The sequence below is a fragment of the Hoplias malabaricus genome, chromosome 16, assembly GCF_029633855.1.
Source record: "Hoplias malabaricus isolate fHopMal1 chromosome 16, fHopMal1.hap1, whole genome shotgun sequence".
Taxonomy (NCBI): domain Eukaryota; kingdom Metazoa; phylum Chordata; class Actinopteri; order Characiformes; family Erythrinidae; genus Hoplias; species Hoplias malabaricus.
The window spans coordinates 3,073,412-3,198,647 of NC_089815.1; the positions used below are offsets into that span (position 1 = coordinate 3,073,412).

Here is a 125,236-nt window from a genome sequence, read left to right on the forward strand (position 1 = left end):
AATAGGGCTAAACGTAGTCTGTCCGTCAAGGACATATGTTAAACGTCAGTGGACGTCCAAATTCCATCTTAATAAGTTAGTTAAGTGGTGACCAGTCGATAACGTCAGCGGACGTCCAAAAGACGTTTTATACAAGTAATTCATTTCGGGACCAATTAATAACATCAATGGACGTCCAAAATACGTCTAATAGTCGTCTTTTCAATGTCTGTGTTTGGACGTCTTTTCAACTTTCATTTTCAACTTTAAGAGAACGTTGATTAGACGGCAGTCTGCGTTATTTCAACGTTGAATCAACGGCTAAATGTTTACTGGGAGACTACTTTTAGACCTATTTTGAACGTCCAGGGACGTTCCTTGTTTACTGGGAATATACTGAATTATTACAAAGATGTCAGAACACCGTTAAATCAAGTTAAAAAAGAAACCGGCTGAAATACATTAAAATAATTTAAGAACAAGTGTTTCTAAACTATAAATTATTAATTCTAATCTAAATTGAACTACAGTGTTATTGTTGGACAGTGCTATTATGAGAAAAAAATATTTAAAAAGAAAAGCACAAGATAAATAATGATTAATGCTTTGGCTGTTGGTTTAATTGACTAATGTAGCGATATCTAATTTAAAATCAATCAAAAGATTAGACTCACTTTGTGAATCTAGACTCGGTCAAAGTTAGAAAAAAAAAAATCAACAGACCACAAAATAAGTTTCATCCCACTTTATTTTAATTGTTTAATGAATTACCAAACCTGGATTTGAGAACTACTTCGGGCGGAGGAGGGATTTTGCAGTAAAGTACAGTAACGGTCCTGGTGAGTACGGGGTTTCCTAGCGATAGAAGAGTGCCCGGAAGCTTCGACGCAAAGCTTGCTGGGAATTGTAGTCATAACTCATGAAGTTTGTACGCCCAAGTAATTGCAGAAATAATGACTCAGTAAACGTGAGTACACTTTGATACTGCAGCCCCAGAACGTTTAGACGCGTTGGCCTGTAAAATTTGTGTTCTTTCGGTAACATAAAATGTTTAATATAACAGTAGTTGATTAATAGTCAATTTAAACTGAAGTTAAACATTTCATATGGATAAATCTTGGAGAGTAATTCCAACCAGACTGCACTGCAAAGCACAGAGGTGAAAACCTCTTTATTTTGTTTATATTGTTATTTATTTATTTATGCTCAGTGGGGTCATGAATCCTGAAGTTTACAAAACCATCCCTGCTAAAAAGGAACAGCGTAGACCAGAATGAACCCTGGTCTGAACTGCAGTTATGATTTGGTGCTGGTTTAACTACCCAGTAAACAAGGAACGTCCCTGGACGTTCAAAATAGGTCTAAAAGTAGTCTGTCCTTCCGGGACACATTTTAAACGTCAATGGACGTCCAAAATCCATCTTAATACGTTAGTTATCAAGTGGTGACCACTCGATAACGTCAGTGGACGTCCAAAACGCGTTTTATACAAGTAATGTTTTTTCGGGACCAATTATTAACGTCAATGGACGTCCAAAATACGTTGTCTTTTCAATGTCTGTGTTTGGACATCCTTTCAACTTTCATTTTCAACCTTAAGAGAACGTTGATTAAACGGCAGTCATTACATTATTTCAACGTTGAATCAACGGCTAAATGTTTACTGGGTAAGGTTAGTACAGGCATGTTTAAGTTTGCCGTCAACATCTAAATAGTTTTAAGCCCAAGTCACTGAATATTAGAATGCATAAATACCTTTATGCCACACATTCGTTTTGGTCACAAAGAAGCATAGCAATTGAAATGAGATAAAACAGTAATTCCATTTCACTAAAGTTATACATTTACACCTGCTCATCGTGCATTCCAAAATTCCCATAAATTATCACTGAAGATGAGAGGGTTTATAGAAATGTACATAACCTTTAAAGCAGCCATAATGTGGTGTCATAGCAGACCCTTCATTTCAGATTTCCATGAGCGTACGCTAATATTGCTTTACAAACCTCTAATTAATGTATGAGCTCAAAATCATTAGTGGAAACCTGTAGACACACTAAATACGAGTGCATAAATGTTATTCACCTCTCAAAACATATGAGTAGAGCTCTGTGCTCTGTCTTTGAATACATTTTAATGCTGTAATGTGCTGAGAAATCTGTGAGGGTTTTAGTGAAGTCAGAAAGGCCTGTTCCTGGAGCGAGTGTTGATTAATCCGAGCACTGAGAAGGCGCTCGCTGCTGCCGTCACCAAACTTATGGCCCCAATTGCACGGGTTGCCTGAAAGACAGGATACCAGACACAATGAAAGGTAGCACATTTATATACATGTACGTTCACTCGTGTAACCATTCGAATATATCTGCTAGCCTATATAAGGTACTTAATTTTCTATGTCAAACAGAGTTTAATGATTTTCCTGCTTAAACACACCCTTTAACAGATGCGTTGAGCCTTGTGTTTTGCAGCAGAGAACTGAACTAACTGTGAAGGACACTCCTGCTGCATGATCCTCACATTTTGGGCTAAATCAGAAATCCTGCTTTGTGCAATAATGAAATAAGACCTCAAACTAGAAGCCTACAGTCATTAGTTGAAAGGAAAGTTCAAGTCATGAGAGGGAGAGAGACAGACCTGCTCAGATACGCCCTCCCCATATCTCAACAGGGTGACAAAGTGCTCGCAGTTACTGCCCAACAGGTCATATGACACCTCCTGACCAATCAAGTGTTGCGCTCGCTGAATGATCTCAGAGACAGGCAAAGGGGTATGATTGTCGTCATATTTATTGTTGACACGGAACGTATCTCCCCCCACCACGTCCTTCAGGAGCTGCATCCGGACCACTGCCTTTCTGCTGAACACTGACTTCACACTGGACATGGCTGCAGCTTGACTCTCATCTGAGGGGAGACAGAAATGACTCTGAAGTTTGTACATACTACAGGTGTTCAGTATGTGAGGCCTATTGGCTGTTGTATCAAATATCTATACAGTTCATCAGTCCCCTACTGACAGTAGTCCTGTGGCCTGAAACTGATGAACAGATGACCATAGGCTAGTAATACCATCATTTTTAATTGAACTTCAACCTGTCTTTATTAAGTTTGCCTCATTTTTGGGTATTTCCACACACTTTCAGAAATTTGGCTTATTCATTTATTTAGCTACTTTGTGGGCGGCACGGTGGCGCAGCAGGTAGTGTCGCAGTCACACAGCTCCAGGGGCCTGGAGGTTGTGGGTTCGTCCGCGTGGGTTTCCTCTGGGTGCTCTGGTTTCCTCCCACAGTCCAAAAACACACGTTGCAGGTGGATTGGCGACTCGAAAGTGTCCGTAGGTGTGAGTGTGTGAGTGTGTGTCTGTGTTGCCCTGTGAAGGACTGGCGTCCCCTCCAGGGTGTATTCCCGCCTTGCGCCCAATGATTCCAGGTAGGCTCTGGACCCCCCGCGACCCTAAATTGGATAAGCGGTTACAGATAATGGATGGATGGATGGCTACTAATTGCTCCTCCCTCTCCCCTCCCTTTCCAAGCTGCTGCTTCAACATAAAACCATGAAATCATGACTGGATACAAATTCATTACCAGCTTCAAAAACAGTGGTTCTTCCACTGCCAGTGGAAATACACTCCAGACTGTCCCCTCAATCGCATGTGCAGCAAGTGACCACTTCAGTGACACCATAGTAATTGAGATGTTGGTGTGGAGTCCAGCATCCACATAGTGTTTGGCCAGCAGTGGCCCTTTATTATTGATTAACAAGATAGAATTGTAGTCACACAGCTCCAGGGACCTAGAGATTGTGGGTTTTAGTCCCGCTCCGGGTGACTGTCAGTGCGTTGGTTTCCTCTGGGTGACTGTCTGTGAGGAGTGTGGTGTGTTCTCTCTATGTCTGTGTGGGTTTCCTCCGGGTGACTGTCTGTGAGGAGTGTGGTGTGTTCTCCCTGTGTCTGTGTGGGTTTCCTCCCACAGTCCAAAAACACACGTTGGTAGGTGGATTTGTGACTCAAAAGTGTCCGTAGGTGTGTGTGTGTTGCCCTGTGAAGGACTGGTGCCCCCTCCAGGGTGTATTCCCGCCTTGCGCCCAATGATTCCAGGTAGGCTCTGGACCCACCGCGACCCTGAACTGAATAAGCGCTTAGAGATAATGAATGAATGAAAGATAGAATTGTCCCAGCCACAGCTCAGTTATAGTCTAAATATGTAAACCTGCAAAGTGCACCTATATTGTAATGATGCAATTGGGCGGCACGGTGGCTTAGTGGTTAGCACGTTCGCCTCCCAGCGCTGGGATCTTGGGTTCAAGTCCCATCTGGGTGGAGTTTCCATGTTCTCCCCGTGTCTGCGTGGGTTTCCTCCGGGGTCTCCGGTTTCCTCCCAAAAACATGGAGGATAGGTGAATTGGCTTCTGTAATAACTGTCCTGGTGTGTGAATGAGTGTCTGTATGTGTGAGCCCAGATATGGATTGGTGCTCTATCCTGAGTTAAACCCTAGTGCCCGATGCAGTCCTCCAGGTGGAAGGTCGTTCCTGGTTGAGAGTACGCCGTGCGCGTTTGGCTGCCGCTTCTCACCAGTGTGTGTGTGGATAGAGTGTTCTGAGTGGTGTGGATTGTAAAGCGTCCTTGGGTGTCTAGAAAGGCGCTATAAAAGTGTAAAGATACATACATACATAGGTGCTTCTGATTAAATGGTCAGTAAGTGTAGACACAAGGTAGCAGTATCTTAAACAATTAGAAACTAATAAGTGTACATTTTAACAGCCTGAGGCACTGACCAACAGGTGTTAGGTTGATGATGTAGCCATCTCCCAGATACAGTGCCCAGTGTTGATAAGCTGGTCTAAAGATCTCAATGAGGTCACCAGGTTGAGGTTCGTTATAAGGGTCGGGTTCACTAGTGGCCATCTGAAACAAGAAAAACATTTTGAAACTTTAGGATAAACACAGCTGCAAATAATCAGTTACACAGATCAAACCCACAATGCCTTTATGAATACAATATGCAGTTTAGTCTTTCAAATACTGAATACAGAACATTGATTTTCCTTTGAATCAATGACTGCAGAAATAATTTCGCAACAGATCAATAAATAACTGTACAATTAAAGCTTAAATACACTTCCTTTATATGTAAAAAAAAAAACAATAAATTGTAATCATGTGTAAGAGAATGTGAAATGTGAGCAGCCTGGAAAAGCCTACAACAAAAATTGGTCAAGCCTTAATACCTCAAAATGCATCTGTACCACTTTAAAATTAGACTACATTTATAAAGGTTTAAAAATATGTTTAATAAGTGGTTATTAATTAGTTCAAGAACCAGGTTCTCTCAGGTAGGGTGACCAGACGTCCTCTTTTACCCGGACATGTCCTCTTTTTTAGGCTTAAAAAATGTCCGGGCAGAATTTCACAAACGTCCGGCATTTTGTTTTTCTAGCGCTTACATAGAACTTCGAGAAGTTTCGTTCACAAACTAGTCCCGCCCTCCCCTACTCCGATTGGTTCGCTTGAGTGAGAAGGGGGCGTGGTGAAGTAGGCTAATATTTTCTGATTGGACGGTCTGACTGTAGAGCTACCGTTATTGGTCGATAACCTTCTCTGTAAACATTTAATTGGTCAGTCTGCACGTCAGTAGTCCGTGTTTACGTCAGGCAAAGCTCATGTACCCACCCTCATCTCGAGCAGCTATGCCGAAACGTAAATGTAAATTCTCGAGTGAATTAAAAAAGAAATTCTTATGTTTTGTGTAGAAAATAAAGCTGTAAAGGACCTAAAAGCACACATAGGTTCAGCTAAGAATACAACCTCATGGCTGGGCAATCAGAACATTGGTTATTTAGCTGGCCTTCCTGCTGTCCAGACCTGTTCCTCACCGAAGCCCAACTACAGTCCCAACTCTTTCAAAATTAAGTACTTACATTATAGCTTGTCCTTGGTTGTTTATCCGTCATCCCACAGCATAATTGCACTCTTTCTGTGAAATATATTAAGTATCATTTTAAATCAGCATTTGATTCATACTGTCTGATGTTAATAAAGCACAAAACCTTAAGAGCTTTACATATTGTGTAATTAAGCTATTAGTCTGATGCTGATAAAAGATGTAACATAAAACAAAAATGTATTAATTTATAGATAAAATTCAGTTACATAATTATATATAACATTCATACCATAGGCATAACACGTTTTAGAGCATGTGAAGCTATTTCCTGTGTAAACCTGGCCAGAGAATGCTGGAGTACTGAGGACAATGAGGGGTGATGATGTCACAGTCACACATACACACACACACACCTACACACATACCTGCACAAACATACACTCACAATACATAGGCTCACACAACACAGCCACAATGGCATAATAATAATGGAGAAACATGTGGAAGACATGCAACCCGTAACAGTTATGAAGCTATTAATAAGCAATTATAAATTACTTTAAAATTCAACAGCTGTCTAAACTATCTGTCTTTTATTAAGCTGTAAATGTTACAGCTTGGATGACTAACGTCCCTTTTTAGGGGTCAGCAGGATGATCCAAAAGCACAAATCGTCCACGTTCCATTATCCATATTATAACTGCCATAGACATGACATTCACATAATAGTAAATGAATCTGATTTGGCTCATACTCTATACTCCACTTGGTGATCTACTAACCCCCCGGAACTGATCAGGTTGTTATTTTCCCCTCTCTGGTTTCCATCACTGCGTGAGGCTCTAACTGAATTATTTAAACCTAGATTCTTTTTAAAGTGGTCTGTACTTGAAAACCTCTGAGTAATATAGTCCTTATACGTTAGTCCTAGAGACAACACTCACCTAACAGCAGAAATCATTCTTCTACAAAGCTGTGTTAACCCTCCATTGGAGTCCTGTAGATTCTAGAAGAATTAAACTGAATATTTTTCCAATCTGTCAGATAATCTGTTATGAGACAATGTGAGAACCTAGCGGCTTATTTTCCACTAGTTAACGTCCTGTAGAGGATCCAGCAGTGCCACAACTCTTCTGGGTGAACTGGCTGAGGTCTGAACCTGCTCTGATGGTAGGCACAGTGTGTCATTCATAGGTCAATGCTTTCATTGTGCTGAAAACACCCCGTTGCCCTCTGTTGCAGGAGGGAGGCCATTTGGACGAGGCTGCCTATAGTCTAGTCAACAAAGTGTTACGCATGTGTTTTTAGTCCTATTCAGTGAATGTTTGTGGTGTAATGCTTTTTTTTTTAAACCTTTAATTTAATCAGGTATGTCATTAAGAACCAAACACAGCTCGGATTATATCCTTAGAAATGCAATAAATGAAATGCAACTCTCAGTATACTATGCTTCACAGAGAGATTGAATAGAGACAACATCTACACTGAGTTATCTGAAAAGAGACTGAGAGAAAAAGGACACGGCACAGCGACATATCTACACTGTCCACTCAGTAACTAAAGCAATGCATTGACTTGCAAACCACATAAACCCTTTATTTAATTTAACTGACAATGATACAAATATAACATCACGTTTTACCACTGAGACATTTTGGGAAGGTGCAGTGAAACACTGTATGTATAAAAGTGAACTTTATGTATTCATTTTTTATCTGGAAGCGGGCGGCACGGTGGCGCAGCAGGTAGGTGTCGCAGTCACACAGCTCCAGGGGCCTGGAGGTTGTGGGTTCTAATCCCGCTCCGGGTGACCGTCTGTGAAGAGTGTGGTGTGTTCTCTCTGTGTCCGTGTGAGTTTCCTACGGGTGACTATCGGGAGTGTGGTGTGTTCTCTCTGTGTCTGCGTGGGTTTCCTCCGGGTGCTCCGGTTTCCTCCCACAGTCCAAAAACACACGTTGGTAGGTGGTTTGGCGACTCAAAAGTGTCCGTAGGTGTGAGTGTGTGTGTGTGTGTTGCCCTGTGAAAGACTGGCACCCCCTCCAGGGTGTATTCCCGCCTTGCACCCAATGATTCCAGGTAGGCTCTGGCCCCACTGGGACCCTGAACTGGATCTTATCTTTAATGAATGAATGAATGAATGAATTTATCTGTAAGCGCTTATCTAGTTCAGGGTCGCGATGGGTCCGGAGCCTACCCAGAATCACAGGGCGCGAGACAGCAACACACCCTGGAGGAGGCGCCATTCCTACACACATACACACGCACACACATTTGAGTCACAAATACACCTACCAACATGTGTTTTTGGACAGTGGGAGGAAACCGGAGCACTCAAACACGGACATGGGAAGAACACCCGGAGCGGGACTTGAACCCACTGAGACACTACCTGCTGCACAATGATTGTTTGATCATACCATAAATTTAAAGTGTTTTTTTTTCACAGAAACTGTCAAGTGATACATTTTTTCATGTCACACACTAGGTGGCAGCAGCTGATGTCTTTTGACAATCCAAACGGCTTCCAAAATATGAGTCTCCAAATGACAATGAAAATTGTAATCTGTAAATGACCGTTTGTGCTGCACAGATGAAGGGCTTAACTGCTTTTAAATTAATTTGCCAGTTTGCTTATAGTCACTGTCCAAACTATGTCCACATGTGTCAACTGAGAAGGGAGTAGGAACAGTTTAGTTTGAGGAAAAGGGAGTAGAATTAAGTGTAAACATGATGCTTTAGGGTTCACACAGTAGGATTTAGGGAACAGAGTGTAGGCCATAATTAAAGCTGTAGGATGCTGGGTGTCGGGTTCAGGCAGATTTTAGGCAGTGGGATAGAGAGTATGGTTTGTGCTGTGGGAATAGGGAGCATGAATTAGGCTTTAGGATGTAAGTAAGGAGTAGGGTGTAGGGAATAGGGTTTATGCATTCAAATGTAAGGAGTAGGGTGTAGGCAGCAGGGTGTAGGGAATGAAAATGATCACTTGGAATAAAATGCCCCCACATCGCCAGTGCACACACAATAATGAGCTGACAGGGGGCGCTATAGCGTTAGCCCCCCCCTTCTCGCGAGATCAGGAACGGAAGACGGCAGATGGCTGGGCTCTTTCTCGGTCTGTTTAGCATGACAGCGGCGGCAGGAGCGGCGCGTTGGGAAGCGCGAGTTTAAGTCGGTTAGTCGGTCGGTAACGGTAAGCGATGCCGTGCCGGTGTGTTTTTTGACACACGGCTGTTTTGATGGTGTGCGAGCCGCCGTTGTTGTTGTCGTTGCTCCGTTGCGCGTGCATCCACCGGCGGCGTCGCCTCCTCGCACTCTTCGGCCCGCCGCCGCGCCCTTCGCTCCGCTCGGCGCAATGACCGGAGAGAAGATCCGCTCGCTCCGCAAGGACCACAAACCGGGTAAGGACGACGAGGACCTACTGGAGCCTGACGAGGAGGCGGCAGCCACAGGCACCTTTACCGGCGGTGGCGGCAAAAACAAGGCGAATCGCATCTTCAGCAACCACAAGCTCGTCCGGTCCCCGTCCCAGTCCCAGCAGCGAGAGTCCCACATTAACGCCAACAACACCGCCGCCACGGCCCCCCTCACCGTCGACGACAAAAACAAAAACCCGGTACTTCGGAGCGCCGCCGATTTCCCGGTGCACGAATGCGTGTTTAAAGGAGACGTGCGGAGACTCTCGTCCCTCATTCGGACTCAAAACATCGCGCAGAAAGATGTTCACGGTGAGTTTCTGCTCCTCAACGTTTCCCCGGCTGTTTTGCTTGAGCTCAAGTTTACAGGCTGCCGTTAACGGTCCTCACCACAGCTCCTGCGCGAGGAGCGGTGCAGCGGTTCCGTTACAGTCCGGACCAGTAACCCGTGGGAGAGAAGAACAAATGTTTCGAACAGAAAATAAACAGGAGCTGCAAATACAAAAAATAAAATTGTTTCAGGTTTTTGGTGCCTCCACCGTATTCATATATCACAGCGGGGTTTGTTTGTTTTGGTGTTTTTTAACACAGCAGCAGGGACAATTCACCACACGTCGAAGTTTATCATGAAAAGTTGTGCATTTTCAGCTTCACGCCTCAACACAGCCATTCACGCTGAGGTCTAGGCCCTGGGGCGGTCAGTCCGTTGTTCTGAGAGCAACAGCAGCTCTGTGACTGCCCTGAGAGAGATTCTTTTGTGTCTATTTCCTTTTCTCAGAAATTGGTGTGTTGTTAGCGTAACGTTCTTTCAGACCCATTGAGCTGTTGTCTTTTTACAGTGAAAGAATAGATAACACCTCAGTTGATTTCAGATCATATGTAGAAGCTGTATCGGAGATGAAAAGTCTAGGGTTTGGGAGGATTACCAGGTCATGGGTACATGGTGGGAGTGGTCTTACGAGGGAAAATATATTAGCCAGCGAGACATACTTGGTGACTAATTGTTACTAAGTTTAAGGTGGAACTTTAAAATTAGAATAAGAAGCAGAGAGGTTAGAAGCAAAAGTCAGACGCCTCCTCTTGCCCTCAGCTCTGTTTACCACAGCGGCTGCATTTCAGGGGCGTTAGCATGCTAGCTAACTTACTGTGTTGGCAAACTTCTCCAACTTTTTAAGTAGATTTTAAGTAGGTTTAGTCATTGCTAACATCCAATTTGGATCAATATCTGTGTGTAAATATTCTTGGCATGTTCATGAGTATTTGTTTTTCTTTATAAAATTAAAACAGCGCTGTTTTACTGGCTGCTTACTTAAAAAAACGGCTACAGGCTTAAGGCGCCACGTCTATTATTCAGCAGCAATAGTACCTCATTAACGTTAATGGATAGCCGTATCCCTCATTCATCTTCGAAAATAAACTGTCTAATTAAAGCCTGAGCGTGTTATTAGTTGTGTAGTTTTGTTCAGGACTTTTAAAGGCTAAAGTTGAGCCTCTTAATTCTGCTGAAATTCTCTTGAAGGGTATTTCCACGGATGTTTTAAAATTTCTTCATAATTTTGTCACCAAGATGCAAACTGATTGTTTTTATTTTTTTAAACATAAACCTATTGGAGTTTGGTGAAGTTGTTTAATGATTGCAAGATGTGGTTTGTTACGTTCTTAGTCACCTTTTTCCAGGAATGTGTATTTTTTTTTGTGTACAAATATAAATGTATACTTCTGTTTTAATCTTATGTAATTCTGTGTAATAGGAAATCTCATCAGATGATTCACTTTTTCCCTCACAACAAATTGTTTCCAGCTCTAACCCGGGTACTCCTTTGTGTTGAAAATTTAGATTTGAAATGAAGAAAATACGAAAGGTTTACTCAAGCAAATCTTCAAACCAGAGCAGTATGAATGTCAAATATTACTAATGTTATAAATATTACATCTTTTACCTACATCTTAAACCTTGTTAAAATGTTCATGGGATGTTTTTTGCGTTCCTCTAGAATGTGTCATGTAAGAAATAAGCCATAAACACCATTTCTGCTTTAATCTGTAGCATCATTCTGTCAGGAGAGGTTTCATATGTCATAAACCTTGCATTATACACTTTTTAAATGTCCAGATCCTGTCATCATTGTAGTTAACAAGTCTGTCCAAGTCAATGACTGTAGAATGAAGCAGTTCACACAGTCCACACCACTCTGCTTTAATTTATCTCTTTATAAGGTAATTATGCAGACAGTTTGAAAATTTGTAGCAATAGTTTTCTTTCAGAATCGCCAGTGTTTAAACTAGCTGTCTTTTTTAGACTTTCTTTAGCCTTAAATTATTTTTCTTTCCTCGTGTAGTATTTAATACGACAACTCTTTGGCTGCCTTGCTAAATGATTAAAAAGTGATAAACGTGTTTGACAGGACACGGAGTATAAACGCTTCTCTAGTGACTCTTTCTAAGAATTCAGATTGAATTTACTGGTGTTTAGTGGGCCCTTCTGCTCTGTATTTTACCCGTGTTTCTGTCACAAGGATATCTATTCTGGAGGCAATAGTCTGTGAGTTGACATTGTGTCATAAGGTTCATTTGTGCATCTTTTTCTTTTCTGCAGGAAATACTCCTCTTCATCTGGCTGTAATGATGGGTCATAAAGGTAAGCAGGAGCTGCTGCTCTTTTCTTTCTAATTATTTTTGGCTGCTTCCAACGTTGAGATTCGGGGCCCGAAGCACTCTAATTCTTAAGGCAAAGGCAAACAGAAGTTGACCTGTTACATGGATTAGCGACCCGATTAGGGATGTAAACAACGGACCAGAAATTATTTTTTTACAAAGCAAATTCATCAAAATTTTATTCACATTCGAAACACTTTTTTTTTTATTTTCCCTTTGGTAATTCCGGTACATGATAAGTGCATGTCAACGTTATTTAACCGGGTATATCTTTGTTTTCCTTAATCTTTCATTAACTATTATAGTAGTAGACTGCTTCCTGATTATCAGAGAGGTATTGACTGAGACACACTCGATGAATGTCCCTCTCAGTGTCTGTGCTCTACTCATGCTCCTTCTCCATATTCCACAAGGTTGTGAGCAGTTGTCCAGTCCAAATAGTATGCAGATGTCACTTGCTAAATTCTGCCTTATCTATTCTGCCTTGATTAATAAGGCAACCTAGAACAATATGGCTGCCAATGTATGCAATATGGCTGCCAATGAATGCATTTCCAAAGTCCAAATTAATGTAGCATATCTGTAAACTCAGAAGGAAAGGTTCTAGCTCATGTGCTGAGGCAAGTGTCCCAGCTACAGCCTACAATTCATCCTTGTCTTCTGATTGGCTGGGATGATGAGGTCTTTGCTACAGCCATGACCAGGCAGCAGTCCAGCAGCAGTGTTTGCGTCCACTCAGCTGATGAAAGCCGAGCCAAGCGGAGCAAAGCTTCTGTACTAACGGCCCTGATGCTGGAGCTTCATCCTGGGTGGCCCGAGAGCGAGGAAAGAGCCAAAGGACAAGCCACTCGCTGAGCCATTCTGTTCTTTCTTACATAAAGTATTTCTGATAAATGCTGGCATTATTACACAATCAAGGTGGGGGTTGGAGGGTGGGACGTTTATAGGTCAAAGCAGGGAAACGAGAAAAAGCATGCTTACATCACGCAGCAGGATTGGTTCTCTGTGGTGACGGTCAGTAGCAGACTGTTTCCTCTCCCTTCCTCTCCAGCTGGTCATTGCTTGTCCGGGCCAATCTCTGGCTCTGAGATTTACACCCACACTCACTACATCAGCACTCTACGGACTGTGGAGCTGCTGGGGAAATATTTTTCTTCTCTCACTTCCAGATTATGTCCTGATGTTTGCAGCCTTTCTGCAGTTTCAGCATTTATCCTTAAGCAGTAATTTTAAGGGGTGCTCACAGATCACATTTTCATGATTTATTCCCTTTTCCGGCATGGACGTAACTACCCAAGACATGTTTGGTGTCTGTTTTTAGGTTTGCACTGGAACTACACGGCTAATGTAACTAACAATTAGTCTATATCCCACTGATGGGCACCAGATATCCTTCAGAGCAAAATCCTCACTATTTTGCCTCAAGTTTTCATGAGTGTAAAAAATCTCTTGGAAACTCTTCGCCTTGCATCTCATTAGCATTTATGGAGATCGGATTATGTTCAGATTTCACTTGACTGCATGAAAAGCCAGGTGCAAACACAGCCAGGAAGAATTGCCACTGGATTACAATCAACTCACTCAAGCCATATTCAGAGGTGTTTACAGACGGAGCTTGACCACGTGTAAATAGACACATGCAATGATTAAACTATTAAACCTAAATAAAAAAAATGTAGTTTTATTTGCTTAGTTGTGATTTCTGAATGCTGCTGTAGCATTTAGTTTCACACGTCTGTTGTTTGTTACAGTTTTATGTGTGAAATTGTGTGGAAGTGAGTAGCCTTTGTCCTATAGCCTAAATTATTATTGAAGCCATGCTTCAGAAAAACTGAAAACAAGCATAAAATATACACCACAACTCTTTGGTTGTTATGTAGTACTCCTTTAATTAATCAAGTACTTTTTGTTGTTGTTATGAAATATGCTAGGGCTGAACAATATGGACAAATTATATATACATTTTGCGCTATAAGATATAATTCAGATATGGATATGAACAGTATAAAATCCACTGGAAAAACTTCCAAGAAAAAACATCAAGCATGATATCACCATCCAACACAAAACAATTGCCTTTCTCAGTATTAATTTTTTAAACACTAAATTTTAAAATGAGTGCGAGTTCAGTCAGTAACAGATGTTGTAAATGTACATTGAAATATTAAAAATGTGTTTAGAAATTCTGATAATTACTGAAATATTTTTAATTGTGATATATATTGATATTGAGTAATTGTCCAGCCCTAAAATAGGCCTTCACTTAAAGTAGCAGAATTGAAGTACGTTTCACTATAACTTATTAAATTCGGGCCGTCACCATGTTAATCACACATTATGCATATGAATAAGGTACCTATTACATAAACATGATATGCAGATCAAGCAAAGGATTCTGGCACATTTCTTTGCCTTCTCTGCGGGCCTCTATATTTTAAATGGTGTATAGAAGCCATGCATTTACTGGCATTATGACATCGTAATTAGGGCTGTCCTGATTATGAAATATTAACTGACAGTTAATTGTCATACAAGTAATTGCAAATAATAATTAATTCTGTTTTATTTACACCCCCAGTTTATTAATAGGCCTGTATATTAATTATAGCGTAGTAATGTACACAAACTATTATAATAAAGAACTTATACAGTCTATTGAATAGCGTATTCATAAAGATATTTGTCCCTTGCCCTGTCTTTAAATTAAATTTGTTTGCATAAAAACAATAGTGGCAAAATCTCAAAATAAGCAGAAAATCAAATCAAATGTACAATGGTGTAAACATCTGTTATTTACTGTTTGGTGTATTCTCTTTGGATTTGAAATAAATGATAAAATGATCGCGCAAATAGTCATGGTTAGCTCAAATAATCGCGACAGGTCTACTCGTAATTCATTCATTCATTATCTGTAAGCGCTTATCCAGTTCAGGGTTGCGGTGGGTCCAGAGCCTACCTGGAATCACTGGGACACTCACACCTACGGACACTTTTGAGTTGCCAATCCACCTACCAACGTGTGTTTTTGGACTGTGGGAGGAAACCCACGCAGACACAGGGAGAACACACCACACTCCTCACAGATAGTCACCCGGAGGAAACCCACACAGACACAGGGAGAACACACCACACTCCTGACAGACAGTCACTCGAAGGAAACCCACACAGACACAGGGAGAACACACCACACTCCTCACAGACAGTCACCCGGAGCGGGAATCGAACCCACAACCTCCAGGCCTCTGGAGCTGTGTGACTGCGACACCTACCTGCTGCGCCTCGGTGCTGCCTCTACTCGTAATTCTGTTTGTATAATCACATATTTTTGAAAGCAGCAACCACTAATGAATGTTTTATTTTTTTTATTTTTTATTATTTATATAATTCAGTGTTTTCCTTGAGGAGTCATTAATATACATTTAATGTAATTTTATGTGTTTTTTCCTTCTCCCCCCCTTAATGACTTTGATGATGTGTACTGTGTCTTTACGGCCATTTTTTTTTCATTATGTGAATCTAAAACAGGGCTCTTTTTTGAATTATATGATATTTGTTAATGTAAATGGGCCAAGCACCAAGGCCTGAGTGGGAGGAATTAAGGCATTGTTCTGCCCCAACAGAGCAATGGTGTGCCCTTTGTTAGATATTTAGTGCAGACAGTTGTAGTTTGTTGCAAAACAGTTGTTACTATTATCCGCTCTGCCAGTTTGCTGTTGCTTGTGTCTTCTTCCGTTTCCAAATGCATCAGTAAGGGGCTGCTTTAGCTGTTTGTGTTTTTCAAGAAACCAGGTTTATAGAACAAGGGCCATGGTGGCTAAAAGGGAAGCTCATTTTGTTGCTGTTTTACCAAGGGGTGGAATATACATACGCTTGCAATTTTCTGGTTTACAATTGAAGTGAAAGAAAGTTGTTGTCTTTTTGTATTTTTAATGGATTCTCAGAGAAAACGAATGTGTTATTGCCAGCGCCACCCCTCCCCTGCCGAGTACTCACACACTTTCTATCGTGGGTGTCATGTTTTAGTTTGGTTACCAGGCAAGGGCTTCATTAGGTTTTCTAGTGCTGCTGGAGTTGGACATGTTCCCCGGGGAGGTGGAGACTTTAATACAAAATTAGAGCTGTTCCTTTGTGCCGGTGGCATCAGAATGATGTTAAATTAAGCTTCCTGGGCCTCCTTTTAGGTTTAAAACAAGGGAGCTTTAAGACTGAATGGGACGGAAATGCCCTGGTAACAGATATGGCACCCTCTTTAGAACTGGTATTTAAATCCATTCCCAGTGATCCAATCACAGATTTGCAGGGAGTAGTGGTGGGCACAAAAAGTGTTTTATCACAAAAAGTACAAATTTACAGGGTTTTAAAGCAAATTTTTTAGTTTTCTGATGTTTGATAAATTGACTTAAAATGGCACCAAATGTGAATCAAATGCTGCTTCTATTTTCTCACTGCATTCCTAATGTAGCATCCTTGTCTTTCTTGTCCTCAGAATGTGCCCATCTCCTTTTAGCCCACAATGCACCAGTAAAGGTCAAAAATGCTCAGGGATGGAGTCCTCTAGCAGAAGCCATCAGCTACGGAGACCGACAAATGAGTAAGTTACCATCACTGTGTGAAAACATCACAGCCCTGTTTTCTCAACCCTCATTATAACTGAGACTGTTTTATGCAGCCGGCTTAAAAAAAAGTCCCTTAATGAAAATGCAGAGGTCTGATTTGCTTGAGCCATAACATTTTTGAGCTGACCATACATCAGTTGTTATTGCTCCAAAGTAAGTGTCTTCAGATGTGGCACCCTCTTAGCTAATCGCTTGAGGGGGGGGAACTCCTCTTGGCCTCTCATGGTTATGAGATGAAAAAGAATTGGTTAGTGGATTTGCATGTACGTTTGTGTGTTTGTCAGCCATGCTTCGTCAACCCTGCTGCGGCTGACCTGACAGCTTTGATCACAAATATTAGCCTGCTTTTTTTTTTGGGCTCCTGTTCCACACACTGCCGTTAGCAAGATTAAAGGTTTAAAAGTATAAGGATCTCAGCAGCCGTTGTTATTTTTAGGGCTGCTGTGGCTGCTGTTGTAGCTTTCATCATTGTTGTCTTCTTCCAGGTAGGACGAGTGTCAAAACATGAGCTGAAAAGCAGCAGCTCTCAATCAGGCTGAATAGCATGGCTGAACATTGGAACTTTGTTTATGCAAAAACAGCATTAATACATTTTCATATTTACTTCCTGATTTTGATAAGCTGCCAATTAGATGTGCTTCCAGACAGGGTGGACAAGTTCATTTAAATGTTAGCATAAAATGCTAAAGCAGAAGCCCAGAGGTCAAATTTGCAGTTGGACAGGAACAGTTTTCACAACAGCTTTCCTTTTGTATTCGCATTTATAAAATAAATTATTTAGTATACAAACTTATGGTGAGTGATCACTTGAGATTTGCCAAACAGGGTCACTGTACCTGTCTCCAATGTCAAATTTCCGAGTTTGAAGCTGTTGATCATTCATACTTGTGACTACTTTGATATTACACACAGCTTAAGCTTAGACACTGTTTGAGCATCCATTAAAATTGCTTCAAAAATAAATCCGTAACTAGACAAGTGTGGAACTGGTAGGCTGACCTATATTGTATTAAACCAAAAATGGGGTGAATCATGTGTGTGGTTAGCTGCTTAATAATAGGTTAATAGACACCTAATAGTACTGTCAGCAAATTACAGTAATTACTCCTGATTAAGTTGGTTTAATATCAGGAAAACATTATTTACTAATATTTTGAAGAGTAGTGTGTATGGAAAATCAATTGTTTCTGTTCTAAATCCACTGACTCTGGAACTCTTCATTTAAAGGCTAAGCACCAGCTCTATGAAAGTGTCAAACAAATAAATACAGTGGAGTTTGAGTTCCTAACTTGTGTTTATTGATAGTCAGAAAACATGTTATTTCTTACTAATTCAAGGAATAAGGTTTAAAAGATCGTTGGTCTCCCCCCCCCCAACGGTGTTGGGAAACTCTAATAGGCGTCTTGCCTGTGACGTAGATGGTGGACAACAACACTAGAAGCTGCACTTAATTTAATGCAAAATGACGAAAAGGTGTGTTGTTTTTGGCTGCAATCATTCAATGTACAGTGGGACATCTGTGAACAAATGGCCCAAAGATCCCAAAATATCCAGAAAATGGACTAAATTTGTCCACTTTAAACGGGCACTTTGGAAAGGACCATCCGCTCACTCCGTTATCTGTAGCTCATTTCACTGGCGCTTTTCCAACAATATGGGCATGTAAGGACACCAACGAAAGGTGTTCAAGAGCCTCTGTAACATGGAGGTAAACAGGGTAAGGACACTCACTTCGCCTGTTTTAGTTGGTGTTAGTTAAAGTTACGGAGGTTTATAGTGTCGGATGAATTCGAGTTCGACTTCGATCACATTTACAAGAATAACGGTACCTCTACATTTGAGTTTAGCTTATTGCTAGGCTATTGTCATGAATAATGTTGGTTATTTAGCTAGATACTGTCATAACAGTCAGTCATTACGGTGTTTTACCGCGGCGTTGTTCAGCTGTTGTCCACCAGTGACGTCATGGTTGCGTTCGAGAATTTCCGTAGCGAGCTCGGGTTTTTCCGTCAATTTAATAAAATTGTCAGTTTTAAAGCAAATTAAGCAGCTGTTTTCATTTTAATTCATACTTATATCTGTCAGTAACTAAAATAATGTGGAATATTCATGGAGGTCCATTAAGTGGTGCTTAGTCTTTAAACTACACTTTGGTTTAAGTTTGTCATGATAAATCAGTGTCCACATTGCCCTCCAGTTAATTCTCTCTGCCTGACTTACTTCCTGAGAGTAAAATGGTAAATGCACCGTCTTTACCTCTCTTTGATGTTTTGCTCTACGTTCAGATGTTTCATTCAGTCCTCCCACGTCTCCCCTGAGGCAACATCACACCGCAGGCATGTTTAAGATGCTCTGTGGTTTAAAGCTGCGGTCAGTATAATCAAGCCCTGTTTGGTCATGACCTTTTGTGCTGAGGAGTCATGTTAGAGATGGATTCTATGGGGGAAACTGTATTGTGATCATTTTCATGATTATCTTTTGTTTTGAGGTTGATTCATTTGAAGGAGACAGTGAAAACCCAGTATTAACCCTTACATTTACAGCGTCAAAATGATTGTAATGCTTCTCTGAACTGTAATACGTAGAATAGAGCTACTCTTAGTTCAGTAGTGTAAAAACTGCACTTTGTGTCTTTTTGAGGGAAGCAGGAAACACCTCCCCACCCACACGTTGATTTCGGGGGCAGTACAGTAAAAGTGAATTGCACTCTATAACTAGGGGGAATCTAGGAGCACAAATGCTGTTCAGTGAGTCCACTCCATTCTGTCAGTAAAAGACTACTGTTATATGGAGGTGAGTCTCAGCCTCAAGGGAAATGGAGCACTGTCTGGCTGTGGGCTTAAAGGCAGCTCACAGTCTTTTGCTCTGGGCTAAGCTTTGATATAGCCAATCATGACCTGGCCGTGATCCAGAGTTGATTCTTTGTGTGCCGCTCTCTGTGTGCTTTTAACCTCATGATACAGCCAGAGTTATTTCTTTCTGTCTTATTTTGCTGTTGTGTTGCTAGAGCTGCTGGATGTTGCCCTGTTTACAGTCGGTTGACTCATATCAGTACGCAAATGCTAAGAGCCATTTTTAGGATTGCTTACCCATATCTTGAGCAAGCCAGCGTCAGTAAGCTGGTGTGGAAGTGAGTGTTAGTGTGTACAAGTATGAGAGAGAGAGTACATATGTGATTCCTGTAATTGACATTATCTTACAGTATACATTACCACCCTAACATTTCTAAGAAAGGGTTCACCAACAAGTAGCTTTAGAGCTGGAGTAGTCCTTGTTTGTAGAAGGGCAGCATTTAGATTCAGAATCATGATAACACTTTAGCTTTAGAGTTAAAGAGGTGCATTCACATATAAATAGATTAAGTATTTAAAATAATATATAGGGCTGTCAGGATTAAACAAAATTCCCTTTAAAAGACCTCTGACCTTTTATGTTTTAATCTCATCAGGAGATTGAGATAAGTGATGTTTCGGCCACCCATGGCCGAGGGTTCTAGAGCAAGGGCACAAGAGTATACACCTGACTTTGAGATGTTAATCTTCAGTAAATATGCATGTTTTTATCTAGCTTGTGGTTTAAAAAATAAAAAATAAATAAATGTAAAAGTCCAATATGTAGATACGAATGGCAAAAATGACTGTGACACCAAGGACTTTCCTTGCTGTGGGTTACTGGCATGTGACAGCAATAACGGTGGCTGGGCTCATCTAGGCACATGGGCGTTGATACCCAGAGTTTTATAAATTGAAAAGAAACTGCTTGATTTTTCAAGTGTGTTTGTTTGATTGTGTAAACAGGGAAGAGGACATGAAAACAAACATTTACTTATAATTTTAAGAACTTTCTGAATGGGATTTTCAATTTCTTTTTTTAACTTCAGTAGAAGTGGAAGACAAAAAAAAAAAAAAATCCCTCAGTTTTAGTTTTAAATACAAACTTGGTGACATTTCTAAAAGAAGTAATTGGTTGGCCTTGAATACATTGGTGAAGCACCTGCTTGTCCCAACCTCCTGTGTCTGATGACACTATGTGCACTTGGAGGAGACTCGCTGTCGGGGGGGAATCGATTATGACTGATATTTGAGCAGAATATATGGCAAAAACTAGAGGGTAAACAAAAATAAAAGGTCCTTCTCTAGGAATCAGCTGGCGGCGGGGGTTGTCTTACTGTGTGGTGTTCTCTTGAACCTTATCTTGTGCTCGATGGCTAATGGGTGTAGAAAGATGTTTTTATCATTAGCTTGATGAACGCTTGTTTCATATCTATCAAACTGAAGACTGACAAAATTCTCCGTGTCCTCCAATAATATAAAAGAAGTTGACTGCACCATAGTCTCAAACTAACTGCAATTGGTTGCTTAATCAAACTAAATCAATAATAATAATAATAATAAAAACACATTCACTGTATTTAAATCAACTGTACTGGTCTGCATTGTCTGTGATTACAAGGCACTACTTTTTTGGAGATGAGCCACAGACATAAACACACACACGCACACACACACCTGTCCACAAAACACAGGGTGGGTCTCTAGCTCAGCAGAGTCTGGTCATCTTCTGATTTTTGTTTAGTATGTGACTGGAGAATTAAATATACTATATGCTGAGACGTCTATGGGAACCTGCTTATTCAAAATTGAACCTAAAATTCGTAGATTGTTTGTGTGAAGTCCTTAGACTAGATGCTTAGACATTTGCTGTGAGAATCTGATGGCAGCCAGAGGTCACGTTGGCTGTTGCATTACTAGTTCTGGATCACATAGACTACTAAAACTCATCAAAAGGGTAACATCACCCCTGAAAATGTAGTTTAACAGCACAAATCTAAAGAGCTTTATACCCATGTTGCCAACACTTGGCATTGGTTGTGGGGATTTAAGTTAATTTAAAGGCTAAGCACCAGCTCTATGAAAGTGTTAAACAAATAAATACAGTGGAGTTTGAGTTCCTAACTTGTGTTTATTGAGAGTCAGAAAACATGTTATTTCTTACTAATTCAAGGAATAAGGTTTAAAAGATCGTTGGTCCCCAACCCCCCCTCCAGCGGTGTTCGGAAACTCTAATAGGCGTCTTGCCTGTGACGTAGATGGTGGACAACAACTCTAGAAGCTGCACTTAATTTAATGCAAAATGATGAAAAGGTGTGTTGTTTTTGGCTGCAATCATTCAATGTACAGTGGGACATCTGTGAACAAATGACCCAAAGATCCCAAAATATCCAGAAAATGGACTAAATTTGTCCACTTTAAACGGGCACTTTGGAAAGGACCGTCCGCTCACTCCGTTATCTGTAGCTCATTTCACTGGCGCTTTTCCAACAATATGGGCATGTAAGGACACCAACGAAAGGTGTTCAAGAGCCTCTGTAACATGGAGGTAAACAGGGTGAGGACACTCACTTCGCCTGTTTTAGTTGGTGTTAGTTAACGTTAGCTTGACTCGCTAAACTCGGTGGCTCAGATTATACTCGGCTACGTAGCTGCATTACGGAGGTTTATAGTGTCGGATGAATTCGAGTTCGACTTCGATCACATTTACAAGAATAACGGTACCTCTACATTTGAGTTTAGCTTATTGCTAGGCTATTGTCATGAATAATGTTGGTTATTTAGCTAGATACTGTCATAACAGTCAGTCATAACGGTGTTTTACCGCCGCGTTGTTCAGCTGTTGTCCACCAGTGACGTCACGGTTGCGTTCGAGAATTTCCGCAGGAGCTCGGGTTTTTCCGTCAGTTTAATAAAAATGTCGGTTTTAAAGCAAATTAAGCTGCTATTTTCATTTTAATTAATACTTATATATGTCAGGAACTACAATAATGTGAAATACTCATGGAGGTCCATTAAGTGGTGCTTGGCCTTTAAGCTCTTTCAGAGCATCTCTTTCCTTTTAATACTTTTCTAGAGATTATACACGTTGGGCACCCAATTAAACGTATTTGTCCACAGTGGGTGCTTTTGGACATGGCCGTATTCCTTAATTAAAAACTTTAGGATCTCTGGGTCTGAGAGACTAAGATCTTTATAATCTCAGAAAGTGATGGACACATGGGGAACAAGCAGGCGCTGAGGACTTTGATCATTTTCTCAGTGGTTTCAGGTCGTGTGTTAAAATGAGAGACATCCTGGTTGTCTTCCTAGCTGTTGTGGGTTTTTTTTTTTTTTTCGTTTATGGCATAAAAACATGTTTTTCTTCTTTTGATTGTTCCACAAGGCCAGCAGCAACAGTTTAAAACATGTTACGTAATGCTTTGAATTTGCTCTAAGACTTGGGCTGAAGTGTGAAGTCTAAGCAGATTTCTTTGTGCATTGATGAGAGCAATTCACATTCTTTAAATCCTTGTCATGGTCCCTTATGCTTTTGTCCCTGCCGACTGACGTACGTTTAGCTCCATGCTGACAGTATCATGCTAAAATGTAAGCTGAGTTTACCTTTACTCAATCGTCAGATGCAATCATGAATGACCTTATTGAGTTGTATACAAAGCAAATTAGCCCAATAGGGTCTCGGTAGAATTTTGTATCTCGGGATTACGATGCTATTAGTTCCAATAGGGATAAGCAATACATTTTTGTAGTACAAGCACAGTATTAAAATGGCTCCCACAAGGAAAGTAAGAGTTGGAATACAGGAAGCCATGTTCATAAAAACGGTTCAATTGCACAGACATGTTAAATTTGGCTTAGAGGTTTTACGGTGAACAATTTTTAAAACTTTTCACACATCCCAACATGTAGGAGTTATATAAAATGTATAGATATTGAACAGGAGGGTTATTTATTTATTTATTTATTTATTTATTTATTATGTATTTATTCCATTTTTAAATGTTCTCTCATCACAGCTTTGAGCTTTTTGTGTTGGTTGATTCTGTGACCAAATTCGTTCTTGTACTTGACTGAATTCAGGGGCAGCACGGTGGCGCAGCAGGTAGTGTCGCAGTCACACAGCTCCAGGGACCTGGAGGTTGTGGGTTCAAGTCCCGCTCCGGGTGACTGTCTGTGAGGAGTGTGGTGTGTTCTCTCTGTGTCTGCGTGGGTTTCCTCCGGGTGACTGTCTGTGAGGAGTGTGGTATGTTCTCCCTGTGTATGCGTGGGTTTCCTCCGGGTGACTGTCTGTGAGAAGTGTGGTGTGTTCTCCCTGTGTCTGCGTGGGTTTCCTCCGGGTGACTGTCTGTGAGGAGTGTGGTATGTTCTCCCTGTGTCTGCGTGGGTTTCCTCCGAGTGACTGTCTGTGAGGACTGTGGTGTGTTCTCCCTGTGTCTGCGTGGGTTTCCTCTGGGTGCTCCGGTTTCCTCCCACAGTCCAAAAACACACGTTGGTAGGTGGATTGGCAACTCAAAGTGTCCATAGGTGTGAATGGGTGTGTGTGTTGCCCTGTGAAGGACTGGCGCCCCCTCCAGGGTGTATTCCCGCCTTGCGCCCAATGATTCCAGGTAGGCTCTGGACCCACCGCGATAATGAATATTACAGATAATGAATGAATGAATACTTGACTGAATTCACTTCTTAGCAGTGTTAGTTTTCATCTGTTCCTTTGTAACTGCTTTTTTTGAAATGATAAATAAAATATTACATACCGTGTAATTAATGTTTAGCTTATGCTCTTTGTGCATTCTGGCTTGTACACAAACCTTTGAAAATGTCGATGTGTGTTGTGTATCGTGATGATACATTGGCATAAGACTCTGCTTCTAAATATCACGTTAAAGGTCCTTTAATGTAAATTATACCGACTTAAATTGCAGTTGGAAATGCGGCCGGCAACTTGTTTGGTAAAACTGCTCTGATTTATGAACAGTGGCATAGGCAGGGCCACAAAGCAACAAGGCTGTCTCTTCTGTTCTTTTATTGATGATTTCTGCAACTCTCTCTATAAGAAGTCCTGTTTATATTGAACACCCTCTGGCTGTTTTCAGGTGATTGATGCCTATGCATTTAAAGTTCTCATTGTGCTTGCAAATAAATGCATGGGCATTGATCCACAATTCGTCGTTAACCAAACAGCTTTGGGTTGTCAAGTCAATATCCTTAGGATTTATTTCTCACCGTCTGTTCAGAAAGCCCACTGAAGAGGGTTTCTGAAAGGTCCTAACTGTTTAAGAATCCACTCCACTACAGGGGGTATTCCATAAAGCAATATTTCAGAGTTAGCTGGGTGTAAAAAATAAATTAATTTAAAAAATGTGTGTGTTATTTCCCATCTAGGTGGTACCGCATGAGATTTAAGTGTACTCTTTCAGCAAGTTCCGACTGGCATTTTGAATCCCTGCAGGCTGGTGAAGTAGCCCAGAGCCAAATCAGTGTGTGGGTAAAGCCCTGAGGTGTGTGGTGTATGTCTCACTCAAGCACTTGTCTCTGTTTTCACAGTCACAGCTCTCTTGCGGAAGCTGAAGCAGCAGTCCAGAGAGAGCGTGGAGGACAAGAGGCCTCGCCTGCTCAAAGCTCTGAAAGAGGTGAAAGCCTGCAAGCACTGTTGAGAAACTTTATTTCTGGAATAATAATAACTTATTAGAATCTGACTTTTTTTGTATTCCTGACAATTGCTGTACACTTTGTGAAATTTTAAAGCATATCAGTGAACACTTGATACCACATGGTATCAGCAATCAGATATCATCAGTACCTTCACTGAAATCTTCACAGCACTGTCCAGCCATTTAATGTATATTTTGTAAAAGTATGGAAGTTGTGGGTTCGTGTCCCTCTCCGGGTGACTGTCTGTGAGGAGTGTGGTGTGTTCTCCCTGTGTCTGCGTGGGTTTCCTCTGGGTGACTGTCAGAGAGAACACACAACACTCCTCACAGACAGTCACTCGGAGGAAACCCACGCAGACACAGAGAGAACACACAACACTCCTCACAGTGTCTGCGTGGGTTTCCTCCGGGTGACTGTCTGTGAGGAGTGTGGTGTGTTCTCCCTGTGTCTGCGTGGGTTTCCTCCGGGTGACTGTCTGTGAGGAGTGTGGTGTGTTCTCCCTGTGTCCGCGTGGGTTTCCTCCGGGTGACTGTCTGTGAGGAGTGTGGTGTGTTCTCCCTGTGTCTGCGTGGGTTTCCTCTGGGTGACTGTCTGTGAGGAGTGTGGTGTGTTCTCCCTGTGTCCGCGTGGGTTTCCTCCAGGTGACCCTCCTTCCAGGGTGTATTCCTGCCTTGCGCCCAATAATTCTGGGTAGGCTCCGGACCCACCACCACCCTGAACTGTATAAGCAGTTACAGACAATGAATGTTTAAAGTTAAACTTTATTAAGGAATTGCAGGGCCTCTGCTGTACATGGTGCCTCAGTGAGAGAGATGAATCATTTAAAAGCCAATCATGTTTTATCATCAGCAAAATTGAAACTGAGGATCTACTATCCACCAATGCCAGGATCATGTAAATAACACTCAGGCTGATTAATTTTTACTCAGTGTTCAGTGTCTGGGCACTTGCCAGTTTTGCAGATGAGCTCATCCTTTTGAATGACAAAGGGTGAGGTGGGATTAACAGTTTTAACAGAGGTGAATAAGACACTAATATACACAATTGATTTTAAGATTTCATCTTGTGTGTTCTGCTTTTCAGCTTGGGGACTTTTACTTGGAGCTTCACTGGGATTTTCAAAGCTGGGGTAAGTTCCTGATTATTTTTGAAGTCCTGGATTGTACATGGTGGCCCTGCTGAAAAGAATGCCACATAACTGCAGTTTATACATAGCTTTACGACATAATAACACACACTGACTTTTTAGCCTGGGCGCTTGAAGCTTAGCAGAGGTTTTGGCAGAGCAGCAGTTAGCTGTATTAGTTGATGAGGAAACTGCAGCATCACAGAGGATTACATCAGTGCAGTGGCCAGCTGGACTCAAACAGGCAGAGATCAGAGAAAGGAGGATGGGTGGAAAAAAGGAGTGACCCTTTAAAACGCTGAGTTAACTGCTCTGAGGGAGTGTCCACTTCGAGTGAACAGAACTTCACGCCCCCTGTTGGTTGACTGTCACCACTGCAGTGTCATTTCTATACATGGGGTGGTTCATATTCTGTATTTCATTCTATACATAGTCATATACATTGCACTGTTTAGAACTCTCATTTATGTATTGCTTATGCTGTCAGAATGATGGATGTATACTTGTACAAATCTGTGGAAAAATATGAAGTGTATTTCATTCAATTTTAAGAAGCAGCCAAAACTATATATAAATAAATAAAACAGAAAAGTTTATCAGTATTTACATTTTCTGTTTCTGATGTGTTCTTTGCAGTTGCCTTTGTTTTTATGAGATATCTGCAGTTATTTATTCCACACCACTACAGTTCTTGTGTTTAGAACTTGTCTGCACCGTCCAAAAACATATAATTGTGTTGAAGTCACCAGCTTCCTTGTTGGATTTGGAAGTCTGTACATTGAAAGATCAGATCCATATTTTAAGATATTTGTTCAGTACCAAAATGAACAGAAACATAGGTGAATTCTTACTCAAAGTGCTTCATCTCCTCCCAACAGTGCCTTTACTTTCAAGAATTTTGCCCTCAGACGCTTGTAAGATCTACAAACAGGGAATCAACATCAGGTATGTTTTGTCTAATCATTTGCTCACGTGTTTCACTTGTTAAAGATGTGAAATTTGTTTTATAAATATCTTCTCTGGTGCAATTTAACCTTGTATCGTCTAAAAGACAACTTTTCAGGAGAGAGAATAAAAAATGTCTTAAATTGTAATATGTTTTTACAAGTAATTTTGGACTTTGCTCAATTTTTTTAGGAAATTTTAGTGGCTATAAAAAGACAATTAACTTTTTCTTTTTAAATAAAGTTCACAAAAGTGGAGAGGAGCAGTCTGTCGTGCGCACACTCCAATGTGCTTTCAATGCCACTGACTGGCTCAGATAAGGCCAATCTGATCTTATAAAATGCCCAGGTGTTGGCCGTCATCAGCGCTTGCAAATATGTGTCATGGAATCACTGGAAGAGGGAGTTAGAATTTAGCGCAGTCTGAATTTGGCCTGATAAGCACCTAGCCCTCAGCTCTTTATAGCTTGACTAATGACAAATACTGTTAACTAGAGTGTGAAATCTCTGTTGTGCTGTGGGTGGAAGTGGAAAATTACTCAGCATGATTATCTGTTCCCCATGACACCCCACTTGAAATGATGACGCCATATTGTGATCAAGTGGGACTTCCTGTCTATCTGCGGAGTAGAATAAAATGATTTCAGAACCATTAGCTAGGTGATTACATTTAATTAGATGTGAATCTGAACTGAGCTAAACTTGTGTAGATGATTATAATTCTGTAACATACTGTACGCAGATTTTATAGGACATTTATAGTGTGTGTGCAGAGGCTGGCTTATAGACAATATATTGTCATGTGCATGTGTACTATTGTCACTCATCCACTTTAGCCCTTTGCACATGATGCTTTCGGCCCACTTTATAATGGACTTCCTTAGTTTGATGCTTGTTTGTAGTCTCTATGCCTGTCAGGCTTGTTTTGTATGTTATACATATGTGCCCTCACCACACATGGTGAAATAAAGTGATTCTGGTTCCAGTTTGTGCCTCTGCTTGATAGAAAACAAGCTGATACTCAGTGCAGCCTTTTGATTTTTCCTCACATTGTTTTGCAGACCCCCTCTATATATAGTCTTGTGATTAAAATTATTACCAAGTGTATCCTGCCTCATTATATTTCAGATGTAATTTCCCTGTTTGTCTCTTTCCCGTCTTTCTCTCAGGTTGGACACCACTCTCATTGATTTCACGGATATGAAATGCCAGAGAGGAGACTTGAGCTTCATTTTTAATGGTGATGCCGTCCCCTCTGAGTCCTTTGTGGTGTTGGACAATGAGCAGAAAGTGTACCAGCGAATACACCATGAGGTCAGTAGGTGCTTTTGATTTACACTGATTTTCTGGTGCTGTGCTCTGGACCTCATACTGATACTTTTGTTACTTCAGGAGTCTGAGATGGAGACAGAAGAAGAAGTGGACATTTTAATGAGCAGTGACATTTACTCCGCTACTCTCTCCACTAAATCCATCACGTTCTCCCGAGCACAGACCGGCTGGTTGTTCCGTGAAGACAAAACCGTTAGTAACCTCGAGCCTTTTTTTTTATTAATATTATTTTTATTCGCCTGCATGTTACATATATAGTGTTTCGGACAGGATATTGCTTTCTGCTCACTTATGAAAATAAAATCACTCCCTGCAGGAACGAGTTGGGAATTTCCTGGCCGATTTCTACTTGGTCAACGGCCTAGTTCTGGAGTCCAGGAAACGCCGGGAGCACTTGAGTGAAGAAGATATCCTGAGGAATAAAGCCATCATGGAGAGCCTCAGTAAAGGAGGGAACCTCATTGAGCAAAACTTTGAGGTAAGGGATGCAACGGACTAGAACCTTTAGTTGATTTCAGATGGCACAGGTCCAGAACATTATCAGACATACACACACAGACGTTTGGATATCAGAGTAAATATTCAGATGTCTTTCTGTCACCTATACGTTCCATAGAAGGAGCAATTCAGCTTCTGTTGTTTTACTGAAAAGAATGAAGGCCTCGGATATTAATAGTTTAATGATAGATTGCGTCTGCACTGTTACTGTGGTTCACTGGCTTAAAGCAGCTCCATGGAAACTGAGATTTCCACCTCCTGTGCTAGTGACACTTTCACACAAATCAGAGTCCCAGCCAATCCCTGCACTGCTCCAGTGCTAATGATGCATCAGTGTCAAAGAGGAGAGGAAAAGAACAGTTGCTTACAAGGAATGCTAAGCTTAAAAAAGCAGAACTGGCCAGTCGTGGACATGAGCTTAGCTCTACAGTCTTCTGTGCATATACATACTGACCTCGAAGGGTTTGATTCTGTTTCTTCAGGCATTGAGGGTGTAAAGGTTGTTTGTCCGCCTTGCCGGAGTAACAGCCTCTAACAGTGAGTCTTTAGGGAAGATGTTGGAACATTTTACTGCGAGGATTTGATTGAGGTACTGGTGTTTGTCGGTTAATTCTGGATCAACACCACTCCAGCTCATCCCAAAGGTACTGGATGGTGCCTCAGGTATTTAGGAAACAGTGAGGGCTGAAAGGTGTTTCATTTGCGGTTTGCAAGCTTGCAGTTGTCAAACTGGAAAAGCTGCCATTTTTCTTCAAAAATGTTGTCTTGACTAGTTTAAGTTGAGAAATGTAACCGAATAACTCACAGACTGTAAAAGAGACCAATCAGAACAACCCAGTACCCAATGTGCTGTGACATCTCAACCACAACCACAATCTCAAATAGGACTTTCCCCCAACCCTGGTTGGAATGTATTAATAAGTTGTGATAGTGAAACTTAAAATGACTTTTGTACTAGCGTAGATATTTTTCAAGAACTAACATCTACACTTCATCCTATGGCTTTTGTGATTTTTCTTTCTTCAACTTCTCACGTGTAAACTAAACTTTTCCTTTTTTGGTTCCGTTTTGGGCTTTTTAGTGTTGTGTAACTGAAACTCTTGGCCAAGTTGGAGCAGGGTCAAAGCAGTCAAGTGCCAGACCAGTGGGCATTAAGTAATATTGTGCAGTTGGCCAGATAAAGCTAGAATCAAAATTCGCTATGTTAGTATTTTTGATTTAATATTTTCCTCTTGTGTTTCTAGCTGTGTACATGTAACAGTACATGTGGTGATTTGGATTTTGTTTTAAATGAAGCCGAAATAGTCATGTTTTAACCTGTAACCATTCATTCATTCATTCATTATCTGTAAGCGCTTATCCAGTTCAGGGTCGAAGTGGGTCCTACCTGGAATCATTGGGTGAAAGGCGGGAATACACCCTGGAGGGGGTGCCAGTTCTTCACAGGGCAACACAGAAACATTCACTCACACCTACGGACACTTTTGAGTCGCTAATCCACCTACCAACGTGTGTTTTTGGTCTGTGGGAGGAAACCGGAGCACCCGGAGGAAACCCACGCAGACACAGGGAGAACACACCACACTCCTCACAGACAGTCACCCGGAGGAAACCCACGCAGACACAGGGAGAACACACCACACTCCTCACAGACAGTCACCCGGAGGAAACCCACGCAGACACAGGGAGAACACACCACACTCCTCACAGACAGTCACCCGGAGGAAACCCACGCAGACACAGGGAGAACACACCACACTCCTCACAGACAGTCACCCGGAGGAAACCCACACAGACACAGGGAGAACACACCACACTCCTCACAGACAGTCACTCGGAGGAAACCCACATGGACACAGAGAGAACACACCACACTCCTCACAGACAGTCACCCGGAGGAAACCCACACAGACACAGGGAGAACACACCACACTCCTCACAGACAGTCACCCGGAGGAAACCCACACAGACACAGGGAGAACACACCACACTCCTCACAGACAGTCACTCGGAGGAAACCCACATGGACACAGAGAGAACACACCACACTCCTCACAGACAGTCACCCGGAGGAAACCCACACAGACACAGGGAGAACACACCACACTCCTCACAGTCAGTCACCCGGAGTGGGATTTGAACCCACAACCTCCAGGTCCCTGGAGCTGTGTGACTGCACCAACGTGCCGCCCAACCTGTAACCAATCGTGATAATCTTGGAGTAGTATTTGAACAAATTTGAAGCTAGAGTAGATTTGTCATTGACAAAAGCAAGTGTTTATATCGGTTATTTTGTCAGAACACTGATCTTCTTTTTTGTTACATGGTTTCATAGACAGTCACAATGCTTGTTCAGTGTGATTCTACCTGTTCTTGTCTCAGTGTCTTTAAATACAGACAAATATTCTGCCTTGAATTTCAGGCTTTTGACCTTCTTTAGTAGCCATAGTAACAGCATCTGTCAGACAGAGTTAATACTGTCTTTTTGATATAATACAAAGTGAGTCGATGACATGTTCAGTACCTTAATTTAGGAAGCATTTATTGCACGATATTCGTATGCAGTTTAAGCAACATTTACATGACAGGCTTTTATTTATTTATTTATTTATTTATTTATTCCCCTCTTTTAAAATGTCATGCAAAGTTACAAGATTGACCTTTTAAGGCCATTGTACTCTTAAAGGAGCAGTTAACCTTAGATGAACAGGAATGTACACAATTGGCAAATGCCTTTGGACACCTGCTTCTAGATGTTGGGAATTTTCTGTGAGGATCTGATGGCCTCCAACCATAAGGTCATGTATTCTAACTGCGTGCGGATCCATTTCTTCAGGGCCTAATGCAGGAGGGATTTAAACCTCTGTAGCCCACAATTGGCATGGAGCATGGTGACCTTAGCTTCATGCCCAGCGGCTACACAGTATCAGCTTTTTATTTCATGCCTTTGTATAAAAACTGTACAAACAATATTCTCAATGAGTGCACCTTTAACATAGCAGAAATGATTCATTATTCAAACATATGGGCTTATTGTGTGCGTGAGCTGTAGATTTTTCTGACCGTATCCAATTAAGAAAAACATAGCTCAGTGTTTTGTAGTCCTACCACATTTCAGAGTGGTTCTGTAGGAACTGAATGTTCTACTTGGCTGGAATCTGGGTTAATAATGGCAGCCAAGGGGATTGAAGTGACTCTGTCACCTTTTGAGCTTGATCTGTATTTTTGGAAAGTTCAGGAGCAGCAACGTGGGTCTGTGGACTCTGCAGACTTCTGCAGCTTAAATAGAAGCGGGAAGAATCTGTCAGTCACTCGGGCTGATCGTCCTGGGCAGTCTTCTCCGGTGCTCTTTAGTTTTCTTTTCATTTTTGATTATTGCTTGAGTGTTAAGATGGCACATAGCATCAGAGTGGTCTCATCTGATCAACTTTTTTAATCATAGAGGAAACTTACATTTTCTTGTTACTAATGTCATCTCTCTCTCTCTCTCTCTCTCTTTCTCTGTCTCTCTTTCTCTCTCTGTCTGTCTGTGTCTCTCTCTCTCTCTCTCTCTGTCTGTGTGTCTCTGTGTCTCTCTGTCTGTCTGTCTCTCTCTCTCTGTCTGTCTGTTTCTCTCTGTCTCTCTCTTTCTCTCTCTCTCTCCTCTCTCTCACCCTCTCTCTCTTTCTCTGTGTCTCTCTTTCTCTCTGTTTGTTTCTCTCTTTCTCTCTGTTTGTTTCTCTCTCTCCTCTCTCTCACCCTTTCTGTCTGTCTGTCTGTCTGTCTGTCTGTCTGTCTCTCTCTCTCTCTCTCACCCCTGTAGCCAGTGAGACGCCAGTCCTTGACTGCACCCACCCCAAACACTATTTCCTGGGAGGAATACATCACCGCTGAAACGGGAAAGTACGTCTGATGCAGAATTGTGGCTTTAAATCAGCTGAGAATTAATCACCATTATATTGATTAATGTGATAATGAGCTGTAATGGAGTCTAAAATGCTAAAGTCTTTAAATATGACTTGTTTAGGCACTTTTTCCACTCGCATCTGATTTTTCAGAACTCATTTACAGGAATAGCCATTTTTATTCACTTTCACTCTCTGTAATGTTTTCTTAATTGCATTATGTGCTTTTCTGTTTCTTTCTCACAGAGCGCCTCATCTGGGAAGAGAGCTCGTTTGCAAAGAAAGCAAGAAAAACTTCAAAGCAACCGTAGCCATGAGTCAAGATTTCCCTCTGGGCATCGAGTCGTAAGTGTCAGTGTTCTGATATCAGTCCCGCTGGTTAATCAGTGTTCTCCCAGTGTGTTTCTCAGAGGTAGGGCTGAAAGGTTAAAGACCAGCACATTTAATAAATGCTCTCCTATAGACAGTCCTCTAGATTTTGGGAAGTGTAACATTCTTGCCTAAGAGTAAGGGTCATTGAACGGAGGGTGTAGTCCAGGACTAGGCTTAATCCCTCTCTGAGAAACCACCCCACAGTGTAGTGTCCTCAATGGGCAGGGAATTAAAGCCCTCTGCGTGGAGGACAGCTGTGTTCTCGCGGCTTAAACAGTTGTTGTAGTGTTCCACACTGACATTTCTAAAATTGGTTTAATAACATTTGCAGCCATTACAGTTAGAAAATTGCACTCTTCCTGATTGTGATTTCAGTATTAAAACATGCTTGATTGGCTAGATTTGACGGATATGGTCTGGTCTCTCTCTTTTCACAGGTTATTAAATGTTTTGGAAGTGATTGCACCCTTCAAGCACTTTAATAAGCTCAGAGAGTTTGTTCAGATGAAACTCCCACCAGGGTTTCCTGTGAAATTAGGTAAGACGAGATTTAAATATAAAAAAATATACAGTGGAACCTCTACTAACGAACGCCTACACTAATGAACTTTCCAAGATATGAACCGGGCATTTGAATAGTTTTTGCCTCCACCAACGAACCACGACTCTAGAAACGAACCCGAGCCTCCTCTGAGCCGGCGACTGGAAATGGCCACTGACCCCAATAGACGAGTCTCCCAGCGCCCAGACTTGAGTGAGCTTTTAAGATTAGCACATTGTAGCTTTAGCAATTTAGCATTAGTGTAAATAGCAGACATCGAAATTCGTGCTAAGTTAAGCCGTATCTACGCTTCGTCTCCCCACATTCACCGCCTACTCTCCGTTATTCCACCCACCCCCCACCTCCCATCATACAGCCAGTGCCTGTGTTACTCCTCCAGCCAGTCGTCACGTCTTCAAGGTAGCGATGTGTAACCACTTACAACTTTATTATTTCTTTTTATTGCTGTTTCCACTGTATTTCTCTTTTATTTTTAGTAACGCTACATGTATTTTTTACTAATTTGAGAGTGTTGTAAACATATATCAGTGCAAAAAGGGTGACTTTCGGGGTGGGGTCTGGAACACATTAATTGCTTTTCCATTATTTTAAATGAGGAAAATTGACTCGAGAAACGAACTTTTCCACTTACGAACCGGGTCACGGAACGGATCATGTTTGTAGGTAGAGGTTCCCCTGTATAAACTGTAATTGCTTTTTCTGTAAACAAAATGGATAAAAATGTTATTTATTTATTTATCCCATTTTTTCCAGACATCCCAGTGTTTCCCACCATCACAGCGACAGTGACTTTTCAGGAGTTTCGCTACGATGAATTCGAGGACTCCATTTTCACCATACCCAACGACTACAAAGAGGATCCTAGTCGCTTTCCAGACCTCTGATCTGTCTCGTTATCTTTTACTTCTCTTCCTGTCTCTGTCTCCTTTCCCTCCCTCCATCCAACTCCCTTTCTCTCAAAGGGGAATGACGGATATCTCACTTGGCCAGGCTTCAATGAGAAGCTTCTCCGGGAGAAGAGCCACGCTGGGTTTTGTAAGCGCAGAATAACAATATTCAGGCAGTACTGTACATGACATTGGTTTAAAGGGATCGCGCTGAACTGACATGTAGTAACACTCTGAAGAAAAAAAGCCGTCTATGGGACTTCCGTGTTGACTAAAGGCTTTTTTCAAAGCTAGAGTAGCTTGGAGCTAGAGCTGTCCAGAGCATCATCCTAATGCACTACATTGTGAAGCACTGTGCGGTGTTCTACATGCTCACAACAACAACAGCAGAGGCTCTAGCGTAGCTCTTTGTACTTAGACATTGATACTACATCTGAAACACAAACGCCGTGAAGGTGTAAAATCCTCTGGGGTATGTTGTGGGAAATGTGGCATTACAAGTTCTGTATTTATGTAAGCCTTGTTTTCATATACCTTTGTAAAAAAACAAACAAACAAAAAATATCAGCCGTGTTACGGAATTTTACATTCACATTTAAGAAAAATAAATAGAGGTGCGATTGTACTTTTGGGGGTAACTTGTATATGGTTTGGATCGTGTGACATCTGTTGCGAAATATAATCTGTATGTTCTTTCTACAGATGACACAAGCCTTGTGAGATTGTAAATACCTATGTTTCTGGGGCTTTGGGTATAAGCTGACCTTCCAAGCTCCATCCGCGTGGTTTTCTCTCATGGACGTGATGTTGGACACGGATCACGAGGCCCTGGAGTAGAGCCCATTCCAAAACGAAAGTGGTTGTTAAGTATAGTTTGATCTAAACACGTATTGTTTGTTTTTTATTGGGATTTCATCAGCAAGAAACTTCATGCTTTGTGATACCTTGGATCTTTTAGGAAGATGTTTCATTTGGACCAATCCGTGTCACCCTTCATAAGGGGGCTTCCGTTTGTTCAGGTCAGGGTTTGTTTTCTTCTTCCTTTTAGAGCAATGCTTGTCATTACATAAAGAATGGCACAGAATCCAGCCAATCACAAGCCTACTGTCCGTTCTCAACAACAACAAAGTCCAGCTCAACAGTGTTGGATTGTGTTAAATCTAATCTGAATATCAGTGTAATGTAGTGGAACTAAAAGTCTAATTTCCTTTTGACTGAATGGGACTTTCGCCAGGGCTCTGTGAAGCTTATCCAACCTCACAACTGTTGCTATGAGTGGAGAGTGTTGTAGGTGGAGCGTAGATAGGCCAGTTGTCCTTCAGCAACTTTTTTTTCCCACTGTACAACTGCTTCTGTTCCGCCGTTCCTACGTTTTGTATTTCTTCTTATTTCCAATTCCTCCCCACCATCTGTTCTCCACTGCACAGGACCACTAGAGTTCCCTCAACAGCACAGGCCTCTTCACACTTCTCAGAAACTCCGGAGACTCACTTGGTACCCTATTGTTGCGTATTTGACCCTAGTCTGGTCAAGAAGCTCCTTTGTAAATTGATTGTATAGTTTGAGATGGACTTTGTTTAGATGTTGCATTGGCTGGATACCAGTCTGTGGATGCACATACTCTTTCTCAGTTATTTTATTTTCTTTATTACCACCTTGATAGACGGATGTAGATATATATAAATATATATATATATATATATATATATAAATATATATACACACAACACTTCAGTTTAGAAGAAATGGCCTGTATACTGACAGACATGTTAAAGCTGGTAGCGTGTACGAACGTTGGAGGAATGTTTTGAGTTCAGATGCAGAAGGAGCTTGATCAAATTTGCACCAGCAGGCGTAGTGTTTGAATGGTTCGGATTAGAAATGTTTTATTTATGTAACCCTTGTTTTTCCTTTGTTTGTAGTATTGTTTTTTTTTAAATCTACACTGGATATTGGCCTCCCACTGGTCAGATGTTTTAATATGCATCCAGGCTGCACTACTGGTTAGTGCGACAAACAGGTGTATGCTTTCCTTTCCCTTTTTTTGTAATCAATCAACTTCAGGTTTCTTTGTTTTGTGTGGTTTATTTGTTTTCTTGTTTTTAGTTTTGCGCATCAAACTCTGCGCCTGGTTCTCACCTGAACACAGATAAACCAGTTGTACAGCAAGAACCTTGTACGCCACACTTTTTTCATGAGGAATTGTACTTAATAAAATGTCCACATACCAAAACTGTGGTTGTGAATGGGTGTTTTTAGCTACAAGTTTGGGCTGAATCTTTACCTGTCTTTCTGAGGATCACCCCAATTAATGAACTGTGTTAATGGGTTAAATAAAAAAAAATGATCTGGGTGATGCAGCAGGTTAGTGTCGCAGTCACACAGCTCCAGGGACCTGGAGGTTGTGGGTTCGAGTCCCGCTCCGGGTGACTGTCTGTGAGGAATGTGGTGGGTTCTCCCTGTGTCTGCGTGGGTTTCCTCCGGGTGACTGTCTGAGGAGTGTGGTGTGTTCTCCCTGTGTCTGCGTGGGTTTCCTCCGGGTGACTCTGTGAGTTCTCTGTGTCTGTGTGGGTTTCCTCTGGGTGACTCTGTGAGGAGTGTTGTGTGTTCTCCCTGTGTCTGCGTGGGTTTCCTCCGGGTGACTGTCTGTGAGGAGTGTGGTGTGTTCTCCCTGTGTCTGCGTGGGTTTCCTCCAGGTGCTCCGGTTTCTTTCCACAGTCCAAAAACACGTGTTGGTAGGTGGATTGGCGACTCAAAAGTGAGTGTGTGTTGCGAAGGATTGGTGCCCAGTGATTCCAGGTAGGCTCTGGACCCACTGTGACCCTGAACTGGATAAGGGTTACAGATGGATGGAAAAAAAAATTATCTCGATAAATCGAGAATTGCACTCCAAAGTTTATTTTATGTTCAGCCGGATTATTATTACCTAGTGTCGTCATAAACTGTGCTTTTTGTGTTCATCAATTGTGAGGTTGGGAAATTGTATATCTGTGACCAGAGTGAAATGGCTGAATTAACTTATCGGATAAGGCTGTTGATAAACGTTGACAAATCTATTCATTGCACCTCACTGCTGCAAACTCCCGTTAACACTCTAAAGCAAGAAATGAATCTGTGGGAATGTAATCAGTTGTGCAGCCAGTGTTTCATATTTTAGAAGCCAGTAAATGGTGAAACTAAAGATTAGGACTCAACATCAAGATCTGAGCTCTAGCTGAGTACTAGAAAATGATTGTACTGTGTACCTGACAACTAGCAATGTTTAATAAGTTCTTACTGAATCTATTAATCGTTCAGCCCCGTGAACCCTAGTGCTTTACATAACGATCACCATCTGACACACGGTAAGAGTTCATGTTTTATTCTCAATTTACAGGACATTGCAAACAATACAGAACCATTCTCCAAATAATCTACAATCTATGAAAGCAGGAAAGATGATGTGCAAAATAGAGTGAACAGCAAAAAACACAAGATTCATGAAACAGTTTTGGCCATTGGCACTTTTCACCAACTATGATTTTAACTAAAAGTCACCAAAAAAGGCCATCGTAGTGCTTATGGTTTCCGTATCTCTAACATTCTTAAATTAAAAACGACAGACGTGGCTTAAGCTTAGTCCTGGACTATACCCTCCTTTCAATAGAAAGTCACAATTCACAATGCAGAGTGGTCCAGGACTAAGCTTAATCCCTGTCTGGAAAACCACCCCAAAAAGTCACTTTAATGACGAGGTCTGATTTATTCGTATAAAAGATGACTTAACAGAACTGCTGTGAGGATTTATTTTAAATGGAGCATTAAAATTTCCTTCTAATGCAGAAAACCAGAAAAGGCTTGTACGAATGACTCAATAATACGTGGGAAAAGAGAAAAAAAAAGTGAAGCATCTAATCTACAGAAGAACATCATTCCAAATATGATTGAAGAAAATTTTCTAAAGTGTGTACATAATTAAGCCTAAGTTTCACTGGTGTTTACAGTAGTTTGGAGAGAGATGGAGAAATGCAAGTAGAACGTTCTGAAGATTCTGGTAAAAGATGCCTCGGGCGATTTTCACCAAAACGAAAGCATCTGTCACATCCAAACTCTGCTCAGAAACATTACAAGAGAAAAATGTTGAAACGATTACAGCTCGGAATAACAGCTGCTGGTCAGTGCTGTAGTCAGTCGCTCATGTCCATGTCCTCGTCCTGCTGCTCGTCGCTGGGGCCGTCCGACTCTCCTCTCCCTGCGTCGTCAGCGCTGTCAGCCTGCGTGCCGGCCGCCTGAGGGGACGTGACGTCTGAGCTCCTCTCTCGCTCTTCCTCCCGCTCGCTGTCATAGCCTTGCTCCTCTTCGTCATAGTCCCTTGTCACCTGCAGAGAAGAGTCAAGTCAAGTCAGACATCCTCCTAAAGTAGGAAAACCAATGTATATTGAGTGGTTAACCAGTTTCTGGAAATAATCCTGATAATGAAGATGTAAGAAATGACCAGGTGTAGCTTAGCATTGGCCAGGGATCAAGACCTGCTGTGAAAATCCAATTCAAGCTCAGTGAGACATAAGAGGGCATGTTGATGTTCTCCTCCAAGTGTGCTGAGCTGTCTAATGACATCATGTTACCAGCGATTACAGAATATGCATCGCCTGGCCACTAAGGCTAGTCTTCACCCTCCCAGCCTGGTCACGTCATGTGATTAGGGGAATGCCAGCTAGGAGGCGGTTAACTACTTATGTATACTACACCAGAATGTGCCAAACGTCATATCTCCCTGCCACAGAGACACAGAACCACGACCTCCACCAGTCTGACAGAATCATATACAGACGCCTGTGGTGCGACACCTTCACATCGCTCTTATCACCATCAGATTTCCGTTCTCGCTCCTTCTCCTTATCTTTGCTCTTCTTGCTGGTTGAGCGCTCTCTCTTGTCTCGGTTTCGCTCGTCTCTCTTGTCCCTCTCACGATCCCGGTCACGTTCCTTGTCCTTCTTCTTTTCCTTCTTATGTCTGAAAGAGAGAGAGATTATTCCGAAAGGTAAGATCAAAGTAATCAAAATCCTTTAAAAGAGAAACTAATCTAAACGACGTGAAGCTGTACCTCCTTGGAGAAGGAGTTCTGGAGAGCCTCCTCTTTGGAGATCTGGACTTCTTTGGTGACCGAGAAATGCTGCGGCTCTTCCTGTGGCGTCTGCTAAGAGAAGGGAGTGGGAGAACAATGTAATTAAGAAAAACGAAAGTGGACAATCATATTTTTACTTGTACGTTAACAGATTCGCTGTACGTGATCACCAGTTCCCCTGAACCTACCGGCTAGTGCTGCGGGAACGTCTGGCACTGCTGTAGCTTTTTGGTGGAGTTTTGGAGCGCTTCCTTCCCTTGTCCTCCTTCCTCCTATCCCTACACAAAGCAAGGAATAAAGAACAAATGAATCTATGCAAAACTGACCTATATATTTCTCTTTGGTGACTGAATGTATTGTGCTATTAATTTACCGACCTCGACCTAGAACGTCTGCTCCTGTCCTTGGAGTGAGATCTTCTCCTCCTGGGGCTCTTTGATCTTCTCTTGCTCCTGGAGCGAGACCTCCGTCGGGATCTGCTCTTGGAGCGCCTGGAAAAGCAGATATGTTTTAGCGAAAGTAATAGTTTAAACTTCCAGGTAAGCCTATGGCAAGAAGGATTTTGTAAACCAAGAGGCTCCATAATGCAGAGATACAAACCTGTATTTGGAACGGGACCTTGATCTCCTCCTCCGGGACCTTGACCTAGACCTTGAATGCTTCCTTTTGTCATCCTTCTTATCTGTAAGAGAAAAATGTGTCATGCAGTTTGGTAAATTGAATTTAAGGAAACAAAAAAGCTTGCAGTCTTCTGGGAAGGCTTTCTACAAGATGTTCAGAGTGTCAAATAATGCCAGAGGAGGTTTGGAACTCTTCACACACTGTGCACCTTAGCACTCGGTGACTCAACTCTGTAAACGTATGTGGTCTGCTATTTTGTGGCCGATTTGCTGTAGTTCCTAATTCCTTACACTCCTCAATAATAAGAAGTTACTACTCACTTCCAGGCTCAATGGCAGCAGAGATGAGTGACTGGGCCTCTCTCACTCTCTTCATGGCCTCTTCAATCTCCTTGTTTGATGCATCTGCCTTTAGTCCAGGGTTCAGGTTTAAACCGGCTGCCATTGGGTTCAACCTGCAATGTAACACCCTAGTGAGTTGGGATACTGGACTGTGTGGTCTTCTATCAGGGCTTAGAAATTACACTGGATTAACTGAAAGACATTAAAGCATGTACTTACTTGGGATCCATTGATGCCATAAGTTTCATAAGCTGCTCTGCTGATAATGACTAAAAGAAAAACAGAGATATTGGTTTACTGCTTTGCCACAGTGAGGAAGAATTAAACCCTGAGCTTCTCAAAGCTGATCCTAGCTCCCATCACATCTGACGCAATTACATGGAAAGTTCAAAGTTGATCTGAACTAAAACAAAGCCAAAACCCACTGGAACAACCCCTGACCTAATATTAATGTATAACTGTTGTTGAAAAGGATTATTGTGTCAAACCTGAGGGTTCATGTTGGGTCCAGGCATGCCCAAAGCAGCCATGGCATCCATAGCAGGCCCTCCCAGACCACCGAGAGGGACTCCACCAATCTGCAGACAACAGAAACCAAAGAGGTTGAGTACATGTCCACATGACGGTCTCCATTTCTGCTTGAAACAATACATTGCACCATGCCACATTCACACTCAGATGCTCGTGAAGGCCTCGATTCAGTGCATCAGGATCTATACTTTACACTAATGGCAGATCTTCCCTAGACTCTATCGCTTGGGCTCTGCAACACTTACCGATGGCACTGGATTGGGTGTGGGGAGAAGCCCACCCCCTGGGAGCAATCCTGCAACGGCGTTGGCGGGAGCCAGCAGTGACAGAGCTTTAGACTCGTCAGGAATGACTCCTGCAACGTGGGCGAAACAAAAAAGGTCAAATAAGTTAAAAATGAAACCTTGAGTGCGCTCACAATACAAACAGACGCACACAATGAAGACAATATAGATTTCCTTGTCTATATTTGACATCAATACTCCATTTGCAGAGGTAGCTAAAAGATGAGGTTCCCTTCACAAAAATATAATGATACTACAAGAAGAAACAAACAAAAAAATAAGTCACTAGACACACTGCCAAGATGTTATCACCTGAATTTGTATTTTTAAGTCATGAACCAATTGTAAGCAAGAACAGTCGGCTGTCCAGAGGGATGTGCTCTCATGTTTCATTAGCTGTTTTATGAACAAGCGACTCACGTCGGCTGCTTCGCTATAAAGCACACAGAGACATCAAAATACACAAAACAGAGTTTATGATTCGGGGGATCAACATCAAATGACAGTTCATTACTAATGTGTAAATTTAATATATATATATATTCCGTTTTCTTTGTTTATTTTTTTCCCAGAATGCTTTTGCTGGTGTTCATAACTGAACCCACTGTAAGGCTTTAATGTTAATCAATGAAACATTAGAAATGAACAAACGTGCCCCGCCAGCAAAAGCCCATTTGACCTCACCTACAGAGTTTGCCAAATGCTGAAGAGAAAAAAAAATGAGTTAAACAAATTGTGTGATGCATGAAATCCGTGGAGCGATAAAAGCAAGTCTGCAATTAACATTTTACTGCACACGAGAGACAGAGAGAGAGAGAGAGACTTGAGAAATGGGACAAGCTTCAGGACAAAACTGTTGTGTTGCATTTTCTGCTGGATCAGGTTTATACGACTGGCAGAACCAGGGAAAAGAACTGGAAAACACAACAACAAACAGAAAACAGAAAACCACCATTAAAAAGGTTTTCAGCCTTTTCTTTCTGAGTCATGTGGAGAGGATTAACAAGACATTAAAGACCATCACACTTACGGCAATGACTTCACTGTCTCTTTTCTCGGTTTGGTGAAAAGCTCAGAGGAAGCCCACAGTGAGACCATGTGGGGGAAAAAAAGTGTCTTCTACTGACACACAGTTGCTAGTGTATGGGTGTATAACACTCTCAGATTTTACATTTCCAAACTGCATGCAAGACCTTTACGCTTAAAGGAATACACCAGTGTTTTTTAACGTAAGCGCTACCAGCCACATTTGCAAACTGTGTCTGATAAAGACAACAATATCTTAGATGCATTTAGATGTGTACTTCCTATATGAAGAAGATCAGGAAACCCATTCCACCCATTTGTCAGTTGCTGAAGTCTGTGGATAAACATGGGAAACTACAATCCTTGTCGGACGAAGCCTGTGAAAACTCCGCCCACTGGAAATTCTCATCCCAACGTTAACATTTACTGATTCATTGAGTCAAGGTCCAGTAACTTCTCTCACAAGTGTGTTCTGAGACAACAGGTCGTCGTCTTTCTGGTACGTTCTAAATACAGGAAATGAATGTCTGATGCTGCAGGTGTGGCAGTAAAAAACACTGACGTACTCCTTTAAGGTCAATTGTATGTGTTCTTCACTCCTTGCATCTAAAACAAATTAAAATCTTCAGGAAAACTTCAGTGAGAGAGTCAAACGCCAATGTAACCAAGAGAGTGGGTGTTTTCCAGCAGGACTGCTTGTGGACTCAACACTTGATGGCCTGTATTTTTTTCTACAGTTCCCTGTGGGCAGTTGACAGGACCTGTCAGTCACCAGCAGCCTCTGCAATTGCCTTGTCCACTACAAAAGTCACACACAAATCACAGAGAGAGAAATTTACCCAAAGAAATGGAATTAAAGCAAAATGCCATGAGCTGGGAATCGATCTGTTCCTTCAGCTCATGAAACATCTGTGTTACGTAAATGAAAATATTCATCTGAATGCGAGTGGCAGCCATTTTGTTTTTTTTTTTTATTTGCATTACTTTCATATCTGACTGCAGAGATACAAGAGGTCGGCTCGTGTGTGAGTCGCTTTTAAAATGTTAAAACATCACATACAAATGAACATCCTGGTGTTTTAAAGATGGGCACAAACCTTCAGCGAATGGGACAACGATCAAGGCTCTGTCCACAAAGACCGTGTTCGTCAGGTGCTGGGAAACTCCAACTGATTCAGATTCGTGGAACTTTACAAAACAGACACGTGAAGTCACAGGCAAGGGAGAATCACTGGAAGAAAATATAAAAGCTTTTGCAAAATGTACAATCAGAGCCCTGACATTTAGACACACCCTCTCTAATCAAACTGGCTCTATGTGAACGCCAGATATTTTTAAAAAGACACTGCTCTCGGCTCTGTGTCTTCCTTTAAATGAAATCATATCACGTCCAATAAGAACTACAGTTTTTAAAATTTGAGGATTTCAGACAAATTAAAAATACCAAAATGCAAAACACATGTGAGTGAAAGGGAGAAATACAAGACAATTTACTGTGTATTTTATATAATTACTGTCTAAGGATTACTGTTTTTATATGTATATAAATATCAGAGGATGTTATTTACATTGCAATCCCATTTTAAATATTATAATCGTTCAACAAAATATGAGAAATATTTTAATCTGTTAAAAATAACCCCTGCTACCACCACACTTATAAACTGATGTCAATTTTTCATACGTCTGGGACCCAGCTTTTCTGTGTTTTTTCGTCTTACCTGGATTTAAGCAGATTCTTGCTTCAACAAAGAAAGAACACAATGAAATCAAGATCTCAACTTTCAAATTCAAGCTCGAGGTGAGAGCTAAAGGGCTCGTGTAATGGAAAACCAATTTTTCTTGTTTTTAAATTAATTTCAATGAAGTAAATAAGCATCGGTAACTTTCAAAAATGTACCTCTCATTACACAGACTCTCCAGAACCTAAGTCGTGGTTTCTGTGATGTCACAAAAACAAATGCACAGAGATACAGCTCCTTATTCAGCTCTTATTAACCACGTTTAAGTTACAAGTTTCCAGTCTGTTTTTGGAAAGAGGAACGGTATAAAGGCAGACCCCACTCACGGCGCAACAAAAGTAGCCTCTTTGGTTAAAGCAGAAACACTCACGTTATGAAGCAATGAGGTGTGTTTCAGTGTGAAGCATGTTTCAGTACGGTCAGGCATTAAAGAAAGTTTGGTTTTCCACAATATCTCAATGTCTCTACAGTAAAAGACACATGTCGTACCACTAGGCGTGCAGTCTTTGTTATCTAACCTACTTTTGTTTTATACATAAAGCCAAGCAGGAGAAATAATGAGGAGCTTTAATTCTAGTGGCACAGAAGCATCCATAAGCTCAGCAAGGTGTCTAAGATTAATACAGTTACTAATTAATGTCAGCATTAAGGACCATGATCTAGTGAAACAGAAAATAGCTGCATGGGCGCTGGAGAACAAAGAGAAAGCTCAAGATAAAATTAAATATTAGGATCACAGAGCGGAGGAAATATGGAAGAAAGCTTAACACGTCTTAATAAACTAATACAACGACCTAAAATACCAAAATCTTTATATATATATATATAAAAATCAAGTGTTTGACCTTTATTTTGAAATGGCAGTGTTCCAGAAAAATGGTCTGAAACCATTCAAATTCATAGGTAGGGATTTAATTACGTAATAAACCTAAGGAACCAATCCAACTAAAAAAATGGGACAGAGCTGTTGAGCTGCAGATGAGTGGCAGAGGGGTGGGTGGAGACAGGGATGTTTTAAATTCATTTTCACAGATACATAGGCAAATGTTACATCAAAGCCATTATTTAAATAAATTCTACATATGTAAATGTAATTAACAAAGATGAGTTTAACTGTTTACTAAATAAAACATTTATTCTTGTGTTTTGTTAATATATTTATTCTAATACAGTTTTTCCTTATTTTTATTAATATTTTTTTTTTATAAATGCTAGCTTACTTTCTGTTTTTGGCATTTTTGCTCTTGTTTGAGCTTGTAATACACGGTTTTCCTCCGGGATTAATAAAGTAATCTATTTATCTATGAAACAAGACTCTCAACGAACGGGCTGCCGTATTTTCCAAGGAGTTAAAATGGAGATAATGTATGTGACTTCATGCCGATATTAAATTACCAGCTGGAGCTCAGGGCTAGTAATGAGAGAGAAATGTGGTGGTTTTACCTCGTTGTTTTAGTTCATTAAGACTCATTAACCGTTTTAAAATGCTCCCACTGCACCGCGAAGATACAGTAAGTATCCCCCTGAGTCAAGTTTTCCGTTCCACCTTAAATGGTTCAGGAACTGCATCGCCTCTTCTGCAGCATTTAAGGTGGAACGGGTAAATTGGGAAAAAAAAGAAGCCAATTTTAGCTTCGTGAAGAGTGCTAATAAGAAGTAGGTATACTGGCTATCTGTGGCCTAGTCACTCACTCTGGTGGGAAGAGTCTGAGCTCTTCAATGTTGCCCAGGAAGCCGAAAAGGGTCCTCATCTGCTCCGAGGTGGCGCTGGGCGAGACGTTGGTGACCTGCACCACGTTCGTGCCGCTGCTGTTCATTGTCGCCGCCGCTGTTTACCACCGAAGCCTCGGCTCTCTCCCTAACGCTAATTCTGCAACGGCCACGAATTCCTGCCGATAAATCCCGCTGTGGTCGGTCAGGACATAAGAGTTTAAACGTGCGCTGACCACAGTGCCATACGTTAAAATCCAGATTTTACCAGCTTTCTTGGTTAATTTTTAAAAGATCGTTTTAAACGGACCAATTTTTCATTTGAATCTCGGCTGCAGAGAACAACAGACCCCTGTGAATGGCTTTTCATAATAAAGGTTTTAAAAGCAAATACATATTTCAATAAATTAAAACTGATTCTATCTTAAAAAAAAAGGAATGTATCATCTAACTTCAAAACCGCGTAACTTTACAAACCACATAAAAATATACCGTGTTTGTAAACGTTTTGCGATTATAAAATACTGTTGTTAAATTATTTTAGATATTTTGTCAGATTTAGATATCGATCCAATAAACATATTTATTATGTACAATTAATTTGATTACATTTATATTAATTTGTATTGTATTTTTGTAGTAATAAACACACGTTTCAGGGACTTTTATTGTGAAACCTGAAAGGTCTTTTCTGTGGTGGACGGGACGTTGTCAGAAGAATGGAGTCTCAAACAGAGACGGTTGCTCCCTCTCGAGCGGAGAGAAAAGCCCAGGACAAGGCTCGGATTGTTCAGAAAGAGGCTCAAAGAAAGGCTTATAAACTGGTGAGAACATCAGCGGTTTCGTTTTAGTTCAATAATGAATTAACCGCTTGTAAAATCACACATTTGTCAGTAAATGGGTTCAGAACACCGGCTCTAACAACCTCGTCTCTGTCATTTTTATCAGCTCCATTGACCTTATAGGTCCACTTTGAATTTCTACACATATATAGTAGTCCATCTGTTGCTCTGCGTGTTTTTTAGCCCGGTTTCACTCTGATAGGAAACGGTTAGAACCTCACAGGACCCCACAGAGCAGGTGACATTTGGGTGGTGGTACAAGTGACTCAGACACAGCAATGCCACTTGAGTTTTTAAACACATTCAATCCTGAGAATGATCCACAAACCAGTTAATGCCTTTTTTAAAGTCCTCTCTGGGTTAACTGTAAAAACTACAAAGTGCAATCATATGGAGAATGGAGAATAACTTCAGGAACTAAATGTTATTTTAATGTTGTGGCTGATTAGTGTGTAGAGGCTCTGGGAGCTGGAGGTAACCCCCCTCACCAATCAAGGGGTTATAACTAGGCGAAATCAACACTTATTGGTTGTGTGCAGGTGTCCAGAATACTGAATAAATCTGAATGTGAGCGGACTGAAGAGGAGTTTGCTGTACTTCAGTGTCATCAAGACACTGTTCAAGAACTGGACAAACGACAGGTTCGACGAAACATCCTGAAAAGGAAGCAGGAAGAGGCGAGTTCTGCAGTTGTCTTCTTCCTGAAGTGGAAGTGTTTATAAGGCCCATGTCCTATGATTTTCTTTAAATTGATTAACTTTGTTGCCTGCTCATGACATTTATGTGGTTTAATGTCATAATGTTAAGTCACTTTTTCTTTTTGCTTTGTTGATTTCAGCTGTTTGATGATGTTGACGATCTGAGGACCAAAGTGAGGCAGCTCGCTGAAGCACTGCGCCAAGCACAGTATGCTGTTATCTACACAGGAGCTGGTATTAGCACGGTACAGTTAATATCTGTCTTAATGGTTTATCTTTCTGTATTAAACACTGAATGCAAGGTTATAACGTCTTTTATTGTGCCAGGCGGCGTCCATCCCAGATTACAGGGGCCCCAATGGAGTATGGACACAGCTGCAGAAGGGCCGGTCCGTTTTGTGAGTCTTCCAGTGTACGTTTGCCATTATTATTTAATTGTGAATTAAAGAAGAATTTAACATAACTACAAATTGTTTATCTCCCACAGGGCCTCAGACCTCAGTGATGCGGAACCAACTCTGACGCACATGTGCATCCGGATGTTACACAAAGTCAAAATGGTCTGCATGCTACAATATGAATCATATTCTCAATGCTTAAAATTCATTAATTCATTCATTATCTGTAAGTGCGTATCCAGTTCAGGGTCTTGTTAGGTCCAGAGCCTACCTGGAATCATTGGGCGCAAGGCAGGAATACACCCTGGAGGGGGTGCCACTCCTTCACAGGGCAACACACACTCACCCATTCACACCTATGGACACTTTGAGTTGCCAATCCACCTACCAACGTGTGTTTTGGGACTGTGGGAGGAAACCGGAGCACCCGGAGGAAACCCACGCAGACACAGGGAGAACACACCAACTCCTCACAGACAGTCACCCGGAGGAAACCCACGCAGACACAGGGAGAACACACCAACTCCTCACAGACAGTCACCCGGAGGAAACCCATGCAGCCACAGGGAGAACACACCACACTCCTCACAGACAGTCACCGGGAGTGGGAATCGAACCCACAACCTCCAGGTCCCTGGAGCTGTGGGACTGCGACACTACCTGCTGCGCCGCCGTGCTGCCCTCAATGCTTAAAATGAGTTAGAATAAAGTTAACCGTGTCATGCTCAAACTGTGGGTGTATGATAAGCCTGTGATTGTAGGTAATCGCTTATCAGTGATGACTGACAAGTAACCAAATGTCTCCAACTTGTTAATAATAATGTTTGGAAAAGAGGCTTGATAGAGAACATTATCTTCCTATTTGTTCAGGTTAGTTGTTAACATAGAAAACTTAAAAAAATATATAGTTAATGGTTTCACAAAGGCATCTATAGCAGCGTTCCAGAGCATGTCCATCATAGACAGAACACACCATAATAATTGTGGCTTTGGAACTCGCTCACACACATTTAGCACTCTGCATATCCAAGACGTAATTATGTAAGTCATTTAACAATTACCATGTTCCCATTTAGTGGTGAATAACAAATGGTGCACCGACAACTCCTATGTACAGCCAAATATATCGTTATTTTTTTTGTGCATGTACTTGGGCAGGTTCAGCACGTGGTCTCCCAGAACTGTGATGGTCTCCACCTGCGCAGTGGTCTTCCCAGACACGCCCTGTCTGAGCTCCATGGAAACATGTTCATAGAGGTAATCCTCACTTCTTTATAGTTTTCCCTGATCAACTCATAAAAATCTACTTGAATGATCCCTTAGCCAAGCATAGCATTCAGCCAGAGTTCTACGTGTTTGATTTAAATCAAATAGGCCTTTGGTTTCTGGCATGTATCCAGTGTAATGCCTATAAAACCAGACAAAAGAACAGGTTAAAGAGATTTTGTCTATACAGGGGTTGGACAATGAAACTGAAACACCAGTCATTGTAGTGTGGGAGGTTTCATGGCTAAATTGGAGCAGTCTGGTGGACAATCTTCATTAATTGCACATTGCACCAGAAAGAGCAGAGTGTGAAGGGTTAATTAGCAGAGGGTAAGAGCACAGTTTGCACACAACATTATGGGGGACACACCAGAGTTCAAAAGAGGACAGACTGTTGGTGCACGTCTTGCTGGCGCATCTGTGACCAAGACAGGGAGTCTTTGTGATGTATCAAGAGCCACGGTATCCAGGGTAACGTCAGCATACCACCAAGAAGGACGAAACACATCCAACAGGATTCACTGTGGACGCAAGAGGACGCTGTCTGAAAGGGATGTTCGGGTGCTGACCCGGATTGTGTCCAAAAAACATAAAACCACGGCTGCCCAAATCACGGCAGAATAAAATGTGCACCTCAACTCTCCTGTTTCCACCAGAACTGTCCGTGGGGAGCTCCACAGGGTCAATACACACGGTCGGGCTGCTGTAGCCACACCTTTGGTCACTCGTGCCAACGCCAAACGTCCGTTTCAATGGTGCAAGGAGCGCAAATCTTGGGCTGTGGACAATGTGAAACATGTATTGTTCTCTGATGAGTCCACCTTTACTGTTTTCCCCACATCCGGGAGAGTTACGGTGTGGAGAAGCCCCAGAGAAGCGTACCACCAGACTGTCGCACGCCCAGAGTGAAGCATGGGGGTGGATCAGTGATGGTTTGGGCTGCTGTATCATGGCATTCCCTTGGCCCAATACTTGTGCTAGATGGGCGCATCACTGCCAAGGACTACCGAACCATTCAATGGTTCAAACATTGTGTCCTGAAGGCGGTGCCGTGTATCAGGACGACAACGCACCAATACACACAGCAAGACTGGTGAAAGACTGGTTTGATGAACATGAAAGTGAAGTTGAACATCTCCCATGGCCTGCACAGTCACCAGATCTAAATATTATTGAGACACTTTGGGGTGTTTTGGAGGAGCGAGTCAGGAAACGTTTTCCTCCACCAGCATCACGTAGAGACCTGGCCACTATCCTGCAAGAAGAATGGCTTCAAATCCCTCTGACCACTGTGCAGGACTTGTGTATGTCGTTCCCAAGACGAATTGACGCTGTATCGGCCGGAAAAAAGGAGGCCCTACACCACACTAATAAATTATTGTGGTCTAAAAAACGGTGTTTCACTTTCATTGTCCAACCCCTGTACGTTTGTCATTTTAACAGTATCTAATACACTTGTTATTGTATATTTTAAAAATGTATTTAATACGCCCCTTAACTCTTACCAGGTTTGTGTCTCGTGTTCTCCAGTACGGGAGGTGATCCGGCTGTTTGATGTTACTGAGCGTACAGCACTGCACAGGCATGGGACAGGCAGGAGGTGTCCATATTGCGGAGGCGAGTTGAGGGATACCATAGTCCATTTTGGAGAACGAGGGACTTTGGAGCAGCCGCTGAACTGGAAAGGTGCCTGTGAGGCGGCACAACAGGCCGACCTCATCCTCTGCCTCGGCTCTAGTCTGAAGGTGGGGCAACAGTTCTCTCATTCGGTTTCTGCGCGTTGCCACTCTGACGATTGGCAGCGTTATTTATTTGCATGTGTTACTTATTGCAGGTCCTGAAGAAGTATGCATGCCTTTGGTCAATGAAAAAGCCTGCTGCTAAAAGACCAAAGCTGTTCATTGTCAACCTACAGGTGAAGGCAGCTTTCATCATGTCGTTATCCTGGTGTCGCTGCAAAGAGATCAAACTTGATTTGATGCTTTTTTTTCCTTTCTTTCTTAGTGGACACCAAAAGATGATTTGGCCACTCTGAAAATTAACGGAAAATGTGATGACGTGATGCGTCTTCTAATGGAGGAGTTGGGTGTTGACATTCCAAACTACAACAGGCAAGGATTTAACATCCTTTGGGTTATCGTTAGTTTACTACATTATTCAGTAATCATACACACTTACAACTGATTTTATTTACAATAACAGAACAGAAGACCCAATCTTCAGCTTCGCAACTCCCCTTAGTCCAGAGGAAGAGAACAGTCACACACGCAAAACACTGGCACCCCCTGACGCTTTGGCAGACTCTACACTGGATTCAAGAAGCAAAACTGAAGACGATGGGGTAACGGGAGGGTGGTTTGGACGAGGTTACAACAAAGCGAGGAAGAAAAGGAAAGCAACATATTAACCCATGGTCCTTTCTCTCATTGTACTCCATTGTAGAGGTAAGAGAAGGAGCAGGAGGATAAGAAAGAATAAGGAACTGCTGATCTAATTCAAACTCTTTAAAATCTTTAAAGCTATCGAACTATGTTCTTTAAAACATTAAAGTGCCTTCTCTTGTCTCCTCCAGTGTTTAGACAAACGGCAAAAGCCCGTCTTGCCCTGAAGGAACAACCCCAAATCTAAAATGTAGTAATGACATTTACCAAGGTTTCTGCTGAATAAACAATGAGAGAAAGCTAACGGACCATAAAACAGGTTTGTTCACTGTGAAAAATGTATTATAAGCAGAATGTTTCTTATCGGGAAACATCTGATGTCACAAATTACACCTGTCTCCGGCTGAAATCCATAATTAGCTCCTCACTCCTTATATGGTAATGTGTCATAAAACTACAATGTACACATTCAGAGTTTCTCTCATGCGTTGTGGTGTTTTGATGTCTCTCTTAAAGAGGTAATCTGGCCCCCTACTGGACTGGTGAGATAATGCAACCATTTTCGTATTCGTCTGGATGGGGTTCTTTTCAAAAACGGTCTCTGAGGTAGGGCCTGTGTGGTAACTGTTTTCAGTATTAGCTGTTTGCACCCTGCTTTTACCCCCCCCCCACCCCTCAGGGATTCAACCCAAGCAATACATGGCAGGGCTGTAGTAGTCGAACATGTACGCTTGTTTGGGCCAGTGAGATTTCTAAAACTGGAATACAACCAATACCAACTGAAATAACTGTGCAGGGAATTTAAACTTAATTTATAACATCGAGAACCTGGTGTGAGAAATGATTTATCTGCTTCTGATCAGTGTTAGGAATAGCCAAAACTAACTGAGCTTCACAGACTGATTTTATTTCATGGAGTTTGCTCAGTTAAATGTATAACAAATGCTGGAGGCAAGAATTAGTAGGTAACTGTGTAACTGACCACACCAGTGGAAAATATACTGATGCCAAAATGAGAATTGTATTTAAAAATCTTACTATGTTCACATTAACATGGCTAGTAAAGATTGTAGAGTATTTTACAGAACATTGTTTAACCCAGAGAGGTGCTTCCTGGCCTCCTACAGTATGTTTGACGTTATGAAACAGTGTATTGGAGTAAAACATAAGGCATTCTTCTGTGATATTTTAGTTGCTGTATGTAATTGTGAATATTTCTGTGGATATACGTCTTGAATTTGTATAAGTAAAAAACCACTCTGGTAGTTAATGTTCCTTGTACATTTGAACTAATTTATGGGCAGTGTGAATAAAAATATCCAAAATAAAATGTCATTCTCAAACGTATGAATTCTCACAAATTTAAATATTTATTGGAAGTTATATAGAATTGCTGTTGATTTTATTAATTCAAATCCCTTTATTTCACTCACGTCTTCTGTGTTGAAATTACATTTGTTATCAAAATAAGACGGTACACTAATGGTCCCCCTATTTTCCATTTGAGACAATGGTATTGAACATTACTGGCTGAGATTGTTTCCACAACTCTGTTACTGTGACGGAAATTCTGCCCTTTGTCACTCAGTCAGTTTTGTCAGTTTTTGTACAGCGTGGATGAGCTCTGGGAAGTGTGTGTTTTGAAAATGTCCTCGATCTGTGTATTTGTGAAGATCTGATTTCAGGCTGTCGGCTACTTCCTGCTGCTCATCCCATGGGAGGAAAGGGTCATCCGTGGATCCGAACTGAACTATGTACTTCACATTCGCTCTGATCTTCTCCCACTCCCACGGCCGGCTGAAATACCCTAAAGATTAGAAGACATTTGTTCATTCATTCATTATCTGTAAGCGCTTATCCAGTTCAGGGTCGCGGTGGGTCCAGAGCCTACCTGGAATCATTGGGAGCAAGGCAGGAATACACCCTGGAGGGAGCGCCAGTCCTTCACAAGGCAACACAGACACACATTCACTCACACCTACAGACACTTTTAAGTCACCAACGCGTGTTTTTGGACTGTGGGAGGAAACCCACGCGGACACAGGGAGAACACACCACACTCCTCAATGACAGTCACCCGGAGGAAACCCACACAGACACAGAGAGTACACACCACACTCCTCACAGACAGTCACCCGGAGGAAACCCACACAGACACAGGGAGAACACACCACACTCCTCACAGACAGTCACCCGGAGGAAACCCACGCAGACACAGGGAGAACACACCACACTCCTCACAGACAGTCACCCGGAGGAAACCCACGCAGACACAGGGAGAACACACCACACTCCTCACAGACAGTCACCTGGAGGAAACCCACGCAGACACAGGGAGAACACACCACACTCCTCACAGAAAGTCACCCAGAGGAAACCCACGCAGACACAGGGAGAACACACCACACTCCTCACAGACAGTCACCCGGAGGAAACCCACGCAGACACAGGGAGAACACACCACACTCCTCACAGACAGTCACCCGGAGGAAACCCACGCAGACACAGGGAGAACACACCACACTCCTCACAGACAGTCACCAGGAGGAAACCCACACAGACACAGAGAGAACACACCACACTCCTCACAGACAGTCACCCGGAGGAAACCCACACAGACACAGGGAGAACACACCACACCCCTCACTTCCACACTGTGGGAATCGAACCCACAACCTCCAGGTCCCTGGAGCTGTGTGATGGCGACACTACATGCTGGACCACCGTGCCGCCCGGTTGAATTAGAACAGTAACATTTGGCAACAACAAATATATGACTTTACAGTCCAAAAGTGTAGGTGCATCTTATAAAATTGTGTTTTGTAGATTTAAGTGATATTACATAACCATATCCTCTTCTGTATTACAGAATACCCTCTACCCTTTCTGATGTATGAAAATTATGAAGAACTGATGATTGTAAACACATGAATATCTCCTCCCACCTATTTTCACTGAACATTAATTTCTTATATTGTTTCTATTTGGGAAGCATGACATTATGAAATTTACAAGACATACAAGCTGTTTCGAATCAAATTATGCTTAAGAGACCGAAAGCTCACCGCTCTCTCGCTCGTTTTCATCTCCCAGGTCTGAGGTGTAAGCTCCCACCAGAATGATGGCAAACACTGTGTGAGTCTCAGCATATCTGCAAAGAGATTTATTAGAGGAACAGCATTACTCCATTAAATTTGTCTTAGCCCTCACCTAGCTGTGAGAAAATATACATATCTAATTATGTTATTTCGGTTCTAAATTGCTTGTATTTGGTAAGGCACTCAACCCAGAGGAACTCAGAGTGAACTAATTATGTAGACACCATTTTTCAAAATCAGATTCAATTGACTGGCTGTCTGGTTTCTACCATTCCTCAGTTTGTTGAAATCTTGGTGGAATGGTATTCCAATCAAGTGTTTTTCCAGTACAAGCAGGTCACTATCCTCCTCTGCTAAAAACACTAACCCCAGGCCCTGGTGGGTCCAGTCAGTACCTCATGGCAGCAGCAGCTCCAGAGCTATGGCCAATGATCACTGTCTCTTCGTCACACAGCAGCTCCTTCTCCATAAACGGCAGCCATATGTTCTCCCTGGCTGTCACTGTTAAACCGGCCAGAAGGCAAGAACCCTTTAAACATCTTGAAAGTTAGAACCACAATTTGGGAAAGAGTGAGTGGAATGTGCCAGTCACTCGGAGATGGAATTCTCATCTACCCACCTGGGTCTGGCATGTTCTTCAACTGGCAGGAAAAACCCGGAATCTGAAAAAAGGGAGACTATTCCATTACAAAATCCTACTTTTTAGATACATTCAAGCATTAATTTATCCATTAATCTTCTGTAAATGCTTCATTCTGACCAGGGTCAAGGTGGGTCCAGACCAAGCCTGCCTAGAATTATTAGGCACTAACTCATGTTTGTCAGAGCACCAATCCATCACAGGAACTCACAGTCAGCTAGATGTTTATGCATAACATGTAATCGATTTTGAAACTTAATTTAAATGAGTATTTATAGATTTGACTGCATTCTACCGTGGGAATATTAAACTAAGGACAGCTGTTCCATTAAAGGTGTCCTTAAAGTAGCTGGGATCATTCATAAACAGGCTTCTACAATTTTAGGAACCTATAGTGCATATTTTATTCACCTTACATAACTAATGCATGGCTGGAAAACTTTTATTGTCATAACTCGCACGTTGCAAGTGCTAGTGCAACTGTATTCTCCTCTTTCCTACCTTACTGAGCTCTTTACGGGCCCAGCCATACCAGTTACAGCGCTCCACCTCCCCTGCTCCGTTCCCTGGAATAATCACAGCCTTCTTTACAGACATGAGCTCAGAGTTGTGTTCCCAACCGGGCCACTGCACCTCTACACACCGCCGTCAACACACACATAACACACGAATCAGCTCCAGCGCCCTCTGCTGGCCCGGCGGTGTACAGGCCTGAGGCAGCCATGATTAATGCGCATGTTTGTGTTGAGTTAGCCTATTTTTTTATTTGAGTTTGTTGTCTTTGGATTGTCTTTCTTTTTTTCTGCATATAATTATAATTTTTAGTACACAAAACTGGACTGGAACTGACATTATTTTACATAAACCACTGTACAGCACCACAACTTTATCCATCAACTCTAGGGTGACCAGATCTGAGATGGTGAAAAAGAGGACGTCTCGGATGAGTTCTCGCGAGAACTTACATTTACGTTTCGGCATAGCTGCTCGAGATGAGGTACAGGAGCTTTGCCTGACGTAAACAAGGACTACTGACGTGCAGACTGACCAATTAAATGTTTACAGAGAAGGTTATCGACCAATAACGGTAGCTCTACAGTCAGACCGTCCAATCAGATGATTTTAGGCTACTTCACCACGCCCCCTTCTCACTCAAACGAACCAATCGGAGTAGGGGAGGGCGGGACTAGTTTGTGAACGAAACTTCTCGAAGTTCTATGTAAGCTCTAGAAAAACAAAATGGAAATTCCGCCAGGACATTTTTTAAGTCTAAATAAGAGGACGTCTGGTCACCCTAGTTCAACGTTTCTCACTCTGATACTCTACAAAGTTATGGAGCATTGGTGTGGTTTATTTTAGTCCAGTGAAAATCTTGTGTTTCAAATATTTTATGTAAAAAACACAAAGGGTAAATGAGAAATACCCAGTGTCACGGTAGCCACTCTTAACACCCATGGTTTGGCCCCGGAAGTATAACTGTCTATTCCTTAATGATAAAGAATATATATTGATTCATGTTCCCACTATATTAATTTATGTTTAATGTGTGTTAATTCGTGGCCATGTTTTATATAAAAATAACCAGTGTGCCCTTAGAGACTCCCTTGTTTTCCTATATTATACATTAAAGAGGGGTCCTTCCCAGCAATCTGTCTGTGTTTAATTATTTGAAAATATATTCCCAATCCAGAATCATTTACACATGAGTGTGAGTGCATATGTGATGCCCTGTGGTGAATGATATGGTTATGCACCCAGTGAACCCAGATAAGCTCTGAACAGGAGGAAACCATTACAAAATGGATGAATGAAATGATTATTTTAAGCCCTACCAGTATACTCTATGAAGGAGAAGGTCATTTTAAGGCATTGTGGGTCTTTTTCCAAGAGATTAGTGACAGGAATTTCTAAATTCTCTGAACTTTACACAAGAAGCAGCACACAATCTGAACAGTGACAATTTTAGTCCAAATAATTTCTGACTTAGCTTTCACAAAAATGACTGTGTGGTCTTGTTTCACAGTTTGGGAGTTGGAAGTCACCATATCCCCAAAATAATAATAATTTTTCAAAGTCTGTCCCCTTCCAGAAGAAACCCTGCAGAGACATATTTGACACAACACAAATGTACGATTTATAAAACATATGAGCAGGGCCCTGAGGTAAACCCCGCCCCTGTCACATGATCAGGAAACTGGGGGGAAAACAGGCTGCGAGCGGAGAGGTGGTAGACGTGTGGGTTTCGCCTGTGGTGGATATGTCAAGTTTAGACCTGAATTAATGAAAGGTAAGCGAACTGCTGCTGGATTAATGCAGCGCTGCATTCCATCCACAGCCTATGCTTTAAACACAGCAGCGCCGTGTGTCACTGGATCACCGAGAAATGGTCAGTACCAGCTTTATTCAGTGCATTATATCAGCTCTGAATACATGGACTCACGTTCATTTTACACATTAAGGTCCTACAACTGCGTTTTTTTTATGACAAGAACATTAAACTTGCTATTAATTTACTCATTGATCACCAATAAATGACACTGGTCTTATGTAAGACACATTAAAAAATAACCTACCTGTTGACCATTTTATCACCTGGAGAGAGCACAAGTGCACCATGGGTGTCATTATGCCATCGTGTCTATATCTGTCTTTTCCTCTCTCTGTCTCTCTCTCTCTCTCTCTCTCTGTGTGTGTGTGAGTGAGTGAGAGAGAGAGAGAAGGATTCTGAGCTGTGACACAACTATATTTGGTCCTGACTGTGAAATGTTTTGCTTTTATTCCCACAGACCTGTGTTCTGGCAAAATGACTTACGCCCTGACCCTCCTCACAGTTGTTTTCACTGCTCACTTTGTGTTCAGCAGCAGCTCAGCACCCGACGTCAACCCAAATATTCTCAAAGCAGCCAACTTTGCCATCGCCTCCTACAATCGCAAGAGTAACTACCCTTATGCCTATAAAGTAGTGGACGTCCTCTCACAAAGTGTTGCTGTAAGTGACAGTATAATGGGTACAGCTTAGTATTTCCAACTCCAGTGGATGTTTGAAGTTTATTTAAATGGAATTCCACAATTTTTTTCAAACTGTTTGTGTAATTACATTCCTGGTTTGTCGAACTCAGCCCTTAAGAATGGTTTATTTGTGTTAACAGAATCTCAACTGGTAACCAGACTTCTGAGGAGTTTTATGCCTCTTAAAGACGAATACTTTCGAACTTTAAACATTAGATATGAGATATGGCTTTTGGATAATGTTTTAATCTACAGGGGTTGGACAATGAAAGTGAAACACCTGGTTTTAGACCACAGTAATGTATTAGTACGGTGTAGGGCCTCCTTTTGCGGCCGATACAGCGTCAGTTCGTCTTGGGAATGACATACACAAGTCCTGCACAGTGGTCAGAGGGATTTGAAGCCATTCTTCTTGCAGGATAGTGGCCAGGTCTCTACGTGATGCTGGTGGAGGAAAACGTTTCCTGACTCGCTCCTCCAAAACACCCCAAAGTGGCTCAATAATATTTAGATCTGGTGACTGTGCAGGCCATGGGAGATGTTCAACTTCACTTTCATGTTCATCAAACCAGTCTTTCACCAGTCTCGCTGTGTGTATTGGTGCGTTGTCGGACACAGTGTTTGAACCATTGGATGCACATGGTCTTACTGGTGATTGTCCACCAGGCTGCTCCAATTTAGCCATGAAACCTCCCACACTACAATGACAGGTGTTTCAGTTTCATTGTCTAACCCCTGTATGTAACCATTTTACCATTATATTAAAAAAAACAATATACCATTTAAAACCTCAGTAGACACATGTTAATAAGCACGTGGTTTAGGATCGTATATGAAATGGTTATATTTGTTCTGTGAAAATCACAACCCCTGGTTCCTGTCTCCACCAAAGTCAAGGCATTTGATATTTTACTTTTCAAAGTAACTTCTTAAATCTGTTTAATAACGTAGCCATACATACATTCATTCACACACACAAACACACACACACCTACGGACACTTTTGAGTCACCAATCCACCTACCAACATGTGTTTTTGGACTGTGGGAGGAAACCGGAGCACCTGGAAGAAAACCCACACAGACACAGGGAGAACACACCACACTCCTCACAGACAGTAACCCGGAGGAAACCCACACAGACACAGGGAGAACACACCACACTCCTCACAGACAGTCACCCGGAGGAAACCCACGCAGACACAGGGAGAACACACCACACTCCTCACAGACAGTAACCCGGAGGAAACCCACACAGACACAGGGAGAACACACCACACTCCTCACAGACAGTAACCCGAAGGAAACCCACACAGACACAGAGAGAACACACCACACTCCTCACAGACAGTCACCCGGAGGAAACCCACGCAGACACAGGGAGAACACACCACACTCCTCACAGACAATCACCCGGAGCGGGACTTGAACCCACAACCCCCAGGTCCCTGGAGCTGTGTAACTGCGACACTACCTGCTGCGCCACAGTGCCACCAATCCTCAAATTATTTAGCATAATAATTACAGATAATGATGTAATGTGTCACACTGTAACTAATTTGGTGTATCTCTCTCAGCTCTACCCTCCAACCGGGGTTAAATACTCCATGGAACTGCAAGTGACTGAGACAAACTGCAGGAATGATGGAAACGTGAATCTGCAGGACTGCAGCCTCAGGTCTAATGCACAGGCAAGAGACCTTACTGACAACATTACTGTACTCTTTATTTTGTAAATACATTATAATGTCAGTGCAACTGTGGTGTGAATCTGCTTATCAAACATGTCTTCTGAAATTAAAGATATTAATGAGGAATTTGCTCCAGTTTTACTGTAGTAACAGCCTCTTGGGAACGATGTTAGGAGTGATTTAAAGATGTGATTTTTGAATATTTTATGTAAATACAGTTACTATAGATAACCTACGCAATACTCATGTTTATATCCTAGTATCAAAACCATATTAAAATATACATTTTAATGTAAAATGATAAAAAATAATAATAATAACAATGCATACGTATCTCTCTCTCTCTTTAAGACCATGACATGCAGCTTTGTGGTGCTTGCTGTTCCTGGAGAGAACACCATGCCTGAACACCTCCTGTCAGACCACTGCACATAAGAGATAATTAAATATTTTGCAGTAAATGATGTTTCATCAGTACTCTCTTATAAATGTTTGTAGCTGATTGTGAATACTGCAAAACATGTATACAGGCTCATTCTGAGGGTCACATATAAATGTGTGTATAAAGAGAAAATCCCTGGCCGCTGTGTTTTAAAATAGGTAATATATTTATATACTTGTGCCATATAAAAAATGTCATATCCTTATAATAATACAAACCATATCCTTATAATATTGCTGGGCAGCTAAGGACCATTTGTGCAATACTCCAATAAACAGAAAACAAAAGAAACATGGTCATTTTCTTAATTTGTTTGCAAAAAAATATACCTCAGCTTCTTGCACACACTCAAAAGACAGACACGAAACTGGGGTTGGCGGGGGACTGACCAATCACGGTAGCTCTACAGTCAGACCGTCCAATCCGAAGATTTTAGGCTACTGTTCCGCCCGGACATTTTTTTAAGTCTAAAAAAGAGGGTAAAAGACAGTTAGCAAAACTAGGGTGACCAGACGTCCTCTTTTACCCGGACATGTCCTCTTTTTTTAGATGGAATTTCACAAACGTCCGGGATTTTGATTGGACGGTCTGACTGTAGAGCTACTGTTATTGGTTGATAACCTTCTGTAAACATTTAATTGGTCAGTCTGCACGTCTCCCCCCGAGACTAAAATCACGTTATTTCTATTAGATTCAATATATTAATATGACTGTATGTACATCGTATCGAACAACCGGTAACCGGTTTATCGTCGACCCGTTTTTTTTTTCCTGTCAGTCAGAGCCGCTTCAACTTTGACCTGTGACGCTTCTCAAGTTTAGAGTCGAGTGTGTTGTTGGCAGAGCGCCGCTGGAGAGAAGCACAGCACCACGGAGAGGACAAGAAACATGGACATTCAGCTACGAACCAGATAATTCACCTGCTCTGGCGTTGTGTAGTCCTCGAAGATGACGGAGCTGAGCTCAGCTCTCGCTAAAGAAGGCTGGTGGGTAACTAACTTTAGCGGCGCTCTTGTGTCCACAGAGAAGCTTCTCTAAGGAGCGCTAAATAGCTGTGTTAACTACTGATAGCTATCACTAGCTTTCACAGATTCTACTTGACTTCTGTGTCTATTCAGGCTTTCGATACATTTAGCCGCGGTCTGAGGGAATAAACCGCAGCAGTTATGTCTAGATAATGCTGAAATATATAAATATATATGAAGCTACAGGCCTCTTATTCACCTGCTAACGTTTCTTATTCAAATTTCCGTTCCACCTTAATTAGTGCTGCATGCTAGGATGCTCAAAGGGCTTCTGCATCATTTAAGGTGGATCGTAGAATTCAAATAAATAGTGGGCGAATGTAAAGGCATTTCTAGCCTTGGTTTGTAATACAACTACTGGCTACATGACACAGTTGTATATTGGATAAGCGGACTCGTTTCGTTAGCACACTCTGTTGTATACTAGACTCACTGTTATAGCTATCTATATTAGCCGCTAGCTAACATTAGCTAGTCCCAAAATCTGTAGCGATAGCTAGAAAACCAGCGGGGCGGCCGTTACAAAAATAAAGGGTTTGTTCTCAGACCTTATAGTCCATCACTTCTAGTTCTGCACTAGTAGTGAACCTGTCTGTTTAAATGAATGGTTTACACGTCTTTAAAGACCATGGGTCAGAGCGCTAACAGTATTCTCCCTTGTGCTGTAAACTAACGGTGTGGAGAGACTGAATGGGCTGAACTTGAACGATAAGCTGAAGTCGTTTCTTGGTTTTTAGGCTTTCTCTAACATTCTTCATGGGTTTTAAAGTACAGAAGACAGCTCTATAGTAACTTGCTTTAGCCTTGAAAACCTCTGGCTGCGTCCCAATAACAGTTAGTATTCCCTTCTCCACTTCCCCTGACATTTTGCCTGCTCGCATTTTTTGTTGAATGTTAGAGCTGCACCGATATAGGAATCAGGGGCCGATTCCAATATCCAACATCTAACATATATATATATATTTGTTGTTGTTGTTTTTACATGTGAGATGATACCCTGTTATTCAAATGTGTGAATACGTACAAACTAATTATTACAGGAAAGTGTGAAAAGACAGAACCAAACTTATTGGTGATTGTTTTTTAAGGAAGTATATGCCATCAACATGTGACAGAGCTCACTATCATGCGTTCCCAAGTGGATAGGAAAGGAAGTTTTATTTAGACATTTAGTTGTAGCTGTTTGCCAGTGGGTGTGTTCTCCCTGTGTCCGCATGGGTTTCCTCTGGGTGCTCCGGTTTCCTCCCACAGTCCAAAATCACACGTTTCAGGTGGATTGGCGACTTGTCCGTAGGTGTGAATGTGTGTGTGTGTGTGTGTTGCCCTGTGAAGGACTGGCGCCCCCTCCAGGGTGTATCCCTGCCTTGCGCCCAATGATTCTAGGTAGGCTCTGGACCCACCGCGACCCTGAACTGGATAAGGGTTACAGATAATGAATGAATGAATGAATGAATGTTTGCCTGTGGTGCAATGCCACAGCTTTTGCAAACTGAGTAAGAGCAGAGGAGACTTACTGTTTCCGCAGATTCACCAAAACTTGTTCTGAGGCATTTTTCTTTTAATTGTTGATAAAAAAATGTAAAGAAATGGTTACATTTAAAAATCCTTATTTCATTTCTGTACAATACAGAAATGTCCAGTTAGAACTGACACAATGTGCTGTGTCCTGCTATTTTTTGCCATCATATTGTCAAGATATTGAAGTATTTATTAAACACCACAGCCTTCAAAGTTTTGTTAAAGAGCTTTAAAATAAACAGATTTCTCTGGTAGGAACAGATAGCATTCAAATAATTTATACTTATGCATTCTGTTCAGTTGATATCTATTAGGATATATACGGTATTTTTATAAACACATTAAGATACATGAATTCTGAGAAAACATATCAGAGAATCATAGTGATGTATAGTCTCTCTTCTGTAACCATAATAAAATGGTAAGAAAATAAGGTACAAAGAGGAGTCTGTTTAGTCTATATGAAATTATTCACTTTGACTCCAAATGGGATAGATTAGTTACATTTAGAAGAACATACCTTTCTATGTTTGAGGATATTTGAGGACCATTATATAAATGAAATGTAAATCATAGCAGCACTGAAAATTCCTGACTACAAGATGCAAGATCAGGGCGGCACGGTGGCGCAGCAGGTAGTGTTGCAGTCACACAGCTCCAGGGGCCTGGAGGTTGTGAGTTCAATTCCCACTCCGGGTGACTGTCTGTGAGGAGTGTGGTGTGTTCTCCCTGTGTCTGGGTGGGTTTCCTCCGGGTGGCTGTCTGTGAGGAGTGTGGTAGTGTTCTCTCTGTGTCTGTGTGGGTTTCCTCCGGGTGACTGTCTGTGAGGAGTGTGGTGTGTTCTCCCTGTGTCTGGGTGGGTTTCTTCCGGGTGACTGTCTGTGAGGAGTGTGGTGTGTTCTCTCTGTGTCTGTGTGGGTTTCCTCCGGGTGACTGTCTGTGAGGAGTGTGGTGTGTTCTCCCTGTGTCTGGGTGGGTTTCCTCCGGGTGACTGTCTGTGAGGAGTGTGGTGTGTTCTCCCTGTGTCTGTGTGGGTTTCCTCCGGGTGACTGTCTGTGAGGAGTGTGGTGTGTTCTCTCTGTGTCTGTGTGGGTTTCCTCCGGGTGACTGTCTGTGAGGAGTGTGGTGTGTTCTCCCTGTGTCTGCGTGGGTTTCCTCCGGGTGCTCCGGTTTCCTCCCACGGTCCAAAAACACACGTTGGTAGGTGGATTGGTGACTCAAATTTGTTCGATGGTGAGAGTGAATGTGTGAGTGTGTGTTGCCCTGTGAAGGACTGGCGCCCCCTCCAGGGTGTATTCCTGCCTTGCGCCCAATGATTCCAGGTAGGCTCTGGACCCACCGCGACCTTGAACTGGATAAGGGCTACAGACAATGAATGAATGAAGATGCAAGATCAGAATAATTTTTAAAATGCAAATAGAAAGAAGGCAATATACCTTTGCCCGCTAGAGGAATCAGTGTAATAACTAATTGTTAGCTGTGTCTGATGATATGAATGTAATTTTTTGTGGTTGGTCTGTTAGGTATCTTACAGATGAAGGAATAGAAGAATGCAAAAGCTCAGAGAAGGAGAAGGCGACAACCAGCGACATCATCAATGTAGCATTAAATGTAAGTGTAAATACATGTTTATAGAAGAATTGCTGTTGTAGTTTTTCTGTCTGTCCTAGTAATCATTTATTGAAAACAGATGCGCCTAGAGGTTGTTGGGGGGTGGAATTGGATTGTTGTGAAGGCTTAATCAAAACAGAAGCTAGAGATAAGAAGTGTCTGCAAAGTTACACAACCCTAATGCCAGCAAAACTGAACATTTATATCTGTCATCCACAGACCGATCTAAGAACCATTGGAAAGAGTTTTTTACCTGCAGACATCAACAGTGGAAGAGTGGAGAAGGTAATTTTGTAACTTGAATAAGTGTGTCATTATGGGTCTTTGTGTATACCAGCAGTTCCCAAATAGTGGAGTGGGGATCAACGCAAATGAGAGTCGTAATGCGTGTCATTTGTAATAATTTGTTATTTTATTTTGTTTTGTTCTTTAAGAAACTGCAGTGTTTTATGAATTGTGAGGTTTAGGTGCATTCTATAATCAAGAGGGGTTTGAGGGGTGAGTCGGCTCAAAATACTCACGTTTACAAAAGGGGGCTCTGCAGAAATTGCTTGGGAAACCGTGGCTGGCGTGTGCTGTAAGTGAAGTTCACGTTAGACCTTGCAATTTCACATGCAAACCACTGGGTGTCCCTATAAGTAAACCTTTAAATAGTGCATTATTTGGGTGAGAAAATGCACAAGCAACTGGGTGAATATGACACCTGTAATGATAACGTGACATCGCAGGAAAGATGTAGTTATTCTGATCCTAAATTAAATGCAAATTTGAAAATCAGTGAAATTGAAAATATGCCCCAGAAATGCCTGTTCAGTTCTGCCTCCAGTTTTGGGAGGATGCTGTAATGATTGGTTTACAGTCTTGCCTGTTTTTTCCTCCCCCACAATCTCTCAGTTGGAGGGTCCATGTGTTCTTCAGCTGCAGAGGATTCGGAATGTTTCCGCCCCTAAAGAAAACGAGGAGTCCCAGACTGCACCTCGAATGCTCCGCCTTCAGATGACTGACGGACAGACCCTGTGTACAGGGCTCGAATTTAAACATCTGTCAAAAATCAGGTAAAAAATTGTTGGGAGGGGTATTTGATGTTGTGAATGACAATGAAAAATCAAAAGCGAACTAACAGAAAATTACAAAGAAAATCAACAAATAAAACAATAATAATAAATGTTAAATTAATATAACTGTCTGTTTATATATATATATATATATATATATATATATATATATATATATGAACTGTTGTCTATATGTAGTTCCCTTTCAGCCCGTTCTGATCATGACCTCCCAAAGGACCACAAAAGTGCAGGTGTTATTTGGCCGTTTAATCATTCTGATCACTAAAGTGGAACTGATGTGGTGATGACATGTTGTGACTGCAGGATCTGATCCAATCGTACCAGTGCATGACACACTAACACACCACCATGGCTAATAACACTGGCACTTTGGTGGTCCTCTGGGGGGACTATTGAAGGACAGGGTGAAAATGTGCTAACAAATTATACAGAGCAAGAGATGGACTACAGTCTGTAATTGCAGTTTTAGGAAGTACACCTTTATGGTTGAGAGAGAGAGAGAGAGAGAGAGAGAGAAAATGAATGAATGTAGAAAGCAGCTAATGTTATGGCTGATCTCTGTATATGTGTAAATCTCTATCTTAAGACAAATAATATTAGGCTAGAAAGTCTATCATTAGGGCTAAGCTTCACATTTTAATTGCACTGATGGCCCACATTCTCAAGTAATCTCTTTGATCTAATTAGTGTGATTTTTAGCATTATCCTAATTAATCATGCATGAAATTAAAAACCAATCTGTCCTCCTAAGCTCACATACAAATGTCTTGTCAGTTAAATTTTAATTCCCTGCATAGTGTAGAATTTTAGATTTGCTGAGCAATTAGGGCATAATTAGCGCCGTTTTATTCACCAGCAAGAAATCAATGTCTGTAATACTGAAGTGTTTAAATACATTAGTGTAGTGCTGATAATTATTCCTAATTGGCTGATGAACCATTTCTGTCTTCATCGTGCACACAAAGCGCAGGCACTGAAGTAGAAATGTTCAGATTAAGCCCTGCCACTTGTGGGACTGGAAGCCTTTATCAAAGTAAGAGCTCTCATGATTGCCTCAGGGTAGACAGAGGACTTGTTGCTGCAGTAAGACTGTGATTTTTAACAGTAATGGAAAAGTCAGATTGCTCAAACTGCCGTGTCACGTCTTGCTGATTTACTGGGCTAGTTATTCATTCACAGTACTGAGAAACATTTTTAAGTGGTCAGTTTCTATTTGATCACTTGTAAGGATTATAAGTAGTGTATTTGTGTATAGATCACCCTGTAAAATATCCATCCATTCATCCATTATCTGTAAGCGCTTATCCAGTTCAGGGTCCCGGTGGGTCCAGAGCCTACCTGGAGTCATTGGGTGCAAGGCAGGGATACACCCTGGAGGGGGTGCCAGTCCTTCACAGGGCAACACACACACACACACACATTCACTCACACACTCTCACACCTACGGACACTTTTGAGTCGCCAATCCACCTACCGTCGTGTGTTTTTGGACTGTGGGAGGAAGCTGGAGCAACCGGAGGAAACCCACACAGACAAAGGGAGAACACACCACACTCCTCACAGACAGTCACCCGGAGGAAACCCACGCAGACAAAGGGAGAACACACCACACTCCTCACAGGCAGTCACCCGGAGGAAACACACGAAGACACAAGGAGAACACAAAACACTCCTCACAGACAGTCACCCGGAGGAAATCCACGCAGACACAGAGAGAACACACCACACTCCTCACAGACAGTCACCCGGAGGAAACCCACGCAGACACAGAGAGAACACACCACACTCCTCACAGACAGTCACCCAGAGGAAACCCACGCAGACACAGGGAGAACACACCACACTCCTCACAGACAGTCACCCAGGGGAAACCCACGCAGACACAGGGAGAACACACCACACTCCTCACAGACAGTCACCCGGAGGAAACCCACGCAGACACAGGGAGAACACACCACACTCCTCACAGACAGTCACCCGGAGGAAACCCACGCAGACACAGGGAGAACACACCACACTCCTCACAGACAGTCACCCGGAGGAAACCCACGCAGACACAGGGAGAACACACCACACTCCTCACAGACAGTCACCCGGAGGATACCCACGCAGACACAGGGAGAACACACCACACTCCTCACAGACAGTCACCCAGAGGAAACCCACGCAGACACAGGGAGAACACACCACACTCCTCACAGACAGTCACCCAGAGGAAACCCACGCAGACACAGGGAGAACACACCACACTCCTCACAGACAGTCACCCAGAGGAAACCCACGCAGACACAGGGAGAACACACCACACTCCTCACAGACAGTCACCCAGAGGAAACCCACGCAGACACAGGGAGAACACACCACACTCCTCACAGACAGTCACCCGGAGGATACCCACGCAGACACAGAGAGAACACACCACACTCCTCACAGACAGTCACCCGGAGGATACCCACGCAGACACAGAGAGAACACACCACACTCCTCACAGACAGTCACCCAGAGGAAACCCACGCAGACACAGGGAGAACACACCACACTCCTCACAGACAGTCACCCAGAGGAAACCCACGCAGACGCAGGGAGAACACACCACACTCCTCACAGACAGTCACCCGGAGGAAACCCACGCAGACACAGGGAGAACACACCACACTCCTCACAGACAGTCACCCGGAGGAAACCCACGCAGACACAGGGAGAACACACCACACTCCTCACAGACAGTCACCCAGAGGAAACCCACGCAGACACAGGGAGAACACACCACACTCCTCACAGACAGTCACCCGGAGGAAACCCAAGCAGACACAGGGAGAACACACCACACTCCTCACAGACAGTCACCCGGAGCGGGAATTGAACCCACAACCTCCAGGTCCCTGGAGCTGTGTGACTGCGACACCTACCTGCTGCACCACCTTGCTGCCCCCTGTAAAATATCAAAAGTCTTCCTCTGAAACACAAGCATTCTTTATAATTGAACTGCTTAATGTGGCAGCTTTCTTTTGTATGTCTTCCATAAGCTTGAATTCGTCATGTTTTATTAAATGTGTGGCTGAAGTAGATTGTGAAGAAGAGGGTATTCTGGTGGTGAATTATCAGCCTATAGACATCTTTTGACAAACTGCTGAATGTTGTTTTGGATTAGTTTTAAATGATTTATAGCAGGTTCCTGAAAATTACAACCCAAGAAGAATATTGAATATTTTCTTATTTAAAAGATATTTTAACCTTTCAGTTGTGGGTTTATTAACTCTTGGTTGCTGCATGTATTGAGGCATTGAGAGGTTTTGTGTGTGGATTACTTTCAGGAAACATTCACTGCCTGTGTTTTGACATTCGCCTCTCAGGAACCAAATTAGGAAGATGTTGTTTTGGGGTTCGCTTTGTTATTTGGATCACAGTAGATGCTAGCTCGATTTCACAAGGGGAAATCTGATCCTAGATCAGCATGTAAGGCTCCTTTCTTTTCATTAGCTGCCAAATACACCCTGCACACTGACCCTTGCGGCCTCTCCTCGCCTCCCCTTCCTTTAACCCCTGTTTCACCCCCTCTCCGTTGGACCGTCATCCTCCAATCACCCGTCTTAGTTACTGCTCTGGCCAGGCAGCAGCCGTTGTCATGGCGATGCGCCAGCCTCTACAGGTGGAGCATTGCCCTGCCACGCTGTCAGAGGAACAGACTTCTCTTTATCCAGTTTGTCCTCCCTCCCTCCCTCCTTCAGTCTTGCTCTTTTTATCTCTTTCCATCTACATCCATTCCTGCCTCACCCTCTTTTCAGTCTGAGTAGATAATACAACCTGCTGTTTCACTTTCTTTTAAGGATGAAGGTTAAACGGATGGATAATTTTAGGTGTGTTTGTTTGCGCTGCTAAAGTCTCACTCTTGGCAACGAGTAAATATCAAAACATTGCAGTTAGCTAAATGCATTTGGTGTTTTAATGGATGCCCACTGTGTAGCAGTTGATTTGAAGTAATTTAAAAGATCGGAAAGCACTAATCTTCAAAAATGTAAGTCACTAGAATTTAAAATAGCCTTAAAATTTTGTACACCCTCAATCCAAAGAGTACTTTACATCTTGGGATTTGCTTAGTATTTTTATAGATTACACACTCTCTGTCTATGGTAAGAGGTGACGAAATAAAATCACTACTTTTGGCGGATGTGGAGTCTAGTCTGGTTTGAGTGTAAATTGTAAATTATTTAAAAGATTTGATGAATTCTGTAAGTTCATCTGTGACTACTTTTGTTTTTTACTGTACTGCATTGCTGAAAAATAGCAGATGAAATAATCTGGGTCGCAAACCGTCAATGGTCATGTATCTTAAGCCAGATGAGCTTTGTGGGCCACCCACACCCACTACGTTCGGCCTCCCTTTTGGCTTTCGTTTTGTGGCGCCTTATCCCTAGAGGAGCCTGCTCGATGCAGCTGGACAGGCCTAGAGGAAGACGACTCTAATTGCAGTGGTGGCGTCACGCATCAACTATTCGAATCCTGCCTAAGTCCCTGGGCTTTTCTAATGAGAGGGCTCAGAAGAGCCAGACCCAGGGGGGAGACTGTCCAAGCAGAGTGGAGCTGACCAAAGTGGATTGGGGGCTGACTGAGGAGCATGGTGTGATTTATTTTTAGCAGCCCTGTCTTCGGCAGTCCACCATGTCGTATTGAAATTTGGTCAGGGGCATGGGCAGGGAGATCCGTTTGGGGAAGTAAGCTAACATTTTGGCACATTCACTGCTCCAAGTCTCCCCTGGCTTACAGCTTATTGGAATGTTTGTGAGGGGGAAATTGAGTTTCTCCCTCCCTCCTTCCCTTCTGTTTGCTTCATTTTCCCTCCCTCCCTCTTCACTATCTTCAGTTTAATTAAAATCAGACTGCTGGCTGTTAATCCAAGCAAGTTGATGTGGAAAGTGACTTTGCCTGGGATAGTCATTGAATAGATGTTAGGAAATGCAGTTAACACATAAAAGTGCTTACAAATAAATTGCTTAAATCAACCAATAGGAATGACTAAGAGGAATGAATGAATTAACTTAATACATAGCTATTAAACGGAAGAATTCTATCCTTAAGCAGAACAGTTCACTTTTTATTATGACTTTAACTGTACATTCATTAATTACAGGAGTCTAATAATGTATAATTATTATAAATATCCAGCGATCCAAGGGGATACATTTATATTGTGCCATTCATGCAATGCCCCACTCTTACAAAGCTCATACAAAGAAGCTTTTTGCCAGACCGCCTAGACGAGGCTGAATGACTGACTCGCTTTGTTGAAATGTGGACGTTTGAAGAGGGAATCTGAAGAAAAGCCTTGTGTCCTTTATTAGGCAAGGTCACATGAAATGTTGCACGAAACATATGCCATTATTGGAAGCACAGGGCGTCACCTACTTCTCTAAATGACTCTCAAGCACCTCTAAATGGAAAGGTGTATATTATGAACCCGCATATCTCTCGCAACACTTTATCTGTGTTCAGTTAACATGAGCTGTGAGTGGATAAGAATAACAACCATGTTTTGCTGATGTTTTGCAGTCTAAACACCCCACCTGGAACCAAAATGAAACTCCTGGGTACAGTGCCAGTAAAGAATGGTGTTCTGCTTTTGGATGATATTAAGATCGCAGTCCTTGGAGGAGAGGTGGATCACATGATTGAGAAATGGGAGTTACAAAGGGTGAGTGGCAAAACTCAGTCGGACTTCAGCTGAGTAATTATTGAAGGAGAAATAGGAAGTTGCTGCTGAAACCTTTTCATTTGCAGTTAGATGCTTTGTAAAGTCACATTGCTCAGGCGTCAAAAGTGAGTTATTTGCACGTGATGTGGATTATTATTATCTTTTTAATTGCGTGGGCTGTATTTATTTAGTGCGCACTTTATGCAATATTGAAGCCTCTGATTTTAACAGAGTCTGGCCAAGCACAGCAGGAGCAATGTGGGTGCAGAAGGTGGACCACCTCCATTTTTGCCCTTTGGACAGGTAAGATGAGTAAGAGCCTCATGTTGGTTCCAGTGAACAAGATTTCATGTATGGAAATAATTTGAATGTATTTATTCGAATGTAGAAATGTGTGCGCAAGGAGGAGGTGGACAGTAGAACGCTGGACCAGAGGAAAACCTTACAGAACAGCAATGCAGCCAAGACTGCAAATGAAAATGACGAGTTTGAGAAGCAGAGGATTGCTGCTATTGCTGAAATTGCCAAAAGCAAAGAGGTGAGGTTAGATCTCCAGCCCATAATTCTGGTTTTAATAGGTACAGTTATTATACTAAATGACAACAGGTCCTGCACTGACAAAAAGAGACATCGCCTTGTCTTCCTATAAGACACCTCTGTAGCTTCTTGTGATTCTCGCTCATACACAATGGCTTTGTATGAGCTGATTATATGCAGTATTTTAATGGCATTATGATAACAGAGGTTGGTTGTATTTCTTATAATATGGGTGGCACTGTCCTTGGACAGTTATGTGCTTTCACACTGACCGTATTCATTTGGAAACCATTTTATGCCATATATAATTGTTTTATTCCTTAGGCAACTAAATGCTGAGGCTCGTATCGCACTTCTGATCAATACTTAATGCACCCCTAATGACTCCTTTCAGTGTCAGTGGTTTAACATTTATATGAATCCTTGTGCTGAAATACAACTTTCTTAAGATGTATCCTTTTACGTCTGATTTGCTTAATTTGCAAAAATTGTTGCCCACTCATGGAAAATAAATAAATAAATAAAAATGCATATCGATTTCATATATAATTGGGTTTGTCGTCCCTCTCTTCTACTTCACCCTTAGGCTACAGGTGAACTTAATTATTCCCCGATCGGAAATAACTGATCTCAAGTGAATAATGAAAAACGTAATCTACTGTGTTGGGCCAAAATGACTTTCCATGCTGCTGCCTCACCCATTTTCGCGATTACAGCATCCATTGTAATTTTCCCTGTAATGAAACGCTGTATTCAGAGAGTTTTGGAAATGACTAAACCCTACAAACTCTCACTGCGCATGTTTTCTTGAACTGCTGTTTTATTGTGTCTCTATGCAGATGCGCACGTTTGGGGGTGGAGGCAATGCAGGGTGCAACTTGGCTAACCCAGGACCCAGTTCCAGGAGTCGAGATACATACCAGAAAAAGAGAGAGGAGCGAGATAAGAACTGGACAGAGAGCAAACCAGAGGGAGTTTACCGAGAGCTGGTAAGAACTCTCTGCTCCGTACCTGATAAAAGGCCTGTAGGTCTATGTTTTTCATGATTCATTATATGCCCTTAGAGCATGATTAAAGCTTTCAGGGCAGAAGTAGAGCCGGTAGCATGAGTAAACCATAGCAACACATGGATGTATTCCTTTCCAATCTTATGTAAAATTTCTTTTTGTAAGTGTCCTTGTATAAAAGGTCTTTCTTTGAGGCTCTGTGCCATATCCTTGTTTTGAAACACTACTCAGCTAGAAGATATGCTCAAGTACACTCTGCATTTCCTCTACTGCTTTTCTTTTGCTGTGGTTCTTCCGTTGACCTCCATCAAAGTCTCCCTCATCACATCTCAGTCTCTCTCCTACTGTTTCTTAATTTTAGGTGGATGAGCGGGCTCTAAGGGATATCATGGAGATGGGTTTCAATAAAGAGGCAGCCAGACAGGCTTTGCTAGACAACAACAATAATGTAGAAGTGGCCCTCAACTCGCTGCTCACTGGAGCCAACCAGGCCAAATCAGCTCCTCTAGAATCAAATCGTCCACCGCCCAGAGGTATGAGCGCCGCAGAATTTTCCTTGAATAAGAGACGTCCACCCTTTCAAGGACTCCAGTCCGAGATGCCCTGGATAATTAATTAGAAATACGCAGATATCAGAAGCTGTGTATCTGGACGAAATAAAACACAATTCCAGTTCCAGAAAGTTGGGATTATTCGATTTATACTCAGTCATGAGCAGTTTTGTTGGGATCCTCATAGTATGTTGGTGCTTTTTGTCTCGTCTCTCTCAGGGAAGGGCAGAGGGCGAGGAAGGTCCAGGCAAGATGATGATGATGAGGGAGGAGGAAGACCCTCAGGCCCTAGCACGCTCTTTGACTTCTTGGAGTCCAAAATGGGTGCTTTCTCCATTGATGGTAAATTTAAAACTCTTTTTCTGCTCAGTCACATCGCATAAGAACTCAGGTCTTGGAAAAGAAGCCTTCAGTCATTGACTTTCACATCGATTGAAGGAGAAAACGGCCTTTATCTTTCAGAAAAAAATAATGTCTCATCATGTGCAGCACATATCCTTTACTGTCTCTGAGCTACGACACTGGGGAGGTCCAAACAGGTGGCAAATCTCAAAACAAGGCTTTTAGCCAGGCATAATAGTTGTATTAGATTGCTTTTCTTAAGTCTCTGTCATTAGGGTTTGCTGGCAAGCTCTGATTGACATATGGTCTACTGATGAAATAAATGGGACTAAGATGGTGGAACACATTGATAGTCTTTATTAGGAAGGTGGCTAGTGGTCTGCTTTTCTGATTTATCTTGTTGAGAATTAATGGTCATGCTCTGTCTCAGTAAACCTTAATTATTTCTGAAATAGCATCTAAATTGATTGCACATTTTGTTTTGAAGTATACTAAATGCTACGCCTTGTGTTTTTTGACTTTGCAGTTAGTTAAATCCATAAGGAATATTTGCTGGGATTAATTGCCATTTCAGGCGTGACTTTGTTTGCTGCCTCATATCACTCCCATTATTTTGCTTCTGTTATTTTTTTTTTTTTCTCCTTAATGCAAAACCACGATTGCACGTGACGTGAATGTCAAAATAACTGCAGAGACAAAGGCTGATTTAGCACAAGCTCAGCTATAAAACATTACACGTTTATGCTTGAAAGCTGCCATTCTCTATAATAGTTTTTCTTATGATTGACCCTATAGAGTCAAAAAAACAACCACCAAAGAAAACACAGGATCTTGGCAGGATGACCTTCCCAAATCCCGATCCTCTCCCCCGAGACGTCTCCCAGCCCAAGTTCAGCGGCCGCAACGACGGGAGGCAGCAGAGGAACGACAGGCCGCCTCGCTTCCAGAAGGACGGCGATTTCCCCAAACCTGGTAGCACGGAATCATCCCATCCACTCCCCTCACAGCCTCAGGCGCAGAGATTGAGGGATAGGGAGGGAATCGAGAAAGGCGGAAGAGGAGGATCCAACCGATGGAGGGATGATAGACGAGATGTGAAAGGTGGACAGATAAACTCTAATTCTTTGGGGAGCCTAAGGTCAAAGGAGCAACATGGTACTTCCGGAAACTTTCATCAGGGTTCAAAGGACCACGGAGCGCCAAAAGTGTCCCAGCAGGTATCACGGGACGGGGCGTTGAGAGATCAAGAGCCGCCGAGTGGATCTGAACCACTTCCGTTTAGGAAGGGTCATGCGAACGGACCTTTGGGTCCCAAGACTTTGGAATGCGCTATGATTGCACCAGACCCCAAAGGTCGACCTGAACTCCAGAGCAGAAGGAAAGGCAAGTCAGAGAGACCTAATTCGGCTCACTTTGATCGCAATCAGGAGACGGCGGGCAACTTGAACTCTGTCTATATCACGGGGGGGAAGGACGCTACCCTTATACAGGGTGGTGGAGAAGATCAGTTCACGAAAGGAGGTAATTCAAACGTGCATTTCCAAAATGGCGATTCAGATCACAGACGGACTGGTCCCATTAAGCCACAGTCTTCAGGTCCACCTCACAGGAGCAGCTTTCACAACTCTGCAACCAAGAAGAGGTCTGGACCAATCAAAGGTCATAGAGGGTCAGAGATGGGGCACACGGCAGAGACGAGTTGCCATGGAAACTGGAAACCTGGAGACCAGTGCCTTGCACTTTACTGGGAGGATAACAAGGTCAGATAACAGTTCGGTTTTAACTTGTATTCAACAGCCAACAATAGCATTTCTGATTAAGCCGTTAACCTTTTTTCATTTGTTTGACATTCAATAAATACACGCAGACACATTTGACACGAACAGACGTCTGAATATCCCAGAGCACATTGCTAGCATTGTTTTCCGGACACCACATGCTGACATAGGAACACTGCTTATGAACGTTACAACCACCAACACCTCATGAACTGAATGAATGCGTCATTGATGGAGAATATTGGAGAGAAATTCCGCTCCACGGAGATTGAAAGACCAGCCTTTTCTGAGAATATGTATTTACTGCATGTCAGACAAGTTCTTTGCCAAATGGAGCTGTCCTTATAAAGCCCTTTCTAAAACATTGAGGCAGGGTAATTGTGGGCATGTTGCCCTCCTGTAATTTGTAGATGGTCCTCATAATGCCAAAGAACTGCCAGTTAATGGCATATAAAGAGCCACATTTAAAAGCTTTAAATGGTTTGTTTATATGTGCTTTGCTTTTAAACTATGGAAACTTTCTTTCAGCTGGTATTAACTTTCTCACTTTGCTGGATTCTTATCAAAGCAGAAGAGAACAGTAAATCTTAATGAAGGCTATGCTCGTAGGCTTATTACGTTCCAATGCTTTCTTGAAGCGTTGAACTGCGGTATCTTTGTTTCTGGTGTCCTGCTGTGTGCAGTTTTACCGGGCGACTGTTGATGCCGTGCATCCCTCTGGCTCTACTGCTGTGGTCGTGTTCAGTGACTATGGCAACTGCGAGGAGGTCCTGCTTCACAATATTAAACCTCTACACTTGGACATGTGGGTAAGGGTGTGCAACAGTATTGTGTCCCTCACTCACAGTAAAGCACATTTAATGAGATACTGTGATTACTGTGTAAATACGTACAGATTGCACTGATTTAAATGTGTGATTTGCAGTTTAACAATTCTAATGAGACGCATTTATCGTGCTGCCTCTTCCGTAGGATGAGGACGATGTTTACTACGAGAATTCTCTAGAGTTTCGACGTGGGGGTGATGGGCAGCCCAGACGCACTCGGCCAACGCAGCAGTATTATCAACCTCCGAGAGCAAGAGACTGACGTTTGGTGTGTTTTGTTTCACACACACACACACACGGTAGAACAATGTAAAGAAGTATGCTACTGTGCAAAGAGCAAAAGCTTTATTCATTTATTTTCCAAATCAAAATAACAATTAGAAACAACCATTTTACCCTTGTTTTTTGGGGTGATGTCATTTCAGTTCCTCAAAAACCTGTAGTGAGGTATTTCTACGTCTAATTAGGTCTTGTTTTCTCTTTCCACGTATCACCGAACGCATCCAGTCCGGGCTCCTGCAGCAAACTCATTGAACTTTTTTTTTTCCCTTTCTGCTCAGTAATGGCTTCTTCTTGTCCAATCTGAATCTCACAAAGATGGATGCTCGGAGTGTACCTTTTGTCTGACGGTGACAGCTGTAATGGTCTGCCAGGCACTGCATGTTTTTAGGACACTTTTTTAATAACATTTTTAAACTGCGGTTTTGGGAATATTTTGTACCTTTTCTTTGATATTTCCCATCGTTATTGAAGTTGGGTACCGTTTTTTTAAATCTAATCTTTTCAGACACTTCTTCTGAAAAATAAATGGCTTGTGCTTAATTGCCATTGTGAGAGAAAATAAATAGATTAAAGGGTGATCTCTGACTTCTGCCCCAGTGTTGTAGGTAGCTCTCTGTGAAATCTCCCAGCGTTTCACAAGTTGGGGAAAATAAAATCAGCATTTTCTGTGCGTAACCTGACTGCTGTATTTCCAATTAAACCAATATTTTATTTTCCTTTTACAAAAGACTGACACGTTTTTTTAAAAATGTAGCTTTATTACTTTTGCAGAGCTAACACTCTGGCTGATATGAGATGATGGATGCAGTATAGTAGGCAGTGTCAGGTCTTCACAAACACACTCATTGAGCCTGTCTTCTCAACTGCAAGTCAGAAGCTCTAATTGGCTGTCATGCATTACGATTGCCAGGCTTTTACATCATCATTTAAGCCTGCATTATTGCAGACAGTAAGTAAGAGGTTCTGGGGAATGGTCTGGCATTTCAAATAGTTTGTTTTGACGTCTCATTTACTGTTAGATTTTTTTTCCTTTAATGTCTGCAAAGTATTTTATGTTACCAGGTGTGGTTAAAGTTACATGACAAGAAAATAAGAGCTTTTCTCTCTCTCTCTCTCTCTCTCTCTCTCTCTCTCTCTCTCCCCCTCTCTCTCTCTCTCTCTCCCTCTCTCTCTCCCTCTCTCTCTCTCTCCCTCTCTCTCTCACTCTCTCTCTTTCTCTCACTCTCTCTCTTTCTCTCACTCTCTCTCCCTCTCCCTCTTTCTCTCTCTCTCTCTTTCTCCCTCTCCCTCTTTCTCTCTCTCTCTTTCTCTCCCTCTCTCTCTTTCTCTCATTCTTTCTCTCTCTCTCTCCCTCTCCCTCTTTCTCTCCCTCTCTCTTTCTCTCCTTCTCTCTCTCTCTCTCTCTCTCTTTCTTTCTCTCTCTTTCTCTCTTTCTCTTTCTCCCTCTCTCTTTTTTTCTCTTTCTCCCTGTCTCTGTGTCTATCTCTCTCTCTCTCTGTGTGTGATTCATTCCCTCAGATCCCTGTCCTGATGCTGATGACAAACCATCAGACTGAATTCAAAGCTAAGGCTCAAGATGAAAGCCAACATAGACACTCTAGCAGATGATCAAATCTGAAATATATCTATCTTCTCTCTGTGATGGGGAATGTACAAGGAGGAACCTGTAAGGGCTTGCTGCACAAGATGCATCGACCATATCCAACCACATTACCACGATAATGCAAAAGGCTGCTGTACATGGTCTGGATTTATAACATACTTGGTTATAATGATCATAAAAAATCTCTCACCCATTTTTTTTTCTCTGGAGCTGACTGTGTCTTTTAATATGTCAGTGTTTTTAATGTGGGTCGTTCGGGAGCTTTGAATAAAGTGGGGATGGTATGTAATGTACTAACAAACAAAATGCTGGATTGTAAATTCCATTTTGATCAAAGTTAAATTAAAATTAGTGCAAAAATGCTATATTTGAAACGCGCCAATATGTGTTTATATCCTTACAGCTTAACGTTGGCATAAAGTCGTGCGTGATCGGAGCATAAACACAAATCTAAAAGATGGACCCTTTAGAAAATGAACATTTGGTGGAATGGGTCCTTTGCTACAGCCCATAATATTAACAGGGTTCCTGATCGTTGTTGACATGTGGCTTCCGCTCGGAGACAAACGAGTTTGTCAGAGCGCTCCCTTGTGTGGAGCATGGAAATTAATTTTTTTAACGTAATGGTGTCTAACAAATTGAAGGTCACGGACGTTTAGATGCGGTTTTTAGCCTTGGCCTTTACACAGGTTTCTCTGGATTCCTTGTATATTTTTGATGTTGCGTACTGTAAATAGCGAGAACACTACAAGCTCTAGGGTGATTTGCTGATGCGTCTTTTGGCAGATAGGTGTCCGTCCTTTCCTGTTAAAGAAAGGCTATTCGTATATGCTTTTTTTTTTAATCTAATTTAATTACAACAGCTGTTTAAGATGCTTTTTTTAATAACATTTCATATGTTCCTATATTTAACTAGCCTTGTCCCAAGATGTGAAGCAAACCGACTAGCAGCTCAAGTGCAGACATACTCACTCACATTTAGGATCTGCTTGGAAGGTGGTGCTATTTAGTGCCTAGCATCAAATACAGTCATGTATTTTGAACATGTGGTAGGTATTATGTCGAATGGAAATGATGAAACATTGTAATATTTTGCTAAAATACATTTCAGAAGAGTACAAAACACTTTTTTGTTTTTATTTACATTGAAAATGCCATTTCAGCCTTTCTGGAATTTAGATTTCTAGTTGAGCTATAAGAAGCATATCATGTGTAACTACCGGTGAGGTTGCAGGTGGCGGTGTTTCCATATTCACTTGACCACTGAGCACTGAACACTGGTTAATATTCAATAGGGTTTAAGTTTGCCCTGCAGTGTGGCGTCAGCCATCTGTTGCAGACATCCTGAGTTTTGCAGGGAAGAGCTGTCCTTTAATCACACATGGTTCAGTCTGGATTACACCTTGGCTCTCGTGACGGACCAGGGGGGTCATATCAGTTTTGCCGCTCTGTGTAATAAATATGACTAAATGAATGGGGAAGTGCTGACGTCGAGAAGCGGGTTTAGCCTGAGATGCTAATGGTATATGAACTAAGAGAAGCTTGACAGCAGTGACACTTAGCATTCATTGATGGAGCTGCTCCTGTTCCTGTGTTATGTGTCGTTTGTTATCAGCATGTGAGGCTTGTGCCATCCCTCCAAGCTCATTTGTCGTAGCCGGCCCTCTGTAAGCCGATCACATCCGTCTGAAACGTAGACCTTGGTGCTGAAAAGAGATCATGTTTCACTTTACAAAAGCCATAGATTGCACACGCTCTCAGCTGATTACAGTGTTAACATATAAAAGGCAGATTAAGTAGTAGGGCCATCCTCTGTTGGAGATGCCACCCCCCCCCCCCCCCCAACTTTTTTCTTTTCTTTATATATATATATATATATATATATATATATATATATATATACACACACACACACACTTATGGAGGAAGGAAATCTGATGTATTTTAATTTAACTTGGGACTTGGCGTGTATAAATTATTCACATCTTGTAATATGGCCACCATTCTTGACTGGATGAAAGCTGAGTGGCTGGAGTTTGAGTTTGATTGAGGAAGCATAACTTTATATTTCCACTGATCAGCAAAAGACAAACTAGCTCAGGGTTGTCTTGCTTCATCCAGCAGAGATGATCTGGAAGGGTTTTGTAGAGAAACAGATCTTATGCAGAAAAGAACCGCAATCTTAAGGCTTCGCAATGACTAAAAGACAAAAGTATGTAATCATTGCACCTGCTGTTTACTAATTTAGCTCCTACGTTTGTGGTGTCTTGAAGGTGGGAAGGACATTTGAAAAGCTACAGATGCTTGAGGGAATTCTGATTTCAGGAGAAAGCCAGATGGCTAATGTTACTGAGAGGAAGCCATTAAACCCACCTAAAGGCTAACATTTGCAACCGTGTGGCTATCGATTACCTGAGTTTGACTTGTTTTCTCTGGAAGAAAATGGTAAGAACTTGTCTTTGGTGTCCTTTACGTACTAAACAAACATCAAAGCACTTTTCTTTATGCCTATGGTTGGGAACTCGGGTAAGTATTACACTAAAGCTAGCTAGCTTATATTTATTAGCCTATATAGTAGCAGCAGTGCTAGCAGTCATGAGGGTTTCCTCAAGGTTGTTTATTACTAGCTGGGTATTTAGTGAGAATGTACAAATGAACAAATATATGAAAATGATTTAAATGGACTGTCAGCTGTATGAGGACAAAGATGCTGGATATTTGTAGCCAGTGAATGACCAGTAATGTTGCCCTCAAGAGGTTTTCAGCCTTTAGTTTAGGCTTAGCAATGTCAACAAAAACTCTATTCATTCATATGAACATAATGGCACTGTTGTTGTAGTTTAGCTGAATCCCATTTTCTCTAGTTAACAGGTCTTGTTGACAGCAATCACCAATCCCAACGCTAATCTATCAATTTTACAGCTAGGGAACGTGATAATGGGGCTGCTTGAGTCATTTATGCACCGGCTGAATTAGATAAATAAGACAAGCCAAAATACTAAGCAGTTTTAGCCACTTGTACACACTCTGACAAAATTCCATGAGATTTTGTGTGTGTGTGTGTGTTCTGCTAGAGCTAATCGTCTCTCATTAGCTTAAATGTTAGCTCTCCTCATGCATCAATTACATTACTCCATCTGTGAAGGCCGGCAAAATAAACGTGATGAAATATGCTAACGTGACGTAAATTCTTATTATGCACCGTTTTTGGCCTCAGATGCTCCAGTGAAACATCTAGAAATGTTATTAAATAGAACATCAAGACAAATAAGAAAATGGTGACTCTTCTATTTGTTTAGTCAGGCACTTAGTTTCTGAAAAGCTTATATTGAGTCATTATTCATAGCCCACGTTCTGTGAGCAAGTTTTAGGGCCCGATCATAAGTGTATGGGTAATTACCATAGAAACACTATGCGACAGTAACATGTAAACTCCTCCTCATTACAGGCGTCATCACTCACAACATAGACAAAGGAATAATGCGAATTACATAACACAGGTTCTTATTCCAACAAAGGCATAAAGTATTTTATTATAATATTTCTCCTAAGCAATGCTTATTATTGGTGTCCTACTTTAGCTTTAACTCTAACGAGAACATTTCTTTCACTTAACGTTATTTTGACTAATTTTCAAAAGTTAACACTGAAAAGGACATTTCTCTAGCCTTTATTTACTTCGAGATTTTAGCAAATAATGACTTAGTAACGTTTTATTTTCCGTAAATAAAAATAAGATCGTGGTATTAACGGATGGTAATGACGCCTTAACGAGGAAGAGTTGTCGTGTTACTGTCACATAACACGGCACACTGATATAACGGTTTCTACGGTAATTATTCATTTATGATCGTGATATTGTCGCATAAAATGCCGTTGATTCAACGTTGAAATAACGTAATGACTGCCGTCTAATCAACGTTCTCTTAAGGTTGAAAATGAAAGTTGAAAAGGCGTCCAAACACAGACATTGAAAAGACGACTATTAGACATATTTTGGACGTTATTAATTGGTCCCGAAATAAATTACTTGTATAAAACGCCCACTGTTGGACGTCCACTGACGTTCTCGATTGGTCACCACTAGATAATTAACTTATTAAGATGGATTTTGGACGTCGATTGACGTTTAAAACATGTCCTTGACGGACAGACTACTTTTAGACCTATTTTGAACGTCCAGGGACCTTCCTTGTTTACTGGGCTAAGTGTGAGACCAGGTTGTTACTTATGCTAGTTCCTTATGTGACCATCTTCCATCCTGTTTTTAACCTCACAATTAAAGCAGCTGATTGGTTACTGTGTCTTAAAACCTGATGTACACCATCGGGCAAGTATGTCCTTACCAAACATTATTTCTGGAATGAAGGACCTTAGAGAGTTTGTCCTCCTTTGCTACAATAAATCCTTCTAATCTTTAGAGAATGTTTTACAGCAGAACATTTCTCTGAGGATTTGATGGGATTCAAATCTATGCCAACATATTCCACAGGTACAGGAGGTAGATCCATCACTCCAGAGAACACAGTTCAAATGCTGCCCAGCTTCATTTGGGGCTTTAAATCCCTCTAGCTGATACTTAGCATTGAGCACTGTGACCTAAACCTCATGCAGCTGCCCTTGAGCGTCCCATTTCATGCTTTCTTTCAAAGCAGTGTGCACAATTGAATCTCTCATGAAGCTGCTTAAGTAAATGGCAACAGCGTTTATTTATAGCCGTATCAAAAGAAGTAACAGTGTTTGCAGGATTTGAGGTTCAATGAAACCTGAAATGCATGAACCATGTTATTTTCCAAGGAGTGGGTCCCCTACATGGGGGAAGCCATGTGTGAAATAAGCTCGGTACAGAATCTCTGAAATAGCTAGGCCACTAGGTGTCATTTTATTATTAGAGGTTTCCTGCCTGAAGTCGTCATTTGTTTCTGAGACAGGTGTTGAGTCTCTGTGACCTCAGAAGACCAGATGAGGGGGAGGGAGGGTTATTTCTCAACTCTACTTGATCAGAGTGGATCTCAGGATCCTGGCTTTTTTAGGGAAGATTAGAAGCTCTTTCTTTTTTCCAATGTTTTGGTTTGAGCACTGCTTCAGGATTCCTGTCATTCCTACCTTTAACTCTCGGAAAGCTGAATATCCCACTCAAGCGTGTCAACCTGTTGGCCAAACAGAAAAAGTGTTACAAAGTTGGAAAGCCTTTTATGGGCGTTGTTTGAAGAGGGGGTGTTGTTTTTGCTTTTTCTTCAGAACATCTCTCTGCTCCCTTCATGTCTCGACTGCTCGAGTGTGAATGGTTTCTATTCTCTTAGGACATCACTCACTGTCTTAAACCAGCGTTTTTGTCCTGCGTTTATCTGTTATTGCTGCTCTTTCTCTCTCTTTTTTGTCCCTTTCCCTCTCACTTGTAGTCCATTACTCTTGACTCACTCTGTATTTCTTTCTTGTCTTTTCTTCCTCTTTCTCACTTTCATGTTTCCTCCCTCGTTCTCCCTGGCTCCCTGTTTCTCTCACTTGCTCAGTCACTCTCCTCATCCTTTGTTCTCTCTCTTCCTCTCACCTGCTCTGTATTTCTTTCTTGTCTGTTTTTTCTCTCCTTTGCTTTCTAATTCTCACTGTCATGTTCTCCCACTCTCCTGCAGTTTTTTGTTCTCTCTCTCTTTTTCTGTCATTCTCTCCCTCCATCTCTGATCTGCACAGAGTCATGCTGTTTTTTTCTATCAGTACCCAGTGGAATACAATAAGCCACAGTAAGAGGAGAAATGCTTTTCTTCTCTCTCTCTCTCTCTCTCTCTCTCTCTCACTCCCACTCTATCAGCCCCCTGAAAGCTCCACATCCTTCTCCACTGCCAGACCCTCAATGCCATAAATGTCTGGTCACAGTGACACATGAACCCTGGGTCTGTCCTTTATGCCGTCGTCCCTGGGGAACGCCCCAGAACAGTGGGCTATAGGAACTGAACGGCAAGGGGGTGGTGCAGAGGGGGAACGTACACAACACGGTGTAAATTACACCGCAAACAATAGATACATAAGAATTTGCTTCAGGTCTGAAGGGGGTGGTGGGGTGTGGGGGGTTGAGGCTTAAGTGTTCCCTCCACTTGAGCGGACTTCAATGCAGTGAATGAAAGGGAGGCGGGTCTTTTTCCTGAGATATCAATTTCCAATTTGACCCTGAATAGACAAGTAAAAGGCCCCCCACGGAGGCTGCTGACCTCACACTCTCCGACATGTTCATCTTCTCGGATTTAAAAAGGTGCCAAGATGTAAAACATGGCAAACGCCCTCAATTCTCTGAGAGCAGAGAAGGGGTTAATGACTCTGCTCAGCATGATGCTACACAAGGCATGTTTGTTAGTTAACGTACCGGAACTCTGCAGGCGATTAGTGTTTTCCTCCAAGCGTGTTGAACAGTGTAATAACGTTGTATGTTGTGGGATCACATGTTGTAGCAATGTTAACACTGGGTTACACTTCGAGATCAGAGTACAGTTTAGTAGGTGATTTATGCAGACATTTCTCCAGCCCTTCTGAGACATTACCACCTGGAGGGAAATAGTTTAATGCTGTATTTAACAGCCAACGGTTAGCCACAACTTCCCTATGTTTATGTGGGGGGTAGCTTTTTGAAAAACCTGTTTATTCTTACCCCTATGCCTCTCCAGGCTCTGATGTGGGCCCACGCTTCAATTCCTTATTCTCTACACTAGACTGAGAAATACGTTGACTTAGGCCGGGTATCACGCCCTACACCAGTTCCCAGGCACACTCACGCCATCTCACAAGTGGACAATTTTACCCACTCACATGCGCACACACCTGTGAACAGTTTTACACAGTTCACTAGAGCACCCAGAGGAAACACACACACTGCTCACACAGTGACCTGAAAGTTGTCCAGTTCTGTAACGCTGTAAAATATTAAACTCGTGAAAAATGTGGTTTGTGGGCGGCACGGTGGCGCAGCAGGTAGGTGTCGCAGTCACACAGCTCCAGGAGCCTGGAGGTTGTGGGTTCAATACCAGCTCCGGGTGACTGTCTGTGAGGAGTGTGGTGTGTTCTCTCTGTGTCTGCGTGGGTTTCCTCCGGGTGACTGTGAGGAGTGTGGTGTGTTCTCCCTGTGTTTGCGTGGGTTTCCTCCGGGTGACTGTCTGTCAGGAGTGTGGTGTGTTCTCCCTGTGTTTGCGTGGGTTTCCTCCAGGTGACTGTCTGTGAGGAGTGTGGTGTGTTCTCCCTGTGTCTGCGTGGGTTTCCTCCAGGTGACTGTCTGTGAGGAGTGTGGTGTGTTCTCTCTGTGTCTGCATGGGTTTCCTCCAGGTGACTGTCTGTGAGGAGTGTGGTGTGTTCTCTCTGTGTCTGCGTGGGTTTCCTCCAGGTGCTCCGGTTTCCTCCCACAGTCCAAAAACACACGTTGGTAGGTGGATTGGCGACTCGAAAGTGTCCGTAGGTGTGAGTGAGTGTGTGTTGCCCTGTGAAGGACTGGCGCCCCCTCCAGGGTGTATTCCTGCCTTGCGCCCAATGATTCCAGGTAGGCTCTGGACCCACCGCGACCCTGAACTGGATAAGGGTTACAGATAATGAATGAATGAAAATGTGGTTTGTCCCTATTTCCTCTTCTAGGACTCTTATGCTAAAATCATTGCTGCTAGTGTATGATTGCATTCAGCCACAAAAACATTGAGATCAAGCTGAATCGCAAACAATCCACCTCTTCCTGTCAGAGCAGCGTTGTCATAGTTACAGACCAAACAAATGGGGATAGCGGCGGCTGAACAGCTCGTCGACAAAAGCATGAAGCTTAAAACATAACCAACACTCTGAGAAATAAAATGCAGAGGTAAAAAGAAAAATATAATCCCTTTTACCGAGAGGAGCCGCACGTTTTTACATGCAAAAAAAATCGTACTTCGTGGTGAAGGACTTATCTATGGGTAATAGGGTAAGAGAAGTGTTAAGGCCAACTCTGCACCCTCGAATGTCGTTGTCAACAATGGTTGGTGAGGACCACTCGTTAGAAGTGGTATCTAAAGGTCTTTTGGACGTGGCGTATATAATCATTAAACACGTCTGAAGCCTATAAAAGGGGTCGGAGGGGTCATCTGATCCTGCCTTGTGAAAACATTTCCTCCCTGAGCTGTGGAACACGCCGCGTCGTATTGATCCTGAGCCGAGGTCCGAGTTCATTTCTACTAGTGTACATTCTGTGCTGCTCTCGGACTCGGCTTTATAAGAATATAAATCAGACTCCTGTATTGCAGCAGTCTTGCCCTGCTCGCTGCGATGAAAACCCACTGGAGCTGAATCTGCTCCCCAGCTAGTGGCAGGGCTTGAAAGAGTGGTGGGGGGAGTACGGGGTGTAAGGAAGGTGGGGGTGGGGTGCTGAGAGGGAAAAGATTCTGTTCACCGAAGATAAACATGTTTACTGTCAGCAGACAGCCGCCATGGCTTTTGGGGGACAGTCCTAAGGCCATCGCCTGTCCTGGCCTTCTTACCACCGCTTGAACAAGGGTGTACTTTCTCTGCCAAGAAGAGAGGAGTGTGCCGTGGGGTGGAAAGAAAACGGGCCAGATTAAGATCCTCTAGAGCTGCTGGGCAGTGGAGTTATGACGTCCCATCCCCACAAAGTCGGCAGTCGTAACACTATCACAGGCACCTTTACAGACCGATGATAAGCTTAACCTTCACAATCGAGTTTACCCCGTATAGGTCAGGCAGGTATGCTAAATGCTAATGCGTTGAAACGTCACCGGTGCGGTCAGTGGCAAAGCAATATGCGACAGATGTTAAAGTATTACTCGGTAGTATATTTACGTTTAAAATTACAGCTTTAAAACCTTCGTTGCTATTCCGGGCTCATCACTGCAGAAACAGCACTGTGTAACTGTTAAAGGGCTGTAGGAAACCACCCTCCTCCCTCTTCATTTCAGGACAGTGCTTAAAATCATGACACTATACAATTGTAGGGGGCGCTCAAGAGCAAAAGGCCAAATCTGACCCGTGTTCTTTTTAAGCTAAATGCTAAACGCTAAAGCTACAAAAGTGAGTAGTGTGGCCGGTCACAAAATAAACTCAACGGGTATAAAGCCCACCGGATTGGGCCGTGGAGCAGATACGATAGGGATGAATTGGGAGTGGCTTTTGTGAAACAGAGGTAATCATCCAGCATCAGCATGTGACATCACTAAACATCTTGTGACAAAATGCCATCAAGTTTTTTACAGAAATGTCCCGACATCGAATCTAAAGGCTTCCTGGAAGAGTAGAGCATGGTAATGATTTTAAGAAACCTGCTACAGTGTGAAGCTAATGCCAAGAACCAACAGACAAGATGAAGATACTGTACAGGTTTTCTTGCTATTGGGCAACAACCCTTTTCTAAGGAAGATTGGAGTGCTGTGATAAGTAGAGTGTGGTATGAGGAAGTTTGGAGAGTGATAGATGTTCAGATGAGCTCTCTCTCTCGCTCACTGTGTTCCTCTCCCTCCCTCCCTCCCCCTCTCTCTCTCTCTTGCTCTCATCCTTTAAGCATCAGTGTTGGGTATTCTGGTCATGCAGGCCGGCTGGTCGGTGTGAAAGGACTGAGGATAGATGAGAGAGGGCTATCTGAGGGCTCGGCTTCAAACCAGAGGGACGGGGTTGAGTACAAACCAGCTCAGAGGCAAAAGAAAGCTGCAGTGGCTTTGAGTTTATCAGAAAGAGAGCGAGAGAGAGGAACGCTCCGAGCCGAAAAACAAACTCGTGAAAAACACCACAAAATGTGGCCGGGCCCTTGCCCACTTCCTGCGTTATTAAGCTGCACACATGAGACGCAAGACTTCTTTCATCTTCTCTTCTCCGTATGGGAGCCTGCTGGAGCAAAAAAAAAAAAAAACTACTCAACACAGCTCCACACAGCCTCTCTGCATAGTGCTCTCCTGCTTCAGAGTCCCACAGCTCCACATTCTTCTCCATTCACCACTGTGGTGAATTACTAGGTGCCCTTTAGAAGTGTATTATCGTTACTCTACTTGCTTTTGTTCCAAATACAGCTTCCACTGTATAATAATGGTTATTTCTACATAATTATCAGCTACGTAATATATATTATTATATACATTATAATCATAAGGCTTTCAGTACAGATGGAAGTCTACAGGTTGTGATTTTATGATCAAAAATTTAGAAAATGAAAAAATGGCAAAAATAATTGCGAGTGCTGAATCATATATAATTTGTTATACATTTGTTTTGAATGTTGATATAATCTAAATATCAAATATAAAATTAAATATATCATTTAGGAAGATAGTGTATTGTCACTGTCCAAAAAAATGTGTATCTCCGAAATCTTAACTTCAAAGGGGAAGGAACATCCTTCTCATCTTTTTTTTTATTGGCGCTCAATGTAAATAGATTTTAATCCAAATGATTTTGGAGCATTTCTATTGCTCCGTTCATCGTGAAATGTTCACACAGTGAAGGACAGCTGCTGTGTTCAAATGTCGTAGAAAAACTGAAATCCACAAAAATGGACAATGTTTTTCTTTTATATTTTACATTAACTGCGAATTATAAGATTTACGGACACAGATGTGGCGGCTCCTTCTGTAAACCTGTGGACTCCACACGACGTAAATGAAACGCGAATGATGCAAAATGTAAGAAGAGGCTTTTCAGTGCATTGCGTCAGGGTTGTGTGAGGGTTTAGGTGCAGGTTGTTGCCCAGTTACAGGTTTGTGGATCGATGACTTACTCCAATACACAGTAAATCCTTGTGAATGAAAGATAAAGTCATTCCATCTTCCCAAATACAATGAATGAAAATTTAAAAAATATGAATATTACAGCATGTACTTATGGAGTTTTATTGATGCATTCATTTAAAATGAATGTAGCCAGTAATATAAGGGTTGCGGTGGATTCAGAGCCCAGTCAATAGCATGGCGTCAGTTTCACTTGGTTAGAGTTTCAGTGTGTAACAGTATTACTCACGCTAGTCAAATTGTCTTGCGTAAGCTGTGAAATGTTGTTTTTAAATAAGAGTTTATTTTTGTAATTACTAGCATGACCTAGTGGCACGGTGGAGCAGCAGGTAGTGTCAGAGTCACACAGCTCCAGGGGCCTGGAGGTTGTGGGTTCTAGTCCCACTTCGGGTGACTGTCTGTGAGGAGTGTGGTGTGTTCTCCCTGTGTCTGCGTGAGTTTCCTCCGGGTGACTGTCTGTGAGGAGTGTGGTGTGTTCTCCCTGTGTCTGCGTGAGTTTCCTCCGGGTGACTGTCTGTGAGGAGTGTGGTGTGTTCTCCCTGTGTCTGCGTGGGTTTCCTCCGGGTGACTGTCTGTGAGGAGTGTGGTGTGTTCTCCCTGTGTCTGCGTGGGTTTCCTCCGGGTGACTGTCTGTGAGGAGTGTGGTGTGTTCTCCCTGTGTCTGCGTGGGTTTCCTCCGGGTGCTCCGGTTTTCTCTCACAGTCCAAAAACACATGTTGGTAGGTGGATTGGCGACTCAAAAGTGACTGTGAGTGTGTTGTGTGTGTTGCCCTTTAAAGGACTGGCGCCCCCTCCAGGGTGTATTCCCACCTTGTGCCCAATGTTTCCAGGAAGGCTCTGGACCCACCGCGACCCTGAACTGGATAAGGGCTTACAGATAATGAATGAATGAATAGAATGTACTAGAATAATTTTACTGTACGCCTCATGTTAAAAACATTGGATTTAAAGCTAAAACTGCAGTGTTTCAAATATATTTAATGGAGCATAAAATAACAACAGTTATTCTAGGCTTCACTAAAAAACAGTTGACATATTAAGTTCATTGTGGTCCTTTATGGTGCTGTGTTCTTTCAGAAGGTGGCTGATTCATTATTCCTTTTCAGATTTCAGCAGCTTTGCCTCTAAAGTGTCTTTGCACTCTTCTGAGCTCTTGAATCCCATCAGTGAATACGAGCTCACTGACGTCAGTGTCCTGCACGTTTTCACATCTGTGCTTTAAATACATTTGGAGTCACCACAAGTCGTGAAAAAAAAAAAGGTCTATTTTGTCTGTCTCACTCTCACTGAGGCTTTATAAGCTCTTGGCTCTGGCTGGGAGCGGACTCTGAGACAGAACTGGATTATCTGAGAGAATGCGTTTCTTCATCTTTAACTCTACAGATGCTTGGCTGCTACATGGACAATCAAAGTCTGTGGTCTTCTGCTGGTTTCTGCTCATAAATCTGCGGGTGGTGAGACGCAAACGGGTCCCACATCCTGTGGTCATCTGGGAACGAGGGAAGAAGAAGGGAAATCTGCACAGTGCTCTGTGCTGGAGGCTAAACACATGCAGCACTTGTGAAGGAGCTCAGTCCAAAGGCCTGAATGAAGAGAGTCTTAATGAAATGAAAATGGTCGGCCCACCCTCAAGCTGTGGGCTTGGAAGTGCCGCTTCTGGCTTTAATTAGATTTGCACTTTTTTTGTTCTCAGCGTAAGGACGTCGACAAAGCTTCTGTTTGTTTGTTGGATTGGCCTGGGTATTTGCTTGGTGCCATTATCCCCCCCCCCCCCCCCACACACTATTTTTTGGTTTCTCCATGGAGCTCATTAATATCAACAGTAGGGAGTGAAACACTTGAAGAATAAACACTGGCTCTTTCGTTTTCTTCTCTCCAAGTCTAATCCCCACTGCTTTGAATCAGCAAGTCCACTTAAAGGGAACGTCTACGATTGTGGGGAAACTCGCGTCTTTTAAGATGGAACGGTAGGTTTGAGGGGAAAATAACGACTGTTGTTGTACGTGGCTGAAGTAACTGGTCTTCACTTTTTGAATTACCACAGAAAACTTATGTATAACTGGTACTGTTGAGTTTTGTAGTATTTTCGGTAATGAAGTTAACCGTCTGCAGAGTTTGGAGACATTTCCACCTTAAGTTATCCGAAACAGCAAAAATAAGTCAATATTACCCACAAATGGAGCTGGAATATAGCAATCCTCTTTTCGGTTCGTGCTTTTCAACGGTTGGAATTTTGTCCGTCGGAGAGAGAGAGAGGTTTGAGCAAAAACCCAGTAAACAAGGAACGTCCCTGGACGTTCAAAATGCGTCTAAAAGTAGTCTGTCCGTCAATGACATATTTTAAACGTCAGTGGACGTCTAATAGTCGTCTTTTCAATGTCTGTGTTTGAACGTCTTTTCAACTTTCATTTTCAAAATTAAGAGAACGTTGATGGCAGTCATTGTGTTATTTCAACGTTGAATCAACGGCTAAATGTTTACTGGGAACATATTTCAGAGGTAGTAAATGCTGAGGTAACAGCTTCTGAATTTTATAAAAAGCAGGTTTGATTACAATCGTGAACTATGCCTTTAAAGAGGAATTCAGCCTCCTTTTCAAAAGTGCTGTTTCATTAAATTAAGGTGTACTGAAAATTATTCAGGTATTTCTTGAGGAACTTGCCGGGCCAGACAGCCTGGTCTCAAGGTAATTTCGTACATATTTTACTACAAAAGTATTCGCAGTATTTGTACAATGTATACAAAATATATTTGGCATTGTGGCCACATTTTCACACAGTCATCACACGTCTTAAACCCTGCTGGCTGTTAACTGAACTCCCCTGTCACACTTGGTCTTCCACTTTTTCGCACTGCAACCAATTCAACCAACCTCACTAGGAAGCCCAGTGCACTGGCGGGGTCAGCCCAGTTCAGTTAATTAACATTGGCCAGCAAATGGTAAGGAAACACAAGTTTTATACATAACAAAGTGTTGTACATAGCCTTTAAATAGACGTATGCTTACAGCTTGATGGACAAACTACACATTAAATAATTCAAAACCATTAAAACGAAGTGTACACTACACAATAAGACTAAAGTTGGTTTCTCATTCAACTTCTCCATTCCACCTTAACTACTCAAGCAGTCGAAAGTGTAAAACACACGTATAATTATGTAACCTTTATGTGATATTGCTTTGGAGGCATCAAAATGGACGTCTCACCATCGTTTTGACTCTTGGTATAAACTGGTGCGTCTGATGCTTGAAGCTCTGCACTTGTAATCTCATACACTGTGACCCTTTCAACATCTGTATCTGTACATTTCTGTCCACACACGTCCCAATAAAACACTCTGACTGACTTTACTCTCATCTTAGTGGCTATTCTGTGCAGACAATTTGAAAAACTGGTAGAAATCCTCTTTAAAACGCCCTCATAGGATTTCAGCCTTGGTTTCCACTACCTTGCTTTTCATACTGTATCAATTTCCGTCCCCTGTCCTTCTCAATAATTTAATATGTTGCCGTTGCACTAAGCTTTTAATCAAAGCGTGGACCGATCTTATTATGGACATGAATTCCTCAGATGAATTTTTATTGCGTTTCCTTTTGCAGACGGATGATTTGCAGCGCAGTGGTGCAGTGTTTTGTTAGTAATTCATCAACTTCATGCGCTTAATGAATCTGAAATACACCCCGAGTCCTGCCGTCGAGGCCGAGGAGACTCGTTTCCTTGCACCTTTCCTTGATCACGATCACTCGCCCAGGGAGGAAACCCAGGTTTATTTAAATATTGCAACATCTTCAGAAATGATTGGCATTTTGTTAAGTTCAAAACATTTTCCCAGCAGATGCTACTCCGTCTTCAAGCTTTCATCATCGCCGAGATTGTTTACCAGCATGAAAATCTCTCACATCAAAGTGTGTGTCGGAGTGGAGGTGAATTAACAGCATGCCTCGTAAACACCCTTCGGAGCGGCAGGTGAAAGTTAAGTGACCCAGAGCTTGTCGGGGTTCATTTAAGTCATGCACTTTACATTTGAACCTGTTTGAACTAGTAGCGTTAACAAGCCAACTTTTCCAGTCTAGTAGATGTATGCTGGTAAAAGATGCATGCGTCAAAGGGCTTCTTTGGATTGATGCCACTGAAGAAGCACCTCTGGAATGTTTTAAAGGGAAGCACTGATATTTTAAGACATTTCACCCATCGTTCAGCACGATTCTAGCCAACCTGAACATCTGTGTTCCAAAATAATTGGCAGACGTGTTGGCAGTGAGGGTTCTTCTCCAAGCATATAGAGGCTGTCATGTGACTTGCAGTTGGCTTCAGTTTTAAATTTGCAGTGGTGCTTCACATCCAGACCACGCTTTTAACCACGCTGTGTGAAGGACTTCCAGACGGTGAGTGGAATGGGCAATGATTACAATTTGAGGGGGAATTTATATGTAGGTAGAATTCATTCATTCATTCATTCATTCATTCATTCATTCATTATCTGTAACCGCTTATCCAATTCAGGGTCGCTGTGAGTCCAGAGCCTACCTGGAATCATTGGGCGCAAGGCGGGAATACACCCTGGAGGGGGCGCCAGTCCTTCACAGGGCAACACAGACACACACCTACGGACACTTTTTGAGTCGCCAATCCACCTTGGACTGTGGGAGGAAACCGGAGCACCCAGAGGAAACCCACACAGACACAGGGAGAACACACCAACTCCTCACAGACAGTCACCCGGAGGAAATCCACAAAGACACAGGGAGAACACACCACACTCACAGGGAGAACACACCACACTCCTCACAGACAGTCACCCGGAGGAAACCCACACAGACACAGGGAGAACACACCACACTCCTCACAGACAGTCACCCGGAGGAAACCCACGCGGACACAGGGAGAACACACCACACTCCTTACAGACAGTCACCCGGAGGAAACCCATGCTGACACAGGGAGAACACACCACACTCCTCACAGACAGTCACCCGGAGGAAACCCACACAGATACAGGGAGAACACACCACACTCCTCACAGACAGTCACCCGGAGGAAACCCACACGGACACAGGGAGAACACACCACACTCCTCACAGACAGTCACCCGGAGGAAACCCACGCGGACACAGGGAGAACACACCACACTCCTCACAGACAGTCACCCGGAGGAAACCCATGCTGACACAGAGAGAACACACCACACTCCTCACAGACAGTCACCCGGAGGAAACCCACACAGACACAGGGAGAACACACCACACTCCTCACAGACAGTCACCCGGAGGAAACCCATGCGGACACAGGGAGAACACACCACACTCCTCACAGACAGTCACCCGGCGGAAACCCACACAGACACAGGGAGAACACATCACACTCCTCACAGACAGTCACCCGGAGGAAACCCACGCTGACACAGGGAGAACACACCACACTCCTCACAGACAGTCACCCGGAGGAAACCCACACAGACACAGGGAGAACACACCACACTCCTCACAGACAGTCACCCGGGGGAAACCCACACAGACACAGGGAGAACACATCACACTCCTCACAGACAGTCACCCGGAGGAAACCCATGCTGACACAGGGAGAACACACCACACTCCTCACAGACAGTCACCCGGAGGAAACCCACGCTGACACAGGGAGAACACACCACACTCACAGGGAGAACACACCACACTCCTCACAGACAGTCACCCGGAGGAAACCCACGCGGACACAGGGAGAACACACCACACTCCTCACAGACAGTCACCCGGAGGAAACCCACGCGGACACAGGGAGAACACACCACACTCCTCACAGACAGTCACCTGGAGGAAACCCACGCTGACACAGGGAGAACACACCACACTCCTCACAGACAGTCACCCGGAGGAAACCCACGCTGACACAGGGAGAACACACCACACTCCTCACAGACAGTCACCCGGAGGAAACCCACGCAGACACAGGGAGAACACACCACACTCCTCACAGACAGTCACCCGGAGCGGGAGTCGAACCCACAACCTCCAGGCCCCTGGAGCTGTGTAACTGCGACACCTACCTGCTGCACCACCGTGCCACCCTGTAGGTAGAATTCCCTTTTAAAATATATTTAAAAAATGTTATAAGCGTATGCTGCTTTGAAACACAAAATCAAGTCAGCCCTAAAACAAATTTATGGTCATATGGTTGAATTCATCTGGATGCCTTGATATTAAATCACTCAGAAGGGCATCAAAGTGTTCCTCAACAGCGGAGAAATGCTGAGTGCAGCTGCACCTTTGACACATGTGTGCTCCAAATCTCCTCAGCCTGACAGAACTGGATTGTGGGATTAAAAAAAAAAAAACCTCCAATCCAAGATTACATGCAGTAAGAGCCCAGATACAGAAGCTGATTTATCTCTCTCCCAACTTTCACAAAGCCAAGATTCAGAGTCTATAATTATTAAATGTCTTACAGTGGAAATTAGATTATGTTGTTGAACAAAAATAGCACATGACCTGCTGAAATATCACCTGCCCGAGAGTGGACCTGAAGGCTGTGTATACCCAGCTCAGCCAAGCAAACCTGCAGAGGTCCGGGGAGGTCATGTGACCTTTTTAAAGTCATAAAAAGTGACAAAATATTTGCTCAGACGCCCGAGGCGAGTGACGTTCCGGTGACGAATGAGCTGCGTGCTGGAGCTGGTAGGGCTGTGGTAAGACGTTTTAGCAGCGCTTTAAAGCCGGACTATGTGTGTAGATCCTAATCATCACCACCTGTTGCTGGCTGGATTTACAGTGCGGTAATGATCCGAGAGGGCCTTAATGGGCTGCACGCTCCATATGGGTCAGAGAAGAGCAGTGTTTGGGATCAGCTCAACTCTGTATATCCTTGTGTTCATGAGCGTTGGAAAGACAAAAAAGTGTGGTGCTCTTATGTAAGGGGAGTGTTTTCTCTGATCTCACTGGCAGCTTTTTTTACAACACTTCTGCGCTGGAGCTACCCAGGTTTTCAAGCAAGCCCCAGTGCCTTCACAGATTGTATAATCTCCATTGAAGAACATGAAATGATGATCATTTAAGGTCACCATGTCCAAAGCCATGTCTCTATTCTAGAGAGGTATAACTGCTTTTCCATTGCATGTTACCTACCCTACTCATCTGTACTCAACTTATGGCACCTGGTTCATTTCCCTCTACCTCAGCTTTATTTTAGATCGTTTGGGCTCTGGCTGAATTCTTTCATCGGCCACAAATCCAAAGAATGTTTGAACCTGTTCAAAAGACCATGATGTAGTTGTACGAGCTGCCGTTGAGGGTTGAATAAAAACAAACGTGATCTCTAATTTAACTTGGAGATCTTACAGATGGCTAGCTTTATCTCTGCAATTCGTCATGACTGACAAGTCTCTCTGGCCAATCAGCGCTCGGCAGCTCTCAGGTTTACGCATCATGTTTAGTCCCCACTTTGATTGGAACCATGAGTAAGCTAGAATTCAGGTACTAGGTACAGAATTTGAAGAAAATTCATTCATTATCTGTAACCCTTATCCAGTTCAGGGTTGCGGTGGGTCCAGAGCCTACCTGGAATCATTGGGCGCAAGGCGGGAACACACCCTGGCGGGGGCGCCAGTCCTTCACAGGGCAACACACACACACACACACCTACTAGTCACCAATCCACCTACCAACGTGTGTTTTTGGACTGTGGGAGGAAACCGGAGCACCCGGAGGAAACCCACACGGACACAGGGAGAACACACCAAACTCCTCACAGACAGTCACCCGGAGGAAAGCCACGCGGACACAGGGAGAACACACCACACTCCTCACAGACAGTCACCCGGAGGAAACCCACGCAGACACAGGGAGAACACACCACACTCCTCCCAGACAGTCACCCAGAGGAAACCCACGCAGACACAGGGAGAACACACCACACTCCTCCCAGACAGTCACCCGGAGGAAACCCACGCAGACACAGAGAGAACACACCACACTCCTCACAGACAGTCACCCGGAGGAAACCCACGCAGACACAGGGAGAACACACCACACTCCTCACAGACAGTCACCCGGAGGAAACCCACGCAGACACAGAGAGAACACACCACACTCCTCACAGACAGTCACCCGGAGGAAACCCACGCAGACACAGGGAGAACACACCACACTCCTCCCAGACAGTCACCCGGAGGAAACCCACGCAGACACAGAGAGAACACACCACACTCCTCCCAGACAGTCACCCGGAGGAAACCCACGCAGACACAGAGAGAACACACCACACTCCTCACAGACAGTCACCCGGAGGAAACCCACACAGACACAGGGAGAACACACCACACTCCTGACAGACAGTCACCCGGAGCGGGATTCGAACCCACAACCTCCAGGCCCCTGGAGCTGTGTGTCTGCGACACCTACCTGCTGCGCCACCGTGCCGCCCATTTGAAGAAAATAAAAGTGAAAAAATCCAAATAGAGCCGAGTAGGGTAGGTGGAAAAGCAGCATAAATCTGCCAGCATTGGTCTGTGGAGCAATGGCACTTCATATATCTCCTTCCAAGCATGAGTTGAAGTGATATTTTTGATCCAAAACGAATAATCTAACACCAGTTTCTGGCTTTACTTATGTTCTTAGAACACTTTGCTTTCAGTAGAAAGCTTGGATTAACAGGTGTTCAAAAATGTTTGGAAGAAGTAAAACTCCTGGTGCCTAGAATCCAGCTAATAAATCCCCAACCGTATAAGCACAGGATCAAAGAGGAGGCGTCCTACACAAAGACACACACACCATCACATGCAGACCCATGTCTTTGTAGCTAGTCATGAGACTCTGGTGTTGTAATTCCATTTTCTAATTTGCTGTATGCGTGAGACTGCAGTAATGAGATGATTGTTTATGGTGAAACGGTCTCAGACAAACTGTAGTCAACACTGAAGACATAAAGACACCTGCTGTCCCTCAAAGCCTCACCATTAATGAGAGCTTAATTATTAGCTGTGGTAATTAAACAGGTATGTTCCTGTAATCCCACCCTGGCCTCACTCTAAAATGGGTAAAAGATGGAGGCCCAGAGTGGGTTTCCCTCTCATTTAAAATATAAATCTAAATACTGTGATTTGATTTGACCAGGATTCTTCAGTACCACAATGTCCCTCGGTGCTGTTATTTAGAATGTTTCCACTCAATCCACTTAACAGTGGGAATTTTTGGACTATGGGAGGAAACCCACGCAGACACAGAGAGAACACACCACACTCCTCACAGACAGTGAGCTGAGGAGAGGATTAAAGCCAGGACACTGAGATCCTAAAGCTGCGTGACAGTGACTCTACACTAGCCAGTATGGTATTATTTATAAAAACAAAAAATCAACATCAAAAGCCCAAATGAATTTATTTCTGAGGCTAATTTATGGTAGTCAAGTCCACCATTACCTGCTGTCTCTTTAGATATCGATTTCTCTCTGTTTAGAACGGGATTCCACTTGTCTCTCAAATGACATTTCTTAATTGAAAGAAAACTGCAGCTCCTTATTTTATGTTTCCTTTTAAATCCAGAGGAATCTGAAACAAAAGTGAAAAGGCACCACCCCCAAATCTTCAGAAGAGTCTCCTCCAGCTCAGACTTCATCATCTTTTAGTAAGTGTAACCTGTCAACACCAGCCATTTTACTGCCTCAGGACCACTCGCACTCTTCAGCACGACAACATGAGTGCCACCCACAGTCCAGATAGCTATCTTTTAGCTTTGGCTGGCTCACTGAAGCAGGAGATATGACTAAGTGCCCTTATCTGTTGTTGCCACTGGTAGGGAGTGCGACCTTTCGCCGACCCGCCGGACTGCAGGGAGGACGTAGTTTCAGACGTGAGTCACACACAGCCACGGCCGAGCAAACAAACCTTAAACCCGTGGCAGTCTAATTAGGCATTCGAAATAACCCGCTATGCCATTGTGTTGCACTTTTCTTTCTAATTGCTGGCCCTTTTCCTTTGAAGCCAGCAGGCCTTACATCAGCATTCTATCCAAAGCTCGGGCTGTAGGTAACCGATGTCCGTTCCACTGCTCAGCTTCTATGGACCGTGCCTGTCATCACAGACGAGCGTAGAGCTGAATTGTTACTGTAAAACAGCATAGAACATCACAACAGATCAATACTGAACTACAAGCCTCAGATCCACTGTAACCTGTAATTCCCTGTGTGCCCCAGCCAGGCAACGAAGTCTGTTTTTCCCAAAACCCACTGGTTTTCCTGTGATTGATGACTGAATGCGGCTCTGGGTGGATTTGTCTGAGCTCTGAACAGGATGATGCTGTAGCTGCTCAATCTGTTATCGCTGAATGGGCTCGAGGTGGACCATTCTAACCGGGAGAGGATTTTGACATTTGTGCTAAAAGCCCTCTTCTAAAGCCTGCCGTTACTGTTATTCCCGAGGAGGAAGGCTTTTTCGGCATTCCGATTTATCTTGCTCAAACACACACCCTCTCCGGGACACGTCAATGCTAGGCTTTATTTATTTAAATTTATTTTTATTATTATTTTTTTAACACTAGTAGCTTTTATTTATTTATTTTTTACACCAAATTACAACCTCATTACATCCACAGTGCATCCACTGGGACTTGGTCAACATCTCCACTTACTGCTGATGAAATGTAGTAAATAAACTGTTTTTTTTTTACCATTATTTCAAAGGTGTGCCCTGCTATCAAACTACCACACACACCTAAAAATACGACAATTACAATACAGTTAATATTGCAACCACTATGGCTATTAGCACAGTAACACGACTCATATTAGTTCAACAGCTACTACGTCTGCTTCTAATGATCGCTTTTATTTATATCACACTTTCCAAAGCTCATTGAGCTCAGGTCAAGTCACACCAGGGCAGTAGGCCGGGTTAAAGGTGAGCTGAATGTAATTCTTTTGAAAGTGCCCTTTGCAGTAAGCCCTGGTCATCCTCTACCTACGCCCAATCAGTGCCTGTGGCCTGGTGGTGTGCGAATGAGGCCTGGGATGAACCAGGCCACTCTGCCCTAAGCCATATGGACCTGGATGCCTGTGTAAAGTGGGAGGGGAGGGGTGGGGGGGGGGGTTTACCTGTGGTGCAGCTGGGCGTGACAGAACAAAGCCAGCCAGCCCAGCTGTTTCTGCCTCTGTGTTTCTGTCTGCATTGTGTGTGTGTGTCGGCATGTGTAGGAAAGCGAGTGTATATGGAATATACAATTAAGGGTCATTTCTGCTATTGTGCACAGTTTGTTAATACTTTTTGCAGTTATAGCAATAGTAGTACGAATGTGAGCTAAATACTTCACTAGGGTACAAATGTGTGTGTTTGTGTGAGTGGGATTGCAGGTGTGTGGGTGTGGATTGGTGTAAGGCTGACAGCAAAATCCACCATTTCCTCTCTGTCCCATACATCCATTTACGGTTTTCACCATCCAGCGCCGCTGTAATTTAGCCACACCGCGTCTGGGGAAAGAGCTGATGGGCCATTGCGGATGTTCATCTCCGAGCAATCAGCCACATCCTTAAGAGAATAAGGAGCCCCTCTCTCTCTCCCTCACTCTCTCTCTCTCTCACACACACACACACTCACTCACACACCAGATAGGCTGAAATGCATCAGTGGCTGGAATTAACAAGGAGTCCAGTCACTGAGCAGGTCACTAATTCAATCTGAAGTCACAGTTTTCTTCGTGCCCGTATAAGGCCATTCTCATTTACTGTGAGTGTGAGAACAAGCAGGCGAGGGAAAGAAAGATAAAGGAGTCAGGGTTACTTTGACTCCACCGGTCGGGAATTGAACCAGGCGGAATGCACGGTCAGCGAAAAAGCGCATGCCCCATGAGAACGGGCAGAAATTGGGATTTATGCAGATGCCCCTAGTGCTTTATTCGTTGTTATTTTGTTTATAACGTTTCATATTATTGTCTTTAAATGTCATATTATATAATTATGTATTCATTCATTCATTATCTGTAAGCGCTTATTCAGTTCAGGGTCACGGTGGGTCCAGAGCCTACCTGGAATCATTGGGTGCAAGGCGGGAATACACCCTGGAGGGGGCGCCAGTCCTTCACAAGGCAACACACACTCACACATTCACTCACACCTACGGACACTTTTGAGTCGCCAATCCACCTACCAACGTGTGTTTTTGGACTGTGGGAGGAAACCGGAGCACCCGGAGGAAACCCACGCAGACACAGAGAGAACACACCACACTCCTCACAGACAGTCACCCGGAGGAAACCCACGCGGACACGGGGAGAACACACCACACTCCTCACAGACAGTCACCCGGAGGAAACCCACACAGACACAGGGAGAACACACCACACTCCTCACAGACAGTCACCCGGAGAAAACCCACGCAGACACAGGGAGAACACAACACACTCCTCACAAACAGTCACCCGGAGGAAACCCACGCAGACACAGAGAGAACACACCACACTCCTCACAGACAGTCACCCGGAGGAAACCCACGCAGACACAGGGAGAACACACCACACTCCTCACAGACAGTCACCCGGAGAAAACCCACGCAGACACAGGGAGAACACACCACACTCCTCACAGACAGTCACCCGGAGGAAACCCACGCAGACACAGGGAGAACACAACACACTCCTCACAAACAGTCACCCGGAGGAAACCCACGCAGACACAGAGAGTACACACCACACTCCTCACAGACAGTCACCCGGAGGAAACCCACGCAGACACAGGGAGAACACACCACACTCCTCACAGACAGTCACCCGGAGCAGGACTCGAACCCACAACCTCCAGGCCCCTGGAGCTTTGTGACTGGAAAAAAATAGAGAGGATCAGTCTACATTTCTCATGTTGCTGCATCTGATTAATATCATATATCTTAAACATACAGTAACAAAAGCAACCTATAATCATACTTAATTACATTTATTTATCTCTGAATTTACTAAAATAAACTGAGCTGGACAGAACTGAATAAAAAAATGGAACCCTGTGAACAGAGACAAAGAGTGCAGTTAAAAGGAGCAAAAACAGAAAGGTTTTAAGTGTCCCTGGTGACTTCAAAATAGCTTACATCATATGATATAAAAGCAGGATTTTAAGCTAAAGCCCTGCTGAATTAATACTCTCCGTCCGGCCGCCACGCGCAACTTTGCTTCTTAGTGTGATACTCTCTTCCAAAGCTCTTGAGCCACGATGGCCTGTCACCACCAACGTCACGCTCCATATAAAGAGAGCAGCACGTTGCACCTAATGGCTCTAAGCCCTCTCAATCAGCACTGCCGATAATGGACCTTTCAGCGCGTGATGCCCGGCTAGCCGGCCATCGGTTACCAAGGATACGAGTGGCTTAACCGCAGCGGTGAACACCTGGTCATTTCTCCCCGAAATCTGATGACAGACCTTAAACTGATCATTAGTAATCACACACATAGGGCTGTAGGATTTTATATGTATTATTGCCACTGGGAGAGTGGGCCTCAAAGTGGCAGTCAACTACAAAAACCTGTAGTTGTCATTTAGCCTGCCATTGTGATCGGCTGGACACTTGACTGGGCATTTGAAGTGCAAAGTGATTGGGACTTGGGATCAAAGAAAACCTGATGACCGTTTTAGGGTGACGTGGAGGGAGAATATTAAAACATCAAGGAGGTATTGAAGCTTGAGAAGGTTCCCTTTCTACGCTTTGGGCAATTTTTTTTCCCCAATTTCTCCAGCGTCTTAATTGACTATGTATATTTAATTGCGCCTTCATATGCAATGCTCTTTGTTGTTGCGATCCCAACATAATACGTTATTAGTGCGGTGACTGTATTTGTATTCCAGGGGGAGAATGAATAGAGGTTAGCCAGATTTGCGCTGGCTAAGAGAAAGAAGTTTGCCTTTGTGACGAATGTAAAGTTAATCAGAGCTCTTTGCACAAACAACAAGGCTGTTTTACACTTGTTTTTCTGCTCCTGTGCGCTCAGGCAAACGATGAGTAGTATTTGTCCTTAGAAACGGGCTGAGAGTGAGTCGTGAGGGTTTGTCTCTCTATTTTCTCCATTCATTGGTGAAATCTGACGAAATGTATAATTATGGCCAAGGACCCTGTCCACTGTTTGAATCCTTACAAAACTCTCAGTACCCTTTAGAGAGCAGTTTTGTGTGTGTGTGTGTGTGTGTGTGTGTGTGTGTGTGTGTGTGATTAAGGAGAAACAGCCTCTCCAAAATCCACAGTAAAGAATGGGGAAAAAAAAACCTTGAGTGGATAAAACAAAATGGCTCCCATTAGGAAGCAAACACTGGAGTGAGTAGCACTGAACACCTCTGCTGGAAATACTAGCATGGCCTTAATTACTGCTACAATGAGAATGCTCACACATCCCTTTAATGGGCCGCTAATGAATTTCCAGCCTTTTGAGCTTTGAAAGCTTATACGGTGGCTTTTGTAGTGCAGGAATCTAATTGAATGACACGCCTAAAATGAGCCTGCAGGGGGAGGGGGAGGGGGCTGTGTGCGGGCTCCTGTGAGGAGAATTAGTGCAAACCTTTGGCATAAATATCAAACCTTTTAAATCCATAATGAACAAGGAAAAGTTTTCAGATTTTCCTTCACTTTCCTGCACACTGAACGTGACTAATGCAGCTAGCATGTAGCTGAAACATTTACCACAGATTAGCTGTGTGTAAACTGTCTAAATCACATCTGTCCTCACACCTCAAACCACAGAAATGTAAAGTAACAGGAGGAGTATTTAAACTCTGTCTTAAACCACATTAGAAATAGTATTTAAGTCACTGTGGTTTGAGGTTAGCGTAGTGTTTATATCAGGGAGGTTATATGATGCTAATCTGTGCTATAAGCTTCCAATACTTACATTAGCCTCATAGCTTTAGTGAAGAACTGGTAAGTTACTAAATTCCAGTCAGGATTCAATAATTTCCAGGTTTAACAGCCATTATCTATTTTCAGGAGAACTTTCTGTGGAGGATAATGTATAATAATATTTGCATTTGGGTTGCATTATAAAAGAATGAGCTTAGAAATATGTTGGCTACTAAAAAGAAAATGGGACCACCATACAACCACCATAAGTCCTTATAGAGCACCAAAAAGTTCCCAATTACATAAACAGTACTTAAAACTTACATCCTGTGAGAAGCTGTACTCTTCAGCTCTGGAAACCAAATGCTAAACACTACAATATTTCATGTGATATTTACTTTAAAAAAAAAACTGCAAAAGTCCCAGTAAACATTTAGCCGTTGATTCAACGTTGAAATAACGTAATGACTGTCGTCTAATCAACATTCTCTTATGGTTGAAAATGAAAGTTGAAAAGACGTCCAAACACAGACATTGAAAAGACGACTGTTAGACGTATTTTGGACGTCCATTGACGTTATTAATTGGTCGCGACATAAATTACTTGTATAAAACGTATTTTGGACGTCCACTGACGTTATCGATTGGTCACCACTTAACTAACTTATTAAGATGGATTTTGGACGTCCATTGACGTTTAAAATATGTCCTTGACGGACAGACTACTTTTAGACCTGTTTTGAACGTCCAGGGACATTCCTTGTTTACTGGGATGAATAGCTTTGATTAAATGGTGAATGGTTTAAAATTAAACCAAGGTCTCTGACTTTTGCACTATAATACAATACATAAAATATCCTTTTTTCTGTATAGTAACCGAATAAAAACCCTCAGGGTGTAATAATGGAAAATGGTCAAATATCAGCAGAACATGTCCATTTATTTAAAGGGTTTAAAAGTTAAATCATGATTGGCTTTAAACTCTGTGCCTCTATTTTAGACCACAACCACTTTTTCATTCCATTTTTACGAGCTTTAGAGCGAAATGCATGGTTTGATAAAGGAACCGTTGTTGTGTGTCAAGAAAAAGTTGAAATGTGATGGGCCCAGTGGTTGTGTTTCTTTCTCGCAAACATGATATGAGGCTTGGCTGTCAGTGTGCCAGGAGAGATTAATTTTAATTAAAAACAGAGACAAGAAGACTTTGCTGGGGTTATTGTGTGTCTGAGTGACTCTCGCTCTGGTAAATTGTGTGAGACTGCTATCTATTTTCCAAATTGGTGGAAAGAAAAAAAAACGTTCCCATTTTAGCACTTGCAGGAGAAATCCATGAATACAGTCTTTATGTACGTTATCAGAAACCATGCTTTTACTGGCATGTCCACTCACTGTCCACTCTTTTTTTTTAAATACGAACCTTAAAAGGCATCGTAATTGTCACTGTATTAGTAAAACCACACTTACATATCCACACTCCGGTGATTTAATTATAAACACTTGTCATGGATGTAGTATGTTGTATTTCTACCCGAAGTCCAATTTAATAGAAGCCCCTACCTTGTATGTCCACACCATGACTTCATTATTAGAAATACAAAACCTGAATGTCCATTATCTGGTCTCTACTTCCACTTTACTTTCAATGTCTATGTCTTGGCCTCTTTATAATTTTTATTATAAATATAACTTCACTGGCCACTTAGAATGGCTACTGTATTAGAAATTCCCAAACTGACTGTCCACCCACTAGACAATTTATTAATTGGATATTAATGTGCAAACATCTATTAGAAACGCCCACATTGTACTTTAAAGTACAATGGAAATATAAAGTTAAGGTTTCCAATAAAGTGGCCTGTGTGTGTTTACTCTGTACAAGCTCCACAGCACCAGCATCAAAACAAAACCACCAAATAAACACAGTGTACATATTTTGGTTTATCATGTTGGCAACATGATCCATAAATGACAAACTCTCAGTCTTATCAGCGTAGATAAGTGTAGAAGGTACATTAAGGAAGAATGTGCAGGCAGAGACATTGATAAGAGACCAGGCGGGAGTCTTCACATTTTAGTGTCACTTTCTCAACAGCGAATCACATGGAACTTGGTGGAATGCTTGGGCCGACTGTTTGAAATAATGTGTCAGTGAAAACCTGCTTTTTAAAAAGTGCACTGTATTTTTAAAGGGTGGTTATTTTAATTTAATTACTGATATTAAATTACCTGCAGTTATGGGCCTGTTATAACCTGCAGTTAGTCTGTTTGTACGGTTATTATTGTGTGTGTTTGTGTGGTGAAGGAAGACAAAAAAAAAAACGGAAAAACACCCGTTTCTGCTCCAGGGCTTTTTTTCTTGTGTGAACTGTCTGTTGTCTGTCATAACAGTCATTTTAAATATCTGTCAAAACATTTCTCCCTGTCCATTCCTCTCCTTTTTCTCTCTCTCTCTTGCTCTCTTTCATTCTGACCACACTGCAGACCAAGGTCCAACTTAAAGTCGCATATTAACATTCAGTCTTTAGCATCACCTTTACTATGGACAGGTCAACTGTAAGAACACTAGACATATAGACACCCGTGTTGATCTGTTGGTATGACCCGGTGCTCATGTGCCTGGTTCTGGAGATGACCAAGTTTGGTAATGACTGTAGAATGTCAGTATTATTGAGTATTATGGCTGGCTGTACATGCTAACATTTATTGCAACTAGTGGCTGATCTGTGCAACTACAACGACAAAGAAATTCAGAACAAGCTTTCAGTTGTTAGCCCAGTTAGCAGCTTGAATTTTAATGTAATCATTTTACCAAAATGGCTCCTGTTTAGAGATTATTCAATATACACAAGGTCCTGGGATATTTTCCTCTTCTACGGTTGGTCCTCTGTGATTTATCTGCCATCTGGATCAACCATGTCAGTGCTGTTCTCCCTAGTCCCCCAAGGAAATTACAGGCAGACCTATTTACTCTATTCAACTCAGCAGTAAATCGTAGCATGATGTAATTATTATATTAGCACACTGAAGTCCGGTAACAGCCTCTGTTCTTTTAGAAAGGACATTGCTATTAAAGTTTGTCTCATATAGCCATCATTGAGGTCAGACTGTGATGTTGAATGATTAGTTCTGGATAACACCCACCACTCCCCCTCATCCAGTGGAATTGGATGGTGCTCCACAGCTCGGTCTCATTCAACTGGTCAATGCTTTTCTATGGAAACTGGAAACACAGAAGAGTGTCAATAAAGCTATGCTTATTAACAATCTACAATTCTTTTCTTTTGAATTTTGGACATCGACAGGTAACTCTCCACCACTATGATTTTCCCTATTCACCAGAGTGGAGACGGTCAGCCTGGGAAGTTACCCAGAAGATGTGCATGTTGTTGGGATCAAACATGCACTGATGATCTTAATCTCACAAGCATTTCACATGTAATCTCTATTTAGTTCATCATCTTCACCAGATATAACCCAGTTCTGCGTATTTTCACCAGTCACTTGTTTACAGAAGGCCCAAGGCTCAACCAAAACAACAGCTGCCTGGCTTCTACATGTGGAGGATGACAAATGTCTCGAGGGTGGGGTGAACAACAATGGCCTCCCTTGTCTGTCTGCTTGGACCACCATATGAACAATGGTGGGAAAGAAGTGGGTCAATCCGGAGCCTCACTGCGCCATGGATTCACGGCTTGAATCATGGCCCTGGAGGGGTTACTTTGCTTGAAAGGGGGCTTCTAAACTGGCTCCTATAGTCCCCGAGAAACGAACAGCTCTGCATGCTCAGACAGAGGATTAACCAAGTTCATAAAGGAGGGAGAGAAATGGAAATAATACCAGCGCCTGAACAGAAAAGGATACCCATGAGCTGTCATTATCCTAGCCAACCAGTGAATACAGTGGCATTACATTAGTAGCTTTAATCATACTTCACTAAGAGTATAAGCACCCCACACACACACACACACTGCATCTCTCTCGGTAGCTTTCTTCCTCTCAATTTTCTTTGCATTAATATTTTATTTATGAATTTTCCCGAGGATAAAAAGTGAGTCAAAGCAGACAGAAAGTGAAAAGCAGAGTGGCATAATCACGCCACATGAGCTGCCAACATTTCCAACTAAGCCGCGGATCAGCTCAGAATGTGATGCTGGCAAAAACCCGCACTTTTGTGCTTGGATAAATCAAAGGGAATTTGTGCTAATGGGGCTTCGGTACTTCACTTCTTATTGATCTTAGCCTTATTGGTCTTTACAGTTTTATTAGAATGACCAAACACCTTGATCTGATTGACTTTACCAGCCTTAGTGACCGAGAAAGTCGGTCCGATTGGTCTTGCCAGGTTTTATGACCGAGCACTTGGGTGTCTTTGGTTTTACGGGTCTTTATGACCAAGCGCATTAGGCTTATTGGTCTTTTCGGTCTTTAAACACATTGATCTTATTGATCCTCGTACCCAAACACATTGGTCTTAATGATGTTTACACCCAGGCCCCTTGGTCTTATTGTTTTTTTATGACCAAGCACATTGATCTTATTGGCCTTTATGACCACAGGCATTAGTCTCATTTGACTGTACGACAAAGCACAACCTAACCTTTTATCAGCATGTGTTGTTATTCTTCGTACTCTAAAATAGCAAAGGGAGACTGTTATAATGAGGTGTGTAGGACATCTACATATGTCCATGACTTTGGAAGTTCTAGGGTGTTTTTTAAATTCATGGATTGTCGTACCGGCGCAAGAGAAATGAGAGCAGATGACTGCCTCGCTCTGAATTAACCTCATTAATTTCTTTTTTATCAGTTTATAGAAAGTGATAATGTCTAGAGTTACAGGAGTTGCCATTTCTTAAAAAGTTATGAAACTTGAATGAACACAATATGAATGAATCAACTGCTGTTGGCAGCTGGAATGAGTCTGTAAACAATTTTAATGCACTCAATCCATCACGCTTTACAGTTCAGTTAACACTGATCGAAAACTTATCTAATCAGCGCTGTTAGATTAGTCGCGGTGGAGGGCATATTTACTCTGTCTTTGGGAGTGCGTTTGTCAGCAAGGGTTTCTCAGTCGAGTGGAAGACGGGACACCCACAAAGGTGCAGCTGGAGGTCCGGGAAAGAGCGACTCCGCACACACTGCTCTGCAAGACGGGCAAGTAATCCCACTTTCACATTTACGATGAGAGGAGATGGGGAAGGAGGAGGAGAAAAGTGGAGACAGGGAGATTGTGGGGGAGAGAGTGAGGGAGAGCAATGAGAGAAGGAAAGATGGAGGGAGCAAGCACGAGTAAAAGAATAAGTAACATAATCCGCCAGCAGAATCAAAGGCCTTGGATTAGATTATTTTCTGTTGCATCACAGGCCTGAAAGACCTATTAGATCAAAGGCTGAGATTTTGGGGGGAGGCGAATAATAACTGAATGCATTATTGAAGGCCTGGGACAGGAGTGAGAGACGGAGGGGGATTCGGTGTCATAACGGCGAGGTGGGAGGGGGGACGGACACTGGCATGATCCAACAGCCCGGTAACCCAAGCCACAATGAGCACCGCGGCCACATTTGTTTGAATTCAAAGCATGGCGAAGAACAATAAGGCCAATCTGGAAATGGGATCAGGCCATGACTGATTGTACTTACTTGCTGTCTACGGCATTAATTATTTAATGTAATTTCAGATCCAGCACTTTCCAGAGGGAGTGAATGGCCCACGCTCAGATACATGCACGCACACACATCACAGAATGTTCCATATCCCAATGAGAACATGTTCTCAGAAATCAGCTTCATCAAATTAGTGGTCAAAGGCACAAGCCTGGGATGTAGGATGTCAAAGGCACAAGCCCCCCCAAAATTGAGAGAGATCAGCTTTCTGTATTTTGTGTGATTGGTATTTTTACCAGTACCGTGTTTGATTGCCTGATCCCACAGCTTCAGCTTGTTACTGATGTTGTACAAAGTCTTAAGTGGTACATTGCGATTGGACATTAATAAAAGCCTCAACAGCTAAATATAATATTTCAAGGAAATATTAGAAACTGGATGCATTCACATTTTCCCATAATCACTCCAACTACATGCAGTATGTTCTGCATTACAATGAGAACAACTAATTCTCATGGATCTGCTTCCATGATCACTAAACCTTCAAATGAACAGTGTAGGACATATGATAGCCGTGATTATAAAGGAATTTTGGCACTTTTATTGGAAATAGAAGGGCAACAAACATGCAATTTCCTGCATTTGCACCCTGGACTCAGTGGAAACGCTCCATGTTTGTGCAGATCTATACACCCCCCACAAAGTGGATGGTTAAGGACAGAAGATCATTTCTGGGCTGAGGCATTACTAGGCATAATTTCCTGTGTTTTGAGAGAGAGAGAGAAAGAGAAAGAGGAATTGCTGCAGCTCCAGTGAAGGTGGACGAGGTAAACAGGTCAAACACTAATCACTGCCCGGCTGGTGTCAATGACCTGGAAGTAGCTGCTGTGTCTTACATGATTAAATGAGGGAAAAGTGTAAACAGACAGATAGCACTTTATCTCTGCACTGGTTTACTGCTTATGTGCCACATGCAAAAAAAGAGGCAGGCAGCCATGTTGAATTAACTCTTTCACGATTGTACATTCCAGAAAGGCCACCCTGAAAGTAACGCTTGGGGACCATTTTATCCAACACTTTTCTCCAACAAAGCAAGGACATTAATCAGGATTTTATTCCTTGTTGCTGCGGCAACAGCCACCACTCTGTGAAGAAGGCTTTACATTAGATGTTAGGACACTTCTGTGACGATTTGTTTGCATTCAGCCATATTATCAATAAGGTCTAGTACTGATGTTGGAGAATGTATTAATACTTTTTTTTGCAGATTATGGAGTATATGATCTTGAACTTTTAGCAGTTTCAATGCAATTACTTTAAATGTAAGTTAAGGAGCATTTTGATTGGAGCATTTTACCTGAAAGCTTGACAGAGGACAGCTAACATCAGCTAAAATCTAAATAGAGATGCATGTTTTGATTTGAATTGCGACTGCATTTGTGAGTCTAAATTTTAAGGGGTTAACACATGATATGCCTGGAGTAATTCTACTTCAGCCATGCAAATAAAGATTAGGCCTATTTGCACTGCCATGTTTGTTACAAAGCATTGTGAAACTGTGTTACCTGACAGTGAATTTGCGTGCTTCACGCCGTGACATTTGAATTTAAAATCTGCACCGAGCAGAAATACCACAACCCAAGTCACCTGCAAAGCAGATGCTTATCTCTAGGCCACTGTTGACAGCTCTGCATGTGTCATCCATCATACAAACAAATTCATATATGAGAACAGGAAAAAGGGAGTTCAGATTGGCAAGCTACCAATGTCAATAACATCAAATGATACAAACCTTAATTCCAAAACAGAGCACTGATTAATTAACTTCTTTTAATTGACAAAAGCACAACGTTTTATCTGATGAACAGTAGTAGTTATAGCGAATTTGATTCACAAATGTTGGGACAGGAAAACATTTACGACCAAGTTCCATTACATTTTATTTTATCAACTGTTAATAATAATTTGAAGACAGCAGTTCATCCAGTTTTGTAAATTGTTTAGCCATCCCTCTGCAATACAGGTGTTCATCGGAACAATGGTACTTCGTCTTCCACTGGTAAAAATTCAGCGTAAAATGTTTATATTCCATGTAATTTTGGAGCATTTCTATTGGTCCATTCATCATGACATTTTCACACAATGCGCAAAAATGGAGAAACAATGTTTTTAATCGGACTTCACTGGATTTGAAGATCACTGCTTTATGATTTTATGAGCATTTTACACACTACCCAGACGTTTTTAAGATTGGGTTTGTACTTTGAAAGATATGAGACATTCAATAGACAATGACTGAAGGAAAGCGCAGCAGCAATGCTAGTTCACACACTAGCAGGCCAACGGATAACAGAAAGTTAATTAAATGTGAAAAGCCTCTGTAAGGTTCACAGTATCCACACACTGAGGAGTCGGCTGCAATCTATTTTATTAATCAGGGCTGAGTTTGTTGTTGCATGTACAGTGGTCCTTCATCATAGCTGTGTGCCTAATCAGCCGGAGTTACTGCAGGCTAGCTTTCTGTTTGTGTTGGTCACAATGAGCAGATGCAGAGGCCTTGGGGAGGGGGATGGGGGTGGGGGGGTGTCTTTAAGCGTCTGGTCAGGTGGGTGAGTGTGCTGGGCGGCCAGTGGGACATTGTGGAGACGGCGATCACACACACACACACACACACACTGACATGACTGATTACACTGGAAAGCTCAGCGGCCAAAATTGGGATTAAAAAATGGCCCTCTCTAGCTCTGAGCTGAGACTGGTCTTTTTAAAAGAAGTTTGCGTCAATATTACATTTCCCTTCCGCCGCAGTGTGAGAAACTTAAGTGTTTTTATTTTGGAAAAGCTGCTGACCTGTCGTAAATACTGCTATTCTCATACCAGACATTGACAGTCATAAAAGCTGTTTATACAATAACAAAAGAATATCTTCTCATGTTCTTGACTGTGGGAAATTCAAACAACAAAGCAGATTCCACAATGCATTGTCCTTTAATCTCCTTTAATATGACTGTAATCTGATCGTTTTATTATTCCCTCACACTCAGCAGAAATAGCATATATGTCTAATGACCCGTGTCCACTAGCAAACTGGTATTTTCAAATGATTATTAGTTTAAATATTTTTCTATTAAAAATTTAAAAGTTCTTGTTCTGAAATCTGATTGGTTGAACTACTTTGAAAAATGTTAGGGGTGTAATGTAAAAATAGCATTATTCATTCATTATCTGTAACCCTTATCCAGTTCAGGGTCGCGGTGGGTCCAGAGCCTACCTGGAATCATTGGGCGCAAGGCGGGAATACACCCTGGAGGGGGCGCCAGTCCTTCACAGGGCAACACAGACACACACACTCACACCTACGGACACTTTTGAGTCGCCAATCCATCTACCAACATGTGTTTTTGGACCGTAGGAGGAAACCAGAGCACCCGGAGGAAACCCACACAGACACAGAGAGAACACACCACACTCCTCACAGACAGTCACCCGGAGGAAACCCACACAGACACAGAGAGAACACACCACACTCCTCACAGACAGTCACCCGGAGCGGGACTAGAACCCACAGGTTCCTGGAGCTGTGTGACTGTGACACTACCTGCTGCACCACCGCGCCGCCCCTAAATATAGTGTTGGTTTTATAAAACACAATTTGAGCTCTATTTATTGTATTTCAGGGAAATCTAACAACATTATTGACTTCACTCTGTGAAGAAGCCCCACTACCCTTTTAAAAAACTCTGTTCACACTCATACTTAAAAAATCCTTTTCCTGAATTCCCTTTAAGGCATTTCATAAATAGAAATTGATAACAACTATGTGTCATGACAATACAATGCTCATTAAATCACAGAAACATATGACCTCCTGTGATATAGTCCTTTTAGAGGCTAGAGAATGATTTGCAACACAGCACCAACATACCACATCACAAGCATAGCATGACAAAAGAATGTATTTCTGCAGAACAAAGGCTCTAGAAAGGGCAGAGTGAGGTTAGCACGCCTGTATAAACATGCTACAGTTCACAAAGCCTAGTGACGGAAAGTGGCTTAGAATGTGAAGATGTTTGAAATAACAAGTCCTGGCCCTGATATTAAGATACTGTGAGTAGGGCTGGGCCCATAGTGTATCTTTCGCAATAATATCATCATCATTTTTAAAACTATAAAACAAACAGTTATAATAGAGCATACATTCTTTACGTGAGTCATCGACACACCGTGAAATACTGCGGAAAAAAGGGGACTTGTGGAGGTGGTTTGGTTACAAAATATCAGATGTAAAATAAACAATGGTGTTATGTTAGAAATTAAAGAAGCCTTCAATATTATTATTCATTTATTCATTATCTATAACCCTTATCCAGTTCAGGGTCACGGTGGGTCCAGAGCCTACCTGGAATCATTGGACGCAAGGCGGGAATACACCCTGGAGGGGGCGCCAGTCCTTCACAGGGCAACACACACACACACTCACACATTCACTCACACTCATACCTATGGACACTTTTGAGTCGCCAATCCACCTACCAACGTGTGTTTTTGGATTGTGGGAGGAAACCGAAGCACCCGGAGGAAACCCACGCAGACACAGGGAGAACACACCACACTCCTCACAGACAGTCACCCGGAGGAAACCCACGCAGACACAGGGAGAACACACCACACTCCTCACAGACAGTCACCCGGAGGAAACCCATGCAGACACAGGGAGAACACACCACACTCCTCACAGAGAGTCACCCAGAGGAAACCCACGCAGACACAGGGAGAACACACCACACTCCTCACAGACAGTCACCCGGAGGAAACCCACACAGACACAGGGAGAACACACCACACTCCTCACAGACAGTCACCCGGAGGAAACCTACGCAGACACAGGGAGAACACACCACACTCCTCACAGACAGTCACCCGGAGGAAACCCACGCAGACACAGAGAGAACACACCACACTCCTCACAGACAGTCACCCGGAGGAAACCCACACAGACACAGGGAGAACACACCACACTCCTCACAGACAGTCACCCGGAGGAAACCTACGCAGACACAGGGAGAACACACCACACTCCTCACAGACAGTCACCCGGAGGAAACCCACGCAGACAGTCTGTCCTTTAAATTAATAAAAGTAGTTCTCAGTATTTTGATATTATTTCAGGGCCATATCACCCACCCCTAATTGAGAGTTTGGTCACTGGTGATGCCTTCCCCTCCCATTTCTGGAAGATCAAGGGGGCACGACTAGCCTCAGACTTTATTAGCAGATAGATTTGGACAGTGACTGTCTAACAGCTTCCCCTCCAAGTGTGTGAGGCTCCAGTAATGTTCAGTCTGAAAAGATGCAGTGGTTAGCTTCCCATTTCTCAGAAAAGGCATGTGCTACCCTTCACCTCTCCAGTGTGATTTTGGGCAATTTGTGGGAGACATTGACAGTCACTAAATGCCACAAAAAAAGAAATAATTGTTCAGAAAAGCACAGAACAGACTTGTACTTGACCCTGCCGTGAACAGGCCCCAGTGGCGACGAGGGCAAGCTGTTAGCGCTGAGTCTCCAGGGAGTTCCAAACACATGTTGCTGGTGCGCATAGTAAGCAGCTTAGCGGCTGAACCTGACCCCAGCCACTGGGCCACATTCACAACCTGTGCTCTCTCTCCACAGCCACAGATATATTATCACTCTCTTTCTCCTGACTGTCGGGGGGGGGGGGGTGCGGTTTAGGAGGGGGTTTAAATGTCTGCCCGCAAGAGTGTGCGCCAAAGAGAGAGCGAGAACAAGCAAAACGATACCTGCTTGGTTTGTAGAAGAATGGAGTTGTCGAGTGGCCAGCTGAGAGGGAGAAAGCCGTTCTCTAGGCGATGACAAGCTAAAGACACGCTCCTCCACTGACCTCTGCACCTGAAAGCAGCACAGGAGACAAATGGGTTTACTTCAGTAGCCTGACACACAACTAAAAATAATGCATAGAATATGCACTATAATCCATTTGTAAACAATTTAGCTAATTTACGGTGCTTGCAGGCTACAGCTGAGCACATACCAACTTGAATACGGTCCAAAGCAAAGCATGGATCTCTGGAGCTGCTGCATATATGCTTAGGTGACATGCTCAATGCCAAGAATAGCCTCGAGGGATATAAACCCCTGCTAGCGTTGAGCTAGAATTCTCAGTAGTGATGAAGCACTAATCAGCACCACGGCTAAAGCACAAAGCTTTCAAAGAGCTGATGTGATGCTGTTGCTAAAGCGCGTGGGCAGAAATAAATCCCTATTAATGCCCTTGATTACAGAAGAAATATGGGAGGGATGGGTGTCCTCGAAGTTCATTGTATCATTTTATCTCAACACAGCGGTCTTTGTCCCTCCTCGTTGTTCAAGATAGAGTCATGATGTGTCTCTCACACGGCGCCAACAGCGTCCTAGTTCATCTGATAACAGAGTGCTGGGGAAAACCGCCTTATCTGATTATATTAATTAAAAATATGAGAGCGGATTTCCTTTCTGGCGGCGGAGTGGACTTCCAAGAGCCTTTTTTTTCCTGTTATTTTTTTAAAATGTATTTAACGTGCATGGAGAAACGCTCTCATTATATGAACACATGCTCAGAGACGAGACCCTCCCACCAGGGTCTGTGTGCATCAAATGTACACCATGCTACAAAAAGGGAAAAAGAATGTGAATTACTATTTCAGACACATTCTGAGTAAAATCAGAAAACCACCTGTTAATTAAACCTGGTGGGGCTTTGGGTATCTCTGAGTGTGTGGTGGGTTTTACAAAGCAGCATTAAAAACAGGTTCGGGCCCGTAACAGTAGCTTCAGTGCTAAAAATCATTCTCCAAAAAAAGATTCCAGAGATTATAAAAGACGTCTCTGCCCTGGAAGCAGGCCCCTGTCACTCAACACAATCTAGTGGAGTTCTGTGATGACCCAGGCTCATCTGCAGGATGAGATGCCAGATATTCAGAGAAGCTCCTGTTCCCGGTGGATCTGAGGAAATCTCCCGCCACGTCTCTCCAATGTATGTAAACAGTAAGTGAAGATAACACATTCTTCTGTGAACATGAGGGTGGAAGCACACTGCACAAACGATGGTCTTTGACTTATCCTCATCAGTCATTGGTTTGGGCTTGTGACCTGATGGCTGTGGTGATGATAAAGCTCGCAGAATCAGATTAAGGAACAACTTTGCATGTTTTGGTGGCTGCAGCTGGAAGCATTTTTTTTGCTGATTGTGTTGGATGATAGTAGCACCTGCACTTTCAAGGACCTCCTGATTTGTGTCTCTCCTAAACCGGTACAGTACTGCGCATAGATTTATGGGTAACAAACACATATCATTGCTGTCAGAACAAAACATACTTAAAAACAAGGGAAAACCCACACAGACACAGGGAGAACACACCACACTCCTCACAGATAGTCACCCGGAGGAAACCCACGCAGACACAGGGAGAACACACCACACTCCTCACAGACAGTCACCCGGAGGAAACCCACGCAGACACTGGGAGAACACACCACACTCCTCACAGACAGTCACCCGGAGGAAACCCATGCAGACACAGGGAGAACACACCACACTCCTCACAGACAGTCACCCGGAGGAAACCCATGCAGACACAGGGAGAACACACCACACTCCTCACAGACATTCACCCATTTCAAAAGTGCCAAAAGATACTTAAAAACAAGGGAAAACATTATTATCACATATAAGTTCATCTAATTCCATGTAGTTTTGGACTTGTGTCATGAACATTTAGCACAGAATAAACAGCAGGTGTTTTCAAATTATGTAACATATAAAAAAAATGGAGATACAAGCTTTTGTTCTGACAGGAACAATATACATTCATACTGCAATTTCTGTACGGGGCAGCATGTGGCGCTGCAGGTAGAGTCACCGCCACACTGCTCTAGGGTCTTAGGGTCCTGGGTTTGCTCCTTGACTCTGGTCATTGTCTGTGCAAAATTTGACGTGTTCTCTCAGTGCCTGTGTGGGTATCTTCCAGATACTATGGTTTCCTTCTTTAATCCAAAAACAAATGTTGGTAGTTGGAATTGTCTGGTTGTGTTCCTGCTTTGCGTACGAAGTTGAGAGTGGGCTTTGGATCTACTCCATGATGAAGTTGTTACAGAAGATAAATCAATGTATTAATGAATATATGTACTCTACTTCTTATATTTTCTCATGTGTAGCGTGTACTCAGCTGCCAGATCAATTGTAAACTTCACTGATGAAATATCGCGTTAAGATTAAAGTGTTTCACCTTATTTTACAGTTTTTTAAATTTGGAAATCTATGTATTACAAGCTCCAAAGGACTGGGGAATTATTTTGAGTGCCAGTTATTTGTGTGAGATACAAATCCACCCAGTGCTATGCACTATTTTGAATAAAAATAGTGCAAAAGTCGAAATCCAAACAGGTACTTTGCAGTAAGTACAAGAACATTCTCTAAATTTTTTAAATTTCACAGTTCTTAAATCTTAAGAAAGTAACCAACTTCTAAGAATGAACTTTACAGATTTTACAGTGAAAATTACAGGAAAAAAATAATCTTTACAAAATAAATTGAAACTTTTGAAAGTTATCAGTTTATCAAATTATGGAACGATGTATTTAGCCCTAATTTTCTGTTAATTATGTTTTCTGCCTTTTTTTTCTTGAAGCGAATAAATGCACAAATTGACTGTATCAGTTTTTGGCCTGAAAATTAATTACATTTAAGGTGGTCTCTGACTTTTGCCTGTACTTACCACCTTGTTACTCCAGACAATTATCCAATTACTTACTTATTTACTACATCCTTTAATCAGCTTAATAGCTGGAGCCTGTATTCAGTGTAATTTCTTCGGACCGTCTCGCACTTCACCATCACGGTGCCCAAAATAATCACACACTCGCACTTTGGAGCCGTACCCAGTTAATATTTAGGACTTACGAAGCCTGTTAAAGAAAGCCACGCTGAATAATGGATAACAGATAAAAAATAGGCAGGAATTGATGGAATAATTGATAGTTGTGGTAAGAAAATAAAGCACTTTTAATATTAATGTACTCTTTGTTTACACACCACAGGGTTGTGAGGTCTGAGAACGAAAAGGTTGTTTTGGTAGAAAAGGATCTGTGAAGGACAAAGAATAAAATCTCATTACAGACTCCGACAAACCGAGCGTTGACAGAGAAGGATCCGGCGCCTGTGCAGTGGAGAAGCACTGAAGAGTCATCGCACGGCCATAAGAGACAAACACTTATCCCACGTAAAGAATGCAGGAAAAATGTCTCTCTAATGAAACCGATGTGTCAAAGTCCTATGTCACGATGCAGCAGTTCCTTTGTTCTTTGTATTGGACAATATCAGGAAACACATCCAGAATTCTGTGACTGAGTAGAGATTTTTTTAAACTATTGTTTGTCCTTCAAGACAGGTCAGTGTGGCTAAAACAAAGAGAGCTATTTGACACATTACTCAGGACACCACTTCGGCTTCGGCTCTCGCAATAAATTACAGAATAATGTCGTTGGGTGAAAAACTAGCTTTTGATAAATTTTGTACTTTTTTTTTTTTAGCATATTTTATCTTTATATTTTGTCATAAAATTATATAAAACATACATACAATATATACACTTTACAATGCATTTTTTAAACTAAAGATCAGAAGCTGCACAAGTCACATTTGTAAACAGTTTGGTTTGGGCAGTAAGAGCAGTCTGGGAAGGTGGGGGGGTGGGGTGTGTGCGGGGGACGGGGGGTGGTGGTCATATGTTTGAAAGCTCCATTAGCTTTCTGTCCATGGCCTGCATGTCAGTCTTCATTTTTAAAGGGATCTCCACTTCTAACCGTTTCTTTTTATGCCTTTTCTGCCTCTTACAGCAGATGTATGCCGTCAGTGACAGCACTATAAAAAATAGTCCCAGGCAAGTGGTGCTGAGGGCGATAAGTACTGGCTGGCAGGGGAAAAGCTCTGCGTACTCCGGACCCCTGGCCAGTCTGTTTGGTGGTCTGACCTCCTCAATTCCAATCTCTGCTTCCCTGGTCAAAAGGCTCTGGATATAACTCTCGTTGCTGATGGTCTCGTTGACAAAGAGGTTGACCAGGACTGTGGAATGGAGTGGCTCAGGCTGCCCGTGGTCGCTGACTTTGACAAGCAGGCTGTAGAGGCCTCTGTTGCTCAAGGCTTTCCTGAGAGTGATGTTTCCCGTGTCCGGGTCGATGTCGAATGAGCCCGGCTCGCCACCTCTCCTCTTGATGATGCTGTAAGCGATGACGGCGTTCATGCCGGTGTCTCGGTCCACGGCGTACACTTCTGTGATGGACGTTCCTGGAAGAGTATTGGGAAGAACCAGCATGTAGGACTGGTTGGACTGGGGAAACAACACGATGGGAGGGTTGTCGTTGACGTCCAGCAGCAGGATGGTAACCATGGTGACACAAGACAGCGCGGGTTTGCCTCCGTCTATGGCCTCGATCCAGAGATAGTATGTTCCTTGTTGCTCCCTGTCGAGGGGCGTCTTAGCCCTCAAAGCCCCTCTCCCTGTGTCGATCACAAAGATGTCACTGCCGTTCAGGATGGACAGCGCCACCCAGCCGTTCTCCCCGGCATCTGCATCCGTGACTGACAGCACTCCAATCTCTCCAAAGCCTGGAAAGTTCTCCGGGATGAAGAAGGTGAAGTCTTTGTTGATGAAGCGTGGGCTGTTGTCGTTGCGGTCCAGTACGGTGACCACCACAGTGGCAATGGACTCTTTCCTTGGAGTGCCACAGTCAACGGCACGCACCATAAACCGATAGGTCTCCTTCTCTTCACGATCCAGAGATGTGGTCACTGTCAAAACACCAGTCACCCGATCCAAATGAAAGATGCTGGGAGCATCGGTCCCAAGCAGATAAAGCACCTCGCCCCGGCTGTCGCTGTCCTCGTCGGTCGCCTGGAGTTTAGCGAGGAACGTGTCTGGAGCATTGTTCTCCTCAACCTTGATGTCAATAAGCGACTGCCTAAAGACAGGCGCATTGTCATTAACATCCAACACCTGCACTTTCACCAGGGTCTTTACAACCGAGCCATGCGTGTTCCTGACCGTCACGGTCAGTTCATAATCCTTCTGCTGCTCGTAATCCAACAGATCAGTGGTTTCTAGCAGATACTCATTTTTTAAGTGCTTATAGGGCAAAAGCCTAAAGGGTCCAGGCCCTTCCAGAAGGCACGTGACCCCTTGCCTAGGGTCCACATTCTTTATAGTGAAAAACGCAATTGGGGTGTACGATGGCTCCGATTCGCTCAGAGAAACCACGCCATCTTTCTCTGGAGCGATGTAGCGTGGCACGATGGCCGGCGGGCCCGAAACCACTTTAACGACGTGGACCGTGACTGTAGCAACATCGGGGATGCAGGCCGGCCCATTGGCCAGCACGACAAGCTTGTAGAACTTTCCAGTGTCTGTGTCGATTTTTCCAGCCAGCTTGATGACCCCTGTGAGTTTGTCCAAATGAAACAGGCTCCTGGTTTCTCGGGTGACCCGCTCGCTGAAAGCGTAAGTGATTTGGGCATTGGCGCCCTGATCTGGGTCAAAGGCGTGGAGGCGTGCCAGCTGCGAGCCCTTTGTTGCATTTCCGAAAAGTGTCACGTTCACCTGAGTCTCTGTGAACTTGGGACAGTTGTCATTGATGTCTGTGATGATTATTCGAAGGGTAGCAGTACCCAGAAGAGGAGGGGAGCCTCCATCCTCCGCAATGATATCAGTTAAATATTCCGCCTGCGTCTCCCTGTCGAGGGACTCTGTAACAATGAGGAAAGGCGTCAGCTCGCCCCCCTCGTTCTCCTCCACGTCCAGAGTGAAAACTCCATAGTCATTCACAAGCCAATAGGTCTGTACCCCATGGATGCCTATATCTGGGTCTACGGCAGATTGCTCTACTGCAAACCGGGCATTCACCGGTGCGTTTTCCGGCACGGACACTCTAATCTCGTCCACCGGGAAATGTGGCCTGTTGTCATTGACGTCTTCAATGATGATTTTGATCTTAACTAGCTGGAAGTACTGCTGGGGCAGAATGATCACATCCAGAAAGATAGCGCAGCCCTGGCCCTCGTGGGATTCTGAACACAGAGCCTCTCTGTCAATCTCCAGGGCAGATGTGTACAGCTCCCCAGTGGTATTATTCAAGTTCACATACTGAGAGTTGATCTGCTTTAATTCCAGATTGAACAAACGAGGAGGATCAACCGAGAAATCCAACTTTAAGTCTCCACCGATAGCCCCTATGAGAGTCCCTTTGGGTAAGCCTTCCTTTATCTTGTAGACGAGATGGCTGAAATTTGAAAAGCACGAGAGAGGGCTGGTGTAAAGCAGGAGAATGCACAACGCCTAAAACAAACAGCGGAAAAAAAAGCATGGTTTAAAAATGGTATGTATTTGAACATATTGTGGAGAATATAAAGAAATGAAAGGTGCTCTATATCAATTAAAAACACATGGATATAATATATATATAATACATAATCATAGAAAAATACAGAGTTATTTAATGATATTATAAACAATCATAATAAAATAATGATATTAATAATAATAATAATAATAAATAACCAGAGCCACATATTACACACAGGTTTTTGTTTATGTTTAATTTACAGTTATTTACAATGATATACTTAACGTTTTTATACAATAGAACAGGAAGCAAGGCATGTGGCTTACAGCAGCCACCTGTAATCACTCACACGGCTGAATAAAAGATATTCAGCGCCCAAATAAACCTGTAACATTGGAAAACAAGTTTGTTTATTTGAGGAACCTGCTAGAACACGTCAGGAAGCCTATGGTCGCTGTGCTCAACAATTCTCAGCTTAAGTCTTGGTCAACTGAACTCTCAGTGTCTCTTCGGGGTCGTGTTTTAAACTGCTTTACAGCGCGGCTGTGGTTAAAGGAGGCGGGTTTCAGGCAGAGAGACTCACCCAGAAGTTGGCTGAGGCCGGCTGTGTGGGGGACATGTTGTCCGCGCGCTGTCCGGGGCTGGAGGAGCGGACGCGGTTGGTTAGTGCGGCGGACGCATCCTGCGCTGCTGCGGCTGTGCTCCGTCGCGTGCTTGCTGCTTCATCTGCGCCTGGCGCTCCGCTCGCAGCGCGCAGACACGCCCACCACATGCAAATCACACCCGTGGATCAGCCAATCAGCACCAGAGACCAAAAAAAAAACGGGCGGAGTATAAAGAGAGATTTACATATTTAACACAGTCGTATCTATGTCTGAATCTGAATAGTGACATGACCTCGTGAGTTGACCGTTGGAGGTCGGATTTAAAAACAGTCCGTGATATAGTCAGTAGTTTGTGGCTAAAGTAGTTGCTGTTTTTGTGGCTTAACTTTTTAATTTATGGTCATTTTATAAAATTGTGGGAAATGAGTTAAAAAATTCATTAAAAAAAACGAGAGAATTGAAAGTCGTTATTGATGTTTTTCATTTATTTTCATGGGCACATTACATCAGAATTTTTAAATTTTTTTTAAATTAATTAATTTATTTTGACATTCCACTTTTAATAATTTCTTATAAACCAGATTTTTTGAACATATGTAAATGGCTTAATGCTGAGTCTATCCAGAAGGCTACGATATGTTTATATATAAAACCTGAAAAAAACTGATATTACAGACGTGTTTAAACATGATAAAAATCATGATAAACATGCTTTTATTTTCATTGTGGGATGTGGCAGTGAGCAGAAACACACAAACTAGTGAACTAGGGGCAGTGAGCACGAAAACTCTTGGAGTGGTGGGCAGCCATCCCAAGTGCCTGGGGAGCAGTCTTAGGTTAGGTCTCTTTCTCAAGAGCACATCAGCGGTGGATGTTGAGGAAGAAGAAAACACTGTTCTATAACGCACCCACAATTCCCTGTCAGTCATGTGAATCAAACTGGCTACTTTCTGGGCCCAATCCGGAAATATAAGGGAAATATAAAAGCATTTTAAACACAGGCAAAAGTCCTTTACCCTAACCCAAGTTTTCTTCAGATAAAGACTGTAAATACAACGTTTACACCTGAAGAAATCTAGGATGTATAGCCATCCACAAACATTTGGCCAGATTATGTTTATGCAGAGTGCACAAAAAATTATTTAATTTTTTTTTTTATAAAACATTATACACACATGGCGCAGCAGGTAGTGTCTCAGTCACACAGCTCCAGGGACCTGGAGGTTGTGGGTTCGAGTCTTCGGGTGACTGTCTGTGAGGAGTTTGGTGTGTTCTCCCTGTGTCTGCGTGGGTTTCCTCCGGGTGACTGTCTGTGAGGAGTGTGGTGTGTTCTCCCTGTGTCTGCGTGGGTTTCCTCTGGGTGACTGTCTGTGAGGAGTGTGGTGTGTTCTCCCTGTGTCTGCGTGGGTTTCCTCCGGGTGACTGTCTGAGAGGAGTGTGGTGTGTTCTCCCTGTGTCTGTGTGGGTTTCCTCCGGGTGACTGTCTGTGAGGAGTGTGGTGTGTTCTCTCTGTGTTCATGTGGGTTTCCTCCGGGTGACTGTCTGTGAGGAGTGTGGTGTGTTCTCCCTGTGTATGCGTGGGTTTCCTCCGGGTGACTGTCTGTGAGGAGTGTGGTGTGTTCTCCCTGTGTCTGCGTGGGTTTCCTCCGGGTGACTGTCTGAGAGGAGTGTGGTGTGTTCTCCCTGTGTCTGCGTGGGTTTCCTCCCACAGTCTAAAAACACATGATGGTAGGTGGATTGGCGACTCAAAAAGTGTCCGTAGATGTGTGTGAGTGAATGTGTGAGTGTGTGTGTTGCCCTGTGAAGGACTGGCGCCCCCTCCAGGGTGTATTCCCACCTTGCGCCCAATGATTCCAGGTAGGCTCTGGACACACCGTGACCCTGAACTGGATAAGGGTTACAGATAATGAATGAACAAATGATACACTCAATTTTCTTGCTAATGTGGATAATAGGAATTGGTGTCATGATGGCTACATTGCCATTTTATATATGAGGCACCCAGAGGAAAACAATGCATAAACAGGGAGAACTCAACAAACCTCCTGCAGACAGTGACCTGAGGCCAAATAGAAGCCAGGACTCGGAGACTCTCCAACTGTTCTGCAGCAACACTATTAGCACAACTGTGTGCCAAAATATTGACCAATGTGAAAAATTAATTCAGGTTTTTTTAGGAGGTGGGTGGGGAATTGTCACCCAATTTCCTGTTTAGATTTAGCCATTTCCACTTCCACAACTACTTTCCCTAACTCCTACAGTCACATGATGCTACCAAGTTTGTCGGGTGAATGCTATGCCACAGGCTTCCTCTGAATGAAGAGAACTAACACATCACTTTTCAAAATTATGCCAATGTGCTGCATCTAGACAGTTCCATCTTGCTTAGAGAACCCTCTCTGCCATTTCTGTTAACTCAGAGATGTCTGCAAAGCTGAGTACCACGCTGAGAGAAGGAGAAGAGGGAAGGCCACTCACTGCTATCCACCCAAAGATGCCATTAATGCTCTTCAGGACTCCCAGATACAGATGGCTATAGCATCACCAGGGATCTCCTGATAGTAGGATCAAAGGTCCTAAAACTGGCCCACCCAGGAACCTCAGAGGTAAGTTTACATTGGGCATGATTTTACTTTATAACACCCCGCATGTACCTCTCCGCCGCCAAAAATAGGACCTTATCACAAAGCTATTGTAAATCAAGGTGTTCCAAGGCATCAGGCGGCGCTTGTAGCCATTAGTGTAATTGCCAGAAGCATTAAACACTTCAGACATCTGGTTCCTGTCAACACCGCGGCGCACAGCTCTGGC

General features: G+C 42.8%; 8 protein-coding genes across 13 annotated transcripts; 4 read left to right on the top strand and 4 right to left on the bottom strand.

The window, feature by feature from the left end:
• Positions 1-1,187: 1,187 nt before the first annotated feature.
• On the bottom strand, positions 1,188-6,939 carry plaat1 (phospholipase A and acyltransferase 1). 3 transcript variants are annotated; one of them, XM_066648270.1, is made up of 5 exons: positions 6,806-6,939; positions 5,896-5,951; positions 4,753-4,882; positions 2,614-2,882; positions 1,188-2,259 (listed from the first exon to the last, which is right to left on the bottom strand). In XM_066648270.1, exons 2-5 carry the CDS (start codon positions 5,926-5,928, stop codon positions 2,158-2,160), a joined length of 534 nt encoding a protein of 177 aa, XP_066504367.1. In that variant the 5' UTR covers positions 5,929-5,951; positions 6,806-6,939; the 3' UTR covers positions 1,188-2,157. The 3 variants fall into 3 exon arrangements, with proteins under 3 accessions (XP_066504367.1, XP_066504368.1, XP_066504366.1); XM_066648271.1 differs by lacking the exon at positions 6,806-6,939 and adding an exon at positions 6,616-6,752; XM_066648269.1 differs by lacking the exon at positions 6,806-6,939 and adding an exon at positions 6,151-6,210.
• Positions 6,940-8,933: 1,994 nt separating this feature from the next.
• Positions 8,934-36,958, top strand: ankrd13c (ankyrin repeat domain 13C). Its single transcript, XM_066647743.1, has 13 exons — positions 8,934-9,586; positions 11,871-11,912; positions 16,416-16,520; positions 24,918-25,003; positions 26,109-26,154; positions 27,030-27,096; positions 28,265-28,409; positions 28,488-28,619; positions 28,744-28,905; positions 32,728-32,807; positions 33,056-33,154; positions 33,619-33,719; positions 34,497-36,958. The coding sequence occupies exons 1-13, from the start codon at positions 9,214-9,216 to the stop codon at positions 34,625-34,627; spliced, it is 1,569 nt and encodes a 522-aa protein (XP_066503840.1). The 5' UTR covers positions 8,934-9,213; the 3' UTR covers positions 34,628-36,958.
• Positions 36,959-37,986: 1,028 nt separating this feature from the next.
• On the bottom strand, positions 37,987-46,344 carry srsf11 (serine and arginine rich splicing factor 11). 2 transcript variants are annotated; one of them, XM_066646909.1, is made up of 12 exons: positions 45,972-46,344; positions 43,635-43,768; positions 41,473-41,582; positions 41,185-41,274; positions 40,916-40,965; positions 40,676-40,809; positions 40,335-40,416; positions 40,112-40,225; positions 39,923-40,012; positions 39,714-39,803; positions 39,457-39,622; positions 37,987-38,988 (listed from the first exon to the last, which is right to left on the bottom strand). In XM_066646909.1, the coding sequence occupies exons 1-12, from the start codon at positions 46,094-46,096 to the stop codon at positions 38,797-38,799; spliced, it is 1,377 nt and encodes a 458-aa protein (XP_066503006.1). In that variant the 5' UTR covers positions 46,097-46,344; the 3' UTR covers positions 37,987-38,796. The 2 variants fall into 2 exon arrangements, with proteins under 2 accessions (XP_066503006.1, XP_066503005.1); XM_066646908.1 differs by having other exon boundaries at positions 39,714-39,806.
• A 315-nt stretch (positions 46,345-46,659) lies between these two features.
• Positions 46,660-52,890, top strand: sirt7 (sirtuin 7). Of its 2 annotated transcripts, XM_066646911.1 has the most exons (11): positions 46,660-46,813; positions 47,371-47,508; positions 47,670-47,774; positions 47,857-47,927; positions 48,017-48,089; positions 49,086-49,184; positions 50,702-50,938; positions 51,028-51,108; positions 51,198-51,304; positions 51,396-51,637; positions 51,766-52,890. In XM_066646911.1, exons 1-10 carry the CDS (start codon positions 46,709-46,711, stop codon positions 51,598-51,600), a joined length of 1,221 nt encoding a protein of 406 aa, XP_066503008.1. In that variant the 5' UTR covers positions 46,660-46,708; the 3' UTR covers positions 51,601-51,637; positions 51,766-52,890. The 2 variants fall into 2 exon arrangements, with proteins under 2 accessions (XP_066503008.1, XP_066503007.1); XM_066646910.1 differs by having other exon boundaries at positions 51,396-52,890.
• A 44-nt stretch (positions 52,891-52,934) lies between these two features.
• Positions 52,935-56,025, bottom strand: rbbp9 (retinoblastoma binding protein 9). The gene is made up of 5 exons (XM_066646912.1): positions 55,814-56,025; positions 55,292-55,334; positions 55,068-55,173; positions 54,640-54,725; positions 52,935-53,381 (listed from the first exon to the last, which is right to left on the bottom strand). Exons 1-5 carry the CDS (start codon positions 55,907-55,909, stop codon positions 53,155-53,157), a joined length of 558 nt encoding a protein of 185 aa, XP_066503009.1. The 5' UTR covers positions 55,910-56,025; the 3' UTR covers positions 52,935-53,154.
• Positions 56,026-57,492: 1,467 nt separating this feature from the next.
• On the top strand, positions 57,493-60,733 carry zgc:194981 (uncharacterized protein LOC561073 homolog). Of its 2 annotated transcripts, none has more exons than XM_066648326.1 (4): positions 57,493-57,599; positions 58,099-58,301; positions 59,898-60,011; positions 60,363-60,733. In XM_066648326.1, exons 1-4 carry the CDS (start codon positions 57,593-57,595, stop codon positions 60,444-60,446), a joined length of 408 nt encoding a protein of 135 aa, XP_066504423.1. In that variant the 5' UTR covers positions 57,493-57,592; the 3' UTR covers positions 60,447-60,733. The 2 variants fall into 2 exon arrangements, with proteins under 2 accessions (XP_066504423.1, XP_066504422.1); XM_066648325.1 differs by having other exon boundaries at positions 57,564-57,698.
• A 455-nt stretch (positions 60,734-61,188) lies between these two features.
• Positions 61,189-79,348, top strand: tdrd3 (tudor domain containing 3). Its single transcript, XM_066647380.1, has 14 exons — positions 61,189-61,439; positions 64,520-64,607; positions 64,827-64,892; positions 65,502-65,662; positions 71,231-71,372; positions 71,604-71,675; positions 71,761-71,910; positions 72,749-72,898; positions 73,278-73,449; positions 73,687-73,809; positions 74,605-75,569; positions 76,271-76,396; positions 76,560-76,682; positions 78,215-79,348. The coding sequence occupies exons 1-13, from the start codon at positions 61,402-61,404 to the stop codon at positions 76,674-76,676; spliced, it is 2,370 nt and encodes a 789-aa protein (XP_066503477.1). The 5' UTR covers positions 61,189-61,401; the 3' UTR covers positions 76,677-76,682; positions 78,215-79,348.
• A 39,124-nt stretch (positions 79,349-118,472) lies between these two features.
• On the bottom strand, positions 118,473-122,534 carry LOC136671624 (protocadherin-20). The gene is made up of 2 exons (XM_066647379.1): positions 122,404-122,534; positions 118,473-121,813 (listed from the first exon to the last, which is right to left on the bottom strand). The coding sequence occupies exons 1-2, from the start codon at positions 122,437-122,439 to the stop codon at positions 119,207-119,209; spliced, it is 2,643 nt and encodes an 880-aa protein (XP_066503476.1). The 5' UTR covers positions 122,440-122,534; the 3' UTR covers positions 118,473-119,206.
• Positions 122,535-125,236: the final 2,702 nt, after the last annotated feature.

Excerpts from the sequence above, each read along its gene's own strand:
- plaat1 (XM_066648270.1), bottom strand. The coding sequence starts at position 5,928 with ATGACGGATAAACAACCAAGGACAAGCTATAAT. Across the intron at positions 2,883-4,752 it reads CATCAACCTAACACCTGTTG|ATGAGAGTCAAGCTGCAGCC; the intron begins GTCAGTGCCTCA and ends GTCTCCCCTCAG. Across the intron at positions 2,260-2,613 it reads GGGAGGGCGTATCTGAGCAG|GCAACCCGTGCAATTGGGGC; the intron begins GTCTGTCTCTCT and ends CCTGTCTTTCAG.
- ankrd13c (XM_066647743.1), top strand. The coding sequence starts at position 9,214 with ATGACCGGAGAGAAGATCCGCTCGCTCCGCAAGGACCACAAACCGGGT. Across the intron at positions 11,913-16,415 it reads TGTAATGATGGGTCATAAAG|AATGTGCCCATCTCCTTTTA; the intron begins GTAAGCAGGAGC and ends TCTTGTCCTCAG. Across the intron at positions 28,906-32,727 it reads TCATTGAGCAAAACTTTGAG|CCAGTGAGACGCCAGTCCTT; the intron begins GTAAGGGATGCA and ends TCACCCCTGTAG.
- srsf11 (XM_066646908.1), bottom strand. The coding sequence starts at position 46,096 with ATGAACAGCAGCGGCACGAACGTGGTGCAGGTCACCAACGTCTCGCCC. Across the intron at positions 40,966-41,184 it reads GACCCAACATGAACCCTCAG|TCATTATCAGCAGAGCAGCT; the intron begins GTTTGACACAAT and ends TTTTTCTTTTAG. Across the intron at positions 38,989-39,456 it reads GTGATAAGAGCGATGTGAAG|GTGACAAGGGACTATGACGA; the intron begins GTGTCGCACCAC and ends TCTTCTCTGCAG.
- sirt7 (XM_066646910.1), top strand. The coding sequence starts at position 46,709 with ATGGAGTCTCAAACAGAGACGGTTGCTCCCTCTCGAGCGGAGAGAAAA. Across the intron at positions 47,928-48,016 it reads CAGAAGGGCCGGTCCGTTTT|GGCCTCAGACCTCAGTGATG; the intron begins GTGAGTCTTCCA and ends TATCTCCCACAG. Across the intron at positions 51,109-51,197 it reads TGTTCATTGTCAACCTACAG|TGGACACCAAAAGATGATTT; the intron begins GTGAAGGCAGCT and ends TTTCTTTCTTAG.
- rbbp9 (XM_066646912.1), bottom strand. The coding sequence starts at position 55,909 with ATGTCTGTAAAGAAGGCTGTGATTATTCCAGGGAACGGAGCAGGGGAG. Across the intron at positions 54,726-55,067 it reads GGAGCTGCTGCTGCCATGAG|ATATGCTGAGACTCACACAG; the intron begins GTACTGACTGGA and ends ATCTCTTTGCAG. Across the intron at positions 53,382-54,639 it reads TGAAAACGAGCGAGAGAGCG|GGTATTTCAGCCGGCCGTGG; the intron begins GTGAGCTTTCGG and ends TCTAATCTTTAG.
- zgc:194981 (XM_066648325.1), top strand. The coding sequence starts at position 57,593 with ATGAAAGGTAAGCGAACTGCTGCTGGATTAATGCAGCGCTGCATTCCA. Across the intron at positions 57,699-58,098 it reads CACTGGATCACCGAGAAATG|ACCTGTGTTCTGGCAAAATG; the intron begins GTCAGTACCAGC and ends TTATTCCCACAG. Across the intron at positions 58,302-59,897 it reads TCCTCTCACAAAGTGTTGCT|CTCTACCCTCCAACCGGGGT; the intron begins GTAAGTGACAGT and ends TATCTCTCTCAG.
- tdrd3 (XM_066647380.1), top strand. The coding sequence starts at position 61,402 with ATGACGGAGCTGAGCTCAGCTCTCGCTAAAGAAGGCTG. Across the intron at positions 65,663-71,230 it reads AAACATCTGTCAAAAATCAG|TCTAAACACCCCACCTGGAA; the intron begins GTAAAAAATTGT and ends GATGTTTTGCAG. Across the intron at positions 73,450-73,686 it reads AAATCGTCCACCGCCCAGAG|GGAAGGGCAGAGGGCGAGGA; the intron begins GTATGAGCGCCG and ends CGTCTCTCTCAG.
- LOC136671624 (XM_066647379.1), bottom strand. The coding sequence starts at position 122,439 with ATGTCCCCCACACAGCCGGCCTCAGCCAACTTCTGG. Across the intron at positions 121,814-122,403 it reads CGGCCTCAGCCAACTTCTGG|GCGTTGTGCATTCTCCTGCT; the intron begins GTGAGTCTCTCT and ends TGTTTGTTTTAG.